This window comes from Ambystoma mexicanum, chromosome 1p (assembly GCF_040938575.1).
Source record: "Ambystoma mexicanum isolate Mex_15411 chromosome 1p, UKY_AmexF1_1, whole genome shotgun sequence".
NCBI classification, from domain to species: domain Eukaryota; kingdom Metazoa; phylum Chordata; class Amphibia; order Caudata; family Ambystomatidae; genus Ambystoma; species Ambystoma mexicanum.
The window spans coordinates 260,763,184-260,907,362 of NC_090921.1; the positions used below are offsets into that span (position 1 = coordinate 260,763,184).

Genomic DNA, 144,179 nt, shown 5'->3' on the forward strand with positions numbered 1-144,179 from the left:
GCAATGAAAATGTCCACACATTTCATTTCGGAAAAGCAAAAAGTGTATTTCAATCATAAAACGTCGTGGCACACCCCCTCCCACCTTCCCCCTCCCCCCTGCACACCCCAACACACCCCTTCCCACCACCCCCCTCCACCCTGCACACCCCAACACACCCCCTCCCACCTGCCCCCTCCCCCCTGCACACCCCAACACACCCCCTCCTCCCCTGCACACCCCAACACACCCCCTCCCGCCTCCCCCCTCCCCCATGCACACCCCAACACACCCCATGTAAGTGTCAACAGATGCCTGTGACAGTGGCCACAGGTTGTTACAAGCCCCCTCTCCCGGCCCCCGGGGCACCCCTCGCTGTGGAGCGCAGGTTCCGTCCAGAACGTCGGACGGGGCTGCTCTGTGCAGAACTGGCAGCGGAGGATGTCCCTGCCTGCCTCCGTGCATGCACGTCCTGTAAGGTGTGGGTGAGCTCAGTGAGCACACAACGCAACCCGGCAAGTTCACCACAAATGTCCCTAGACATGGCCTGCATAGCATCCCTCAGGGTGGCAGTGCTCTGCGCTATTTCGGCCCTTAGGGTCTCAGTGGCCTGTTCAATTGTTGCCCTAGCCCCCACACATTCCGCAGCATGCTCAGTCAGCATCGTGGACAGTTGTTGCTGCCGTTCTATGATGTCCTCGAGGGACTGCTGCCCCTGCTGGGCCATGCCCAGTGCTGGTGGTGTGATGGAGGGGCTGCTCCCCTCCTGTGGACAGAGGTCTGGGCATGGGGTAGAAGGCCACTCCTCTTCCTCTGTGTGCCCCTGTGTGTGATCCTCATGGGGGCTGGCATTTGACAAACAGGGGGAATGTAGAAGGTCAGTGGGGCTTCTGATTTCGTGCTCCTCAATGTCAGAGTCTGAACATGCAGCAATTGCAGCTTTTTCACCCATGTTGCTGCTGGCCGCAGACCCAGTGCCTTCTGTGGCAGGCAATGTTGGTACAGGTGGAGCTGCTGCTGCTGGCCTGCTGCCTACTGGGGTGCTTGCCGGTGGGCCGTCCGGTTTGCTTGCAGTGGATTCTGCTTGTTGTGGGGTCTGCCTCACTGCAGCTGAGGTTGAGGGTGCGGGGATGGTATTATTGGCCTTCTTGGCTCTCTTCGTCGCAGGGGTGTCCTGGTCCTCGGGGTGTGAATCTGTGCCTGTGGTGGAGCAAAGGAGGGAGGGCGTTATTGATGGGTCTGCAGACTTTGGAATGACAATGATTGACATGAATCTGGTCAGTAGATGAGGCAGATTTCAGGCAGGGCCATGCAGGTTGTCTCCTTTTTGTGTGGTATGTGGATGCAGGTATGTGGGTGCCAGCAGTGTATACAGGGTGGAGCTCGCATGTGGCTATGGGCAGTGTTGAGCTAATGTGTTGCATTTACACTCTAGGGCAACATTGTGCTACACATGAATGGACTGCAGTGACTATGGCATGTCTTGTTTGAGGCACCTACCTTCATCGCCTGATGTCGGAACTCCCCTTTCCATCCCTCCGACGCCTTCAATGCCTTCCATGCCAATCGTGGTTGCACAAATCTCCTCCCACGGTTGGAGTTTCAGTGGGGATTCCGAACCTCCACCGGTACCCAGGGCAAGGTTGCGGTTCGCAGAGATGACGGCTCTGACCCGTATGCGAAGGTCATCCCAGCACTTCCTGCACTGCTGTGGGGTGCGGGGTACGGTCCCCACCGTGCTGACGCGCTCGGCCACCAAGGCCCATATGGCCTTCTTTTTTGCTATCGCTGGCCTGGCCATTTCCGGCGAGAAAACGACAGCTGCATTGTCTTGCAGGGTCTCCGCAAGCATGCAGAGTTCCTCCCGGCTAAATCTTTCCTGGCGCTGGCGGTCACATGCCTTCTTAACAACTTTAGGCATTTTTGGGTGGTTGGATGGGTGGGTGATGGGTTGGGACAGGTGTCAGGGTTGGATCTGGTGTTGTTCGGAAGGATGGCAATGGATTGTGTTTTTAAAGATGGCCGACGTGCTGTTTCCCGTTCCGCCGCGATGACGCTATTTCCGGTTCTGCTTTTTGCGGTGACCGCTAACTGCGGCCACCGCTAATTGCGGTGGCCGCTAATTACGGTGGCCGCTACTTACGGTGGCGGAAGTGCACCTTGCTCGCCCTACGATGCCGGTAGGGGCCTTTTCCGCCATGCCGTTATTTACATTACCGCCATGGCGTAATGCTCGTGCGCGATGGGTCGTAATGTGGCGCTCTTTACGCCATCGACCCACGGCGTAAACGCTCATTACTCCATGGCGGTAATGTTGGCAGATTACCGCCTGGGTCATAATGAGGCCCAATATATTATTTGTTCCAGTATCTGCAACCTACAAGCAGAAACAGCAGAACCCAGATATAACACTACCTAGAATGTATTAAAGAGTTTGTATTAAGTATTGTATTAAGAAACAATGGAAAAACAAAAAACATTGTGATCAGATATGAGAAGCCTCGAGTAAAAGGAGCAGAGATCAGAAGAGTGACAAACCAAAGACTGAACGTTCAATGAAAACTCCAGAGGAATCCCGGAGTTGGAAGAACTGAGGCCAAATGCAAATCTGGGGAACAGTGATTTCATCAGACAGATGGGAGAAAGGAGTAGTGATCTGCAGAGCATGGATGGTCACCGGGCATTACCAGGGTACCATTGACATAGTGCAAAATGGATGCAAGCCATTATGGCCAAGACTTGCTAAACTATTGACATGGTTCGAAGACAGAGGAAGACCCTTGCAGATAGTGTCATTGGACAGTCCAAAATTCTGCTTTAGGAATAATGGCACAAGGAAAATGGGAGAGAATCAGAACTGTGGACAAGTATTTGATGTTCCAGGAATGGTACATGGTACTGCAGTGATCATGGATCATTATTGGGCATGTGAATCCAAAGCATATATCAGATTCCTGAAGAATTGGGGAGGTATATGCACACTGGTGAATGTCCATGTTCCATCGTTGGTGATTCCAAAAAGTGATTTGAATATTGACAGTTTCCCGGAAGCAGATGCTCACCTGAGAAAGAAGAGATCTGTGGAACTGATGAGCCAAATGAAGAGAGAGAATTACTTTTCTGCCAAATCAGAAGAAGCCTTTCATGCGATCCCGTATGAACACAGGTTGTTCAGCCGAACCTAATCAGTGTTCATGACAATTCTGATGCCAAGAGTTCAGGTTGGAGCAAATACTAAATGGTTGCAGACAACCATATAGGAGTTACTGCAGACCATCAACACGACCATAAAAGGATTCAATGCAATCAAGGAGGAGTTAAGGGTGATTCGATTAATGACTCTCCAGAAAAGATATGTCCTTGACGTGATCACAGCCATAGATGGAGGTGTTTGTGAAAAAATCGGAGAATCATGTTGCACATTTATACCATCTCACGATGATGAAAATGGAACCTTAACAGAGGCTAAAGGTATGCTGACGAAACTACAGAATCAAATGATTATGAAGCTGACGAATTTGATGATGCCAGCTGGTTTGGATCACTGTTTTCATGGGTTCCACAATGGATGGCAGATGCATTAAAATTCCTAGTAGCCCTGCCAGTGATGATATTGCTCGGATTCTGTGTTATCAAGATTATAATATCTCAGTGCCAAAAACTGCAAAAAAGGCCATACGGGTGAAGATCATGATTGATGTTGAGTCAGGATGGAAATCCAAGGACCTGACTGATGAAGAAATAAGAGACTTTGTGAAAGCCAAAATTTATGCACCATAAGGAACAGAGTTTTGGTATCCACGGAAACACAGAAATTATATGGGAAGATGGATCTATTGCAGTCGAAGTGTACAATGTCAACTAATGACTTGGAACAAAGATGAGCACGTAAGATCAGCAGGAAGCTTGAAGGGAGTAATAAAGATATGGACGCCAAAGAGATTTTTCTTCAGACCTCTATGTGTGGGCCCAGAGGAAGAAGTAAAAGTGGATCCAGAGGATGAAGTAAAGGTGGATACAAAGGAAGAAGTGAAATCGGTCGATGAATCGTCCATAGAGGGGAGTGTAGAGGAGGTACCAAGCACAATTCGCACTCCACTCGCCCATTTTGAAGTACCAGGACCATTCACGCCAAAATACGTGATGTGTGATGAGCAAATGAACCAGCAGAGAGCCGCAGTGGGGCTCTGTCCAGTACCTATCAGAATAACAGCAACTATTGAGGTACGAACACCTAAGAAAACCTGGACAGTAAGGTACCCATTGAGAAAACCATATCGAGAGGTGAGACGATAAAGAATGATGATTGTCAGAATGTAATACCCGAAGAAGCTAAGAAGTTGCTCAAGGAATACGAATGATGACCTCATAAGAACCCGGACTGACTCACATATAGAGGATATAACAACCTGAGAATCATCCTAGAACCAATCAAGTTGCATGCTAAGTTTTAAGAGTTACACATCAGTGAAGACGAGTTTTTGGTATAAATACTATTTTTTCTGAAATTAATTGGAGTTGAAGCGAGAAGGAAGATCGAGCGATTGCTGATATTCATGAACTCCCTGTTTTTTGTACTTGTCATTAAACGGACTCCCTTTGCCAAACTATTGAGTTGTCATTATTGATTTGATGTGAGGGTATTAATCTGCATCCCCATCCATCTCAAGGGTGCTGCTACTCATCTTAAAGTGCTGTTTGGGAAACCCCCAGTCCTATGGGCTGGCTGGGGTCCCTACTGCACACAGTGATTAGCATCCTAGGTTGGTGCAGCAGCCAATCAGGTTGCTTGGAACACAGGCTGAAATTGCCTGATCCAAGCCTGCTTTCCATGCAAGCTCATGGCTCCCTGCTCTGCCTGGAATACCCAATGCTTCCTTGCCTCTCCTTCCTAATTCTCCGCTACACGCCTCCACCTCACCACTTGATGACGTGGCACCTCCTAGCCGCCACCCTTCAATCCGGGGTCTGTCGGGGATATGGAAGAGGTGCTTGGAACCTTGTTCTCATTTCAATGGCTGCAACGTTGGGTGAGTATTTTTTTTAAACAACGTGTCAGTCAATCAGAGGGTTTATTGATTATAGACTAATTCTACAAGGCAGCATTCCCTGATCTATCACTGCCTATGACATGATCCCACCCCAATATTCTGGGACAAGAATCAATCTGTATTTGGGCTTAACATTAAATGTGTTTAGAATAGCAAATCAAGACCAAAGTTGGGCCCCTAACATTATGCTGATGAAGTAACCACAAATATTATACAGATAAAGCCAGCTTGTCTACATAAAGTAACCTAGCATGTATGCTGTTTCTGACAAGTTTACAAAACACACAAACAACCAGTCATATACATCTCTATAGCTTATTCTTGGCAGTAATATCCAATCTACTTCAGCATGTTTCCGCTCGTCGGCAACCATGTGTTTTAACAATTCCCATCATCAATGGACAGTGCAATATACTTTTTATGTATTAAATGACAGATAATTAAGTGCATTTTATCTTTTGAAATAACCACACATGACGGTATCAGAGAACAGTTTAAAATTAATATTCAATTGCAGTTTTTCTTACTGCATTAAAAAGTATTGGCAGCAGAGAAAATCAAAACATATATCACATTAAATATACATTTCCTCATTTATGTATTATTGTCATATATAGGTATGGTGCTGTTGTCTTCTTCTGTAGCCACATATGTAAAACACAAACTCTGCTGGGTTGCATTAGGTATATATAGGTTTGTGTTTAGGGAGAAAATATTTAATGTGGTTGAGCACAAAGTAGTTGTTCAATGACAAATCACCCAGTCATGAAAATATAATTCTCTTATGGTAGAGACCCTAAGCCCACCAGTAATATTTGAAATGTGCAATTCTTTTAATGCAGTGACTTTTCTTTGCAGGGTAATGTTATCAGTAAAATGTCAAGTCATTTAATTTGGCATCATTTTCTGGGAATGCAAATGGACAAATTAAACTCTCTCCCATCCTATTAGTTTGGCATGACTGCACTGTAACCATGGATTTCACAGGTCAACAATTTATTAATCCTATTTAAACTGTGATTTGTTTTACACAGTTCCAGTTTTCAACTACATCAGTGAAAACTCAGGGATTAATTTACTTGGGACTGTCAAAAACACTTTGCATTTCTTGCTATCATTCTATTCAGAAATACTTCTTCAGTCACTTTGGCTATTTTCAGATGACAAGATGCATTTTGGGCTAAAAATGATACAGAATTCAACTATAAATAAATTTCCCCAGTGACTTCCCTTGCATCTCATCCCATTTACTGGGCTAGCAGGTAAAGGATCATTGAGTGCCTATGTGTAATTGTATTGAGACTTTTATATTCACTTCTGTTTTTCTCTTTTAAGGAACCAAACTGGCATAGTAATTCACAGCTTAAGTCAGCAACACCTTTTAGTCTCTGCCATGCTTTTCAGGGAATGTTGTGCTATTTAGGGAAAGTCCTGCTTCAGGCTTCCTCTGGACAAGGCTTTCATATGGAGTCCTCCTATAAGCCAAGGTATTTCCCATGCAGTTTCATTTGACATCTTCATTTTTGATTGTGCCCTTCAGGAGTTGACACTCCCAGTGAAAGCATCTTCTTATATGATGTGCCCAACATATTAAGCCACATGACAAGGGGTGGTTCTGTTCAGTTGCTAACCAAAACCTATTTTTCTTCAATAACATTTGTCTGAACTTCTCACATAGTCAATACATATATTTTCAGGATTGGGCACCAAATCAGCATCTGTAAACATTCAACATGCTCCAGTGCAATATTAGATGATAATGGTATTAAATGTATATATATATTTGAATAATTGATATATATATATATATATATATATATATATATATATATATATATATATATATATATATATATATATATATATATATATATTAATATATCATGTTTAAACTCATGCTGTAGGGAATGCTACCCGGATCTGGCAACTGTCTTTGCTTTCTGACAAGACCTAAGTATTGCAAAGGTAAAAGCAAAACAGGTTGTTTTAAATGAGAATTTCTATGCATTGAGGTCAATTTAAGCTAGATGTTTAACCTGAAAAGAGCTGGCTCATGACTCTGAGTGTTCAAGCCATCCATTAGGCAGGTACACATAGTATTTTATGGCTGAGCCAGATGTCAAACGTCAAAATCTGTCTGAAGCCAGGTTCTTTGATGTATTGTTGAAAACAGAGGCCTTTCAACAGGTTATGTCATGGTATGTTACTTTGCATTTATATAGCGCCTTATGTATCATTGGTATAATCTCAAGGTGCTGGTAGGTTGAATGCAAGTCAGTAGAGAGAGAGAGGGAGAGAGTCATAAGGTGCGTGGGAGCACTGGCTATGTGTGCAGTTGGTGTGGCACAAGTATGATAGCAGCTTCTTAGCCGTAGATGTTGTGGTTGGGAGGTCAGGAGTATGTGTTCATTCTGGCAGGGTGATACCCAGACTGATTTCTGGCGGCGTTGGGCCTGAGGAGATGCATAGGCTAGCGGGTGTGCTGAGCCAGCTGTGTTTAAATAGGGGCGTATGAGGTGGGTGTTAGTATGAGAACAGCTATACTGAATGTGTCATAGTATCGCTGTGTTCTAGTTGAGTGGTGGTGTATAGGAGAGAGTAAGCATGGTGATGTGATATAGTGGTTTTGGGTAAGGTGTTTGAGATCGATCGCACATCTGAGCGATTTATTCTATCCGTTTTATTCTCTCAGTGCGTTCAATCGGCTCTGTGTGTTCATACATTTCGCCTGGTTCTTCATTTGGTTTACTAGTCATTCATTTCAATCTATCACTCGATCGTTCATCTACATGAACTGCTCCGCCATCTACATCTGTTTCTCCCCACTCCATCCGTTCTATTCACTCCATCCGTTCCGCCATCTCGATTCGTACCATTCACTCCGTCTGTTCCATCAACTCCATCCATTTAATCCACTCCATCCGTTCCATCTACTCCATCCGTTCCATCTACTCCATCTGTCCCATGCACTCCGTCTATCACATGCACTCAGTCTCTCACATGCACTCCAGTGGTTCTATGCACTCATCAGTTTCATGTACTTCATCCGCTCCACCCACATTCCATGCACTCTATCAATTTCTGTGCACTATCAATTCTGTGCACTATGTCAATTCTGTGCATTCTATCCATTCCGCCGACTTCATCTGTTCCACCCACTTCATCCGTTCCACCTACTTCATCCATCCCACCCACATCATCCATCCCACGCACCCCATCTGTTCCACGCACCCCATCCGTCCCACCCACATCATCCGTTCCATGCACCCCATCTGTCCCACGCATCCCATCCATCCCACGCACCCCATCTGTCCCACACACGCCATCCACCCCACACTCCCCATACGTCTAACGCACTCCATCCATCCCATGCACTCCATCCGTCCCATGCACTCCATCCGTCCCATGCACTCCATCAGTTTTGTGTACTCCTTCCGTTCTAAGCACTCCATCCGTTCTATTTGTTCTGTGTATTCCCTCTGCTCCATGTACTTCATTCGTTTCATCCACATCAACCGTTCCGTCGACTCTATCCGTTTCGTTGACTCTATCCATTCCGTCCACTCTATCCATTCCATCTACTCTATCCGTTCTGTCCGCTCCATGCGTTTTATCCTTCCCATGCCTTTTATCCGCCCCAAACGTTTTATCTGCTTCATGCGTTCCATTTGATCCATCCCCTCCATCCAATCCAACCACTCATCCGATCCGTCCACTTCACCCGATCCATCTACTTCATCTGTTCTAACTACTTCATCCATTCCGTCTGCTTCGTACATTCCACCTGCTTCATCGGCTCCACCCGCTTAATCCGTTCCACCTGCTTCATCCGTTTCACCCACTTCATCCGTCCCATGTACTTCATCCGTCCCACGCATTTCACCGTCCCAAGCACTTCATCCGTCCCATGCACTTCATATGCCCTACGCATTTCATCCGTGCTACTCATTTCATCCGTGCTACTCATTTCATCCGTCCAATGCACCATATCTGTCCCATGTGCTCCATCCGTCTTAAGCATTTCTTCCGTCCTACGCACTCCATCCGTCTCATGCACCATATTCGTCCCGAGCACTGCATCCGTTTCGTCCACTCCATTCATTCCATCCATTCTGTACACTCTATCATTCCATGCACTCTATCCATTCCATGCACTCTATCCGTTCCAGGCACCCTATCCGTTCCAATGATTCCATCTGTTTCATGTACTCCATTCTTTCCATCCACTCCAGCTTTCCGATCCATTTTATCTGATCCAAGCACTCCATCAGATCCATGTACTTCATCCGTTCCATCTACTTCATCCGTTCCATCAACACCCTCCCCTCCATCCACTCTGTTTGTTCCATCCATTCTATCTGTTCCATCCACTCTATCCGTTCCATCCACTCCATGTGTTCTACCCGCTTTATGCGTTCCATTTGATTGATCTACTCCGTTCGATCTAGCCATTTCATCCGATCCGTCCGCTCCATTTGATCCATCCACATCATCCGATCCATCCACATCATCCGATACATCCAGTTCATCCGTTCCATCGACTTCATCCGTTTCATCCACTTCATCCGTTCCGTCCAGATTATCCGTTCCATCTATTTTATCCGTTCCGTCCACTTTATCCGTTCCATCTGCTTCCTCTCTTCCAACCACTTCTGGATCTGATTCTTCGGCTACATCCGTTTCATCCATTGCATCCATTTCATCCGTTTCACCAGCAGAATCAATTTCACCCAATGCATCTTCTTCATTCTTCTCATCCACTTCATTTATTTCATCCACTTCATTACTTTCAACTATTCATTCCTTTCATCCATTTCATTCCTTTCATTTATTTCATCCCTTTCATCCATTTCATTCCTTTCATCCATTTCATTCTTTTCATCCACTTCACTCGTTCTATTCAGTTTATCTGTTTTAATTTACATTAGCAGTTTAAGTTTTCGATTTTTTCGATCGGGTCACGATGTGGGTTGTTATTTTTGATATAGCAACCTTGGGCTAAAGTCTTTGTCGCTGTTGTCCTGTCTGAGTTAAGAGTCGATTTTAGGGGAAGAGCCACGTTTTCAGTAATTTCCGGAAAGACATGAGGTCCTCAGTGAGTCAGATGTGGGGTGGAAGTGCATTCCACAGAGTGGGAGCCAGGGCTGAGAATGATGATCCACCTAACCTGACTGAATTGGTTTTTGGTATAACTAGGAGGCCGGCAGAGCTTGATCTTAGAGTGCATGGAGGATGGTAGGGTTTTAGTTTGTCTTGGAGATATTGGGGTCCTGTTTTATGCATTTCTCGTGAGAGATGCATAAGGTTTCGAAGGTCACTCTTTGGCAACCGGAAGCCAGTGCAGAGATTTGAGGGCTGGGGAGATGTGATCTCTTGGGCCAAGTGCTTGTAGCAGTTTGGCTGCGGTTTTTTGTGCTCTTTGCTTTGTAGTTTAGTCAGGTGGTACACATGGACTCCGAGGTGGAGGGGGTTAGCATAGTCCAGTCTTGACATAACAATTGATTGGACTGCAGAGAGTCTGTTGGGAAAGGAGAGATAATGAAAATTGCACCTAAGCATTTTGAGGTGGTAGTGGCAGGACTTTGAGACGTTGTTGACTTGGAGCGAGAGGGTTAGGTCTGAGTCGAGGGTGCATCCAAGATTTTTTACCGAGTTTGAGGGAGTCAGGGAATTGCCCATGGCAGATGATTAGGGTAGCGGGTGCGGAAGAAGTTCGGAGTTGCCACATACCATGATTTCGTTTTTCGAGGGGTTTAGCAAGAGGTGGTTTGTGGTCATCCAATGATCTATGTCGAGGAGGCAGGCAGCAAGGTCGGGTTGGCAGATAGGTTTTGAATTAAGGAGTTTTAGGATTAGTTGTGTGTCATCGGCGTAGTTGTAGCACAGGATATTGTGCGAGCAGATTATTTGTGGGAGGGTGGTCATATAGAGGTTGAACAGGAGGGCTGATAGGCGTGCTCCTTGTGGAACTCTGGTGTTGACTGGTTGGGCTTCGGAAGCATAGGCAGAGAGTATGGTTATTTGGTTCCTATTATTGAGGATGGATGGTATCCATTTGAGAGCGTTTCCACGGATTCCCGGGGAATGGAGGATTGAGTGGTTGATTGTGTCAAAGGCAGCGAATAGGTCAAGAAGGATTAATGCAGCGCATCCCGCAGAATCTGCAGTGTTTTTAAGGTCATCCCAGATTGAGGTTAGGGTGGTTTTGGTTCTGTGTCGGGTTCTGAAACCTGATTGAGCGGGGTCTAGGTGATTGTTGTCTTCGACAAAGACATTTAGTTGTGAGTAGGTGGTTCGGTCAATGAGTTTAGCAAGGAACCTGGTGTTTGAGATGGGGCGGTAGTTTTTGGGTTCGAGGGAATTTTTATTTAGGAGAGGCTTAACACGAGCAGTTTTGAACGCATCGGGAAAAATTCCAGAGGAGAGGGAGTCGTTTATGATGGTTCTCGCATGTTCTCCTGCGCAGGTAGAGGCAAACATTTATTTGAGGGTCGTGGCTGGGCAGGGGTCTAGTGGGGAGCCGGAAGGTTTGCGAGCAGAGAGAAGTTTGAGAAATTGGTCAGTTGATATTGGAGTGAAGTGGTCGAAAGTGAGTAGGGTGGTGGCTGTGGGCGGTGGGATGGCAGGTAGGGTGTGTGGATTGCATGGTGGGTGTAAGAGGGCTAGTTTGTTGGTTAGAGAGTTTGTTCTTTCGAGAGCAGTGGTGTGGAAGTGGAGAGAGAGTCGCAGAGTGATTGTGAGGGGGTCGGATGGGTGGGGGTACATGATGGTTTGGTGAATTCGGAGATGATTTTGTGGAGTTCTTTGCTGGGGTTTTTACAGTTAAGGATTCGGGAGTTTTAATGGGCTTTTTTAGCTTTCCAGATTTCAGCTTTGTAGTGGCGATGGTGCCGGGCCAAGGTGGATCTGCTCAGGGCGGTTTTGTCTTTCTGCCAATAGCGTTCAAGGGATTTATATAGTTTTCGGTCTTCAGTTCAGGTGTAAACCATCTAGGAAAAGGGCCATGGTGAGCTGATGGTTTGCAAGTGGGGGTGAGCAGGATTAAAGAGGTATTGAGCCATGAGTCAAAGGCGTTGGAGGTTAGGTGTTCATTGGGTGGTGGGTAGGGGGAGGTGACTGAAGGAGCGCGTCAGCTAGGTTGGGAAGGATTTTTAGTTTCTTCCAGGATTTGCATAGATTTGGAGGTTCTGGTTGGGCTATGGGGAAGGGGGTGGGTGAGTGAATGGTGAAGGAGACAATGAAGTGATCGGACCAGATGATAGGGTCGGGGGGGTTTAGATGTATCTGGTCGTGGGAGCTGAAGATGGCATCCAGGGTGTGTCCTTTATAGTGAGTTGGCCCGTTTATGTCAACCAGAGAGAGGAATAGGGTTGGTGGGGATGTCAAGCCAGATATTGAAATCTCCTAGAAGGGTGAGGGTGGGATGGTTTAATTGGGGGGTGGCTATCGAGTCGCAGAGGTTGTTAGAGAATTGTCTGTCATAGCCAGGAGGGCGGTAGATGATTAGGAAGCTGTGGGAGAACGAGGGGGGGGGATAGTTTTACGAGAAGCGATTCACAGGAAGGGATGGTTGGCTAGTTGTCGATGATTGAGGCTAAGAAGTGACTTGAAGGCAACCGCTATTCCTCCTCCTCTCGAGGGTCGGTTTAGTGGGATGAGGGAGTAGTCTGGGGGAAGGCTTCATTGGCGATAGGGGCAAAGTCATCAGAGAACCAGGTTTCCATGATAAAGACCATTTCCGGATTGTCAGAGGCGAGGAGGTCAAAGATGCTGTGTCTGTTTTTTGCTACGGATCGGGCATTAAAAAGAATGCATCTTACTTCGGTACAGGAGGATGATGTGGGAGTAGCAAAGGTGGAGGATGGGAGGGGAGGGGAAGTGGGCCGTGGGGTGGTGGGCGGGGTTGGCGGGGGGAAGTGGGTGGGAGAGTGGAAGCTAGAGCGAGAGAGAGGGGGTCGTCAGCGGATGATGGGAAGAGTAGGCGGGCGGTCGAGGTGGTGGGATAGGGGGGTAGGGGTTGGACGGGTGTGTCGGGTTGGTTGGAGTTGGGTCGGGGGATTTGAAGGTGAGGTGCGGGGGATTGGGAGTTTCAGTTGTGGTTGGTGAGAATTCTAGGGATATGGGTTTCCGGCAGTGTGAGGCGGGGGTGGAGGGTGTTGATAATTGAGATTGGGAGATTGAGGTGGTGGGTCGAGACAGGAGTGGCGAGGAGTAGTGAGAGATTGAGGGAGAACAGGTATGTTTTCTTTTCAGGGTTTTTTGGGGTTGGTGTGTGAGAGAGGGTAGGTGGGTCGCAGGGCTAGAGGGATGCGGCTACTGTTCTTGCCCACTGCTATCATGTACTTTTTTCGCTCTCTGCAACCAGATAAGTTTGACATTAACCATGTAACCTACGCCATACCACCTCTGGTTTTGGGCATATAACAAATGCCATACAAAATTAAAATAAATAAGGCCCCATACATCTTAGGGATGGACTTCTAAAGTTAGTGTTGCAATTCTATGGATCTGTAGTGCGGCACGCTAATATTTGCCTTCCTTTACAGGGGTTCTATGTTCTTTTTGCCCTACTCTAGTGATTGTATATGTATCTTTTATTTAGTGTTGTGTGCTATTACATGGGAGTAGTCTTCTTTCTCAGTGTCATATGGCCATAAATAAATATTTTTATAACTGATTTTCTTTTTTTTAAAACTTTTATTTATTCAGCTTGGTAACACAGGAACAGGTGAGTAACAATAAGGCATATGAAATCAAAACAGTTCAATCGGTACAAATACACATAGTTCGTATAAACGAAGCACATAAAGGAAAAAAGAATCAACATATGCACATGTGGGGACACATGGGAAGTCGGGACATAACCAGATGGAAAAAATGAAAAAATTCAAGGACTGCCTAGGGATGAACTAGGTGAGGGGGCTGGGGACACAGGATCCGAGTCGGAGTCAGTGGGAGACATAAATGAGCGAAACTTCAGCCAGATATCTCTAGGTCTGGAGTGGGCGGGCTGCTGTATCGCCCAGGACTCTTCTGTGTCGGAGGCCCACGTCACTGCCCTGAGCCAATGTGCATGAGTAGGGGTGGTAGGCCTAAGCCAGCAAAGCAGAATTGTGCGCACAGCAGGTAACATACAGAGGCCAGCAAGTTTTCTGGAGTCACGGTGGAGCTCGGGGAAATCATGAAACAGGCATTTCATTGGGGATAGGGGAATGGGGGATTCAAGGATAGACGACGTAGTAGAGCATACTGAGGTCCAGAATTGAGCAAGTCAGGGACAAGACCACATCATGTGGATATAATCAGCATCATCATATCCACATCTAGGGCACCTAGGGGAGGAGTCGCCCGAGATGCGATGTAGCCTGGTCGGGGTGTAGTGGTACCTGTGAAGCACCTTAAATTGAATTAATTTGAATCGGGAGTTGAAAGAGACACCCTGGATATGTGAACACATATGGGCCCAGCGCTCATCGGTCACCTCGAGGCCGAGATCAGTCTCCCAGGAGCGCCGTAGTTTTGGGAATGTAGGGGGCGATCTGGTTTGAAGCAGAGTGTATAGTCTCGAGATTTTGCCCCTCAAGGGGATGGGTGAGGTTAGTTCGGTGATTGCAGGTTCATCGGGAGGCAGAGCTGGGAAGCATGTGTACTTGTGCTTGAGTGCTCTACGGAGGGACGAATATTGGAGCCAAACGGAGGGTCTCCGTCTGAGGGAAGCCGGGAGGTCAGGCCACTCAATGTAGTTACCCTGTTCGAATATGTCACGCAGCAGTTCATAACCCGCCTCGGCCCAAGAACGAACTACAGAGGGTGGGACTCGTGGGACTTCCGGGAGGAAATTCCAAATTGGGAGGTTACCGTGGAAGGGAGGGGTGGTGCCCAGTATTTGCCAAGATTTGGATAAGGCCAGGGATGTGCATGCCGCTGGGTCCAGTGAGTCTAATATCACTGGCATAGGTGTGATCACAAGAGATCGAATGTCACGGTCACTGACTGATAGTCTCTCTAGCCTGACGTGGGGAGGGGGGTCCAGAGTATTGAACCAGTGTGCAGTATGTTGGAGTTGTGCCGCCAGCCAGTACCTAAGGAAGTCTGGTGCCCCAAAGCCGCCAGCTTCCATGGGGGCGGAGAGGGTCTTGAGTTTAAGGCGGACTGCGCCCGAGTGCCAGAGGAAGGTGTTTAGGATGCGTGTCAGTGCCTGAAAAAAGTCAGCTCCCAGCCATTGCGGAATATTGGCAAATCTATACAGTAGTTGGGGAAGTACCACCATCTTCAGTACCCCTATCCTGCCTGCCAGTGAGATCGGAAGTTTGTTCCAGCCATGTACTTTTATTGTAAGATTTGCAAGGTATGACTGATAGTTTTCCTCCAGGACCCGTTCGGTGTGCCTGGACACCACTACGCCTAGATAAGTAAATTTAGATTGGGCCCATGCGAATCCCATGGTATCGTGAGGTGGGAGTGTACTGGGAGTGAGCGGAAAGAGGGTTGATTTGGAACAGTTCACCTTGAGACCAGAGATACGTCCAAATAGAGCAATATCTTCCAGTATTGGGGCCAGGTTAACTTCAGGGGAACGAATATAGAGGAGAGCATCGTCAGCATAGAGAGAGACTATATCTGAGGAGCCAGCTGTACGCAGACCCCTATGCGAATGGTTCTGGCGAAGCATGTCAGCAAACGGCTCCATTGCCACCGCGGAGATTGGGGTGAGAAGGGGCAACCCTGTCTAGTGCCCCTGGCAATGTGAAAAAGGGGGGAACAACGGCCCTCAGGTGGGACTCTGGCCACGGGGTTGGAGTACAGTAGACTGACCCAGGAGACAAAGGTGGGGCCAAATTTGCATTTGTCAATGTTGAAAAGGCGTCTCAAATTCAAGGAGGTGGAGCGGCTCGGGATGAATCCCGACTGGTCTGGATGAATGATATATGGCATGAAGGGGATTATAACTGATTTTCTAAGTGTGTTCCTGACTCACTATGTGCACTCATTGAGGACCCCTTACAAGCTCACCAACTCCTGAGACCCAGCCCAGACCACTCATACACACACCCTGAATCGGCTTGGCTACATCTACCAGCGTTTTCCCTGGCACCAGACTAGGTGGGCCGTCCATACATCTGTCCATCAGGGCAGAGTATAGACAGAGTATAGACAATCAGTTGAAACAGGTGCATATGCTCCACTATCAGCATGGTGCCCACGTTCCTGCTCTAATGCAAGAAACTCCCTACCTTGCTTCCAACGAGATGCCCTGGTCAAGTTCCCTTAGTCCCTTTTTGTCAAATTATTTTTTTCCCTGGAAAGACCTAGTGAAAGAGTTCACCAGTGATGATAATCCGTACAGATATGGCCCGACCGCACTCCATAAATCCCTGTTTATTCCATTACATACAGTAATGGGACAGTAATTGCTAAGTACAAGACTGGTTGGTGACAGTCACCAGATGTGTAATGTGGGTGCACAGGCTGTAACTAAAGGATGGTTCGGCTGAACAACCAACTAAAATCCAGTGCAGGGTACTTGCTCCAGTTTGTCTGGCATGTGTGGCATTGAGCAAATTGTGGAAAGCAGAGGCTATGCTCCCTGGGCTGACCAGTTTATTGACAGGTAGCAATAGAGACAAGTCCTGCTTGCTTGAAATGGTAGGTATGGATGAGGGTCTCATATGCAGGAATAGTTCTGGAAACAAACCGGTAGGACTAGAATGTGTGGATGGCTGGGGCTTCAGTATAACTACACATCCCAGCCAAAAGCCAGGGAACAGACTCACTTGGTTTGAATGCAACAGACCCCATATGATTAGGTGGTCACAAAAAGTCTGAATTGGCCCATAATTGGAGGCTGGGATTGCCTCTCAGTCCCCAATTTCCTAAAACCTTAGAGGATCTGCCTCATTGACACAGCTCTACTCAGCAGTTGAGACTACCTCATTTTGAGCCAAACCAGGATCCTGAAGCGGTCCACTTACCAGTGGAATAACTGTCTGGCCATTTCCACTCTGCAATTAAGATGAGCGTGCAGTGTGAGGTTGAGAACACCAACCACCGGAATGCAAGAGTGTAACTAGAGGCTATCGAATATGGTTTACGTTGCAACATGAAGACAAAGGAACTGTGAAAACAAAATCAAAATATCGAGGCTGAGTACCCCAAAAGGAAATACACCGAACACGGGTTACTAAGGAACATACAAAGAACTTTATTTTATACTGAACAGTTTTCCAAGAAAATTAACAGATAGCTATTGGCCCTCAGTACAACACAACAAACTCCAGCGTGGTTCAGTGTGCTTAGTGGGAGACGCTGTACATTAGAATTCGTTGCTCTTTTATACCATTTGCGAACATGATGTCCAACCCTCCTTCAGGTTAATATTCCTCTAATACATTACTGATCTAGGGTTCATGCCGATTTCGCATATCCACATGCAACTAGTTTGCCTTTTATACATATGTCAACAAGCCTACACGGCAACTGTGTATTTTGGGATTTCCCATACAGGTCTTCTCAAACATTAATACAATTTAGTTAAACAAGTGTTCCTAGTTCAGTATTTGGATACATTGTTCTTAACATATGCCCGTGGATTAGTTTAATTGCACGAGTAATCCTTTACACACAGGTCAGCGAAGGACAAGGTCTCAGTTCACGACCCGAACAAGTGGCCTGCAGGCAAGTTACATATTAATTACACACAGAGGTAAGGACGGCCATGTTGTATTTTGGAATGACATTGTCCACCATCTTAACTCACAGGGTGACTTTACAGAGAGAACCTAAAATGGCGGATTGACCTAAAATGGCGGCTTACATTGATTCTAAAGTCAGGACCTTGCAACACAGATTCTTTCGCAAGTGGCTTACAAGTAGCTTGGCGTAGGCCAATGTACATATATTCGTTGCAATAGGAGGCAGGATATAATTTCCCATTTGACAAACCCTCCTTTTGGCCTATGCCAAGTGCTAAACTACTTCGGATCTCCTTGCAAATAACTCCATGCATCATCGTCCATGCACGCTGAATCGCTGTCAGAAATATCTATTGCCATCAGATCATTTGCTAAAATTTCCTTTAACACGTATTCCTTGGAGGTCTTATCCGGGGCATACACTTTATGTCCTATCGTACCTATCGCTTGTGCGCAACTTCCCTCTAGCATCGAACATATACTAGGTAGACACTGGATACAACAACAAAGGGACAACAGAATTCCCAAAATGATCAGCAAGACCGAAAGTACCTTCCAACTTCAAGATCGCAAGAAGTCCCAGAACCAAGCACTAAGATCCCAATTTCCCTCGGGAACATACACTTCTGAACTGAGGACGTGCAGATTCTGTATTGCCTTGAAGATAGTTGGGGAGGAATCTCGCACGAAAACACAGCAAGCGGACACCACTAATTTACACACTCCACCACGTTCAGCCAGAATGACATCTAATGCCATCCGGTTCTGAAGCGCTACTAATCTTATTGCTTTCTGTTCTAATGTCATATTCTAGAGTATGTCCGTGGTCCGGTTGATGGTTCTCTCCAGTACTCTCGCTAGTCTTCTGATATCTTCGGAATTCGCTATCTGCCCCCAAAATGGCACAAATGATTTTGCTACATCTCCCAAGATCTGTGCTGGAGTGTCACCATTCTCGTCCCGCCGTGGACGAGTCTTTGAAACCTCTACTGTACTAGCTATAAATACCACAGTTAACAGGATCCCTAAATAACAGGTTCCCTGCCAATCCCTGGGCAACCATGGAAATGCTACATTACCGCAAACAAAGTAGACAGGTTCACCTACATACAAAGGTCTGTCTTCCTCAGTCAAATTTGCAACGTTGGCACAACCTTTAAAATCTCCCATTGACTGATTACCATTCCTCTGTATGCAGAAAGAAACAGAATTGGGGCTATGGTTAACAGTATAAGAAGGAGGCACGGCATCCTTATTGCCTATCGGGGCCATCTTGAAGGAAATCAAAGATTGGAAAGGACGAGACAGTCTGTCAGAAGGCCTAATAGAAGCAACGTTGAGCATACTCCTATTTGCGAAAAGCGAGCATCCCAGGGGAGTCACGTTTCTCAAAACTATTCAAATTAGTGCCATCAAAGTTCCCCGAGATGCTATCGTTCCAACAACCAAAGAACAGTGCTCTAAGAGAAGCATAACAAGCAGTTGTTAAAGGTAAAGGATGAATATACCAACCTAGACCCTTATCCCTGTGTTGCGGTAAATGTGAACAGACCCAACAGTTGGACTTATTAAAAATGGCATGCATGGTATTCATGATAAGTAGCAGAGTATTATTGTGGTACCTTTGTCTATGCTCGGAGTCCCTAGGGGACAGTGTATGCAAATGTACAAAGGAAGTAGGAACAGTAGGTACATTTTCAATCGGTAACAAGGACTCTAAAGGATGACTTTCCTCGAGGTACCATAAGCCTAATACAGTGACTATTATAAAACCAAATATTATTATAAAAACACAGCAATATGTTTTCGGGTCCCAAGTTCTTTGTCCATGATCCCGGTTGGTCACACAATCATTTACAAGTCCCATACGAGCGGTAGCGGTGGCAGGCATTGCAGTCTTCAAAAGGAAATCCCCAATGTTCGTTGCTGGCGACCTCCCGGCCTTTCGACTTCTTAGTCCTTCCACAACCCTAGCCAACAGAATCCCCTTTCTCAAATTTGGGCAAAAACAAGCCCTCGATGATCCTTTCCTTCTCCGAATGCACAGCCGAACCATGCTGTAAGTCTATCAGATGCACAGCAAAACCGTGCCGTAAGTCTATTTTCTTGGACGCAGATTGTACCTTGCTTTTCCCGGTATTGATTGATCCAGAAACAATGTGTCGTCACTTCCCGTTGGACGCAACGTATCAGAAACAAGTGAAGATGCCAAATTTGAGACAGCAGTTTCCGGAAGCAAAACTTTTGGAGAGTGTGGAGACAAAATGGCAGGTTTCTCAAGCCTCACTGGCTCAGAAAGATTCTCCAATACACTCTCAGAGCTATCTACTGGTTTGGGATCGTTGGTTGCAGCGTTCGCGAGGGGTTCTGCTTCTTCTGTATCGTGTGGCACTGGGTGAGGAAGTTTCTTGACGTGCAACGCGTGGATCCAGTTCTTTCTGCCAGAAACCCGCACCGCCGTCTGTGTGACCAACAGGACCTGGAATGGGCCCTGCCAGCGAGGTGCAGGGCAGGAAGACCGATCAAATGCCTTGATGAGCACGCAGCTTCCAGGCCGTATGCTGTGGCCCGGGCCCTCGTATCGCACAGGTAAAGCCTCTCGCACCTGGTGATAAATCAAATACAGGGTTTTAGTAAACTGACTGCAATAATCTGAAAGAAGTACATTTTGAACATTTTTCAAGGATCTACATTTAGGAAGATTCCAGATATTGGCAGGTCTCCCCATTACCACCTCAAATGGAGAGAGCTCAGTCTTAGTTTGAGGGGTATACGCATGGCTAATAACACGATCGGTAAGGCGTCCAGCCATTTTAATTTAGTGCCAGCACACATCTTAGCGAGCTTTTTCTTGATGATACCATTGTGTCTTTCTACTAGTGCGGCGCTCTGAGCGTATCTGACCGAGTGGAACCGTTTGTCGATCTGTAATGCTGCACATATCTGCAGAATTACAGCAGCGACAACATGTGGACCATTGTCCAACCAGATGACTCTTGGTAGGCCGAACCGCGGGAAGTATTTTTTTAACATGGTTTTCGCAGTAGTCATGGCTGTAGCATCTTTGACAGGGAAAACCTCAACCCATTTACTAAAAGCACAGATAACCACTAATACGTACTTCATATTGTTGCACCGTTCCATTTCAATAAAGTCAAAATGGATGACTTCGAAGGGGACAGAGGGTGGCCCAAAACTTCCCCTTGGAGTTGCTGTCCCCTTTCCCACATTATGTTGTAGGCAAATCATGCAGTCTTGAACATAGCGCTGGGGAATTTTCAAAATTTTGTCATTTGCCCAAACTTTCTCTAACATTTTTGTTACTTTCTGGGCACATATATGCATAGGACCATGGGCCATGATGACCATCATCATTACATAATCGTCAGGGAGTAGCCATTTCCCTTCAACTATGTCGACCCAACACCCGTCCTCATTGAGTTTCCCCAAGCCTTCAGCCCACCTCTTGGATTCTTCTAACGTGGCATTGGCTTGACATCCCGTACAGACCCAACACCCTCGTCCATTGCATAGGCATTTACAGTCTCCCTTGAAACATACATCTCCGTAAGGAGATCTGTAGCAGTTCGTCTAGCTATCTGATCAGAAAAAGCATTCCCTTTTCCTATGTCATCTGTAATCTTTTGATGTGCTGCACATTTTATGATGGCTGAGTAGGGAGCGCAAGCGCTGAGAGCAGTTGTACTATTAGGGAGCCATGTTGGATTTTTGTGCCATGTGAAGTTAGGAACCCTCTCTCTGACCAAAGTCTCCCAAAGTTGTGTACCACCCCAAAGGCATACTGACTATCAGTATATATATTTACTGTAAGCCCTTCGGAAAGTTCACAAGCTTGGGTCAATGCTATAATCTCTGTGGCCTGCGCAGAGTTATGCGTGATTCTCTTGGTTACCACGAACGTGCTTAATGTGGTGATTGCATAAGCAGCTGTGGATGCACCATCCGGAAGTTTGAAGCTGGAGCCATCACAAAACAGCTTTCCTTATGGATTATTCAAAGGAGTGTCTTTCAAATCAATTCTACCCTTTGTCTCTTGTTCGGTAGTATACAAGTAGTACCTTGCTGGAAAGGTAGGAGTTCAGCCGGATTAAGAACACACCTCTTAATTTGGATGTGAAGAGCAAACAAGATCGATTCATATCTCGACAACCGTGCAGAAGTGAGGTGTTGTGTTTGGGTTCGGTTCAGTAGAACATCTACAGAGTGAGGCACCATCAGGGTTAGATCATGGCCTAGGACCATTCCCTCACTCTGTTTAACAGACGCAGACGCAGCAGCAGCAGCAACAGCTCGCAAACATCTTGGCAAAGCGCATGCAACAGGATCAAGGGTGGAAGAAAAGTAACTGCACGGCCTATTCTTCCCTCCATGTTCCTACGTTAATACAGCCAATGCACATCCATCACATTCATGCACAAACAACACAAAGGCCTTTTCATAGTTTGGTGTGCCCAAAACTGGTGCCGAGCATAATGCAGTCTTGAGCAAATCAAATGATTGCTGGTGTTCCGCATTACACGGCAATGGCGAAGAAATGCCCTTCTTTGTCAAAGCCAACATCGGTTTGATCACTAGTGAAAAATTCGGGATCCACAACCTACAGTAAGAAGCCAGACCTATAAAGGCTCTAACTTCCTTCTGTGTATTTGGGACAGACGTGCCAATAATGTGTTTTATATGTTGAGGTGTCAATCTTCTTCCCTCCTTTGACAGGAGATAGCCTAAATAGGCGACCTCCTGGCAACAATATTGAAACTTTTTAAGCGAAGCTTTGTGACCATGTTTAGCTAGATGGATAAGCAACAACACAGTGCCCTCCTTACAGGCGCTCTCAGAGTCAGCAGCTAAAAGCAGGTCATCAACATACTGAAGCAATGTGCAAGTAGAGGGCAGTTCATGGGTATCAAGCTGTTCTTTCAAAGCCCTACTGTAGATGCTAGGACTCTCTGTGTAACCTTGAGGTGCACGAGTAAATGTGAACGAGTGTCCCCCTAAGGTGAACGCGAACCGGTATCTACTATCCTTGTGTATAGGAATACTAAAGAAAGCATTCTTCAGATCCACAACACTAAAGTAAGTATCTGTAGCTGAAATCATGGTTAATATTGTCGTAATATCAGGCACAATTGGAAATTGCATAGCGACGACTTTATTAATGGCACGTAGATCAATTATGAAATGGAATGGAATTGCATTATTGCCTTTCTTGTACACGGATAAAATCGGACTATTGCACAAACTTCCTGAAATTTCCTCAATCACCCCCCGATGCACAAAATCAGAAACAATGCATTTCAAAGCTCGCTCGCCCTCAACTGAAATCTTATACTGGGGAATGCGTGGCAGCTCAATTCCATGTTTCAAGACTATCTTAACAGACTCAATCTGTGAAACACTGATATCATTGTCATCACCTGCCCATAAGCACTCTGGTACATCAATGAATTCTGGCGGCAAAGGTCTGGTTAAGAATTGAGAGATAGAAAGTTGCTGTGGTGAAATCATCAAGCGCACTCCATCGGAAGAACAATAAATTACTGCATTCAATTCCTTTAACAGGTTCAACCCCAGCAAATTCTCTCCACAATTCGAAGTCAAAAGGAATGGACAGTGGTCCGTAAAGGGAGCCAAAGAAATAGGTACCGGAGAAGAAACTGGACAAACAACTGGTGTGCCAGAAAACCCTACAGAAACATTGGTTTGCCCTGACAGTGGAATGTTTGGAACCCGTGAATGATCAATGGAACACTTCTGTGCTCCAGTATCTATCAAAAACGTTTCTTTCCTATTTCCCACCACCATTTCAACGTAGGGCCTTTCTGATTGACGGGAATAGGTGTAGGTTCCAAACCCTGCTTCGGGCAATCCTAACAAAACAGATTATCATCAAAAGGAAGCTCTTCAGCTAGATATGCAGCAGGAGGATGATCAAATATGTTCCTAGTATCCACACTCAGAGTCTGATTATCCTGTGAAAAAGGTTTCTGAGGATCCTGTGCAAACTGACCTCTACCAGGGCCCCCTACACCCGGGCGACCTCTGGATCATCTACCCATATTCCCAAATGTGTTATTTGACCTCTGTCGAAGGACAGGGCATTGTACACGCCAATGACCCTCTTGTCGACAATAGACACACTGGTTAATGTTCACAGGACCCAAGGGCACATTCCCTTGTGTAACATACTGACTTCTAATCTGCGAACTACCCCCTCTGGGGCCTCTAACAATTTGCTGTAATAATACTTTAGTCTTTAAATCACCTTTTCGTTTTTCAACTCAATCTTTTTCATTGTTGACACGATTCTCATAGTACTGAGCCATGTGCAGTACTTCCGATTGGGACTTCCCTGCCAAGCGCTCTCGGAAGACATAATTTGTGACTGGATGTCGGGGAGCAATCCACGCACAAATTTGTCAACAAATTGTCTTTTCCCAGACTCTGTGCCTAAGTCTTGTCCGCTGAAATCCGAGAATACCTGTTCAAACCGATTAAAGAACTCGGTAGCACCCTCAGACTTCCCTTGGACACAGACCGTAAGTTTGTCCCAAATAATTCTTTTCTCAGGAATTATGGTTTTCAATTTCGCAATGATTCTATCAGGCAAAGTTAGTATTACCTGGGGTGGCATTTCTCCATCGAATCTAGTTATGTTTGCCCATGTATCTCCCAACCCTGGTACGATGTCTATAGTCCTAACTCGTTTCCCCAAATCTGCGGACAGGAGTACAGGAAATAACAAATCAATATCACCTAGGGTGAATACTGAGGACCGCAAGACGGACTCTATTTCTTTATAGAACCCTGTCGGATTTTTCCTAATATCAGGAATAGATTGTCTAATAGTATTCACTTCCTGTCTTGAGAACGGGACATGAACAAACTGTGATACATAATGTGCAGGAATGTCCACAGCGACTATACCTGCCGCAGCATCGGCTGCCATCTCAAACTTCGGGACAAATGTCGGAGGAACCTCTCTCATAGGCAACTGAGAAGTAGGCAACTCCGAATGCTTACTAAGCAACAGAGCTAAGTCGAGCGCTAAAGCAGTCGAAGAAGTGTCAAGTGAAAAGCTCTCTTATAAATACTCAATAACTCTGTGGGACAACTACTTTTTCTCTGTACACAATCATCCTGTAGGTACTCTATCATTACCTGTATCACTTTTCTCTGCATTTCTGGCGTATACTGACTGTATGTGTCATATACCTCAACTGGAGTTATCAACATATCTGAAATCCACCTAAGCGCGTCTTTCGTACAAATTCGTGCTTCCTCAGATATCTATTTTCGACAAGGAAGGAACCGTTTCTGTACATACCTACTTTCCCCCTCATCATCCTCATTCTTTCTATACTCAAATAACCTTTCGACATTCTCATTTACTTTCTCCACAGTGTCTCTTGAAAAAGCTAAAGTGTTAAGATCCCTTAACCCTTGCGGGAGATCTGCATTATTTAATTTGTCCAACATTACACATAAATGAATCCCTAAACCTTCAATAAAAACAATTTTCTCAGGAAAATTATCCATATTAAAAAGTGTGGCAAAAACATTAGCTTGATCATCTCTCTCCATACAATGCTTAGCCCATGCAATAAAATCACGTTTCTTCTCTGGAGGTACAGTATTGCAAGTGACAACCCTCGACCCCGCACCCTGACCGGCTATAAGCGGTACAAGACCACTTGGAAGAGGGGGAGCAGGCAAATTCAGTGGAGGTACTGTTACTGGTGCAATAGGAAGAGGTGGAGGAATAGGTGGAGGAACAGTAACTGGAGGAAGAGGAAGATTAGGAGGAGCAGGAACAACAGGAACAACAGCAGGAAGAACAGGAATAACAGGAGGAAGAGGCAAAGCAGCAGGAAGAGGAACATACATAGGTGGCGCAGAGGCACCAGGCCTTCGTTCATTTAAGAATTTGTCTATGAATTTGTCAGAAACATGAAGGTCTTTAGAAGGATAGATTTTCTGAATTCCAAGTGAAAAAGCCCTATCCATATTCCTAGTTGACTCAGAATGTTTATCTTGGTCATATAATAATGCCTTTTCGGCATTCATCTTATGACGGCGCGCATGTTTTTCTCTACTCTTAAGTTGCTGCAACGCTTCTTTTTTACAATTCTGCAAAACATCAAATGCTGCAGGTCTAGCCTTTTTCTTTAATAGAATTGACTCTAAATACTCAATACGAGGGATTTCAAAACTACCATTGATTGGCCACTGAAGTTCGGAGGCATGTCTGGTTTGTCTGTGCCAGATATCATTAAACACTATACTTCCAATGCCAGGACCGCAAGACGGACCTTGCTGTCAAGAATCCTACTCCTGTACGAGTAGCTGGGGCATATACTGTTGCCAGACTGCCTAGCAGTAACAAATGTCTTTATTTTAGGGCCCTCCTGTGTCCAAAGTGCAGGCACAAGACTTGGGACCAGCCCTTCTGGCACGAAGTCCTCAAACGCTGGAAAAAAGAACAGAAGACTACATTTCCCAGAGGCCCCGCGCAACCGCGAGCCTCTGGGAAGCTTAGGGACCACGCCCGTCCAATCGCGCATGCGCGCAGAACCCACGTGGATCTACGCTTGCGCTACAGAGTCTCCGGCAGAGAAGACGTGTCTCCGCGGGCTCCTGCAGGCTGCTGTCAGCGGGGCCATTCCCCGCCTGTGAACACTGCAGGCCCCGCTGCTCGCTAGAGATAAGTGCTTTCACTCGAATAATTCATTGGTTGGGAGCGTGGGCGTGTGGGGAGTTTTTTGTGCTACTCAACCGCTCCGACTCCGGGGTGAAACACCGCGGATTGGGCTCCGGCACCGGCACCATTAACCCTTGGTTGGCAGACTTGCATGCCGGACTCCAATGTAGTGGTGTACCGGGGCACCCGATGTCATTAACCCTTGCTTGGCAGAGTTGCATGCTGGATGCTATGTTGTTGTGAACCGGCACCATTAACCCTTGATACTTTGAACAGCAAGCTGCATGTAGACTCCCGCATCACTCGAGCTGGTTGAGTTCGTGAATGTCTTACGCAGTTACGCACCAAATTCACAGGTGTTTTATTTCTTGTAGTGGCAGATCGCCGACTACACGGCCTCGTTAAAGAACATTGGAGTGATCGATCCATGACAGAAGCCCGTACTTCTTGAAGCTAAGTGTCTTAACCTTTGTGTGATTGTATTGCTCTTGTGTTAATGTTTTGGGGGGCATTTTCCTGTGTGTGTGTGCTACGGTATAACCTATGAATCTATGAATCTGAAACCAGAGGAGCTATCTGGGAAATGTGATGTGGTATTGCCTAATGCATCCAAGCCAAGAGAAATAATCTGGGTGTTGGAATTGGTAAGCACAAGAAAGTGCTAAGGTGCATGAGTCTGGCAGTACCAGAGAGCCCACGGAAGACCCCGGAGGGCTGAACGTATATTTTCCCTGAACTACCCCATCCCTATCCAAAACCTCTCCCTTTCCCTCAACCCGGTTTACCTAATTCCCCCTACCCATCCAAACCAGCGGACCCTAACCCCTTTCCCCGGCGGGTCGCGGATGCCTGAGTGCTGCATATCCCAGGCGCCAAGACCCAACGGGGAGGCAGGTGTACGTGCTACCTCCGCGTAAGACAACGTTCCTGACAGGAGCGCAAGCCCAAGTATTGCCAAGCGCCTGGGTAGCACGTCGCCACCATGGAAGAGGTTTTAAACGCCTTACGAGAATTAAAACACGAATTGCAAGCTACTCGGCATGATTATGCAAATTTGGCGGGTCAGGTCCATGCCCTTACGGTGCAAGCCAATGCCCAAGCTGTTCCGTTGCCTCCGGACCCAACTCCACCTGTCCCAGTCCAGGTATCGGTGACCACGGAAGCCCCTATTCCCTTGTCCGCCCCCGAAAGGTATCATGGGGATCCACATAAATTCAATCAGTTCATCATGCAATGTCAGTTGCATTTTATTACTAAGCCAAATGTCTTTCGTACCTCCCAGGCTCGTTCGGCTTTTGTGATCTCTTACCTTGGGGGGGACGCAGCATCATGGGCTACGCCATTAGTGTCTAAGGACGATGAGCTTTTATACCAATGGGACATGTTCCTTGAGGAGTTTGGGAAGATTTTTAATCGAAGGGCAGCGACCCTGATTAAGGATCGAGAGCTACTCACCTTACGTCAAGGTGGCAGGGATTTAGTTTCTTATGTCACTACGTTTAATAGGTTAGCAGTAGAAACGGATTGGCCCCAAGAGAAACGCCTGGCCTTATTCTACCAAGGGTTGCGGGACGAAACTAAGGACCTCATAGCACAGGTTGATCCCCAACCAGAAACGTGTTCAGCTATGATTGATTTAGCTCTACGGTTAGACCAAAGGCAGAGCGATAGGAAACAAGACAGGAAAAAATGGGATGCAAGGCCCCTAGTACGACTAGATCAACAGGCTAAAAATACCAGAGTAGAGAAATCCTCCGAAGAACCAATGCAGGTAGGAACCGTGCGAGGCCCTCTCAGTAAGGAAGAAAAAGACAAGAGACGTCGTGAGAAACTCTGTCTTTACTGTGGAAAGGCAGGACATTTTGTTCGAGATTGCACCAGCAAGCCTAAGGGAGAGCAGTCGGGAAACGAAAAAGCTCGCCAGTAAGGGTGGCCCCGGCGAGCCAATCTGAAGACACCCCTAAGTATCTCGCTAATATTCAGCAATCAAAATACACACATGTAACAGTTTCCGGGCATATTAGTTGGGAAAATCAGCGTATGCCAGTTAAGCTGATGATAGACTCAGGAGCTACCGGGAACTTCATTGACACCATCTTGGCACATCAGTTAGGTATTCCTCTAACCCTTAAGAAGCATGAGGAAGAAGTGAAATCCGTAGATGGATCACCCCTGATCTCAGGTCGCATCACTCAGCAAACCAGGTGGTTACATTTGGAATGCGATACGCAGCATCATGAGGACATCAGGTTCGATGTCATCGCAGCACCCCAGTTTGGAATAATTTTAGGGTTACCTTGGTTGGGTACCCATAATCCAGACATAGACTGGGTTCAAGGTTCGTTGTGTTTCCCGTCAAGCTACTGCTCTAAGACCTGTCTGCAGGTTGGTAGGGTGTCAACCAAGGAAGAACAAGTAATAGGAAGTACCGAAACTATGTTACCCGCAGTGTACGAGTGCTATAGGGATGTATTCAGTAAAACCGCTGCCGAGACCTTACCACCCCACCGAACCTTCGACTGCAGGATAGACTTAGAACCAGGTGCATCTATGCCTTGCAGCAGAATATATGCTCTAACGGAAGCAGAAAATGAACACCTAAAAGCTTATATCGAAACTAACCTAGCCAATGGGTTTATACGCCATTCTAAGTCACCTGTCTCGTCCCCCTTATTCTTCGTCCCAAAAAAGACCGGGGACTTAAGGACATGCATTGACTATAGAGCCATAAACCGTATAACCATAAAGAATAGGTACCCCCTGCCGTTAATTTCCACTCTGTTGGATCAAGTACGAGACGCTAAGATATTCACCAAGCTAGACTTGCGAGGAGCCTACCATCTTGTGCGGGTGCGTGAGGGTGATGAATGGAAGACTGCTTTTCGGACCAAGTTTGGCCTTTACGAGTATCAAGTCATGCCATTCGGGCTCTGCAACGCTCCGGCCGCCTTCCAGCACTTCCTGGACGAAGTTTTGCGGGGGTATCTAGACGTTTTTACCATGGTGTATATCGACGACATCCTAATTTTTTCCCACAACCCGGAGGAACATCAAAAACATGTGGAAGCGGTCCTACAACGCCTAAGGGAACACCAACTCTACGTAAAACTAGAAAAGTGTGAATTTCATCAGTCCACCATAGAGTTCTTAGGTTTTGTTTTATCCCCAGACGGCATAACCATGGACAATAAGAAAGTGAAAGCCATTCTGGGGTGGCCTTCTCCTACGTCAGTGAAGGAAGTGCAAACGGTGTTAGGCTTTGCCAACTTTTATCGACGGTTTATTAATGGGTTTGCAAAGATGGTGCAACCTATCACCCGTCTACTGAAAAAGGGAATCACGTTCCTTTGGGATGCAGCTGCAGAGACTGATTTCCAAGCCCTGAAAAACGCATTTGCTTCAGCCCCTGTGTTGCTTCATCCAGACCCCGATCGCCCCTATATAGTAGAAACGGATGCCTCCAGCTATGCGCTGGGGGCAATTCTGTCTCAACGGGATAATTCAGGTCAACTACATCCTGTTGCATACTATTCGCGCTCACTACTTCCTGCAGAGCGCAACTATGTGATTGCAGACCGGGAACTTCTTGCAATAAAGGTGGCCTTCGATGAGTGGCGTCACTACTTGATGGGTGCCCGTCACACTATCACCATATTAACAGATCATAGGAATTTACAATTCCTGAAATCAGCCAAGGCCCTAAGCCCCAGACAACTACGTTGGGCGATGCTATTTTCAGAGTACGATTTTATAGTGACTTATCGTCCTGGAACAGAAAATAAGAAAGCCGATATCCTATCCCGCTACCCAGAACCAGATCCTAAAACACTAAAGGAGGAAGAACCAAGGCCTATCGTGCCTTCCGCACGCATCATAGGCAGCATCACTGTGGATGACATATTCAACGACATTAGGAATGCAATGACTGCTCAGGAACTAGCACGATGGAATGACCCTAAGACTTCACGAACCATTAAAGAGGGACTTCCTTTCCAAGGAGGGACTTTATATTTGCCTACCACACCCATTCAACTGCAAGCTATTAAATGGTGTCATGATTCGCCATTTGTGGGACACCCGGGGGTTGCCAAAACTTGCGAATTATTGAGACGTCATTTTTGGTGGCCTAAGCTACGACGAGACGTCCAGCGGTATATATTAAATTGTGAATGTTGCTTGAGGAACAAAGCGGACCATCAAAGACCTGCCGGAATGCTGCAACCACTACCAACACCACCAACGCCCTGGCATACTGTGTCCTTGGATTTGATTGTGGACTTACCCGCTAGCCACGGCCTCACCACAATTATAGTAGTAGTAGATTCTTTAAGTAAGCTAGCTCATTTCATACCTTGTAAGGGGGTTCCTACAGCCAAAGAATTAGTCGAGCTTTTCCTCCAAAATATCGTAAGGTTACATGGCATCCCTCAATGTATGGTATCTGATCGGGGTTCTCAGTTTACGTCTCGTTTCTGGCGGGCTTTCTGTACATCAACTGGTATTGATATGAGACTACCTACCAGTTACCACCCAGAAACAGACGGACAAACTGAACGAGTCAATCAAACACTCGAACAATATTTACGATGCATGATCTATGATAATAATGTTTCTTGGGCTGATACTCTCTGGTTGGCAGAATTGGCTTACAATAATGCTGTACATTCATCCACCAAAACAACACCCTTTTATGGTACTTATGGTTATCATCCGCGATTCCAACCTGTTCCCCATGGGGCTGTTGACATGGTACCTGCGGCTCAAACACACAGAGAACACTTAGTAAAGATTTGGAAAAATATTCTTACAAATTTAAACAAAGCAAAACTAGCATACAAAACATCTGCTGATAAGAAAAGACGACCGGGCCCCCAGTACAAAATTGGTGATAAGGTCTGGTTGGCTACACGGAATCTCCACTTACATGGTCCCAAGAAGTTTCAGCCAAGGTTTATAGGCCCATTCTTAGTAGAGCAAGTTATAAACCCAGTAGCCATCCGCCTAACCTTACCACCTCAGATGCGTATACACCCAGTGTTTCATGTGTCTCTATTAAAGCCGGCACCCGCATCCATTCACCTAAAGAGGCCTCCTCCCATCGACATACAGGGAAACCCAGAATATGAGATACAGTCTATTTTGGATTCACGCATACAACATGGGGTACTACAATATTTAATAGATTGGCTAGGGTATGGACCCGAGGAACGATCTTGGGAGCCAGCGACCAATGTTCATGCCTCTCGTTTGGTCCGACGGTTTCATGTCAACAACCCTACCAAACCGGGACCTGTTGGGAGGGGGAGTACTGTCAAGAATCCTACTCCTGTACGAGTAGCTGGGGCATATACTGTTGCCAGACTGCCTAGCAGTAACAAATGTCTTTATTTTAGGGCCCTCCTGTGTCCAAAGTGCAGGCACAAGACTTGGGACCAGCCCTTCTGGCACGAAGTCCTCAAACGCTGGAAAAAAGAACAGAAGACTACATTTCCCAGAGGCCCCGCGCAACCGCGAGCCTCTGGGAAGCTTAGGGACCACGCCCGTCCAATCGCGCATGCGCGCAGAACCCACGTGGATCTACGCTTGCGCTACAGAGTCTCCGGCAGAGAAGACGTGTCTCCGCGGGCTCCTGCAGGCTGCTGTCAGCGGGGCCATTCCCCGCCTGTGAACACTGCAGGCCCCGCTGCTCGCTAGAGATAAGTGCTTTCACTCGAATAATTCATTGGTTGGGAGCGTGGGCGTGTGGGGAGTTTTTTGTGCTACTCAACCGCTCCGACTCCGGGGTGAAACACCGCGGATTGGGCTCCGGCACCGGCACCATTAACCCTTGGTTGGCAGACTTGCATGCCGGACTCCAATGTAGTGGTGTACCGGGGCACCCGATGTCATTAACCCTTGTTTGGCAGAGTTGCATGCTGGATGCTATGTTGTTGTGAACCGGCACCATTAACCCTTGATACTTTGAACAGCAAGCTGCATGTAGACTCCCGCATCACTCGAGCTGGTTGAGTTCGTGAATGTCTTACGCAGTTACGCACCAAATTCACAGGTGTTTTATTTCTTGTAGTGGCAGATCGCCGACTACACGGCCTCGTTAAAGAACATTGGAGTGATCGATCCATGACAGAAGCCCGTACTTCTTGAAGCTAAGTGTCTTAACCTTTGTGTGATTGTATTGCTCTTGTGTTAATGTTTTGGGGGGCATTTTCCTGTGTGTGTGTGCTACGGTATAACCTATGAATCTATGAATCTGAAACCAGAGGAGCTATCTGGGAAATGTGATGTGGTATTGCCTAATGCATCCAAGCCAAGAGAAATAATCTGGGTGTTGGAATTGGTAAGCACAAGAAAGTGCTAAGGTGCATGAGTCTGGCAGTACCAGAGAGCCCACGGAAGACCCCGGAGGGCTGAACGTATATTTTCCCTGAACTACCCCATCCCTATCCAAAACCTCTCCCTTTCCCTCAACCCAGTTTACCTAATTCCCCCTACCCATCCAAACCAGCGGACCCTAACCCTCTTTCCCCGGCGGGTCGCGGATGCCTGAGTGCTGCATATCCCAGGCGCCAAGACCCAACGGGGAGGCAGGTGTACGTGCTACCTCCGCGTAAGACAACGTTCCTGACACTTGCGTCTCGAGATGCTGTCTCAGACCACAAGCTAATCGTCCAGGGATCGGGTCGTGCAGTGCTGCTGAGGTGTCGCGTCTCGTTCAGAAGGGGCCCCTTATTTTGTCACACCGTCCGATCCCGGTCCGATAGCAAGTGTCAACCTTCGACAATCCGGCATCAATCTTGATGGTCCCTATTCGGGCGCCAACTGTGAAAACAAAATCAAAATATTGAGGCCGAGTACCTCAAAAGGAAATACACCGAACACGGGTTACAAAGGAACATACAAAGAACTTTATTTTATACTGAACAGTTTTCCAAGAAAAGTAACAGATAGCTATCGGCCCTCAGTACAACACAACGAACTCCAGCGTGGTTCAGTGTGCTTAGTGAGAGACGCTGTACATTAGAATTCGTTGCTCTTTTATACCATTTGCGAACATGATGTCCAACCCTACTTCGGGTTAATATTCCTCTAATACATTACTGATCTAGGGTTCATTCCGAGTTCGCATATCCACATGCACCTAGTTTGCCTTTAATACATACGTCAACAAGCCTACACGGCAACTGTGTATTTTGGGATTTTCCATACAGGTCTTCTCAAACATTAATACAATGTATTCTTAGTTCAGTATTTGGATACATTGTTCTTAACATATGCTCATGGATTAGTTTCATTGCACAAGTTTTCTTTTACACACAGGTCAGCGAAGGACAAGGTCTCAGTTCACGAACCCAACAAGTGGCCTGCAGGCAAGTTACATATTAATTACACACGGAGGTCAAGACGGCCATGTTGTATTTCGGAATGACATCGTCCACCATTTTAACTCACACAGTGACTTTACAGAGAGAACCTAAATTGGCGGATTGACCTAAAATGGCGGCTTACATTGATTCTAAGGTCAGGACCTTGCAACACGGATTCTTTCACAAGTGGTTTACAAGCAGCTTGGCGCAGGCCAATGTACATATATTCGTAGCAATAGGAGGCAAGATATCATTTCCCATTTGACAGAACAATCTTGAAATAAATGTTAGCGCCACAAGGGCAAATTAGCTGACTGCACCAACAACAGTAATGGGAATGTTCTTCGAGACCAGGTAAGCCACACCCTTCTCCAGCAGCTGCAGACAAGGGGGAGAGTACGGGGAAGGAGAGAGTGGGGCCAGGGGAGGCCTGTGTACAGGTGGAGGGAGGGGTAGAGGAGAGAGAGGACAGGATGTCCTGATTTTTGGTTGTGAAATGAGAGGCCAGAGCTGTACAGAGGTATGGGAAGGAAGAGAAGAAGTGGAGAGTGCAGTAGAGAGAGATGACATGTTGGTTTATGGTCAAAATCTCGAATAAATAAATCTCAAAAAAATAAATCTCGAAAAAAAAGGCCAAAAAAACCAAAAAAAAAATTTGAATTTTTTTTTAATGACGTTTTTTATTCGAAATGGGGTGTTCCCCCAACCCCCCCTTTTTTTTTTAACCATTTTTTTTTAATCCCGGACCCCAAAATAAATATATAATTTTAAAAAAAATGTGACTTTTTTTCTGTCTTTTTTTTTCGACCTTATTGTTATTCGAGATTATTTTTTCAAGATTTTGACTGATCACCGACATGTTATATTCTGGTTGCCATATGACTTTACAAACCCTGCATTTTAAATATTACAGGCTGGGATTTCACAATCAAATATTTTGAAAACGTTCTCACATGAGATGCAAAAACATAACACTAGGCCCTTATATATTTCTCCTAGTCTTTTAGCAAACGTATACAATTTAAATTAAATATTCCCTACATTTTGCTTTCCACAGCCCATTGTTTCAAACACATGCATTGTTAGCTGCACCCCCGGACAATAACCTAGGTTGCTAATCACAACATTCACTGGCGCCCTTTCTTGTACATCCCTTTGTACAACATCCTTTGTTGCCAACATCCCGCGGACACACATTAAAGACCCTTGCTATGCTGGAACCTAATAACTCAGGCCCCACACAATTCCTATCCAATACAGCCCAGGAAGCAAGTGAATATTGCTTAGTAAGACCCTTTGCTGCCCCATTGCTCAGTTCTCTTCATGCTGTATATTTCAATTCTCAGCAAATAATCTCTTCCTTTGGGTTACCTCTATTTGCCAAAACCTCTTCTTTTTTCTTTTCTTCATCCCTGGTCTAGCCTGTTGCTCCACCATCTGCCACTAGATATCTCTTAGGTAACTCATAGTTGTCTCTTTCAAGACTGAAGTCGTCTACCTCCCTGATCTCATTGCCCCACTTTCCCCCATCGCAGACTACACCTTTCTTAATATGAACACAATATTTGTCTAAATCTGACTTACAGTTAGACTAATATATTGATTTCCACTCTGGTCATCAACCATCTTAACCACTGCTCTATCTCTCACCTGGACTTTCATCTCTACTCCTTTCTCACCCCAGATAACCTTCTCAACGTTACTACTATTTGTAATCACCCACCTATGCAGCACACACCCCTCTTCAAATTCCTACTCATTCGATTAATATCCATTCATGGAATGCCCTGCACCTGACCAACTCTGTCTCCATTGCTACCCTCTGTGCATCCTGCAATTACTGATTACTGCTCCTTCACTCTCTTTGATCCGGGCTAATTGAACGTATCGTTCCCCCACAAATTCAAATACATTGACCCTCTTATAATCTTCAAAACTACCAAGACCTTCCTTTTTGTATTCAGGGAGGAAGCAACGCGTGCCTTCCGGAGATCCACTTTCCTCTGTGCTGCTCCACTGCTCCCCGCTAATGTGTACTAAGGGCAAAGAGCTTCATCATCTGTAAATAACATACATGACTTGTATTCTTATTCTGTGGTACCCCCTTCAATGTTCCCATGTGAAACCTCAATATTATATACTCTGTCTACTTTCAGTTTGTGCAGCACCCAGGAAGAGATGTCGCTACTCACTGCTAATGTACAGCATTTCTGGTCTAACTGCTCAATCTCCTGATCAATAAAATGGCAATAATGTGTTTTGCTGTGAGACACTTGCTGTACATCTTTGCTGGTCAGTCCTGCATGAACTGCCCACTCTGACAGTGCAAACCTTCGAAGCAGATGTGCAGCTGACTTGCATGGCAGGATATCCAATTAAAGATTTGTCAAGGCATGATAAGAGCTTAAAGGGTGTCACAGGCATGCCCAGAGTCATGGCAAATGGCGTCCCTCAAGAGATACATATCACGTTTGACCCTAATTTCCAGAAGCTTGTGGTGACTCAAGGCAGACCATCCCAGATCTACAGGCTCCTTTGACTCTGCTTATAGGGACTTCAGAGTTCCTTCTCCATCACCAGCTGCTCCTTCCATAAGTCATATCTCTTGATACCCTCTGTGAAGACGTCCAGCACAGGGAACAGGGCTAGCTCCATGTACAGGGCGCAGAACACCACTCCCTCCTTCATGGCCTTTGTCTCTGCCAGCAACTGGGGCAGGAAATGCATCTTTGCACTCCTTGGGTCCGTGCCAAAGAGATCAATGTCCAGTCGGAACGAGTTGTCCTCCAGGGGCACCCGAAATGGGGGTGACCCCAGGCTAAGGAAGATAGGTTCCTCTACCTTGTCTGCCGACCAGGTGATTCCTTGGGTAAGTAGATAGTCCAGGTTCGATCGATTCGGATGAACTGGCAGCCAACTTTGGATCAGCATTGTGGCCGGCAGGAGTTTCGTTATCACGACTCATTCTGGTAAATTCTCCTCACATCTTCATCCCCCAGAGTCAAATGCTGCTGGAAACAAAGCCCCTCCTTATCCAGCCTGGGAATGAGGGAGTGGATTATCTCCTGAACTTCTCCAGGCGTCACAATCAATATTAGGACAGCCTGGTAGAGAGAAAGTAGAGAGAAGGTTGCACAGTTCATTAGAAGAAGAGACTACAGTGACCACTCATTGCAGCCAACCTTCAAGGCTGACCCTTGTTAGGAAAGGCTTTACTATAATCATCATATTCCAGCCAGGAGACCCCTTTCTACTTCACACACATTCACAACTCTTTTTGCTCTGCTAAGCTTAAACCACAGGTTTTGGGATCCGCCCTCTTCTATCGTTCAAATATGGCACCACTACGGCCTCACGAGCACTGTGACAACAGTGAAACATGCAGTATTATGGTGAAAGGCGCTATAACAAATGATAAAAAATAATAAATTAATGCATTTCTAAATACTACATGTTGTACTGCTCTTCACTAGTATCTGAAACATCTTCTGGATTTGGCGTGGATCTAATTGCCTGCACACAAATGCAAAACCCAGCATCATCACCCGCAGTAATACCGCCTTCCCCAGTGGACAGAAAAGTTATGGCTACCTTCTAAGTTCGCTAATTTACCATTTCCGCATGAGGTAGCAGTAAATGAGGAAGCAATATTATTGGAGGAAATATGGCGGCCATCTTACTGTGGCTTTCTGCGATTTGCAGGATATGAGTCGGGTGTGAAAGTAGTTCCCGCTAGTTGTCAATTCGTCCCCAGACCCACTTTGGGTTCTCTGCACAACACGAGACACCAGTACACAGAAGAGCAGCCGGGGAAAGAGCAACTGGATGGCGGATACGAGTTTACTCTGTGGTCGTAGCATTTCAAGAAAAAAGGTGCAACTTTGGATTGTTATTGAAATATTCGCCGGATTACTTTCTTTTATTATATAAATGAGATGATGAACTGTAGTTAAAGTTGACTAATATGTCATGCTGAATAATTCTAATAAAACATTAAAACATTTAAAAATGAAAAGGTGAATTCGAAATGAGGGCTTCCCAGCACACCAAAGAGAAGGGGTCGTTTCTGTGCTTGGGAGACCCATTAAAGAAATATGATCGATGAACAAGTTAGTTATGAAGTGCCTGCATATTATTTCCTAAGATTTCATCCATTGCTTTTAGGCGTGCATTGTTTTAATATATGTACTGCTCGTTTGTTTCATCCGGCCAAACGGGGGCAATTCATCTGCTGCCTGCTGAGGATTGCTGGTGCTAGCATGTTTTCCTGGGCATTATCGATGGATGTTAAATGTTGGCGCAGCTTTTCAGAGACGTGCTTCTACAGTCCATCCCATCTGCGAAATGTTCATAGCTCTCTACCAAAAGTATAGCAGCCTTGCCCAGAAGTGTTGATGCTGTCACAATTAAAGTAAAGCAGAACTGCTGAGAAGTGCTAGTACTAGTAGATTCCAAGTATGACAGGCCTGATGTGAAGTGCTTGCATTGTCACATTGAAAGAAGAACATTCCTGCTCAGAAGTCCTGGCACTGCCACAATAAAAGAAGATAAGGGCTAATGAGAAGTGTTGGCATCATCAAGTTTAAAGTATTGCAGCCTTTTTGAGAAATGCATGTGCCAATAATAATGAGAAGTGCTTGTTGTGGCAGAAGTATAGCGTGCCTCCTTAAAATAGGCTGACCAGACGTCCCGGTGTTCCAGCGACAGTCCCGGGCAATCGCCCTTCATCCTGGGGTCCCTGGAGTTTTTTAATTTGATAAACCTCGTCCCGGGATTGGATGGCTGGGTGGCTATGGTACCGGTTTTTGCCGGGACCCAATTTTGAAATCCTGAAATTGGGCCTGGCGCGACTCTTCCTGCGCATGAATGGGGACGTGAATGATTTTCACGCCTCCATTTCCTCCCCGTTCCCCCTCCACGGCCGCTCTCCTCCAATGCGAGGAGTGTGCCTGTGACCACACCCACCCCACCCCCCACAAGCCAGCGACATAGAAGGAGGACTACAGTTTTATTTGTGTTTACTTTAGTCCTACTTCTACATCTATTGCGTGTCCCTTTTTTTCCCCTATCTGGTTACCCTACCTGAAAAAGACTGCTATTGTTACATTAAAAGTATTGCTGCCATGCTGAAAAGGTTTGGTGTCGTGAGATTAAAAATATTGCAGCCCCTTTGAGAATTGCGTTCATCATGAGTAGGGGAGCCCTTTTGGGAAGTGTGGGTACAGTCTGACTAAAAGTAAAGCAGAATTGCGATGAAGTGCTGATATTCTAAAACTGAAATGATAGAACATCTGCTGAAAATGCAGCAGTGCAGTAACTCAGACTGTATAAATAGGACCAATATTAATGACATGAAAGATTTATTTCGGAGTTGATCGGTCCCCCATTTTACCAGCGTATTCTCATCATAATCCCATCGCTAGCCTCATGCCACCCCCCCTTACAGTCTAACCTTCTCCTGTTGAGATCCTGGAGTAAATATCATAACATTCTCGCTCTGAACACAATGTCTAAAAAAAGACCAAACACAGGGGCCTGGACCAAGCAAGCTACACCAGGAGCTTGCAGGATGTCCCCACCACAAGATGGTGAGTCTACGATTTAAAGGTTGAGCCCTACATCATAACCTGACTCTGACAAAATCATTTCCTGGTCAGGGAATGATGGGTGGCATGGAGATCACCGGCACCTGAGAACCCATTGTGATAAAGGCTTGCGCTGCTGTAAGGTTGGTTCCCTGTCAGTTAAGGGGTTTCTACTTCCTGCCCGTGTGGCCATTGGGAAGGCAGAAAGCATGGTGAGGCGTTGATGCGCAGGACCTTAAAACCAGTTGATTGGCCGGGGTCGGGATCGCGATGACCACAAATTCTGAGCTTCGTCAGAAGACCAATCTGCTGCAGCCATCTCCAGAGCTTAGCCCGATGATGCATTGGACTGCAATGATGGGGCCCAAAGGCCGTCTCTCTCTGATACTGTAGCTTAGAGAGTGGCCATGATGAGCGCTATGGCCCAACTGCCACCCATTGGCTTACACATTTGCGGTTTGGGTTAAGGAGATGGTTGTCTTCTTCTAGGCAGGTTAGATCGCTGAAAATATTTTTCAAGCACGTTTAATGGCTGTTATCGTCAAATGCAGGTTTCATTAGAGCACAGGAAAGGAGGTTTTTACTTAAATGTTGAAATGTTGATTAAGGTCCTGCTCTTGGTGTTTGGGACAAGGGGAAAGAAGCAGCCGTACCTGGTGCAAGAGACAAATAGACAAGACAGGAAGTTAAAGCAGTAGTGGGCACCAAATGATAAAGTGTTATTGAGACTGGTGACTGTAAAATTAGTGCAGGCAAATGAGGGAGGAGGGGAATCAGGGGAGCAAATGCAATAGGACAATGAAACGAAATGGCTATTATGGAAGACAAAAGGCTCAGATATTTTATCTCAGAAAAGTGAGACTGAATTGAAACAGCGTGGCCTTTCATCAACTCTGAACTAAACGTCTTTGGTCATTCACACCTTCCTTAAGATTGCACATCTCTGGGTGTCAGAAAGAAGTTGGAAGTACCATCGCATCCACAACTCACAACCAGAGGGTGTAGCCACCTAAGCAATGACCTTAGCGATTAGAGTTGTGTGCACAAGTCCTCAGCAGGGAAACTCGTTAGAACTAGCCATGCAAAGCTAAAGGCACTCAAGAACTCCCAAGTCAGCCCACTGTGCCGCAAATAAAACCCAGAAGAGTAGAGGGAAGGAGAGATAATCAATATTCCATAGACTTGTAAAGTGAACCTCCATTACAAGGCTACGAGGGTCAAGGCAGTCTGTAGCACTTTGGTACGCCTGGGCTGTTAAGACTTGCACCTCCTGCCTGCGTCCCCTCTGGGTCTCCCATGCCACCCTTTACCCGCTTTCAGGCTTTGGTATGTCACCGGGGTTCGCAGGGATGGCGGTCCGACTTCTCGGCTGGCTCGATTTACCCATCTACTTCTCCAGTGTCTCCAGTGCTGGGCCGCTCGCTTTTGTTGAACTTGACATCGTGCACAGGTCCGCACCTGCGGAACAATGCAAGAACTCACACAGCTGACCGCTGGCGTCCTCGGTTCCTCTTCTCCTCGGGTTGGCACCCAGACCACGGTGAACACAGTGCGTCCATTGCTTCTCCCAGCAGGTGCTGCAGCCGAGCTCTGCTCTGGGATTGGCCAAAGCTGTTGTCCATTGATTGTCTTTATATATTGTAGTCCATTCTTGAGGGGTGGGCTGTCAAAGTCCCTTTTGACAGATTGATCTCTATACCTCCTCGGGGCCACCTCATCCAGTATTTGAACCAGTCTGTTCCTGTGTTCTTCCTCGTCTTGGTGTTTGAGGCCATTTGTTTCTTTTGCATTACAGTAGTAAATATGTTTGTGTTTTCAACTAGAAGGTTGGGGATGGAAGGAAGGGCTAGAGAATGTGGAGATGTTTATTATTGCCTGGGTTTAGTTCCTTCCCATGAGATCCCCCGCATTAAACCACCCCTCGGGAGCTATTGGGTAGCGACTTCAGCGCCCTAGCCTTACGAGAAGGGTCTCTCCCATGGGGAGAAGTGACGACACCTTGTGAATCGTCATATACCCTTGCCCTAATGCAGCTGGCACACCCATCTCCCTCCAAGGGAAATTCAGGACAGGAAATCAACATTTGCCTTTTCTTTACCCTTTCTGTGTTCTACATGAAAACAGAAAGGCTGGAGATCAAGGAACCAGCGCATAGTCCTAGGGTTTGTTTCCTTCCGTAGACTGAGCCAAGTGAGTGGTCAGTGGTCAGTTATTAATGTGAATGTTCTCCCGGTCACATATTTCAAATAATCCACTGCTCATTTGATTGCTAGGGTCTCAAGTTCGATAGTGGCATCATTTATTTTCTCGTGGGAAGAGCTTCCTACTGGTGTATAAAACTGGATGTGACTAATTCCCAGTCAAAAAGTGGAAATGTATTTTTCTGTTTTGTTTACTTCAATGTATTCAGCATTTTCCAAGTTGAACATGAGACTTTTTGAGTGGTACCCAGGTTAATGTGTTTGAATACAGATTTATGGGAAGTCTGGCTTTAGCAGCTGTCTGACTCATGACTTCAAAAGCTTTTGGCCCCTGGAGCTTCAAAAACATGTATGCAGGATAATAGATCACACATTTGGTTCTTAAGGGGACCATGTATTCAGCATACAATTTCAAATAGTAATGCTTTTCTCACTCACTTCTTTCAATGAAATCTATAATGTAACTTGTCAACTGAATATTTTTTCTTGCATTTCCAATAGTTTTATTTTCGGTGTGCATTTAAAGGTGTACATGATTTAATTCCCAGATGTTAAAAATAATATGTATTAGACAGCATTAATATAGTTATTTATTTTGATTTATTTTATGTATTGAACATTTGTATGATTCCTATACAGCAGAAAGTGTTTCAAGATGCCACAAGACAAAGAAAGGGGTGGGCACAGGGGAGAAAAAACAATAACGGTCCTACTAGGCCTTGTGACATTCAGATCGTGCAAGTGCAGTAACAAGAAGTGCAGGGGGATAATGGGAAGGGATGGGATAGGGAGAACAGGAGGAAGTGCTGGGGGAGGGGCCCCATGGAATGAACAAGTGCTGGTGGCAGCCCAGGAGGGCAAGTGCCAAGGGGAAACAGGAGTAGGGGTAACTAGTGTGAGGGAGGACTAGAATAGTAGTCTGGTCAGTGAAGTGTGCACAAATGCAAGTGCTGGTAAAGGGGTGCAGGGGAAGGCTGGTTGAAGGAGGACTATGCCACATTAAGACTCATAGGGGACACAGGCAACCAGTCGCAATGGCAGGTGGAGATCAGCAAGGGAGAGGGAAGGAGGAGGAGAAAAGGAGGATCTTGAGAAGCTTCCGTAACTTAAGGAGATCCAGCTCAAGACGGAAAGGGGCAAGAAGGCTGTTCAAGATGGAGGCTCCTGCCAAAGAAAGAGATCTACCCCAACACTCTGCTTGGAGAACTGTCTGATCTGCAGAGAGTTAGAGCTTGTGGACTGAAGGACTCAAACAGTGAAGTATTTAGTGAGTGAAAGTTGGCTGTAGCGAGGTCCCAGACCCCAGAAAGCCTTGTGGATGATGCAGAGGGTCTTGAATTTGATCATTGCAGCAACTGGGAGCCAGTGGAGAGTTTGTAGGGCTGGAGAAATGTGGTCCCTGGGCCTGAGGCCAAGGATAGGTTTTGCAGTCCTATTCTGGATTAGTTGGAGAGGGCAGAAGGAGGAAAGAGGAAGATTGTGGGAGAGGCTTTTACAGTAATCAAGCCTGGAGAGAACCAAAGCTTTGGAGACATTAAGTTTCTGGGGGAAGGTGAGGAAAAGGAGAATGCCTCTGAGGAGGTCAAGTTGAAAGTGGGCCTTTTTGGCAAGGTCATTGATAGGAGGGAAGGAGAGGAGTCAAAGATGAAACTAAGGTTTTTAGCTACACATGAAGGTGAGGGGAGTGTGCCCATGGAGGGCAGCTAGAGAGTAGGAGGGAAGGATGGGGCCGAGTGTCCCAATGAGGAGGTTCTCAGTCTTGCTGGCATTAAGGCAGATGTAATTTGCAGCACAACATGCCTGAATAGCAGACAGGCATTCGCTAATGAGAGAGTAAGGTGAGGAGGTAGAAGAAGGAAGCTTAAATGAGAGGTGTGTGTCATCAGTGAAGCACTGTAAGTGAAGGGAGAAAGTGGAGATCAGGTGGGCCAGAGGGTCAAGGTAAATGTTGAAAAGCCACAGCTAAAGGATAGAACCATGAGGGATGCCGCAAGTATAGAGAGTGAGGTGGAGGAGAGAAAAGGGCCCAATTGCACTTGGGAGGGCCGATTCAAAAGGAAGGAGGTCAACCAATCCAGTGCCAGGTTTCATAGTGCTCAGAGTATCATGGAGCCGATTTATGAGGGTGGAATGATTGATCTTGTCAAAGCAGAAGGCAGATCGAGGAAGATGAGAACAGATGGAGAATTAGAGTTGAGGTTTGAGAATAAGTCATCACAGTTGTTCAGGAGAGCAGTTTCCGTGCCTTTTGCTGCTCTAAAGCCAGATTGGTGATTGTGGAGGCAACCAACAGATTTGGGTTGATGGATCAATTGGGTGATCACCAACTTCTCCAGGGGTTTGCCCAAGAATGGGGTAGTGGAGATAGGACGATAGTTACCCGGGCAGGAAGGGTGCGCAGATGTCTTTTTTATGAGGGGGTGCACAAGTCAGTGCTTGATGGGTGAGGGTCGGGAGCCATTGGCAAAGGACGGGTTACAGAACTCAGCCAAGGAGGGAGCTGGGGAGTCAATGTTGTCCTTGATAATTCTAGAGGAACAGGGGTGCACATGTTTGGAGGAGACTTCCATACAGCAGACAGTTTCAGTGACCTCAACCGGTGCTATGGGTGAGAAGGGGGTGAGTACGGGGAAGGAGAGAGTGGGGCCAAGGGAGGCCTGTGTACAGGTGGAGGGAGGGGTAGAGGAGAGAGAGGAAAGGATGTCCTGATTTTGGTTGTGAAATGAGAGGCCAGAGCTGTACAGAGGTCTGGGAAGGAAGAGAAGAAGTGGAGAGTGCAGTACAGAGAGATGACATGTTATATTCTGGTTGCCATATGACTTTAAAAACCCTGCATTTTAAATATTACAGGCTGGGATTTCACAATCAAATATTTTAAAAACTTTCTCACATGAGATGCAAAAACTTAACACTACGTCCTTATATATTTCTCCTAGTCTTTTAGCAAACGCATACAATTTACATTAAATATCCCCTACATTTTGCTTTCCACAGCCCATTGTTTCAAACACATGCATTGTTAGCTGCACCCCCGGACAATAACCTAGGCTGCTAATCACAACATTCACTGGCTCCCTTTCTTGTACATCCCTTTGTACAACATCCTTTGTTGCCAACATCCCGCGGACACACATTAAAGATCCTTGCTATGCTGGAACCTAATAAATCGAGCCCCACACAATTTCTATCCAGTACAGCCCAGGGAGCAGGTGAATATTGCTTAGTAAGACCCTTTGCTGCCCCATTGCTCAGTTCCCTTCATGCTGTATATTTCCATTCTCAGCAAATAATCTCTTTCTTTGGGTTACCTCTATTTGCGAAAACCTCTTCTTTTTTCTTTTCTTCATCCCTGGTCTAGCCTGTTGCTCCACCATCTGCCACTACAAATCTCTTAGGTAACTCATATTTGTCTCTTCCAAGACTGAAGTCGTCTACCTTCCTGATCTCATTGCCACACTTTCCCCCATCGCAGACTACACCTTTCTTAATATGAACACAATATTTGTCTAAATCTGACTTACAGTTAGACTAATATATTGATTTCCACTCTGGTCATCAACCATCTTAACCACTGCTCTATCTCTCACCTGGACCTTCCTCTCTACTCCTTTCTCACCCCAGATAACCTTCTCAACGTTACTACTATTTGTAAACACCCACCTATGCAGCACACACCCCTCTTCAAATTCCTACTCATTCGATTAATATCCATTCATGGAATGCCCTGCACCTGACCAACTCTGTCTCCATTGCTACCCTCTGTGCATCCTGAAATTACTGATTACTACTCCTTCACTCTCTTTGATGCGGGCTAATTGAACGTATCGTTCCCCTCGCAAATTCAAATACATTGACCCTTTTATAATCTTCAAAACTACCAAGACCTTCCTTTTTGTATTCAGGGAGGAAGCAACGCGTGCCTTCCGGAGATCCACTTTCCTCTGTGCTGCTCCACTGCTCCCCGCTAATGTGTACTAAGGGCAAAGAGCTTCATCATCTGTAAATAACATACATGACTTGTATTCTTATTCTGTGGTACCCCCTTCAATGTTCCCATGTGAAGCCTCAATATTATATACTCTGTCTACTTTCAGTTTGTGCAGCACCCAGGAAGAGATGTCCCTACTCACTGCTAATGTACAGCATTTCTGGTCTAACTGCTCAATCTCCTGATCAATAAAATGGCAATAATGTGTTTTGCTGTGAGACACTTGCTGTACATCTTTGCTGGTCAGTCCTGCATGAACTGCCCACTCTGACAGTGCAAACCTTCGAACCAGATGTGCAGCTGACTTGAATGACAGGATATCCAATTAAAGATTTGTCAAGGCATGATAAGAGCTTAAAGGGTGTCACAGGCATGCCCAGAGTCATGGCAAATGGCGTCCCTCAAGAGATACATATCACGTTTGACCCTAATTTCCAGAAGCTTGTGGTGACTCAAGGCAGACCATCCCAGATCTACAGGCTCCTTTGACTCTGCTTATAGGGACTTCAGAGTTCCTTCTCCATCACCAGCTGCTCCTTCCATAAGTCATATCTCTTGATACCCTCTGTGAAGACGTCTAGCACAGGGAACAGGGCTAGCTCCATGTACAGGGCGCAGAACACCACTCCCTCCTTCATGGCCTTTGTCCCTGCCAGCAACTGGGCCAGGAAATGCATCTTTGCACTCCTTGGGTCTGTGCCAAAGAGATCAATGTCCAGTCGGAATGAGTTGTCCTCCAGGGGCACCCGGAATGGGGGTGACCCCAGGCTAAGGAAGTCGGGTGCCTCTACCTTGTCGGCCAACCAGGTGATTCCTTGGGTAAGTAGATAGTCCAGGTTCGATTGCTTCGGATGAATTGGCAGCCAACTTTGGATCAGCATTGTGGCCGGCAGGAGTTTCGTTATCACGTACTCATTCTGGTAAATTCTCCTCACATCTTCATCCCCCAGAGTCAACGGCTGCTGGAAACAAAGCCCCTCCTTATCCAGCCTGGGGATGAGGGAGTGGATTATCTCCTGAACTTCTCCAGGCGTCACAATCAATATTAGGACAGCCTGGTAGAGAGAAAGCAGAGAGAAGGTTGCACAGTTCATTAGAAGAAGAGACTACAGTGACCACTCATTGCAGCCAACCTTCAAGGCTGACCCTTGTTAGGAAAGGCTTTACTATAATCATCATATTCCAGCCAGGAGACCCCTTTCTACTTCACACACATTCACAACTCTTTTTGCTCTGCTAAGCTTAAACCACAGGTTTTGGGATCCGCCCTCTTCTATCGTTCAAATATGGCACCACTACGGCCTCACGAGCACTGTGACAACAGTGAAACATGCAGTATTATGGTGAAAGGCGCTATAACAAATGATAAAAATTAATAAATTAATGCATTTCTGAATACTACATGTTGTACTGCTCTTCACTAGTATCTGAAACATCTTCTGGATTTGGCGTGGATCTAATTGCCTGCACACAAATGCAAAACCCAGCATCATCACCCGCGGTAATACCGCTTTCCCCAATGGACAGAAAAGTTATGGCTATCTTCTAAGTTCGCTAATTTACCATTTCCGCATGAGGTAGCAGTAAATGAGGAAGCAATATTATTGGAGGAAATATGGCGGCCATTTTACTGTGGCTTTCTGCGATTTACGTTTACGCCATGGTGGTTGGCGGATTTACCGCCCCATTCCGACCTTGGCGGGGCGGTAAGTCCCCAATCCCCATTTACCCTTCCCCATTCCCATTTTTGCCCCATAGGGCATAATGGGAGTGGGGAAGGCGTTAATTACGCCACCGTAAATTACGGTGGCGTAATTAACTCCATGGTCCCTTAGCGCCATGGATTTTCACACCTGCTAAAAGCAGGTGTTAAGTCCGCCAATGGCGCTAAGGGACCTCATACTCAGGAGGTAAGGGTCGGCGCTGTTTACACCGCCGTAAAACCCTTACCGCCTGAGTCGTAATGAGGCCCTATATGTCATACTGAATAATACTAATAAAACATTAAAACATTTAAAAATGAAAGGGTGAATTCGAAATGAGGGCTTCCCAGCACACCAAAGAGAAGGGGTCGTTTCTGTGCTTTGGGGACCCATTAAAGAAATATGATCGATGAACAAGTTAGTTATGAAGTGCCTGCATATTATTGCCTATATAAATGAGATGATGAACTGTAGTTAAAGTTGACTATATGTCATACTGAATAATACTAATAAAACATTAAAACATTTAAAAATGAAAAGGTGAATTCGAAATGAGGGCTTCCCAGCACACCAAAGAGAAGGGGTCGTTTCTGTGCTTTGGGGACCCATTAAAGAAATATGATCGATGAACAAGTTAGTTATGAAGTGCCTGCATATTATTGCCTAAGATTTCATCCATTGCTTTTAGGCGTGCATTGTTTTAAGATGTGTACTGCTCGTTTGTTTCATCCGGCCAAACAGGGGGGCAATTCATCTGCTGCCTGCTGAGGATTGCTGGTGCTATCATGTTTTCCTGGGCATTATCGATGGATGTTAAATGTTAACGCAGCTTTTCAGAGACGTGCTTCTACAGTCCATCCCATCTGCGAAATGTTCATGGCTCTCTACCAAAAGTATAGCAGCCTTGCCCAGAAGTGTTGATGCTGTCACAATTAAAGTAAAGCAGAACTGCTGAGAAGTGCTAGTACTAGGAGATTCCAAGTATGACAGGCCTGATGTGAAGTGCTTGCATTGTCACATTAAAAGAAGAACATCCCTGCTCAGAAGTCCTGGCACTGCCACAATAAAAGAAGATAAGGGCTGATGAGAAGTGTTGGCATCTTCAAGTTTAAAGTATTGCAGCTTTTTTGAGAAATGCATGTGCCAATAATAATGAGAAGTGCTTCTTGTGGCAGAAGTATAGCGTGCCTCCTTAAAATAGGCTGACCAGACGTCCCGGTGTTCCAGCGACAGTCCCGGGCAATCGCCCTCCACCCCGGGGTCCCTGGAGTTTTTTAATTTTATAAACCTCGTCCCAAGATTGGATGGCTGGGTGGCTATGGTACTGGTTTTTGCCGGGACCCAATTTTGAAATCCTGAAATTGGGCCTGGCGCGACTCTTCCAGCGCATGAATGGGGGCGTGAATGATTTTCACGTCTCCATTTCCTCCCCGTTACCCTCCACGGCCGCTCTCCTCCAATGAGAGGAGTGTATCTGTGACCACCCCCACCCCCACCCCCACAAGCCAGCGACATAGAAGGAGGACTACACTTTTATTTGTGTTTACTTTAGTCCTACTTCTATGTCTATTGTTTGTCCCTTTTTTTTCCCCATCTGGTTACCCTACCTGAAAAAGACTGCTATTGTTACATTAAAAGTATGGCTGCCATGCTGAAAAGGTTTGGTGTCGTGAGATTAAAAGAATTGCAGCTCCTTTGAGAATTGCGTTCATCATGAGTACGGGAGCCCTTTTGGGAAGTGCGGGTACAGTCTGACTAAAAGTAAAGCAGGTGCTGGTGTCGTCCAAGTATAGCAACCCTTGCGCGAACCGCTGTTATGGTCAAATTAAAAGTAAAGAAGAATTGCGATGAAGTGCTGATATTCTCAAACTGAAGTTATAGAACACCTGCTGAAAATGCAGCAGTGCAGTAACTCAGACTGTATAAATAGGACCAATACTAATGACATGAAAGATTTATTTCGGAGTTAATCGGTCCCCCATTTTACCAGCGTATTCTCATCATAATCCCATCGCTAGCCTCATGCCAACCCCCCCCCCCCTACACTCTAACCTTCTCCTGTTGATATCCTGGAGTAAATATCATAACATTCTCGCTCTGAACACAATCTCTAAAAAAAGACCAAACACAGGGACCTGGACCAAGCAAGCTACACCAGGAGCTTGCAGGATGTCCCCACCACAAGATGCTGAGTCTACGATTTAAAGGTTGAGTCCTACATCATAACCTGACTCTGACAAAATCATTTCCTGGTCAGGGAATGATGGGTGGCATGGAGATCACCGGCACCTGAGAACCCATTGTGATAAAGGCTTGCGCTGCTGTAAGGTTGGTTCCCTGTCAGTTAAGGGGTTTCTACTTCCTGCCCGTGTGGCCATTGGGAAGGCAGAAAGCATGGTGAGGCGTTGATGCGCAGGACCTTAAAACCAGTTGATTGGCCGGGGTCGGGATCGCGATGATCACAAATTCTGAGCTTCGTCAGAAGGCCAATCTGCTGCAGCCATCTCCAGAGCTTAGCCCGATGCTGCATTGGACTGCAATGATGGGGCCCAAGGGCCGTCTCTCTCTCTGTTACTGTAGCTTTGAGAGAGGCCATGATGAGCGCTATGGCCCAACTGCCACCCATTGGCTTACACATTTGCGGTTTGGGTTAAGGAGATGGTTGTCTTCTTCTAGGCAGGTTAGATCGCCGAAAATATTTTGCAAGCACGTTTAATGGCTGTTATCGTCAAATGCAGGTTTCATTAGAGCACAAGGAAGGAATTTTTACTTAAATGTTGAAATGTTGATTAAGGTCCTGCTGTTGGTGTTTGGGACAAGGGGAAAGAAGCAGCCGTACCTTGTGTAGAAGGAGGCAGAAAAGACAAAGAGACAAATAGACAAGACAGGAAGTTAAAGCAGTAGTGGGCACCAAATGTTAAAGTGGTATTGAGACTGATGACTGGTGCGGGCAAATGAGAGAGGAGGGGAGCCAGGGGAGCAGATGCAATAGGACAATGAAACGAAATGGCTATTATGGTAGACAAAAGTCTCAGATATTTTATCCCGGAAAAGTGAGACTGAGTTGAAACAGAGTGGCCTTTCATCAACTCTGATCTATGCGTCTTTGGTCATTCACACCTTCCTTAAGAGTGCACATCTCTGGGTGCCAGAAAGAAGTTGGAAGTACCATCGCATCCACAACTCACAACCAGAGGGTGTAGCCACCTTAGTAATGACCTTAGCGATTAGAGTTGTGTGCACAGATCCTCAGCAGGGAAACTCGGTAGTACTAGCCATGCAAAGCTAAAGGCTCTCAAGAACTCCCAAGTCAGCCCACTGTGCCGCAAATAAGACCCAGAAGAGTAAAGCGAAGGAGAGATAATCAATATTCCATAGACTTGTAAAGTGAACCTCCATTACAAGGCTACGAGGTTCAAGGCAGTCTGTAGCACTTTGGTACGTCTGGGCTGTTAAGACTTGAGGGCGTATTGGCAGTTTTGTTTTCAGATTTTCTTGTTGTTGACATCTACTCATCTAGGAATATTATTCAGCATTTCTCCCTCCCAGGTACATTTTCATCATTGCTGGCCTGCCTTCCTCAGACCTCTTCATTCATCATTGCTGTCCTACCTCTCTCAGCCCTGTTCATTCATCATTGCTGGTCTGCCTTTCTCAGCCCTCCTGATTCATCATTGCTGGCCTGCCTTTCTCAGCCCTCTTCATTCATCATTGCTGGCCTGCCTTTCTAAGCCCTCCTCATTCGTGACTGCTGGCCTGACTTTCTCAGCCCTCTCCATTCATAATTGCTGGCCTGCCTTTCTCAGCCCTCTTCATTCATCATTGCTGACCTGCCTTTTTCAGCCCTCTTCATTCGTGAATGCTGGCCTGCATTTCTCAGTCCTCTTCATTCATCATTGCTGGCCTGCCTTTCTCAGCCCTCCTCATTCGTGATTGCTGGTCTGTTTTTCTCAGCCACCTTGCTATATGATTACTGGCCCTCCTTTCTCAGCCCTCTTCATTCATCATTGCTGGCTTGCCTTTCTCAGCACTCTTCATTCATCATTGCTGGCCTGCCTTTCTCAGCCCTCTCCATTCATAATTGCTGGCCTGCCTTTCTCAGCCCTCTTCATTCATCAATGCTGACCTGCCTTTTTCAGCCCTCTTCATTCGTGAATGCTGGCCTGCATTTCTCAGTCCTCTTCATTCATCATTGCTGGCCTGCCTTTCTCAGCCCTCCTCATTCGTGATTGCTGGTCTGTTTTTCTCAGCCCTCTTCATTCATCATTGCTGGCTTGCCTTTCTCAGCACTCTTCATTCATCATTGCTGGCCTGCCTTTCTCAGCCCTCCTCATTCATCAGTGCTGTTCTGCCTTTCTCAACCCTCCTCGTTCATGATTGCTGGCCTGCCTTTCTCAGCCCTCTTCATTCATCATTGCTGGCCTGCTTTTCAGCCCTCCTCATTGATCATTGCTGGCTTGCCTTTCTCAGCTCTCCTCATTCATCATTGCTGGCCTGCCTTTCTCAGTCCTCCTCATTCATCATTGCTGGCCTGCCTTTCTCAGCCCTCTTCATTCATCATTGCTGGCCTGCCTTTCTCAGCTCTCTTGATGCATGGTTGCTGGCCTGCCTTTCTCAGCCCCCCTCATTCATGATTGCTGGCCTGCCTTTCCCAGCTCTCTTCATTCAGCATTGCTGGTCTGACTTTCTCAGCCCTCCTCATTCATCATTGCTGGCCTGCATTTCTCAACCCTCCTGATTCATCATTGCTGGCCTGACTTTATCAGTCCTCTTCATTCATCATTGCTGGCCTGCCTTTCTCAGCTCTCCTCATTCATGATTGCTGTCCTGCCTTTCTCAGCCCTCTTCATCAATATCTCCTCAGTTAGCCCGCCAAACCTCCAATCACTCCTTGCCCTCTCACCTTGGAATGTAGCAGTCTGTACTTTGAGAGCAAGCCTAGAGGAGGGTTCTCTATTCTCGTTAGTCTAATAATCTTGACAGCTGGAAACTCGCTCTTTAAAAAGTCCTCCACAAAGCTCTGTATCTGTCCAGCAACATTCCTCCCCCTCTCCCAGGGGGCCACCCTCAGGCCTTGCTCGACAGCAGTCTGTCCATCATCCACAATGAGCACCGACTCCAGAGCGACCTGCGAATGGAGACCACATACAGTCAGCAGAGAGAACAGCGACCCATATGCAGCCAGAGAAAAGACAAGTGAGACTCTAATACAACCCGAGGAGAGAGAGAGGAACGGCCATTGCATAATCAGTGCTGGGTGAGTAAGGAGCACAATGTAGTCAGAGGAGAGAGAATGTAGACGTCATAGCAGTTGGAGCAGCGACACAAAATAACCCAGTGCAGTCAGAGCACGCAGAACAAAGACCATTGTAATGTCAAATCAGTGTGAACTTGGACTGTAGTGCAGTCAGATTAGATAGAATAAATACCATTGTATTGAATTGTATTGTATATTCATCTATATGGAGCTCCAAACCCTGAGGTATCTAGGCGCAGTACAGTTGTAAAGGTTACAGGCATTATGCATTATACATTGACTCGATATACATTAACACATTTACAGCATTTACAGGTTATTTACAGCAGTATTTTCATGTACAGTTACAGGTACAGAACAGTCATACAATAGGGATGGCATTAACGGTGTCAGTAAACTAGAGGAATAGGTGTCATATATGTATTGGGTCTATACGATGTTGGAGTGCAAGCTTATGTGGTGAGAGTCCTGTTCAGGGGTCGAGGGTCCCCAACCACGATTTTGCATCATTCTTGAAGGATTGGAAGGACAGCGTAGCTCTTAATGAGTCAGGCATTGAGTTCCATAGTTGGGACGCCATGACTGGAAACCAAGTCCCTCCTGCTTTTTTTGAGTTCATATTTAGGGATTCTAAGGCTGTTGGTTTGCACCAGTCTGATGGGACGTTCTGAAGTATGCCTGGTGAATCTCTCCACTAGGTATTTTGGAGCCATGTTGGCAAGACAGGAAGGTAGCTGGTCCCAGCCTGGGCAAGGGCGTGTGACTACCCTCACGCTAGGCCTGGGACAGATCCACATTGAAACCAACCACCCCAAACCCCAGACAAGCTGGGCAGGAAGTGGCACTATGCAACCTGCAAATAAAATTGATGTTGAAACAGGACATGGCCTGGCTGTCCCTAGTGGAAGAACACCCTGTCACTGACAGGGGTGCCTGACCCTAGGCAACGGATGTTGCACCGCCTATCTAATAGGTATAGGTAAGAAGGAAACTGTCCCTCAGTCTTATTGTTCAATTTCAAAACATAACTAAGTTTGCATAGTTAAAAATTAAATTATAGAAGTTAACCGTTCACGTTGTATGTGTAATTCAACAGGCAATACTGCGTATTAGATCTTGTCTTGATCACAAATGACCTGGAGGGTTTGCTAAAATAACTGGGGATTTTAGTGCTGATTTTAGTCACCCTTAGAGAATTACGCTTCCCAAAGCACAATTGGTCAATTCTATTGTTTCATGGCTAAAACAAAAAACTCATATACTCTGGGTAATATTAAGCACTCACAAATCGTGAGTAGATCTTGATAGTGAAGAGTATAGTATCCCCCTTGTTTATTTGGGATATCTAGAACTGGTCACGGAAAAACACGTGACCAATGATCGACCGGTTTCTATGGCAAGTTGAATTGGAAGCCATCTTCTTCAGGACCACTAATTTGTCAATCTTGAATCCAATTCAGACATACGTGTGTGTATACCAGGTCTGGTGGGCTCATCCGTCCCCTACGTAGAGACAAAAATAGACAGGCAGGATCTAAAGCCCTTGTTGGTCTTGTTCCATGTGTGAAAACAAGACAGACAGCGGCATTGTTTTTTATTTATTATGGTGCCAATATGTGGAAGGCTAGGCTGGCTGTTTGGTGCCATATGGTGTGTCCACATAGTGTGCTGCTACGAAAAGGGCCGTGAAGGAAAAGGAGGTGAACACTCCATGCTGGTGCAGAGGAGTGGAGTAAGAAAGATCACCCAAATGGGTTGTGTGGTCAATTAAAAGGCTTCGTGTACGGGGGGAGGACCAAAGTCAGGGTGGACTTGAACTCACCCGGCCGTTCAGCAAAGAATGCTGCTTGCAATTTGAAAAAGGCAGCACTGGAGCGAAGTACGAGTGCTCTTAGCTGTTAGATGGCTGGTGAGCACAATACTGCATGTGAAAAAAAAATAAAGCAACAACGAGTGTTTCAAATCGTGTCCACACACGTTCGAAACTGCAATACAATAAATTTGCTACGCTAAACTTGCACCAAGCTGAATATGACCGTGGATGGTCCTCTGCTTACCTCGCCGTGGTGCATGCGTCAGTTTCCCTATCACACAAGGGTGCACAACAACACTATCGATTCCCCCTCACGTATCTAACCTCCTACCAAACTCTGTATGCATCCCCAACTTAATTGCATGCCCAACTTAATAACTATAACTAAGAATAATAGTAATTATAAACATACACATATACTGTTAAATACACACAGACATAAATATACATTTAAATGCTTTGCAAATAATGACAAACAAATGTATATAGTATATTAAAAAGGGGTGGCTGATTTAGTCAGCTACCCCTTTTCAGTAAATCTTTCCTGTTGTGCTGTCTTTGACCCACTCCAGTCATGCTATTTTTATTGGTGGTGCCCTGTACACCACATGGTGCACTATATTGTGTGTCACTGATGCCTGTTTTCTGTTCTGGGTGACCCTGTCCACCACGTGAGGCCATCCGATCCCCAATGCGCGATATGCACACTCTGACTGTTCTTAGGTGGTCCCAATGTCCGGGCAGACAGAAGCATGACTGTTGCACCCATGGTGCAGCCCTCGTTGGGCGGCGCTGCCATATCACCACCATGCCTAGCGGCATGTTGTTTCTATGGCGGCCTCCTCGTTGTCAAGGGGATGTTGCCATCATTCACCACCATGCTCCACTGCGTAGTTCACTCATACTCCCACCCCAGTCTTCTTTGCACTGGCGGTAGTGCAAGAGGGCCAGTCGCGCACTCCTCCTCACTCTGGCCATCATGCCGGAGCTCCACCAATCTTTACCTGTGCCTCAAGGATGCAGTGAACCTGGGCTTTTCTTCAAGGGTGAGCGGACAAGGGCGAGGCAGAATTTCTAAGTAGCTAGTATCTCCTTCAGCTACTGCGCCATGCCTATCATACGTGGCGCGGCAGGAGCTATCTTCTGGGCCCGGCCACACTAATTGGACTAGGCCACCACATACGTATGGCTCAGTATGATCATCCCTGCTCATCTCCCTAGGTCTACCGCCAATGTTTCCTGGGATCTTTACTGCTTGGCTCACCCAGTCTGGGCACCGGGCATGCTGTCTGCTCCCCAAGGTCCGATTCATGGCCATGCTGCTCAAGGCATGCAGCCAAGGACTATGGAAGGTACTGGGCTGATTCGCACACACAACCCGGTTCTGGAACGATTTTCAACCACGGCCCCCTAGACAGCCACCAGATGCAGCATATTCTTTGTCCCTTCTGCCAATGTTTTTTTTTCCTTCAACAGTCATTCCCAAGAATGTTCACTCTTCCCTTGCCTAGGGGAGCTTTGTCCATTGTTCTCTTCTATTTCTTTTCCTCTACATTCCAACCAGCGCCCTGGTGAACTGGATGGTACAACCATAAAAGTGAGGTAAGTGAAACACTACATAACATATCGTTAAATAAAATATTTCACCCTACACCCTGTTGTCTGTTTCATTATTCATTTATCTCCTTGAGGGGACAAGCATGTGGCCCTACCTTGCTGTGCCAAATTTGGAGAACAGGCTACTATAGGATTATCAGAGCAGAGATAGCAAAAACCGAACTGCAGTCATAGCAAAGAGAACAAAGAACGTAGTACAGTCAGAGTAGAGCGAACAAAAGCAGGGAGAACAGAGACTGTTGTGTTGTCAAAGAAAGGAAATAAAGAGCATTATTCAGTTGAGTACAGAGAATAGAGAACAACGGCAGTCAGAGCACAGGAATAAAAGGCCATCATACTGCCCAAGGAGGGAGAACAAAGGCCATAATACAGTCAGACTGGGGAGAACAAAATATAGTCAGAGCAGAGACATGGATGTCATTTCACCAAAATGCCAGGGGTAGCAGAAGTGACATCACACACCAGATGGCATCACATAATGTGATGTCATATGACCTTTGACCTCAATGCCATCAAATGGCATTTAACCCCGTTGTTAACACCTAAAGTGACAGACAGGTTTAAAAACACAAAAAAGCTTAAATTTCATGAGGCTAAAGCAGACATAAGACTTTTTTATATACCAACGTGATTTTAAGAATGGATCTGCCTTAATATGCCATAGAGGGGGTCATATTATGACAGGGGTAGACACAGTAGAACCAAAATAAGCTTTGGATACTGCCATGCATATATTACTTTAACCTCATATGGCAATTTATTGCCAATTTATACCACTTATTGCTGCACACCTGAGGTCTGGTAATCATATGCCCAGTAAAGCTGCCTTATCTGCTATTTATCCTTACATGTGCATACCACATCATTTGGTAATGTATTGGCTGTTGGAGTTACATCTTTTATAAACATAACACTTATTATGACAGTGCTTAGAAGCAGCAGGGATGTGTCATGGCACACCAATAAACCTGATAAAAAGGATTTGTGAGGTTGGTGGGTCGATATCTTCATAAATGTTTCGCTTTAACTGCACAATTGATTCCACCGCTTATTGTGCTGCAATTGGATAGCTCAGAGCGTTTATATCATATTGCTTTTTTTCTATTCCTGCTGTAAAATGTGTTGTTCGATGTAGGAATGGGTACAGCTCCTTGCGTCACTCAGGGTAGGAATCTCTGCCTCTGTAGAAAAAATCAAAGGCTGTCACCCAATAATATATGCACAGCAAGTTAACATAAGTTAAATTGAAATATACAAAAGTAGTTCAATTGACCTTTCCGTTTAGAAGAAAGTGCACAAGACAAATTAGTATTTGCCTTTCAACAATAAGTACTCAACACTGGACAAATAACCTGAGAGAGGAGAATTTCCAATAACCATGCTGGCAAAGTATATACAGGAATGATGGACTGTTTTGTTATTTAAATGTGATAGTTATGTTCATAACAAAGAAATTACACTGTTACTTGATTGTAGTTGTCTCTTATGTCACAGTGAACACCCATGGTATCTAGTTTAATTTTGATTCTAGTTATATGATTATACCCACTGGTTTTTCCATAACTGAATTTATTATTGGATATTTTCCTTAATATGTAGTGGTTAGCTGATGAGGCAGCATTGAACTGGGAGAATACCCTCTATTCATTTATCTATACACACTACCTTGGTTTTTCTAATTATTGCATCTTTTTTAATTTGTATCACTACAATTCACGTGAACTAGTATTAAACTTATCTTATATACATTGGGAAATAAACCATGATGATTCCTTGTCTTTACGTATAACACGATTAGATGACAAACACGTAAGTTATAAGAACGTGGTACCTGTACTAATATTCATTGTCAGTACAATGTAGCATTTTGTACTTATATTAAATATTGGGAGTGTTTGTGGCTTGTTCCATTAAAATAGAGACATGGGAACCCCTTAACTGCTTGTCTCGTTACGGACGTTTGATCACGTGACCTTTTTTAGATCACGTGACACATCACAACAGTAAATATGAAATGTTTCTCGTTATACAAAGAGTCACCACTAGTACATTTTAGTACTATACACTTACAATAATCACTCAAAGTGGGTTTATTTGGCCTCATTAAAATATACACATGGTAATTCCCTTAAGAGTCCGTCACGTAATGGACGTTTGATCACGTGATCCTTTGGCGATCACGTGACACATCACAATAGGAAATATAAACGCACTGCGGGACGGGAGGCTGTATCTACAGCCGTTTCTCCGATCTCGCATTGCGTGTTTGAAAGACTCTAAAATAAGGTAAGCATTTCTAGACCCATTTACTTTCAACACTGGAATTAGCAAGGGCTACGTCTCGCTATGTAGCTGTACTTGACAGAAGCTCTGACTGATTGAAATATGATTATGTTTTAAAGATGGGGCGCAGTATTCTACTTGGCCATTGGGAAAGGACAATTTACCTTGTCCACCATACCAATTTACCTTTGAACAACAACACAGGAGGACTTTAACTAAGGGCAAATAATTCAGAGGTTACGTATGAGCCTCTGAACGTCATGCAGACCTTGGACATTTCCAAGGTCAGTTAATTTTATATTTTTTAGTTTAATCTATGATACATTGGTGTTCAATTTAACGTTGAGACAAACTTAGTGAATTTTTGTCTTTTTATTAAATCTGTTTAGGAAACAAGAAAATCACAATTTACATCATCACCTGAAGAAGGGGTCAAGATAACCCCGAAACGCGTAGTGGATAAACAACATGTGATTGTGTTGAAACCTTTTGATGAATTGGTTTAGTTGACAATAATATTTACAAATTCAGAAATCTTTGCTGGATGTTGTTTTTAAATTCATTATTTTTGTAAGGACCACCTGCTTTTCTATTTTGATGAAAAAAATATTTTTATGAATGAATGAGGTAATTCCAAATATTGTGATAAATTATATGAATTGTGAATACAATTGACTAATTAAAAGATATATACTGTGTATCTTTCCTTTTTTTCTTAACTTTGTATTCAAAAATAGAACATTTTTTCACATTGTTACTTAATAACCAAGAAGAGATTTTTCTCGATTAGAGTGACCAGGGTCTTGCCCCATAGGTTTCTGGGGCATAAATTCTATAAGTGTACAAGGTGCCCACATTTTAAACTCAACAATTATAATTAAATATCCCAAGGGAAACAGAATCTAAACAGGACATGTGTGCTTTGATGACACTTCTGTGTGGTCTTGTGGGTTAGCGTCTGCACTGGAAACATAACAACTTGTGGTGAAATACTAGATGAACACTTGAACAATTAACAGGGTAATTCATAGAATTTCGCAGAAAAGTGTCGCAAGCGGCTGGCGCAGAGTGTCCGCGTGCGATTGTCTGCGTCAGACACGTGCGCTAAAACCGATTTCCGCGCACAGCCTATTCATGGATTTTAGGCTCCCAAACCAGCTGTGGCGCAGAGTATCGCAGCGACCCTGCAGCAGCGCCAGTAACGCCCCCAAGAACGCCCTCGCGCAAGGAAAAGCCATCAAAATCGCTAAATCATCGCAAAGGGCTGCGCTAACCCTGGACCAGTTTACAGGGCTGCCAAACAAGGAACGCAAAGCGGGTAACGTGCATATCAGGGGTACGCGTGAAGTTATACACGTGATTAGCCAGGGTACGTGTATTACAGGGGTACGCGGGAAGTTCTACACGCGATTGGCCAGGGTACGTGCATTACAGGGGTACGCGTGAGGGTTTACACGCGATTAGCCAGGCACGTGTATCACAGGGGTACGCGGGAATTATCACACGCGATTTGGTTGGGTACGTGTATTACAGGGGTACACGGGAAGTTTTACACGCGAATCGGCTGGGTACGTGTATTACAGGGATGCGCAGGAATTCTCACATGCGATTTGGCCAGGTACGTGTATTACAGGGGTGCGTGGGAATTATCACACGCGATTTTGCTTGGTACGTGTATTTCAGGGGTGCGCGGGAAGTTCCACACGCGAATAGCCTGGGCGCGTGTATTTCAGGGGTGCGTGGGAAGTTCCACACGCGAATAGCCTGGGCGCGTGTATTTCAGGGGTGCGCGGGAAGTTCCACACGCGAATAGCTTGGGCGCGTGTATTTCAGGGGTGCGCGGGAAGTTCCACACGCGAATAGCCTGGGCGCGTGTATTTCAGGGGTGCGCAGGAAGTTTTACACGCGATTTCAGCAGGGTGCGGGAATTCTCACATGCGATTTGGCCAGGTACGTGTATTACAGGGGTGCGCGGGAATTATCACACGCGATTTTGCTTGGTACGTGTATTACAGGGGTGCGTGGGAAGTTACACACGCGATTAGGCTGGGTGGGTCCTCACAGGTGTTCCCTGTACACCCTCGACGGCCCCTGCAGGCAGCCCACAAAACAGGGGACTACCCTGCACACCTGCTCATGTCCCCCTGCACCCCCACCCCCCAGCAGTGCAGGGGCAGCCTCCACCAGGCCCCCACCCATGTCTCCCACCACCCCCACCCCCCAGCAGTGCAAGGGCACCCTCCACCAGACCCCCACTCATGTCTCCCACCACCCCCACCCCCAGCCACCAGGGGCACCCTCCAGCAGGCCCCCACCCATGTCTCCCACCACCCCCCAGCAGTGCAGGGGCAGCCTCCACCAGGCCCCCACCCATGTCTCCCACCACCCCCACCCCCCAGCCACCAGGGGCACCCTCCACCAGGCCCCCACTCATGTCTCCCACCACCCCCACCCCCCAGCCACCATGGGCACCCTCCACCAGGCCCCCACCCATGTCTCCCACCACCCCCACCCCCCAGCAGTGCAGGGGCAGCCTCCACCAGGCCCCCACTCATGTCCCCTATCACCCCCACCCCCCCGCCACCAGGGGCAGCCTCCACCAGGCCCCCACCCATGTCTCCCACCACCCCCACCCCCCAGCCACCAGGGGCACCCTCCACCAGGCCCCCACCCATGTCTCCCACCACCCCTACCCCCCAGCCACCAGGGGCACCCTCCACCAGGCCCCCACCCATGTCTCCCACCACCCCCACCCCCCAGCCACCAGGAGCACCCTCCACCAGGCCCCCACTCATGTCTCCCACCACCCCCACCCCCCAGCAGTGCAGGGGCAGCCTCCACCAGGCCCCCACTCATGTCTACCACCACCCCCACCCCCCAGCAGTGCAGGGGCACCCTCCACCAGGCCCCCACTCATGTCTCCCACCAGCCCACCCCCCAGCAGTGTAGGGGCACCCTCCACCAGGCCCCCACTCATGTCTACTACCACCCCCACCCCCCAGCAGTGCAGGGGCAGCAGGCAGTCAGGCAGCAGCAGATGGCAGGTGGGAGCGTGCTCGGGGCTCTGGGGGGCAGTAGTTCGGCCTTCCGGGCAGGGCCGTGGTATTCCATGTGCTTACGCGTGGCCAGCTTGGTACGGAGTGATTTGGCACGTGAAAATCCTGCACGTCAGCGTGAAAACCGAGGAAAGGCCCTTAGCGCGTAAGCGCGTCAGCACGCATACGCGATTCTATTGGACCAAAGGCCCTCAGCGCGTAAGTGCGTCTGTGACGTGACCCGCACGGGTGTTTCCCACACAGCACGTGATGACAGAGCACACGTGGAAAGACTGCACGTCAGAGTGTAATCGCGTGTGATTCGTGGAAATGGCCCTACACGCAGAAGTGACAAAGCGTGTAATTGGTGGAAATGGCCCTAGCGCGTACACGCCGCGTAAGTGACACTGGACGTGAGGGCCTGTATAAAAGGTACGCGTAGAACACCATTTCCTTGTACGTGCTTTTCGTGGAGAGCGAGTGGGTGAATTCTGTACTTCTTGTCGTTTCACACGCGATTTACTTCACAGCGTTTCAAGTTCGTATTTCCTGTTACCTCTGACAGCTTTTTCTCTTTTTTCTCTTTTACTGGTTTACCTGGGCCTGTTCCCTCAAACAGTGTTCCCTTCTACTGTTGTCCTGTCTCCTCAGACAGCGTAAAAATCTTCTTTTGGCGGGGGTGTTGCCAACCAAACGCGCTCCTTTTTCACGCTCTTTTACCTGGCAGACGGTGAGTCACGCACGTATCTAACATCTGTGCTTGCCCCGTGTGTAGCCTACCCCTTCAGAGGTCATTCTAGGCTGCGTGTGACACGCATACATTCATTCATGTGTTACTGGGTGCCACAGCGTAGTGCAGGTTTTTCTTTCTGCACACGTGGTCTAGGAGGGGTTGCGTGCACCTCATCTCCCTTTTTTGGGGCTCCTGTGCGTAGCGTGACCCGTCATCTTTCCCCAGGGGTTACAATCAACCTTGCAAGAGCACTAGGGTACAATTACCATCTGGTACCCAACCCCTTTGACCCCCAATTGCCCAGGACAATATTTTACAGCCACTCCCATACGCACATTAACATCAGTGCCATGGCTGGGAGGCGAGGATTCCGTAAGGGTGGCAAAGGTGGAAGAGCCACAAGTGGTGGCCGTGGTGGATCCGGTAGGGGACGTGGTCGTTACTTGCAGGGTGAGCCTGTCCCCCCATGTGTGGAGGACCAGTCAAGGGCACCCATAATCCCCCCCCTCCCGTTGAGGCTGATGTGGCTGACACCATCCATGCTCAGCCCTTATTGGACCAGCCCATTGTGGCACCAGACCTGGCTGACTCCATGGCTGACTTCCAGGTCAGCAGGCCTATGACACGTGCGCTGGTGCACGTTGATGTCACCATGCCACGTGCATCTGGGGCAGCAAGGTCATCTGCTGCACCAAGTAGGCAGGGCGGAGAGGCTGCAGGGGCAGCTGCGGCTCCATCCACCCCAGCCCTCACACACCCAGCCCGGACAGTGTCGGTCCTAGTCCATGCTGCTGACATTCCCCCTGACACCATCACACTAGAGCCAATGCCTGCACCAACTCCCATGCTGAGTGTGCAATCCCACACTCCTGATACAGAGTCCACCAGGGCTCCTGCCCCTAGTGTCCAGAGCGGCGCAGGACACTCAGGATCACCACCACCTTCCAAGCGGAAGAGGAAGAGTGCTCGTCCGGCACAGGCTGATGCCCCAGACACGGCTACACAGTCCGGCCCATCCAGGAAGCCCAGCTTCACGGATGACGAACTGAATGCACTTGTCGAGTATGTGTCCGCACATGACAACGAGATGGTCATTGTTGCAGGATCCAAGACCACACCTGCACAACGCCAGGCACACTGGCAGACCGTTGCGGACATCGTAAGTGCCCTTGGAATCGTGAGGCGCACAGCCAATGATTGCTATAAGCGCTGGAATGACCTAAAGCGCAGGGCAAAGAGTAAGCTGGCCTCAAGTCATGCCGCAACTCTAGTGACCTGAGGTGGGTCTCCAGTAGTAGACATGGAACTCACTCCACATGAGTCAGTCGCTGGGACCTACGTCACGGAGGAACAGATCCAAGGCGTGGGAGATTTGGCTGATTACGAGGCATTGTCCGGTGAGTGCACATGCATGTGTGTGTCATCCATGTGCATGGTGTGTGTGAGGGCTTCTGTTTGTGTGACAGGTGAGACTGTGTGTGCCTGAGTCGTATGGGTCAGCCATGTGCTTCATGCAATACATCCTGCGCAGCTGCATTTGGCCATAGCAGTATCCCTTCTGCCAACAGTAGACATCTAGCCCAACTGCACGCCAGTTGCCCTTGAAGTGTCACCTTGCCACAACATTGTTGCTTGATTTTTCACTGTTCATTTAGTCAGATTGTTTGCATTCCACCACTTTTACTAGGCATGTCGCAGTCCTCTAGTCACATGTCTGACATGGCTATGGTAAAGTGGAGTGACTTTGTTACCTGGATATCATTTGTTCAAACATGTCCCTGTGCAATTGCACCATTTCGGACTGGCAGCTCCAGGTGAAGAATCTGACCTGTTTGAATTAGAAAAGCTATTACATGCGGGAACTGGACTGAATGAATAGGTGCTGCCCTCCTCTCCATCTTCACTCAATAGCAATGGTACATGCCATCTGTGTGATGGCATGTGTGTTTCACCTGCCAATCACAGGCCAATGTGTGATGCCACTGCCAGACAGCATGCAGAAAATGTGTTCATCTTCCATCTTGGTGTCATCAGTGTGTGCCATTTGCCTGCCCTTCATACGCAGTGAGGGTGCATGCATGGGAGGGTTTTAGTCATGTGGGACATATGTCAAACAAGTACTGGTTCTCTTGCATCTCAGCCCTCATTGTGTGCCATGGTGCTAATGCCTGTTTCCATTTCTTTGTGTTTATGTCTTTGCAGGGGAAGACGCACCTGATACTGCTGGGGTTGTGGAGATGGTGCAGACCCAGGAGGGGTCCGAGGGCCGACCAACCACAAGTGAGGGACGTGGTGTGGTGGTGGGTGAGAACCCACAAGTGCTGCAGGTCCTGCTCTCAAGTGGTGTCTCTGGCTGCACCTCCCCCGAGCTGTACTCAGGTGTTGATTCGGATGAGACCTACGTGCCGTCGCAGGTGAGTGTTCCAGGGAGGGATTCTGTTCTGTCTCACCCACCTGCACCAGGGTCAGAACCCTCAATGGGGATGTCAGTGTTGGCAGCTACGCCTTTGGTGGTTACGGATGCAGGGTCACACTCCGCGACATCTGTTCCTGGGCCAGCAGATCAGAGGGGGAATGCAGTCCTGCAGCCTCAGGCAGTGCCGGCACAGCAAGGCGCAGTTCGCCTTGCCCCAGACAGGTGTGGTGCCCGCCGACGTGGTGGCCGTACGCCACCTGGCAATACCGCATGGGAGCAATCCATTTACGGTATGGCAACCCAACAGGCAGCATCATCCGAGATGATGGCTCAGGCCGTGGATAGGGTGGCCACTTCCATTGTCCCCCCTGAATGGCTGATGGAGCGACTAGAGCAGGCAACCGACTCCATCTGCCAGTCACACAGGGAGGACATGTTGGGGTCCAACAGGGACAGGCGGGCGGCACTGGCGACTCTGCAGGAGGCCATCTCCATTGAGTCCCAGGGCCACAGGGAAGCCCTGAGGCAGGAGCTCCTTCACCTCAGGACGACTCTTGTTGAGCTTGAGGCTTCAACACACCAAAGGACAGGACAGCAGCTGGAGCGTCTCACCCGTACGCTCTCAGCTGAGATGGAGGCAACGAGGGCGGAGGTCCGGGCATCCCGTGAGTTGTTGCATGGGGACCTCCGCACACTCATCCTCCAGAACCAGACCTACCACACCTGCATGCTTGCAGCCATGGAGGAGCAGACTAGGGCCTTGCGTGGGCTGCCTCCCATAGTGCAACCACCTCCGGATGCAGCTGCACAGGGTGATAATAGCGACAGCAGTGATACTCCCACAATAGGGTAGCCGTGTGGGCCATGAGCCCATGGAGGTGTTTTTTTTTCCCAGGATCCACGCAGGTGGGTTCTGGTGTGCATCCTGTCCTCGGACCTCCTGGGTGGCCTCCCCAACCGCCCCGGGCCCTTCTATGGCAATTTTTTATTTTTTTTTATTTTTATTTTTGTTTTTATTTTTGTTTATTTTATTCCCAATTTTTTTGGGACGATTTGTTGGCTTCCGTGGTTCCTGTGGGCATACGCTGCATTGTGGCTGGGCACATGCAGGCTTGTAATGTATTTGGTTCAGATGCTTGGGTTTGAGTCACACACACCCCTCCTGCTTCCCGTTTCCATGGGCTTGCAAAGGGTGTGCCCAAGTGACAGTGAATTACACAGTGACGTTGGACTCCCATGAGCTGTGTGGGCAGTCTGTAGTCAATACTGTGTATACATTCCTAGTGCATATTGCTGTTGTGTTGTACACTGCATGTTGCATTGATGTGTAACTCATCTTCTGTGTCTACCTCCCAATTTGCAGGTCCCTTCCTCATGTCTACACAAGGACCTCTAGTCTGGAGATGTGGTCCATGTTGGCAGCAGTGCACCTACAACTCTACATGGCGCCAACACTGCACAGTAGGTAGTGGTGGGAGTGCAGGCATTTCCAGGTGGTGAGACTACTAATATTTAACATTAGTGATGTCATCTTAATGGTAGTACGTGCTCAAGTTTGTTGTTGGTCCGGCATTACTGTGAGCATTTCAGGTGTTGCAAGTTTCTAATAGGGACACTGTACATTGTGAAACTAGTGTCATGTTGTGCGGATTACTTTGTTTACCTGCAAATAGCATGACATGGCACGGTGTGTGGTGTGGCGGTGCTGGGGTTGGGTTGGCTGACATGGCACTGTCCTCTTGTTGCATTTTGCAAGTGGGTATTCATTTTAGCTGCTTGAATGTGTAACTTCACAAAACTGCATTGGTGGTGTCTGTGTGGGTAGGGATGCACACATTGTGACACTTCCAGGTGAACAATCTCAGGCTGATATGGTTTTCACGGTTCTTTCTCCAGACATTCAGGATCAGTGTCAGGTTGAGTCATCATTGATTGTCAGATGGAATGTGCCAGGGCAGTGTGCACTCCACAGGGGTGTGATTTCTATGTGAAGTAATTAGCCACTAGCTGTGTACGGGCTGCCTCCCCCCGTGCCCTTTCCCCTCCCATGCGCAGCGGCTGTGCATGTGGTTGGGGATGGGGGGCACTACCATGTCCACGGCCAGGCCCCGGCGTGTTGCAACGTTGTGCAAGACACATGCTGCCACTATGATCCTGCACACTACTGGGGGAGCGTACAACAGCTGCCCGCCAGAACGGTCAAGGGAGCGAAAGCGTGACTTCAGCACTCCGAATGTGCGCTCCACTATGCCCCGGGTTGTAATGTGGGCTGCGTTATATCTTACCTGGGGTGGCGTGGTGGGGTTCCGAATTGGCGTCATCATGTGGGGGCTGAGAGGGTAGGCACTGTCCCCTATGGAGGTGGTGATTGGTATCATTGGTGGGGTTGTGACCTTGCTCAGTATCTGACATGCATGCATGTGCAGTGGCATTCATACTCACCAAGCAGCCATGTATCGCCATGCCGCCCAGCTTCTAGGTCCCGGCTTAGGGTGGACATTCGGTAAATGAAGCTGTCGTGGGTTGACCCGGGATAGTTGGCATATACTGAGGTGATGATTCCCTTGGCATTACATACTACCTGCACGTTGATGGAATGCCAGTGCTTGCGGTTCCTATAGATGTGCTCAGATGCCCTGGGGGGACGTAGAGCCACATGGGTGCAGTCGATGGCACCTAGCACTTTGGGGAATCGTGCCACAGCGTAGAAATCCAGGGCGGCAGCATGCCTTTCTGCAGGGGTTCTGGGCAGGTATATGTGCCTGCGGACTGATGGGCGTGCAGTGATGATGTTCAAGACCTGGTGTAGGCAGCGTGACTGGGTGGCCTGTGATACACCACCCACAATGGCACTTGTCCGCTGAAATGATCCAGTGGCTAAGAAGTGCAGTACATTGAGGACCTTCTCCAGGGGGCTGAGTGCTTGGGAGCACAGGGTGGGTGATGTGAGGTCATCCTCCCACTTAATCACCAGGTCCAGTATGATGTGTGGTGGAAACCTGTACCTCCCATGCACCTGGTCATCAGGCATCCCGAAAAGGCTGGTTCTGGGTGTGAATATTCTGGCCCTGACTATCCTCCTCCTCCTCCTTTGGTAGGCCACGCCCACTGCTGCTAGGAACGGTATGTTCATCTTGGGTCTGAGCTTGTTATTTTTTTAGTGTGCTAATTAATGCGTTGCGCGTGTTGTAGGCGAGCGTGTGACCCGCGCACCCCTGAAATCCAGTACCCAGTCCAATAGCGTGTGGAAATTCCTGCGCACACCGGGATACAGGTGCGCTGACGTACTTGCGTGTGTAAGTGTCCGCGCACACCTGATATACACGTACATAGGCCAATCGCGTGTACGTGCACTTTTGTCCAATTACACGCGATGAGACTCTGACGTGCTGTCCAATTACACGCGATGAGACTCTGACGTGCTGTCCAATTACACGCGATGACACTCTGACGTGCAGTCTTTCCACGTGTGCTCTGTCATCACGTGCTGTGTGGGAAACACCCGTGTGGGTCACGTCACAGACGCGCTTACGCGCTGAGGGCCTTTGGTCCAATAGATTCGCGTATGCGTGCTGACACGCTTACGCGCTAGGGCCTTTCCTCGGTTTTCACGCTGACGTGCAGGATTTTCACGTGCCAAATCACTCCGTACCAAGCTGGCCACGCGTAAGCACACGGAAGACCACGCTCCTGCCCAGAAGGCCGAACTACTGCCCCACAGAGCCCCGAGCATGCTCCCACCTGCCATCTGCTGCTGCCTGACTGCCTGCTGCCCCTGCACTGCTGGGGGGTGGGGGTGGTGGGAGACATGAGTGGGGGCCTGGTGGAGGCTGCCCCTGCACTGCTGGGGGTTGGGGGTGGGGGTGGTGGAGGATGCCCATGGTGGCAGGGGGGTGGGGGTGGTAGTAGACATGCATTGTTGATCAGTAGTGCAAGGTGGCATGTGGGTTGGCTGGGGGGCATGCCCATGGTGGATGGGCTGCCTGCGGGACATGAGCATGGGTGCAGGGTAGTCCCCCGTGGTGTGGGCTGCCTGCAGGGTCCGTGGAGGTTGTGGAGCGTACACCTGGGAGGGCCCACACGGCCAATTCACGTGTGGTACTCCCCAGAAACCCTGAAATACACGTACCCTGCTGAAATCGCGTGTGGAACTTCCCGCGCACCCCTGAAATACACGTACCCTGCTGAAATCGCGTGTGGAACTTCCCGCGCACCCCTGAAATACACGTACCCTGCTGAAATCGCGTGTGGAACTTCCCGCGCACCCTTGAAATACACGTACCCTGCTGAAATCGCGTGTGGAACTTCCCGCGCACCCCTGAAATACACGTACCCTGCTCGCACTGGGCCAATCGCGTGTGGAACTTCCCGCGCACCCCTGAAATACACGTACCCTGCTCGCACTGGGCCAATCGCGTGTGGAACTTCCCGTGCACCCCTGAAATACACGTACCCTGCTCGCACTGGGCCAATCGCGTGTGCAACTTCCCGCGCACCCCTGAAATACACGTACCCTGATGAAATCACGTGTTGAACTTCCCGCGCACCCCTGAAATACACGTACCCTGCTGATATCGCGTGTGGAACTTCCCGCGCACCCCTGAAATACACGTACCCTGCTGAAATCGCGTGTGGAACTTCCCGCGCACCCCTGAAATACACATACCCTGCTCGCACTGGGCCAATCACGTGTGGAACTTCCCGCGCACCCCTGAAATACACGTACCCTGCTCGCACTGGGCCAATCGCGTGTGGAACTTCCCACGCACCCCTGAAATACACGTACCCTGCTCGCACTGGGCCAATCGCGTGTGGAACTTCCCGCGCACCCCTGAAATACACGTACCCTGCTGAAATCGCGTGTGGAACTTCCCGCGCACCCCTGAAATACACGTACCATGCTGAAATTGCGTGTGGAACTTCCCGCGCACCCCTGAAATACACGTACCCTGCTCGCACTGGGCCAATCGCGTGTGGAACTTCCCGCGCACCCCTGAAATACACGTACCCTGCTCGCACTGGGCCAATCGCGTGTGCAACTTCCCGCGCACCCCTGAAATACACGTACCCTGATGAAATCGCGTGTTGAACTTCCCGCGCACCCCTGAAATACACGTACCCTGCTGAAATCGCGTGTGGAACTTCCCGCGCACCCCTGAAATACACGTATCCTGCTCGCACTGGGCCAATCACGTGTGGAACTTCCCGCGCACCCCTGAAATACACGTACCCTGCTCGCACTGGGCCAATCGCGTGTGCAACTTCCCGCGCACCGCTGAAATACACGTACCCTGCTGAATTCGCGTGTGGAACTTCCCGCGCACCCCTGAAATCCACGTACCTGCCCAAATCGGTTGTGAGACTTCCCGCGCACCCCGGTATACACGCACATGTATTTTTTGTCAGCGGGTGTCCGTGTTTGTGGGTACCCCTTTGCACGTCATTTGTCCTGGAGGGCCACAGTATAGGACATTCATCATGGCAGTATATAGGTGCTATTTGTTGGCGCACCTTTTGGCGCACATTTTTTACAGCCGCAGAGACGCTACCGCCTGCTTTCTTGTGGCGGTCGTGTTTGTGCCTGTGCGCTGGTTTGAGCGTGCGCTTTTTTGTCCTATTCTATTCCATGAATACGTGTTGTAGGCGAGCGTGTGGGCGTTCCGCGCACTTGTGCCCTGAACTTCCCCCGTGACGCCCACGTTTTGGCAAGTTGTTCCCCATTCCGAGTGTTACGCCCGTGTTCCGCCTACTTTTGTTGCGTGCGCCGCGCTATGTGCGAATTTCGCTGTGGCCTGTGCGATTTTCGCTGTGACCTGGCGCACGCTGTTAGATGGCCTGTGCGCCCACGTGCGCCGCGCACTTTTTTATCGCACATCCGCTGGTTTTCTCGCGCACGGACTTCCATGAATCGATGTGCGCTGCTTTTCGTGCGATTTTCGCACTTGCACTGCGATTTTCGCTATTCCACTGCGATTCGCACGTTTTTGCCCACTTGCGCCGCGCTAATTATTGCATGAATCGGCCTGTAAACCTTTTTTGATACTGGCCTCAAAAACAACCAAAAGTGGTTGCGTTTTTCCCCTAAAGAAAGTGGGCGGAAGCTGTCCACCACATGTATCCTCAACCCTGAAAATCAACACAGGGCCCGAACGAAAGAAAATAACTCCTCTAGTCTGGGACTTCAACCTTTCCCACCACATCCGGGGCATATAGTCATGACTCACTTGCCCTCTCATCCCCGTCTCACCCCCACGTTTGGCTTTCAAGAATACTCTGTTTTATAAAGAGAACTTGAAAAGTACACAAACCATAGTAAAGTACTCACACGAATAGCAGAGAACTGTTTTCATTCGCAGTGCAGTACTTCAAGCTCCTCTCTCTGCGGCAGGGCAGTGGCTGCGGTCGGTCTCAAGGGCATGTTTCTGCACTGGTCTTTCCCAAACACCGAGTGACACGGAGAGGTTTGCCGTGGCAGGGATGGCCTTTGAGTGGCTGCCAGCAGTGTCAACTCTCCCATTCTTAAATCAGCCGGAGAAACTCAACTCAACAAGTAGAGGGCACAGAGTTGCCATGAGGCACAATATTTAGCAACAGGGTGCCCCACAGATTAATACGCTACCCTTTTGCACACATCTTTCTCCTAATAAACCCAAGATATATACAATACCCACAAAATACTACAATATTGCACAGTGTCCCAATACACACATCACTTACGGCCAAAATGTCCTCACCCACTACCTCAATACACACTACCCCAAGATTCTCAATTCATCCACACTAAAAACAATGCATGAACTATTACAAGCACACACAATACTAGAACAAATCAAGGATACAAATATCCACTATATGCAGACTACCCATTGGCACACAACCTCAACAGATACACCTCACCAAAGTACACCCTTTATTATCCACTATACAGTAGACACACTAACCCATCCCACAAATCTCAAAACACACAATCCCACGTGTGTATATGTATATATATATATTGTCAGTGCCAACCACATACGCTATACATGTTACCCCAATAAACGCTAAGTAATACCCCCAAAACACGCACTATCCTACCAGAACTCCCAATAACGCTCCGACCTAATGCCCCCACCCACAATCAGCAACATTACTTCTCCTATCCACACCCTGTCCCCATACTCAGCAATGCATATGGGTCTCACCTCTGTCCCATCTGCGGTCTCACTAACCCAGCACAGCGGCCCCTCCCCAATGCCAAGAGAAGCTGTCTCTTTGCTTGCGCTGCTTCTCTCTGGGTGTAGACTCTCTCTTCACATGTACAGCTCCCCTCTGCTGGTGCCGTCTTTAAGGGTACATTCTCTACGCTGGTGCAGCTTCAAATTGGGATGTGTCTGCACGAGCACGCCACGGATGTAGCCTACGGACCAATGCTTTTTCAATAGGGGTGTAGTCTGCACGGTGTGGCTGGCTCTTGTTAAGTGGCATCTCTCTGGGGGCTCAGTCTCTCCATGGCTGTGGAATATCATGGTTGGTTCGTTCACCCCTGCGTGGTGTCTGCTTTACGGGAAGTGTCTGTCAGTCACTGAATGCTTGCTGCCTGGTGCTCACTCTCTGGGTGTGATCTGTCGCTCTCACACAAGAAGCAGAAGCCCCATGAATGGCCAGCCGAGGACAGGGCAGAACCATTTGTCAGAACTCAGCCTAGTGAGATGGAAGCAGGAGCATGGAGAACCAACCTCATGCGCAGCCCCTGAGGTCAGATAAAGACCAGTCTGATATGTGCCTGAAGTCTCGGAATTCCGGTAAAAAAAATAATATATATTTTTGTTTATATGGTACACAGTGGCCATGCCAGGGGTCCAGGCAGCTGCGACCACCAGCGACCCCCAAACGACGTCCCTGAGCAGAGAGAACAATGTCCATAATACATTATGCAAAGATATCAAAGCCAAGAATACAATTAGAGAAGAGAGAACAATGACAAAGAGCAGGACAAACAACCTGGTATAGCCAAAGTAAGGAGAAAAGGCCCCTTAATACAGTCCTTGCTTCTTACAAGCTTCATACAGCTCTAGCAAGGAGAACAAAAAACACTAAAAGAGTCAGAGCAGCGAGAACAAAAAACACAGTTCAGTCACATCTGGGAGCAAAAAAAGACCACTGGGCAGTCTTTACAGAAACAACACACACCACGATAAAATACAGCTGGAACAGAAGGCAAAGCCCAAATTCCATCAGAGCAATGTGACCCAAGACTAGAATACAGTCAGAGCAAGGAGAACAGTGATCCAAATTCAGTCCAAGCAGAGAGAACCAACCTGCATAGAACCAGAGTATAGAGATTCTAAACCCTGGCTGAGTAAGGTGAACAGACATTATAAAGTCACAGCAGGGTGACTAATAGGCAAGGTATCTAGAAATTGTTATCGGAAGATTTAGACAAGGCAGCTACAGTTGTCAGAGGCAAATGTGTGGCATAAGTCACAAATCTGGAGCCAATAATATTGGGTATATTGGGTTGAGCATTCTGATCTAGTGAGATTGACACTGCATAGGTTGGTTCCTGGATAGAGACTGGGCAGGATGAGTTGTATATTCAATTGACTATTTTCTTTCAATTTTTAGTGCTGATTGTATGTCATGCGAAGAAGACTTTCTTTATGGTCCCCCAGGTAGGTGGAAATCAGTACTTTCTTGTCACGAGGCTCCTTCGCACATTTTAGTGTGTTGTCCGACGGTGTGGCGAGATATGTATAAAACCGGCCCACTTGCTGTTGGATCGCTAGCATTGTCCCGTCCTGTGATCCTCTTTGCAATCCCAGATGGAGCCTGGGCTTCAAGATAATGGTGCAGCAAAAGAGAATGACCCAATGACGAGGAAATCAGTCATGTAGAGGAAAGATCAGTCAGGTGAACTGCAAAATTCTTAGGCGAGGGAGAGACATGTCAGGTGGTGACGGGAATGAGGAAATGAGCAGATGAGAGAGCAAAGGTCTGAGAGAGACGGTGAGACACTTCTACATTTTAAGACAAAATACCACAAAAATGTGTTCCTGTGTCTTCCGGTGTGGACACAATTATGTTATAATATTTTTCTCGGCAATTAGCATTTTACTCTGGTGTATTAGCTTAAGACTCCTTATGGTCCTATGCCAGGATGCAATCTTATGATCAATGATCTTTTGTTATAAATTTGGAGTTGACTGAGAGGTGTGTCCTCAAATGATTGGTCTGCTGTGAAAAGAGATAATGACAAGTATCGAAGATAGTTTTCATATCCTCGTAAGGTAGCGGCGACCTTCGGTTCTCTTCTAAGAATGTAACAAAGTATTCACAATTGTCCCATTTTAAAGTCGTTTTGACTCTTTTGTGGGAATGGCCTTGACTGAGAAGTTATCCTTGAGATTTGTTGGACGGTTGATGTGGGAATGCAACTGAAGGTTTTTATTTCTCCTCTGGGTGGGATGAACATATCTGCTTTTAGCATTTGGATCCACAACGATCATCAAATTGAGGAAAGCAATGGCGGACCTGTTACTGCTGATGGCACCAATATTTTACTGGGAACATTGCTAGAAACAATCATAAAAACATGACAGCAATCAATTATAAAAGAAATGACCTGTGGGTTATGGTGAATCAAAGGTGTTCACGCCTTGAGTTCAGCCCAGTCACAAATGTTGGGAAAGCCGTGCTTCTCCTTTTTCAGAATGAGAGTGTCAACGATGAATCGCTTCCAGATTATCGTATTGTGCAGAAAATAATTATAACCTTTGACCTATGTAGATATATTGTTTTTCGAATGATGCAACATATAGGTCGCAAACATTAAGGGGCATTATGACCCGATGTTAATTTATACTTCTTGACAGCAGAAAATATTATGAAAAAACAAGTAAGTTTAAGGCGAAAATGGGGTTGTCTCTATTGTCAAACAATTTCCCCCAAACTCTTTGACATTTTTGTTGGTGTAGAGGGGCTTCATATCAACAGCCGTTACACTTTCTTCATTGGATATGCATTGACATGATCACAGTGTTAATATCCTTCCCTTACTGGTTCCATGTATCCGATTACTGACCTCAGGAAAAAGTCAACGGGCGCTCCAGTTTGGACTTTGTGCTCCAAAATATTGGAGGACCAAATGAACAAGTTATATAGTTTTGTTTCTTTGCAAATAGGTACAATTCCAGGATCTGGGCAGAGGATGTGCTAAGGAAGTGGACAACTTGCGCTGGTCCATCCTTCGTGGTCACCGTGTGTACGTGAGGGTCAATGGGGCTGTGATTTCCTTTCACTGGAGGCATGTGTGAACTTGCTGTGCTTGAGACTATTCACTACATGCTGGGCTTCAGTGTTGATGTTCATGTTGTGTATCACCATGGCCCTCCTTTGCCAGCTGGTTTAATGACAAGGGAGTTGGTACATCATGTGTGTTAATATTGGGGAAAGTCCATGTAAAGTTGGCAGTCTTTCACGTCTGTATTAATTTCTGTCCCATTTCTTTTCATTTAATAGTGTCTACATTTTTCCCGAATTCATTTTTGGGACTGAGGGTTGGATGGCTCTATCGATGACAGATCCCAAGGTTGTATGTGTTTACTGTGGAGAAAAAACTCCCTCCTCTGGGTAACACCAACTGCTTACATTTCCTGAGCGACCACATTTTGCATTGATTTCTGGACATGTATAATCATATTTGGGAAGCATAACAGAGTGATCCCTCTGACGCTAACGGGTAGCGAGCTTGGAGGATATGGGGAGTGGGGAGAATGAGTATTCACATATATTCTGCACTAAGGTGTCATATCTGCGAATCATGATGGATAGCTTCTCTGCTTGGCGGCTGACACACAACATAAGGAATAGCTCTGCTGAGGCCACGGCGTGCGGTATCTGAAGCACCAAGGGGTCATGCAAATGTCAGAAGTAAAATTATGCAAGACCCAAGAACATACAACCTGAGATACAGACAAGCAAAGGTGCATGGACTCACACAAGGATTCCTTCCATGCAAGTGATGTTCTATGTTGGTGCCTCGCTGCAGAAAGGGTTATGTTATGTTATGCTTGAGCATTTGCACTGCACCAGCCATGACCGCAGCGTCCCCGAGCATCGAGGCTTGTCTGGAGAGTGTTGGATTCTTTCCCTGCCAGGGGTACTCAGCCATATTCTGGCAGTCAATCTTGAGTTCATGATCACCTGCAAAAAGGGGGAGCAAAACGTGACCCTTTATTTAAAAGCAATTGATGATATCACAGGAAGTACTAATGAGTTTCACCAAAATCAAGAGCTCAATTGAGTCAATGGATTCTAGTCATTCTCATCCACTGGAAAAACTCAGAACAGACTGGTGATCGAAAAGCTGGTAGCCCCAAGTTATCCTCTGAGCATTCGCTTTGTGGGATAAGTCTGTAATATTTCTCTCTTCAGGGTCACGACCCCAAAACTCCTGAGCTTTGAAAGTATCATGGCACTTACCTAAAAACCTCTTTGACAAATTCTAAAATCTGTGCTAGTCCACTGTCTGTTTGCATTTTTCAGATGGAGAGAATGGTCCATTGTGGATCTTGCGTTCTGTCGCTTTCTGAAACCATGTAGTTATTTGATGTACTGCCCATATGTCACTTTTCAGGCGCCTTGAAAAACTAGGATTAATCTGGGAGTTAGATTGGAAGTGCTTCAGTTACCTCCTCAGGTTTTGTGTTGGAAAGCTCAGGGTATGGTGGTCCTTTTTGGGGGCCCCAACACCATTTGGTATACAGTCAAAATCTTTCATGAACAATTATATTTTATGTCGAAGGTGGGGAGAATGGAAAGAGCCCTGAGACGTGAGTCCAATGCGCTCCAATGAAGCGTGCTCTCAGCATTCAATCTTGTGGTTTTGAATCATGTTTTCTGCTCTTGAATCTAGAAGATTATTTACATCTGAAATTGCAGAATTGGACGTTACATCCCAGGAAGCCACGCAGAGCTAATATTTGATGATCTTTTCTTCAAAGGCTTGGTAGATTGGGCAATTTTGATCTTGATTACTTACTCCCCTAAAGTTCAGGGGATGCAGGAGGCATAGTCCAGCTGCCTGATCCTTTCTTCCAGTGCTCCAGCATAGAGCATAGTGCATATTGCAGAAGTTGGGTTCGGTCCGTCAGAGCCCTGATGAAGCCATCCCATGATTCGATTTTGAGCATCATTTGTTGGAAGCTGGCGCTCTAAAGAACAGATGCGAATTGATGAGAAAAGGTAAGGTCAGGGTCAAACCAAATTCTGAGATGACCATTCCTCCTGGGGATTGGTGCTGTTCTGAGCTATTGAGGCCAGTCGAATGTTTCAGCCTCTTTCAGGCTCTTGTTGCTTATCATTGTCTCAAATTTGGATTCATTGAGACACCAGCATTCTGCCCATCATCTTGCAGAAGATATGTATGAGACATACTATAATGTTGTTCTCGTGTTTATGAAATCTCTTGACAATTGCAGGTGGATATTTGTGTCATCTACATGTATATGGAATTGAAGTTATCAATATGCAAATTACTGGGATATGTCTGTCAGAGACACTAGGCACCCTAGGTGTGAGGGATTCCAATCTTTTAGAACCAGCATTCCTTATTTAATTCCTACCACGAAACCTCTACACATCCCCATTTGATTGTGTGGTTTGATGCTAAAGAACGCCTGTGATTTACACTTGAATAGTCAATGTATATGATGGTGTATTGCAGTTTTTTTATTTATACGTTTATTTATTTATGGGGCTATTATGACCTCACCCCAATCAACCAGATTGATTCAAATAAAGTCTGTGTTTTTTCAGTGAGTCAGCCTGTCATTGTACCGTAGCAGCCATGGTCAAACATCCCAAGAACCTTGCATGTATTCAGTAGGTTGTGGGCATGTACCTTGGCCTTGGAAATTATTTGGTAGCCATTAGAGGAGAAATACTTGCTGTCAATCTTCAGCCATGCAAAAATAATATGTTCGCAAATATACACAGAGGGGTTACAGACTCAGTTTGGCCACCATTTGCTGGGAAACCTGAGTTCTTGCCATTGTGTTGGTGGCAAAGTCACAGGCATGTGTTTGTCCATGCTGGCGTGTAACACAGTCATATCCTGACCTGTAGAGCCTTGTCTCTGGGAGTGGAGTCAGTGTATGCCATTGGTAGAGTTTAAGTACCGCAGCCATGGCATGCTGTCCATTAATAGTGTATCAGTGTGTGCTCTATCTCTTCTGTGTCATAGCGGCCGGAACAGAGACCATGAAGACTACCAGAAGACACAAAGTTGGAAGTTTGGGTTAAGGCTCGTCCTGCTGAAACGGAGGAGTGGGCACCCAGTTTGGTCTTGCCCTAACAGGAAGGACCAGGCAGATCCTTGGTGTCGGGGCGGTCTTGGAGAGTTATAGATTGCAGCCGGGCCTCTCCTCACATCAAATATTCAAGTCAGACTCTTAATCCAATTCCAAATGTTCTACCAAGCCATGGAGCAGACCATTCACATTCATGAGTAATGGGGACAAGGTTTGGATCTGAGGACCCAATTGCATGACTTCACCACTTAAACATTCACCCAATCAATGGGGACCGCCACATCTAAATATCATTGGCTTCTTTCATTCTTAATCTGCGGATGAAGCTTTGAATCCAGACATCCATTCAGAAATGGTTTTCTCTGTATATAGCTTCTCTGACCTTGCACTCAGAGGCAGGTATTGCTATGCCTGTGTGCTGCAACACCCATTTCACATTCCCACTTCACATAGAAACTATGCCTGGTTCAAGGATCCTGAAGGGGATTTTGCGTGGGGGTCATCAGTAGGCACACCCCAGGGCTACAGCTGGACTGTACCCCATGAAATTGTGAAAAGGCTACCAGCCACCAGCAGAACTCTCATATGCAATGGTGCCATGGGGTTTGCGCAGGAAACCAGGAATCATGGGATACCCTGACCCAGTGGCACGTAGGGTTCTTCAGTGAGCACATTGATTTTACTCTCATTCATAAATCCTAGGATTAGCACCCACCAGCGAACATTCAGCACACCAGGCAAAGGCAAATATGAAAACACAGGGGTTAGTCTCCAGAATGACAGATTCACGGATCTACAATCTCAGGCTGGTACTGGAGAAGAACCAGGTTTTTTTTTAATTTTTATGAATATTGTTCTTGTTAATTTTTTGCTAGATTTAGTTATTGCTTCTGTTCCTGAATCAATCTGTACCATCTTTATTTTGTCCTGTTTCTTTCCAATAAAACCACCCTCAGGTTCGAAAGTGAATGCAACAATGATAATTTAGACACATAAACCACAATCTAATGTTCAATGATGCAAAAGAAAAAGCAAAATTGCCAGTGAACCAGAGAAATACAGCGAAAGAAAGGGGGAATGAAAAATTGAGCATGTGGATGAAAGAAGGAGCAAGTGAAAAAAGAATGAAAGAAAGAGCAACAGCAAAAGGAAAATAGAGTGTATGAAGGGAAGCTGTAGAGAGAGCGTGAAAGAGAAAAAGGAGGAGAAAATGAACATTCGAAATAAAACCTGTATATGGCATGTCATAAATCAATGTTAAAAAGTGCATTAAACTAAATCGATCTCGACTTCAGGACATTTGCAAGTCTTTTTAAGGGTCAACAAACATCTTTCGTTTATGTTTTTTGCTGTTTTCTGAGGTAGCTTTGGTGATTTATTTATTATTGTTTTAGAAAAATAGGATGCACGGGAGTTCCCCTTTAAACACCATCTGAAACATTAGAAAACAAAGGGAGATGAGGACCTGGACACACTCGTTATTGCCTTACCTTGGCTGACAGATCAAAAGCTAGACATGGACAAAGGCCTACAAGGCATGAAGATATCAGCTATGACCACAACACAGGCAGGATAGGCAGCATTCTCATGTATACTGATTAACAATCAGAATTGACCAACAATGAAGACTGTTATTCTATTTGTAAATTCATGCTATCTTTCAATGATTTGTGTAGCTTTCTTGTTAACATGTCACCCTCCTGGTAATGCTGCTTTCTGCTTAGGGTCTCCCCGTCTTCCTTAGATAAGCACAAAAGATCCCGCCAAGTTTCAGCAGGCTCTCCAAGTGGTAGAGTTGCCTAGCAGCCCAGGCTGAACTATTATGAGGCGAGTGGGTTGGTGAACAGGTAAGGTACACACGTTTCATGAATACCAAATTAGAGATTGTCCACATCCTATATGTTTATATGTTCAAACAAATACATTATTTATATTCGAAAAGGCAAGAGTTGAAACACCACACTCAGACATAACACAGGCAAAACACATGCACAAAACTGCAACAGGTAGGTGTTTTCAGTACTCAAGACTTTCAGAGTGTCCCATAAGACATCTTTCCTAGAGAGGGAAATGCAATCACTGTTGAGTAACATGATTTCTCTAGGGCAGACGAGAGTTTTTAAAGAGGCCAAGGATAAACAGTTGTGCAGATTTGGGCAGGCCCAATGCCCCCCCGTGAGTGTCTGTGTGCCCCCATGCCCCCCTGTGATTGTCTGTGTGCCCCCATGCCCCCCTGTGAGTGTCTGTGTGCCCCCATGCCCCCCTGTGAGTGTCTGTGTGCCCCCATGCCCCCCGTGATTGTCTGTGTGCCCCCATTCCCCCCCTGTGATTGTCTGTGTGCCCCCATGCCCCCCCATGAGTGTCTGTGTGCCCCCATGCCCCCCTGTGATTGTCTGTGTGCCCCCATTCCCCCTGTGAGTGTCTGTGTGCCCCATGCCCCCCTGTGAGTGTCTATGTGCCCCCATGCCCCCCTGTGATTGTCTGTGTGCCCCCATGCCCCCTATGATTGTCTGTGTGCCCCCATGCCCCCCCGTGAGTGTCTGTGTGCCCCCATACCCCCCCATGGGTGTCTGTTGCCCCCACCCTTACCTGCCTTCTACCTTTTCCCCCCTCCACAATTTCCTCCTCTTCTACTATCTTCCTACTCCCCCACCTACTTATTTCTCTCTCCTCTCAGCCCTCACCCTCCTAGCACTTACTCCTATCATCTGTTCCCTTGACTTTTGATAGCAGCTTGTCTGTCTCCCCTCCTCCCCCCTTGTTCTTCTCCCTCCTTCCCCCACCCCTGCTTTTTTAAAATTTGTCACTGACAAATTTGCTCAGTACCGTGCCCTGTTCATCTCCTTCTCCCCACTCATATCCCCCGCCCCCACCCCTCCTCCTGTATACCACCTGCACTACATCAATTTTCGTCAGACATAGTAATGTTACTGCTTACTTTGTTCTCCTTCCTTTCCATTACCTCTTGCCTTACTTGTTCTATGCACTTGCACTATCAGAAATGTCGACAGGCCTATTGCGATAGTTATTTTTCTCATTCTGTACTGTTTCAAGGACTTTTACTGAATGTAACTGTATTTTCCTATGTTCCCTCCCTCCTTGAAGCGCTTTGAAACACATTGTGTATAGGCGCTATATAAATAAACAATCAATCAAATAGGCTTTTATGGGATAAGGTTACCTATTACGAAAAGGTCCAAAGGAGCCGCTTGCATAGTTCCAGTGGAGTTGCAGCTGTAGAAGATCCTTGATGAAGAAGAGGGGACCCCCTGATGTAGACCCCGCTAAAGAAAAGACTTGCCAGCAGCTCTGAAGAGTCAGAAGAACGATACGCTGGTCCCAAGAAGCTGTTCTGACCTCACAACATTAAGTCTCAGTTTCAGGCACGCCCTTGTGTGGTCATTCTAATCACTTCCAAATCAGTCTGTCTACCAATGCCTATGCTGCTGTTTTTTATGGTATGTTTTTCTTCCAAATTTAAGTTAATTGATCATGACATTGCCACTCAATTTGCGCTAAACTGCCAACCTTTTCTTAGAGTGGCTGCCATCTTGGAAGGTGGTTGTATCTCTTTGCAGATGTTTATGTTCCCATTGACTGCAAAGCCTGTGGATGGGCATGCCCACTGCTGTCATACTCTGCGCCACAGCCAATATGCTGCTGCCCATGGGGATGTTACCAAAATGGTGGATGGACCAGGGAAGCTCTCTTTCCGGTGCATCACAATGTTTCCGGGTTCATCAATGCCTTCTGCTTGAGCCCATTTAAGCCCTTCTCTGCCTTGTCATTCTCTATCCTGAGTCTTCTCTGTTTTGCTCTCCTGTTGTCCTGCACACCAGTGCCTCCTGTGTCCTGCCTATTCTGCGGCCTTCTATTCAAAATCCACCTTGGCCAGTGATTGCCCGATGTGCTGAACATATCACCTTCTTCTCCACTCTGTGGTGTCTAGGGGTTTGTCTTTCAAGCTTTTCTCCAGGCATCCACTATCCCCCTGGCTGCCTTGGCTCCAGTTGCTTTCAGCATCCAAGGTGACTTCAGTGATGGCCCATACCTTACCTTTGAGATACTACCATGAGAATCAAGGTACGAGCACAGCTATAGCACGACCATACCTATGCACTAGTATCCTCCAATCTCTCACATTTGACTTGTACCTTGGAAAGAGAACAACTGGTGAAACAGTGGGCTTTCATTGAGAGCAAAGCTCTCCTGCATTCTTTCCACCAAGGCTGCCCCGGTGAGTGCATCTATAGCGAGGACCCCCTCGGGCCTTGTTTGGGACAAACATTAGCACATTTCGGGCTCCCCCAGGCCCGCGAGCCGCGTAACTCGCCCAGACCCTCCCAAGCTCCAAATCCACAAACCCTCCCGTCCTCCCGCCTCCTGGCCCGCCTTCCTCTCCTCTGATTGGCCCAGCTCTTGTTGGTGTGGGGCTCTGGTGTCCGGCACTGCCTGCCTTCTTCCACCAAGGCTGCCCAGGTGAGTGCATCTATAGCGAGGACCCCCTCGGGCCTTGTTTGGGACAAACATTAGCAAATTTCGGCATCCACCAGGCCTGCGAGCCGTGTAGCGAGCCTAGACCCTCCCCAGCTCCCAATCCACAAACCCTCTCATCCTCCCGCCTCCCGGCCCTCCTTCCTCTCGCCTGATTGACCCAGCCCTCATTTGTGTGGGGCTCTGGTGTCCGGCACTGCCTGTGAGCGCCTTCGTCCACCAAGGCTGTCCAGGTGAGTGCATCTATAGCAAGGACCCCCTCGGGCCTTGTTTGGGACAAAAATGTGCACATTTTGGGCTCCCCCAGGCCCGCGAGCCGTGTAGCTCACCCAGACCCTCCCCAGCTCCCAATCCACAAACCCTCCCATCTCCCGGCCCGCCTTCCTCTCCCCTGATTGGCCTAGCCCTTGTTTGTGTGGGGCTCTGGTGTCCGGCACTGCCTGTGAGCGCCTTCTTCCACCAAGGCTGACCAGGTGAGTGCATCTATAGCAAGGACCCCCTCGGGCCTTGTTTAGGACATAGATTAGCAAATTTCAAGCTCACCCAGGCCCGCAAGCCGTGTAGCTCGCCCAGACCCTTCCCAGCTCCCAATCCACAAACCTTCCCATCCTCCTGCCTCCCGGCCCACCTTCACCTCCCCTGATTTGCCCTCGAACCTTGTTGCACAAGGCATAACAGACCCTCTCAGGGCAGCCCTCTGCCCAGCAGCCCCTGGCTAAGGGCCTCAAGGCAAAGGGCGGCTCCAACAGAGGCAGCTCCAAGATGTGTCTGCAGGTGTCCACAGGGGAAGCAAAGGAAGCCAGCAGCCAACAGACACCAACAAAACTGCAAGTGTGGCATGTGTGGGGGGTAGAACAATCACTCTCTCCAGAAAGCCCTCGCCACTCTACCTTGCCTCTCCATAACGTTGACTGCCATAGAATTACAACACGCATACTTAAAGAGTTAGTGACCACCAACCCAAATACATTCTTGGCTAGACTATAGATGCTGCACTGCACTACGCACTAACATACTGTTATGTTATGTAACTTGACATTTATATAGCGCTCTATATACCATTGGTATGTCCCCAAAGCCAATGTTAACTAGTGCCATTGTTAACTAACCTAGAGAGGACTGCCAAGATTAGCCTATGTCACCTTAGACAGGTGTAATAATTGTTAGCCTGTGCCATATCTAGACAGGATTGTGAATGTCAGCATGTGCACACATAGAGGGAATTCTTAAGCTTAGCATGCGCCACATGTAAATGGAATTGTGAATGTTAGCATGTGCCACACTTAGAATTGACAACATTAGCCTGCGCCGTATCTAGTCAGGATTGTGAATGTCAGCATGTGCCACACTTAGAATTGACAACATTAGCCTGCGCCATATCCAGACAGGATTGTGAATGTTAGCATGTGCCACACTTAGAATTGACAACATTAGCCTGCACAGTATCCAGACAGGATTGTGAATGTTAGTATGTGCCACACTTAGAATTGACAACATTAGCCTGCGCCATATCCAGACAGGATTGTGAATGTTAGCATGTGCCACACTTAGAATTGACAACATTAGCCTGCACAGTATCCAGACAGGATTGTGAATGTTAGTATGTGCCACACTTAGAATTGACAACATTAGCCTGCGCCGTATCCAGACAGGATTGGGAATGTCAGCATGTGCCACACTTAGAATTGACAACACTAGCTTGCGCTGTATCTAGACAGGATTGTGAATGTTAGCATGTGCCACACTTAGAATTGACAACATTAGCCTGCGCCGTATCTAGACAGGATTGTGAATGTTAGCATGTGCCACACTTAGAATTGACAACACTAGCCTGCTCCCTATCTAGATAGGATTGTGCATGTGCCACACTTAGAATTGACAACATTAGCCTGCGCTGTATGTAGACAGGATTGTGAATGTTAGCATGTGCCACATTTAGAATTGACAACATTAGCCTGCGCCATATCTAGACAGGACTGTGAATGTCAGCATGTGCACACATAGAGGGAATTCTTAAGCTTAGCATGCACCACATCTAGATGGAACTGTGAATGTCAACATGTGCACACATAGAGGGAATTCTTAAGATTAGCATGCGCCACATCTAGAAGGAATTGTGAATGTTAGCATGTGCCACACTTAGAATTGACAACATTAGCCTGCGCCGTATCTAGACAGGATTCTGAATGTCAGCATGTGCCACACTTAGATAGAATTATGATTGTTAGAACTTTCCCAATTAACCAATCCACTAACAATTTCACCCCTCTGCATATACCGCTCAAACTCAAAAAAACACAACTACAAACCTATCACACAATAATCCGCACAAACTTCACTACACTGCAACAACAAAACAAACCACACATAGACTTGCACAACAGTACACAACGACTACTGACCAGAAAACACCCCAAGCCCAGCCAACGGAATTCCGGGCTGAGGCCGCCAACAGCACATCACTGCTCTCTTGCACTTCTCCAGCTTACTCCCACTAACTCACTCCCCCATCTCTTTTTGGTGGTAATAGTGTGCGGTACAAATATCCTTTAACATTAACATTAACTTTCCTCCCTCCAATCTCCCTTTCTCTCCCCAAGCTCGTAATTTAGGCGTTCTCTTTGACTCCTCTCTCTCCTTCTCCCAACATATTTCCCTCACCTCTCGCACTTGCCGATACCACCTCTACAATATTTGCAAAATCCGTCCCTCCCTCACTTTCCACGCTACCAATCTCCTCACTCATCTTTTCCCGCCTCTTCTATTGCTCTTCTCTACTCTTTGGACTACCTACATCTCATCTTGCCCCCCTTAAATCCATCTACCACTCTGCTGTTCGTACCCTTTGTCTCCTTATCTCACGTGACTCCATCACTACTTCGCTCTCTTACCTTGGCTGGCTACCATTTCACTCGCAGCTAAAATTTTACTTTCTCTGCCTTGTCTTCAAATCCCTCCATGGTCTTGCTCCTCCTTATCTCTCCTCTCTTCTTTCTTTCCACTCCCCCTCCCGTTCCCTTCGATCCGCTGACCATTTCCTTCTCACTCTACCTCCATCCCCCTGTGCCTCCCCCCGTTTCCGCTCCTTCCAACTCCTAGCGCCTCTGCACTGGAATTCACTTCCTCTCGCAATCCGCTCTACCATGACCTTCTCCTCATTCTGCATTTCCCTTAAATCCCTTCTCCTCCATTCTCCTCCCTGAAACCCCCCTCTCTGCTTCCCCTCCCCCCTCATTCGTTCCCCTGACTTTCTTTCTCCCCTCTCCTACCTTTCCTCTCTCTCCCTTCCATTTCCCTCCTCCATCTCTTCACCACCCCTCCCCCACCCTACCCAATCCCACTCCCCTATTCCCTCTCTCCCCTTCAGTTAATTGCTCTTTTCACTGCTTTGTTGAATGAGTCATAATGTAATTTTGCTTCCAGTTATTTTGTTGATGTTGTTATGTGTTATGTTGCTCCACTGTACAGCGCCTTGGTGTAAAGCGCTTTATAAATCAATGAATCAAATCAAATCATTAAAGGCTGTGTTCATTGTGCGTGGACCAGCTATTGTGGGCAGCCAGCTCTGTCTATAGAGTCTTTCATATTGTAGTCCCTTTCTGTGTCTGTTGCCTGCTTTGACTTTCAGGTTTGGAAATCTGATCAGACTTTGCAGGCAGTGCTGCAGCCATTTAATTTTCCCTTTTCCGCTATTTCCTGCACTTTGTATGCCCTATACTCACTATTTAAACACCATGTATCTTGTTGTATAGGCACCCAACAAATGTTCAATACATTTCTTTCTTTCATTCCCTTTCTTCTCATTGTATTCTCTCTTCCCTCACTTTCTCCTTTTTTCTTAATTTTCCTTTTTCTTTCATTTGATGTTTGCTTTTTCTCTCTTTTTTTTATTAACCTTTCTCCTTTATGTTCTTTATCTAAGTATTGCAAAGCCTTTTTAATAAATATTTTACTTTTTTGATGAGTACATTATGAAATCCCTTTTTTTAATGTACCAACATTTATATGTGTGGGTTTTAAAACATGTAATGCATGAAGGATTCCAGAGATAATGAAGATCATAAGTGAACCCCTCATATACAGCATAATAATACAACCTGCTTTAGTGAAGCGTGAGAGCCGCAGGTTTTGGGGATAATGATGATGGCATGCCTTCACAAACCGTGGGGGGGGGAAGCAATATATGGGTTCCCTGAGATGCCCTACCTGAGTTCTCAACATAATAGGGTAAGGCCAGTCTGGCAAATGCAGACAGTGAATGGGCAAGTAAGTACTAAATGGCAGGAAGTCTAGTCAGACAGAATGCATAGTCTAGTCAAATCAAAGGGATTATATACATGAATACAGGGCTCCAGAAAGAACAAACATGGCACTTGAATAGAAAGCAGCACAACTTTTAATGACAGGTTTGCACAAAACAGCACAAGGGATAACACTGGAACAGAATAGCGAGGATTGCATCGATATATATACACAGCAGGAAAAGCAAACTGTAATTTTTTTCACACTCAAGTTTTTTTTTAACTAATCCAGTATAGAAAAAATACTTTTTTCTTTATTTTGTATTTCGTAGTTTGGTTTATTTCAAACTTTTTACTATTATCACTGTTATCGTTTCACATTGGTCTGAGTTCCTTGGTGGGAAGGTGGTAAAATGGCACACATTTTTTTCAAATGTTCACAGGTCCAATCTCAAGGTCGTTTGCAGAAATTATCTCAGTCCAGAATTCAAAAATGTTAAATATGAAACTTTTCGGTTCTCGTAAGAGCAGACAAGTCCATCTATGTTCCGTATTTTTAGTTCTCCATTTGTAATGCCGGTCATTCTCTCTATGTTTACTACTTTTATTTGATAGTTTTTCGCATTCCATCAGAATATGATGGAGAGTTTCCTTTTGCTGTCAATTATGACAAAATCTGCAAGAGATGGTTTCATCGTCAGTCTCATTTATTTGGTAGAAGACTTCTCTTGTTGGCAAGAGGTTCAATCTAAGTCGTAAAAAGAAGTCTCTCACGTTCGGATATGGAAATTTGTTTAAATATGCCGTAATTTGGTTTAGAGAATGTACATCAGCTTCACGATTTGTACATAGTTTGTATTTTGCTTTTTCACACTGGTTTTGTATTCGATCGTTCCAGCCTATTCTTTTTTTGATGATCAACTGTGTTATTATTAGGATTTCTTCTGTAGCGTCTAGTACAGATAAACAATGTTCACATTGGCGCCTGCAGGGGTCCATTATGCCCGTATTGAGCGTTTTGAAGTTTCTTCATAGCACCTCCAATGGTCACAGTGTGTCAATAGACCGTATTTTTTTATATAAATCAAGTGTTTTCCAAAGGGTGATGGAATGGATGTATTGGATTGCTAGTTCAAAGCGTATTCTTGCTACTGGGAAGGCTTTGGGTTGCGATAGAACTTTCCTCCAAATGATTGCTTCACAGAAATCTCAGACTTTCCATGAAAGATTTAGTGCCGTTTCTGCTCCATAGGACAGAAACGGGATAACTTTCTGATGAAAGAATTGAAGTACTGATTTAAATTAGAATTTTCCAAACTTTTTGCTCTATCTCCTTGCTTGTAGATCAGAATTATAATGGTGTTTTTTCCAAGATTTACGAATGAATTTAGTTTTCATTATTGACTTGAACAGCTGCATGCAAAAATCTGACGATGCCTCTGGATGTGATTTTAAGTTACCATTGAAAACACTGTCCGGGCCGGACGTTCTGGATGGATTCAGGCTCTTTATTTCAATTAAAACGGCATCTCTGTCCCATACTAATTCCCAAGAGGTGGAATCATTAGTTGATGTGGGTTCCGGATCATTGGAGGTCTTTGCATTCAGTGCTGAAAAAATGGCTCTCCCATTCTGTTTCTGGTATAATGGCCATTAGTGCTGTTGATGTTTTTGTATTGCCATTTAGTAATGCAGAGAGGTCTCATGTGTTTTGATTATTCAAGGCTTTGAGAATCATCTTGGCATCTGTTTTGCAAGCGGATTTGCTTGAAAAATATTGTCCAGTTCTTATATTTCTGTTTTCATCTCTTGATCAGGATGGTCCGGTCAAGTGAGGTTAATCATCACAACTTAGTGACGTCTCTTCAATATTGTTTCCTTTGTTTGCCTTTATTTATGATAGGGTTGTCTTTTCTTTGGTTTGATAAGGTGTTAATACCCATATATAATCAATGTGTTCCAGGTCGGTTTGGTGACGATTAAGGTAGTTGTTTGTCAAGTTTGGAATATCCAGTATTTAGATGTATTTTTACTGGATATTTAGCAGATCCAATGGCTTGCTTGTGCTTCCATTCTAGGCTGATTAAATGGTGGCTGCTTCTTAGAGTGTTTGCGATATTCAAGGATTGGAAGTCTTGCAGGATCCCTATTGAAGCAAAGTTGTTATCAAGGTATGATTGAGTGCGTCCCATCTGCCACATTGTCTTCGGCAGAATATCTCCGGGCCGGTGGCCATTTAGAATAAAGATTGATCGCAGGTTCAGCTCTTTTACCCAAACGCTGGCTTTGTTGGGCAGTTTGTGTTGATTTGCCAGAGCCACTTTTTGATCAAAAAGATGGACGCTCAAATCTCTGCATAATAAAAAAGATATCTGCTTGTACCGTGCCTGGAGATAATCAATTGCCACTAAGGTGGGCTCAATGAAGGTTGTATAATGTATTCCTGCTGGATTTTGGTACAGGTTAAACAACGCAAACATTTTATGGGTGTTAGCCTTGAGTTGTTGGTTCTGAATTACTAATTGTTGGATGTAAGGAGTCAAGTTTAGTGTTCTAGTACTCTCAAGTTCCTTCCTAATATGATCAGGGCCAGCAGTTCTGCTGATGGACGTCCAGTTGTTCCTTAATTACTGGATTCAAGTATGAAGTGAATCCATCGCACACCAGCAATTATTGAATCCCGGTTTCCTGCAGGGCAAGGATGTCAAAAGTATGCAGCAAGCTGCTATCTTCTCTGAAAAGTTGGGAGAATCCCTGGGTGTTCCAGGTGCATAACTTTAATGGTGATTCCTTTCTTTGGAGAGTTTGTTAATTTCCTTGAGCTCTCAGTGTTCTTCTTTGATTTGCTATGGTTGAGTTTTGAAATTTTGTTGATGACGTGATCTTTTCCGTAAGTTGGACCTTTCTCTCTATCTTCGTGTCATGTCCCTGAAATTCGATTACTAGATTGGAATCAGGTTTCTGTTCCCAGTCCTCGCAACAGGGGTTTTCTTTAGATTGAGGTTCATTATTCAATTGTCGTGTTTCTCTTGAGGTGCTTCCATTCGGGAATCTTTTACTATTCGAGTGGCTCGTCAAGTTGTTAGCATGGGTGAAATTGTCAGTTATCTGGAATCCAAGTGGGAGAATCGCTTCTCGTTCATTGAGTATCGCTCTATCCTAGTTGAGTAAATATGGACAATTACTCGGTCATGGAAAACTTCATCCATTAATTTAACCACTTTAATATCATTTGAGTGTACATGCTTCAGGCGAGAAATAGCTTGTAGTAATTTTACTTATTAGTGCAGAATTAATCCGTCTGAAACTGACAGGATTCTCTCCATGACTATGGTATTTGTCTGGCTTGGGGGTCTTTGCATGTCAAAGTTTGGTTGTGTCAGTGCTGGATATGAGTTTCATGCGTCTGAGTTGCCATTTTTTGCTTGCTTTGATTTGGTCACAGTTACTGAACGTTTCTGGTCAAGAGTTATAAATGTTTTTTTCTCTGGAAGCTACCAATATGTCGATATCACAGGATTCTTCCGGTTGATAGATGGAAGAAATCTTGGTTTCTATGTGAACCGTTCAGATTTCCTCTAGGGCAGTCAGTGGGTTTGCCACTTCTATTTCCTAGTTTTCTCGAACTTGGTCCATTGAATATGTGGACAGTATTAGGAGGATATCTATTTCATCTTGCTCATTTATATATTTACACGGAAACTTCAATGTTTTGGTCTTGCTGAATGATAGCCTTTTTTTTTGCTGTTGACCAGTGTTTGAGTGGGCACCGATGCTTTAACATTGATGCTTTAAATGTCATAGGAAGGCTCTAGAGCCATTGGAACAGTGTTTGGTGGGAGCTAGCTTAATTTTCTTGTGGTGGTTTTATTAGTTCGCATTTTCTTAGTATTCCGTTCAAAGATGGTGTATACTTGGTTTGTGCCATCCGTTAAGGAATTTGGTTCCTGGGATGATGTTTGGGGAGTTTCAGGTTCTTTTGGCATAGTGGTTGCTGTGATTGCTGGTTCCTTTTTAACCTCTTTTAAGGCTTGTTTTGATAAGTGATTGTTAGCCGCTTGGCTTTCGATCATAGAGTGTATTTGTAATTGATCACTGGCTGTGCTTTTTTCTTGTGCAGTTGTTATAGCAATATCCTCCTGGCTTCTACGCTTTTCTCACCGTGCAGTGTTCATCAAGTCTAATATAGCATTCATCAATGTTGCTTTTTCTGTGTGTTCGCCTCTGGCCATATCTAATAGCCTGCTTTGCCACTTGGCCGTAAGGTCCGCCTCTTTATCTAGGCAGGTTTCAATTTTGTTTATGAAGGTTTCTAGATAGATCTGCTTTGAGTGTACCATTGCGACGAGAGTTGCTAGGCCCTTTGAGGCATCGTTAATTGTCTCATATAATTTGAGGAAGGGTGCTATTGAAATTGTTAGTGCACTCATCATCATTGTTTGTAAATGCATCATTCCCGCTGCTGATAAGTTCATGTCATCCAATATGGGTGGTTGTATTGTCTCAGTTTCTTTCCAACCTTCTCTTTGGATGGATTGGAGTGTTTTTACGTGGTTCTTCCTCTACTTGATGGTCTGTGAGGACATCCATTAGGGCAGTAGATGTATGCTCCTCATTACTGCCTCTTACTGTGGTCTTGGGATACCAAACGTCTCGCACATAAGAATCCTGGTCGAGGCCATTTTGGAGATCCGTGTGATGTGAATATGGGGACTCTCAGATGTTTAGTTTTTTGTCGATTGACCATTGATAAAATGGATTTGCGTGCCTCATTACATTTTTTATTGTTGTTCATTCCCATTGCCATAGACAATGGTGTTTGAACTTTATTTTCGTTATGTTTAGAGTTTGTAGTCCTTTCCATTTGTAGGGCAGGTTCTTGTGTGTTTTCCCTGTCGTTAGGTCCAAATACACCACGTCTTTTTCCTTAATCCCACATTAGCAGCTCTATTTCCTTGATATCAAGGGATAGTCTGGCTGATTTACCACTTAAATTTGTGTGTAATGGTCTTGCTTCCGTCTGCAACTGTGTTTCCTGGGGTTTAGTTTGGCGGAGCGGGGTCAAGCAGCGTTCAATCGGCAAAGTGCAGATTGTGTCAGGAAGAGGTATGTTCATTAGTGAGGCATCCTAAGTGGGTCTGTTTTAAGTATTCAGTATGGGTTCATGATTGTTCTGTGTATTTGAGTATTTTGTCTTGGTTATTAAAGGTTCAGTCAGAGTACTCCGACCGAGGGGAAGGTCAACCATCCTAATGTGAGTTTCTCTTTTCGGTTTATCTGCAGGTACAGTGTTTTCCATAACCGTGTCTTTTCCTTTATTGCAGCCTAGAACAATTGGATCAGTTCTAGTAGTTGTGTCAATTGCATAGTTTAATGATTGCATTTGGATCACCATTTTGGGTTGGTTATCAGTGCGCTCTGTCTCAGCTTGCATGTCAGAGAGAGGGAGCCACGGTGCTTCGATCATTATACACGGCTGCGAGTCTGTTGACAGTATCTCTACATGAGATATATTTAAGCTAAGCCACCACGCATCGCTTGTGGTCGCTTGTTGGACAGATATCAAGGTGAGAGAACGGGAACGTTCTCTTGTTTGAGTCAAGTTTATTTTCTGCGAGTCACTGGGTGCATATTTGTGTGCAGTAGTGCCTTTTATTAGACTCACCTCCCCTTCACATGTGATGTCGCTCTGATGGATTTCATCCAATGGCTGGGGCGTTGCTTCGTCTGGTGAGCGCTGTCCTGGAAGGGGCGGGTGTTTTGCCGTCATGGCTCTGTTCTTTTTTATTTTGTTGTGGGTTATCGGTCCGTTAGATGGCTTTTCTGCAGGTATTGTGAAGTCTCACCGCCCCACCCCCGATTCCCTCCGAGTTAAGTCTGCACAACTCTCGCTCCAACGTTTCACACCTCAGGCAGGTCTTTAGGTTCTCAGTGGGCAGAGAGTTGCTTAAAGGAATATCCATCGCGGCAAGAGCCAGGAGGCTGGATGTGAGCTGGGAACAGAAGCAATGTCTGACGTTGCTATCAAAAAACCAATACAGAGTCTGGCCCGCCAACACCGCCAGTTAACTCTGTGCAACTCTCGCACTGGCGCTTTGCGCCATGGGGGTGTTTTTAGATTCTCAGTGGGCGGAGAGTTGCTTACAGGAATATCCACTGCTGCAAGAGCAGGAGGCTGGATAAGATCTGGAAACAGAAATAACGTTCCACGTTGCTATCAAAAAACTAAAAATACAATTTTCTCCCTCTTTACTTAAACCATTTTAACAAATAAGATGTTCAACGTTTGTCTCCTTTCCTTACTTATGACCACTTTTGAAATGAACTCACCGCTTCCATTTACACACATTTAATCTCTTTTCAACCTTCTTTGGGATGCATGTTGCATCAGGGCCCTCTCACTCTGTCTCTATCCTTCTCTCTCTATCTGCTCTGCCTCTGTCTCCCTTCCCGCCTCTCACTCTACCCCCTCTCTGTCTTTCCTTCTCACCCTCTGTCTCAATTTTCTCTCTCTCTCTCTCTCTCTCTCTCTTTCTCTCTCTCTCTCATGCTGGCTCTGCCCATTCATTTCCATGCTGGCTGCACCTGTACATGCCAGTATTGCCACATAAGAACATACTCTTGTTTGCTTTGTGCATAAGGCCAGTAAAGATACTATAAGTACATAAGAACATGCTCCTGTTGGATTTACCATTAAAAATGCCCTGCTACAATAAGAAAACAGGTACGACATGTAATAACACTTATGTTTGCTTTATCATAGATGCCCAGAAGAAAATGTCATGCCGCAGTAAGAAATGGCTGTACTGGTTGCACCAAAATCACAGTCTAACCACGCAATAACACTTACCATGCTTGCTTTATCACAGACCATCTGTTAACTGTTAATTGAGGAAAAGGCAATTTGAGGAAGGGGCACATACTATTTCAAAACTTAAAGCTACTTTCATAGAGAATAAAGAATGAACCCAATAAGGCTGCAAAATGGAAAGGTAAATGGTGCAGCATTTTCGAGAGTACAGCCCACAGTTGAATGTGAAGAATTATACTAGTTGGTTTAATTTTAGAACAATTTTCTGCCACTAGCCTCATTGGTGGTTAAATGGTCTAGGAGTAAGACCAAGGCTACAACACCTTTCTGTGCATGTAATGGCACTCCGGTGGATGACTTCACTCATTTTTGTGTCCTATGTTAAAGACACTTAGAAGAAAGTTTCTTTAACCTAATTTTATTCTGTACAAGGGGCACACGTTAGGCGAGGCCAAGGCGTTTCTGTTTTCCCTTTCCTGTAAGACTGTGGCTGATTCTATTCATGGTTTTATTGAATATGCTTTATATTTCAGAAACCTTAATGTTGTTTAAAAATGTTTGTATTTTATGAGAGGTTTTTGAGATTTGTATATTGTGTACTTTAATGAAATTAGAATTTCCAAATAAAGTTTGTTTGATTTGATAATTAATGACCCCCCTCGCTCATTATAGAGGTTGCAGAAAATGTTTTTTTTGTCTGCGTGCTGCTATTTTTCACTCGTCAGTCCTCAGACCCAAAAGCAGTACCACTTTCAAAGAGATGCCAGAGTAAGGGAGAAGGACAGACCCACTGACCGTCAGAGCATGAGGAAAGAAAGCATGTGGAGGGACAGGTCTCTCCGTCCCCACTCCCTTCGACAGCAATCACCAGGGAAGGGACAGCAGAGGCCATCAAAAGAAGCCTTGAGCAGAGGGAAGCTAGAAGAAGAGGGCCATAGCCCCCATGCATTCTGAGCCGGGAGAAAAGAGTTATGGGAAATGTGCAACGGGACCCCTCATGCAGCCCGAATATTCATCACATAATCATAAGAAGACTTATAAAGAGGGACCAGGAGCCCATGCAATGGAAGAGCACTGCAAAAAAACTTGTTTATGGCGGCAATGCCGAAACGCCATAGAACTAAAGAGAAAAAGAAAAACCCACTCTAGAGCAGAGAACTTTGGAGGTAGGCTTTCGCCCCTGTGGTGGCACTTACACTGTTCTGTGGTACGCATCCTCGTTCCTGAAAACAAGGAAAAGGGAGCTTTTTGAAGTGTAAAACACAGAGATTTGCCTCTGTGAAATCCTGATAAAGGTTATTTTTTTTGTATATGTCTTGTCTTTTATCACTGGGGTGGGGCAGACACAAGTGTGAAATGGAGAGTGCTGATGGCCCTTTCCCTCACAATACGCAGCTCACTGCGAAGGGGCCATTAGCACCCCTCATTCTGTGTATACTCCACAGTAAATGCCTGCACCACCTAACCCTGATTTCTGTCCAGCTACTCTGCAATTTGTCTAGGTTGACATGAAAACAGTGAGGGTAATAATGCATGAAAGTCTTATGGACATTATTGCTATATTCTAAGTCACAAAAAATACTAACCCCTTCACTTTGTTTTTTTTAATCAAAACCTGTGTGACATGGATGCAAATATTTGATATACCATTATAGGCACTAAAAATCTGACGGTTCAATCCTGGGACCATATGCCTATACATGGTAATTATCCAAAACAAAAATAAAAATCTGTTGTGAAATGCAATTGTGGTGTTCTATTATATGTACAGATCAAATATGAATATCTGTTAAAAGTGTGGTCAATATCATCTATCAGTGTCAGAAGGGAGTTGTAGCCTGAGTCCTATATATATATGTACGGGTCATAATGCATACACACATGCACATTTTATTTAGAAGATGCTTGTGTGAAACTGTTCTGTGATGTGAAGACAAGTGGGGCAATACACAGAGATGTCTGCTTGTCTTGTGCAGCTTTGAACATGTCATGCATCAGGGTGTTGTAATTATTTTACAGACTTCTTCATTTCGGGAATAAGGGTTGTTTAAAATGAATGTTGAAAACAAGGAAGGGGCTGCTTTGACAAAATGGAGACGAGCATGGGTACAACTGGCACCAAAACTGGGGCTTTAGCACTCACGGAATGCGATCAGGGAGCAAGTGGGACGGCAGCTTGGGCAGAAGCCCTTGCACACTCAGAAAAAGGGATCAGAGACTTTAGGGTGGCGGAGACACCCCCGTAGAATCTAAGCATTGTGAAAAAGGATCCATGCACGTAATCAGACCAGAGACATGTGAAGGTGGAAAAGAGACGCGACACAGTCATAGTAAGGGAAAGAGTGGAGACCAGAAAAGCAATTATCACAAGAGGGAGATGAAACAGATGGGATATGAACAGACACTGGAGTACAGTCATAGTTTTTGTCTCCAGAGGATAGTTCAGGGGCAACGTGCTCGCCTTGAAAACAAGACGATGCGGAGCAATACAGGTTCGATCCCTGGGTCCGCGCTTAGAAACCTCTGGGTATTAAACGTGTTAAAAATAACCAATTAAAATTAAATTAAAACAAGGAGAAGCTGGAGCTGGAAAAGGAAGGGATCTCTGCGAGCCCAGGTGCACACAGAGGAATGGGAAGTTAGCAGGAGAGACTCAGGCAAAGGAGAAGACGAGGTGCAGAGCCAGATGCAGTAATTGAGGAAAGTATAGAGCTGGGTAGGGGGTGTGAGCTGCAGGTGGATGGCTCTCAAGCTCTGCGTATCCCCTCACCAGGCCTAGTGATGTGTGGGTGCTGATGTGGGGCAGGCAGAGGAGACCACAGGGATGCCCACTGCAAGACCAGCTCCTTGGGTCACTCACCACTTGTCCTTCCCTTTTGGCAACAAACGTCCTGCGGTTGGGGTCCTGCAGCCATGGATGGTATCGCAGGGGTAAGTAGTCCATGCCTCGGTACACGTCTCCAGAGATGGCCATAACCCCTTCAAAGTCCTCTCCAGTCGCAAGGCAGAAGTCCAGCGCAGTGTCCTTCCCACTCGTGTGGTCAGCCATGGCTCCGGCCAGATCTTCGACTAGGGTGTAAACCGGGTCTCTGCTTCCACCCACACTCTAAGGTTCACAGGCTCTGTGGGTTTCGAGTGCAATGCAAGGTGCAGGCACGTAGTGGTGATCACACACTCCCCTCCAGTATAGGGTAGTGCTCACAGGCTTATTACTTAGAGGTCGCAATCTGCAGTCTTTGCTTTACTTGCAACCCTTGCCCTGAAGGAAATAAGATGTCAGACCTCAAGATTACACAATGCAATGATTAACCAGCTCCCCATGTCATGGCCACATCACAGAGAAGCCAGGATAGACGGTCTGACCCAGCTGGCATACAGGCACTGCACAAGGACACACTTCAAGTGGGGGCATGGAGCTGGCCACGCCTGCTGGAGGTGCCCCAAGTGCTTGGCAGGCATTGCTGCCAATGGCACTGCAGGAAAGATAGGGGCCGTAACCTGGGCAATATAGTGGAACCTGTAAATGAAAACAGAAAGAGCACCCGAATACCCGCCTCTCCCCTCTGCCCTCCTCCACCTCCCCCCCCCCCCCACCCCCCACCCACCGCTAATAACATTGGAAATATGAAAGGGGCAATTGAGGTCAAGGGAGCGTTCGTTAATGCGCTGAGCCAATAGATGGTGTTATAAGGCCGGTCACTTTTTTTTACTGTGCACAAACCGTCTTTAGCAGGTTTCCAGAAGCACAAGATGGGCACCGTGAACAATTTTTATATTTATTTAAGCGTTATAGCACACGCACTTACCGGACAGCTACACACTGTACAGAATAAAAAACAAAACATAATGAAATACATGGATGTAATCAGCATCAAGAAAGAAAAGGCAAATTAAAGAATGGCCCACAACAGTGATAATCTGGTAGATGGAGGACAGGCAGAGTGTTGCAAGCCTCTGTAGTCGCACTTTAGAAAACATGACCACCCAGCACCAGCTGGAGTACCGTTGGTACAGGCGTAGCCCACCTCAAGAGTGAAGGCTGCAAGTACACTGCACAGAACTGCATGTAGCCTGGGAGTGAAGTATGATATTTATTTATTTTTATTTATTTGCATTTATAAAGCGCACAACAGCCCAAAGGCATTGTGGCGCTGTTACAGAAAGCTTACTTGGTTACATAAGTGCTAGCAAAGACCTACTGATTGCCCAACCCATGTTGCAGGGCGACAACAGCATATAATGCAGAGTCAATTTCGGTGGAAAAAAAAACACGCTGCCTAGCCCCATATTGCAGGGCGGCAGCAACCTACAATGCAGAGTTAATTTAGGTGGCACAAAACATACTACCCAGCTGCATTTTGCAATGCGGCAGCAGCAAACGAATGCATAATGTCAGTATAGGTGGCACAAACATGATATGATAAGATATGATGATATGATATGGCATTTATAACGCGCCTATACACAAGTGTTTCAAGGCGCGACGAGGCAAGGGGGAGAACAAAGGGAGAACAGACAACGATCCTACTATCATTCAGATCGCGCAAGTGCATGGGAAGGGGGGAAAGGAAAGGTGCACGGGGGGAGGGAGAGGGGAAAGTGCAGTACATGGGAAAGTGGAATAAATAAGATAAATAAAACAAATAAAACAGCCAGCTAGTGGCAAGTGCAAGGAAGTGCAGACATAAGTGCTGGTAGGGGGACTGTAGGGATTCAGAAAAACGGTCCCCAGGTGCAGGGGTTGCCAGGGAGGCAGTGCAGGTGGGCAATTGACGGGGCTTGGGCCAGAGATCAGAAAGGGTGGCCAGATAACCGGTGCAATTTCAGTCAGGAATTCAGCAGGGGAGGGGAGGAGAGAAAGCAGACGCAAAGAGGAAGGTTTTGAGGTGCTTCCGGAACCGGAGATGGTTCTCCTCGAGTTTCTTAGAGATGTCAGAGTTGTGAGGAGAGAAGGAGAGTGCAGAGTCGAAGATGACCACAAGGTTTTTAGCCTTGCAGGTGAGAGTGGGAGGAGGGCTAAGAGAGGCCGGCCAGAGAGTTGCAGGGAAGGAGGGAGTGGGTGTGCCGATGAGTAGAATCTCAGTCTTACTGGCATTAGGCAGAGGTCGTTGGTGGCACCACAGGTAGAGAAAAAGATGTCAGAGAGGAAGGACCCAAGTTTGACCTGGGAGGGTCGGTCGGAGAGGAAAGAAGTCAGTAACGCCAGAGCCTGACCAGTGATACCCAGGTTATCACGGAGACGGTTGAGCAGGATGGCATGGTTGACAGTGTCAAAGGCAGAAGAGATATCAAGCAAGATAAGAACTCACAGGGTGTTAGAGTCAAGGCTCATGAGCAGGTCTTCACGGATGTTCAGGGGAGCAGTTTCCATGCTTCTGGCAGCTCTGAAGCCAGACTGATGGTCATGAAGACAACCAACAGATGCAGTGTGGAGATTGAGCTGGGAGATGGCCAGTTTCTCCAGGAGCTTGCCCAGGAAGAGAGTGATGGAGATTGGGCGATAGTTAGACGGGCAGGAGGGGTCGGCAGAGGATTTCTTAAGGCTAGGGTGCACAAGGGAGTGCTTCAGGGGGAAGGAAAGACTCCAGTGGAGAATGAGTGATTGCAGAAATTCGCCAGGGCAGGAATCAGGGAGTCATTATGGTCCTTGATAGTTTTGGAGGAACAGGGGTGAACCTGTTTCAATGATACTTTCATAGATCGGACTTGTTTAGAAACCTCGTCTGGAGAAAAAGGGGAAAGGCAGAGAAGGAGGGAGGAGGGGTGGCGGCAGAAGGGCCAGAGGAAGAGCAGGGAATAGCGGGAGGGGGGCGAGAGGAGGAGAGTGAGGAAAGGATGTCCTGAGTTTTTTAAATGAAGTGAGAAGCCAGTGCCGTGCAGAGGACCTGGGAAGGGACAGGAGAGGTAGAGACTGCAGCAGGATTGGCCAGTTCCTTGCAGATTTTAAAGAGTTCAGCTGAGTTGTTAGATGCCGCAGAGATGCAGGTTTGGATATGAGCTATCTTCTTGGTGAGGACGGAGAGCCGGTATTGCCTTTGCAGCAGGCGGCAGGCCAGTTTGTCAGAGGATGAACTTGAAGCGGCCATTTCCTCTTGGCCACCTTGCACTTGCGTTTTAGGGTGACGAGGTCTGAGTCATACCAGGAGTTACACTTGACTTTGAGCTTCAGGCGGATTCTCATGACAGGGGAAAGGATATCAAGAGTATCAGATATAGAAGAGTGGAGCGTGGAGAGGGCTGTGTCAGGGTGAGAGTCAGCCAGGGGGAGAGGACGGGGTAAGAAGGTGGTGCCAAATGCCTTAACTGACACGCGCTTCATGGGTTGGATGACCAAGGAGGTGGGTGGCAGTGACGGAGGTGGCTTAGCCACCTCCCACCTAGGGAGGGTGAGTTGGGAGGATAGGAGAAAGTGGTCACTCCAGGAGAGAGGAGTGGAGAGAGGGACAGAGAGGGGAAGGTCTGAAGAGATCAGAACATCGAGAGTGTGCCCTGCAGAATGAGTCGGGTCAGAGGGGAGAATGGTGAGTGAGGGAGAGTCGCAGAGGTCACAAATGAGTTCAGAGGGGGACAGGAGGCATCCAGGTGGATGTTGAAGACTCCAAGAAGGAGGAGTTGAGTGGTTGAGGCCAGGAGTGAGGAGGAGAGGTCCACCCACTCAGAGAGGAAGGAAGAAATCTGACCAGGTGGCCGATAGATAGTAGCCACAGTAAGGGAATGGCTAGGCGAGAGAGAGAGTCTGCAGACGAGGCATTCAAAAGAGGAGTAGGCCTGCGTAGGAATGACAGAGGCAGGAATCCACTCAGGGAAGATAAAGGCTATGACCCCACCAGAGCACATTGGGCCTGGGCGCGGAGAGGATCTTGTAGCCATCAGGTAGGAGCGTGTCAAAGCTGGTGACAGACCTGGCCGTAAACCATGTCTCAGTGAGACCAAGGACATCGAGGTCAAGTTCTTCAAGAAGGCGGCAGATATCAGAGGAGTGTTTGACAGCGGAGCAGGAGTTAAGAGTGGCAATGTGGAGAAGGTTGACCTTCTTGAAGGACTTCCGGGGAGGGGTACAGATCAGAGGTACACCCTGCGGAAGTGTAGAAAGCGCCCAAGAGGGGGCAGAGAGGGAGGGGGAAGACAAGGTAGCCAAGGAAAGGGGAGAGGGGACAGCAGGAGAAGAAACGAAGTTGATGAGGCGCGGAAAGCGTCTATCAAAGAGATGAAGGTTGGCCTGAGGGCCTTGGACCAAGACGGTCCCATTAGAGTAGGCATTAATGATGACCTTAGAGGATAGGAAGGAGGCCAGGAGTGCGTCCCAATGGGTACCACCATTAATGGGAGAAGAGGAGAAAGGAGAGAGCACAGAGACCATATGAGGGGTCCATTGATCTGGTGAAGGAACGACTAAGAGGATGTTGGTGAGAGTTTCCTTGAAGGCGGCACTAATGTAGGTGTCAGCGATAGGGAGGGCTGGGTTGGAGAGCAGATGTCCTTTTTGAACTTCTTCCTACCAGACTTAGTGAGGAGAGCAGGATAGTCAATAGAGAAACAGTTTGAAAAGATAGGGGAGACAGAGAGCACCATAGAGTAGGTGGGAGAGGAGGGGGTTCCAGGGGTAGACAGACAAGACAGCGAGAGGCAAGTGCGTTGGAGTGTGGGACAAGACGACGGCACTCAGGAGGTGAGCACAGAAAAAGCACAGGACATTCTAAGACAGGAAAGAAGACATACCTAAATTTGAGAATCCTAAAGAGGGAGAAAAGGCCTAGGTTTCACAATGCAATTTTAGTGGTGGTGCAGATACAAGCAAATTAAAAGCAACCTAGATTTGAGAATCCTAAGGCCTAGGTTTCAAAATGCGGTACTAAAGGCAGGCGGTTTATGCAAGTAGAACAGCAGAGGTTAACAGCTAGTGAGCGGAAGGAGGGGTGAGCAGGAGGTCAGAAAGGGAGATGGCTGGCAGCTGGCGTCCCCAGCGGTCACCTGAAGACACCAACAGGGGAGCCACCAGTAGGAGCCACCCTTTGCCTGGGCCCTTAGCCGGGGGGCTGCCAGGCAGAGGCTGCCTAGGGAAGGATAGTGATAAGGGGAGGGGAGGCCAATCAGGGGTGGGGTGGGCGGGTTGGGAAGTGGACGGGAAGGAGGAAACAGGAGCGGGAGGAGGGAGGCAGGGACACGGGACACAACAGAGAGGAAAAACTAATAAAGTAAAATAAACAACACCAACACACAATTTGGGGGCAGCTCAGTAGGAATAAGAAATAATGCTGCACTCACCCTGCTCAGCCGGAATGGAAATGGCGAGCGTGGGTAAGCAGCGAACAACCTGGCCTCAGCACACGGGCCTAGAAGCCAATCAGGGGGGTTGGCCGGGTAGTCGGAAACAGGAGCGGGAGGAGGGAGCCAGGGACACGGGACACAACGGAGCAGAAACACTAGTAAAGTAAAATAAACAACACCAACACACAATTTGGGGGCAGCTCAGTAGGAATAAGAAATAATGCTGCACTCACCCTGCTCAGCCGGAATGTAAATGGCGAGCCTGGGTAAGAAGCGAACAACCTGGCCTTAGCACACGGGCCCAGAAGCCAATCAGGGGGGGTGGGCAGGTTGGGAGGTGGGCGGGAAGGAGGAAACAGGAGTGGGAGGAGGGAGGCAGGGACACGGGACACAACGGAGAGGAAACACTAGTAAAGTAAAATAAACAACAACAACACACAATTCGGGGGCAGCTCAGTAGGAATAAGAAATAATGCTGCACTCACCCTGCTCAGCCGGAATGCTGCCCAACCCCATGTTGCAGGGCGTCAGCAGGCTACAATGCAGAGTCAATTTGGGTGGCACACACATGCTGCCCAGCCCCACGTTGCAAGGCAGCAGCAGCAAACAAATGCATAATGTCAGTACAGGTGGCACAAACATGCTGTCCAACCCCATGTTGCAGGGCAGCAGCAGCCTACAATGCAGAGTCAATTTAGGTGGCACAAAATATGCTGCCCAACCCCATGTTGCAAGACGGCAGCAGCAGAGGAATCAAGATATGATATGTTATTATAGTTTATTAATATTGCACCTATACACAATGTGTTATAAAGCGCTTCAAGGCAAAGGAGGGTGTTAGGCAGAATCCTGTGCAGTGCCCTTAGGGACCACTACACACAATTAAGACTACAAGTGGTAATACAAGTTCACCTTTGGTACAAACCTGTACTACACTGTTAAAGTGGTAGCAGTAGCGGAGCAGCCAGACTTATCACAAGAGCAAATGAGCAGTAGTAGAAAATACACAAACTGTGACTCAAGCAAACACTGACTCAAGGTTTTTGGTTGAAAAGTAAAAGTACATTTATTTGTAGACCATCTGTTTGCAAAACACTTCACTTCTATTAAATTAAAACCACATGTAAAATACACTACACACAACCAATTCTCTTTGTGCAGAACAACTCAAGGTAAGTACCTTATGATTTGACAGACCGGTGTTATGAAACAAAAGGCATTACCGGGAATACCTATGCGATCACTTTTTGACAGTAATGATAGTTTGGTCTTACTAAAGATAAGCGTATCCGCGGGAAGAAATGTTACCGGAGTTAAAACACACTTAGCACCTGAGTTAACAAAAGTAAGTTAGAGACAAAAATCATAGGCAATACTTTTGTCAAGGCAGACATAATCAGAGAACACTTTCTGACAAGAAGATAAAAGTCAATAGGCCTGCGCCAGTGTCAAGTGGAACTGGGTTCCTGTTGTCGAGGACCACACAGTCAGATATTTCACGATTGAAGATTGCCAGGAGTACTTGGATATTGTCAACAGAGGAAGCAAAAGTTATAAGAGAGAAGGAAGACAAGGGCAAGATTTGTATGAGGAGAAAAGCGGTTCACCCTAGTTCCTCGAAGCTGGACACAGTACCTTATTCTTTAAAGAAGCTGGTGCCACAGCAGTTGTTCCTGGTAGTTTCCTGCAGACTCGCAGTTCCTGGAGCTTCAGTCGTGGGGACAAGAAGGAGGACGTCTGGAGTGATCTGCACTATACAGGGATGAGACCAGCAGCAGCGACGGTGAATAAAAGGTGCACTCCTTAAAAACAGGAGAGGCTCTACAGATGGCTATCCGGACCACTACAGCAGTGTGCCGTGATTTCGACCACGAAGAGGATCTTCTGGCTGTGGGAGATGAGCTGGTTGATCCCACCAAGCTCAAGGGAAGAAGACTCCGGACTGGATCTTCTCTTGTCGTTGAAGGGTAGATAGCTCAGGACTGCAGCAGGGCTTCACCGGGACACGGTAGTTGCAGCAGCCATCTTCTTCTCTGCTTCTCTTTGGTTCTTTGCAGTTCCAGTGGCGACTCTAACTTCCAGCCCAAGAGTCCTGCCTTTTATGCGAAAATCCCCCATTCACACAGCCTGGCTGTTAATCACACAGCAGGGGGGTTGTCCGGCCTGGACAACCACCTTAGCCAATCATGACAAAGTACGACTTGGGTTTCCAAGGATACCCTGTTGGGGGTGACTACACCCCTCCCTCACATTCCGCCCCCCCTAGACACCCAGGCCCCAAAAGGAGGGCTTCTTGAGAGAAGCCCGCCAAAAGACGGTGAACAAAGAAACCTGGTTTGCGGCGCAAAGTAAAACACAAGAAGGACTTTGTCAGAGTGTGTAAAGGTTCCTGCTCCCTGAGACTCCTCACCTGGAACTTCAGCAGGGTTTGATGACCTTGGTCTCCTTTTTCTTTCTGTCTGGGAACTCCCTCTTTCGTCACTTGACTGGATAGTCCTTCTTCCCTTCTTACGTTCGAAGAGATAGGGACGGTCTCCCCCCGAGGCCACCTTGCCCGCCTATGGATCTGGCAGTCAGGTGAACCCAGGGGAGTCCGCTCCTCAAACAGGGAAAAAGCCTGATATGGCAGAAAAAACCCTGTGTGTCAATTGATGGTATTGACAAATCCGATGTGAAGACTGGAGACTGGAGAGGCTGGCGCAGTCCCGTATCAGCTGAAACAGTAAGTTAACAGAAGGTCTGATCCTCCCGGATAAGGGCGTGCTCCAAGCGAAAATCTGGGAGAGAATGGGGTTCGGCACTGGAAGCGAGGAACTATTCCAGACAGGAGGCTAAAGAAGAAGGATAGCCACGATAGAACTCTGGAAGAAGGTAAGAGAGGAGGAAAAGATGAAAGAAGAAGAGATCGAGAGAGAGAGAGAGTGCGAGCGCGAGAGAGAGAGAGAAAAGAGAGAGTGTGAGTGCGAGAGAGAGAGAGAGAGAGAGAGAGAGAGAGAGAGAGAGAGAGAGCGAGCGGGAGAAAGAGAGAGAGAGAGGGAGAGAGAGAGAGAGAGAGCGAGTGGGAGAGAGAGAGAGAAAGCGAGCGGGAGAGAGAGAAAGAAAGCGAGCGGGAGAGAGAGAAAGAGTGAGAGACACGGGCGAAGTAAGGAGTCGCGGACACTGAACACACCGCGAACGGGTGACTGGGAATCCGAGCAGGAAAAAAAAGGGAGGAACGAGAGAAGGGGAAGTGAGCGAGGCAGAATCCAGTGGAGAAAAACTCAGTCGGAGAGGTAAGGGTAGCAAAGGACCAGAGGGAGCAAGGAGTAATAATGCACACTGGACGGGGCACTGCTACGCGGGCGAAAGTCAAGAGACTAACGAAAGCGAGTTGCAACGCGAGTTGCAGGGGGCGTGGTCTCCTATTATACCTGCCGGTCCACGACGACTAGAGCGTCAAGCGGACCGGTATAGAGGCTCGATACCGCCTCCATCTTGCCCAGAGTTTCCACGGCCGCGGTGTGACAGTATGCCCTCTCTTCATCGACTCTCCCCCAGGTTTCCCCGGATGTAGGCGATGGAACTGTCTTAGAAGTCGTGGGGCGTGGATATGACTTCTGGGCTCCCAGGACTGTTCTGCGACAGAATATCCCTTCCACTGAACCAGATATTGTATAGTTCCATGCCTGTAACGTGAATCCACCAGCCTCTCCACCTCATATTCTTCCGGTTCGGGATCTTGGAGTATAGAAAAGGGTATACGACGGCCCATGGGATCTGGATGATAAGCCTTCAAGAGAGAGGTATGAAAAACAGGGTGTATCCTTTTCAGACTGGATGGCAGACGTAATCGAAAGGCCACTGGGTTTACTTGAGATAAAATGGGAAATGGGCCTATAAAGCGGGCTGAGAATTTACCAGGATGAACCCAACGTGGGAGATATTTGGTTGACAACCAGACCTTAGTTCCCACTTCCCATTCGGGGTTTGGAGATCTCTTCTTATCAGCATACTTCTTGTATCGAGTTCTACTTGCCTCCAGCTTCTGAGTCGCTTCCTTCTGGATGGATCGAAGATCAAACAGGCGCTGGTCTACCGAAGGGACTGAAGTTGGAGGAACCCCAAAGAGAGGTATATGCCTCGGATGATATCTGTAGGTGAAGTAGAAGGGGCTGCAGCCCGTTGCCGAATGTTTGGTGTTGTTGTAGGTGAATTCTGCTAAAGTTAGAAAGGATTTCCACTTCTCTTGTTCCTGATGACAAAAACAACGGAGATATTGTTCGAGGGTGGAATTTAGGCGTTCTGTTTGTCCGTTGCTTTGGGGATGATAACCAGAGGATAAGGCTCTCCTTATACCCAAAGTGCTACATAAAGCTGACCAGAATCGGGATGTGAATTGGGAACCCCTATCGGAAACTATGGTCCGAGGTAGACCATGCAATCTTACTATTTCTCTCAGGAACACTTCGGCGGTTTCGGATGCAGAAGGCAAGCCAGGCAAGGGAGAGAAGTGAGCCATCTTGCTCAATGTATCCACCGTAACCATGATTGCGGTGGATCCCATAGAGAGAGGGAGATCCACGATGAAATCAGTGGAAATGTGTTCCCAGGGTTGTGATGGTAGAGGTTCTTGTTGGAGCAACCCCATGGGTCGATGAGTAATGGGTTTATTAGCCGCACATATCGGGCACGCCATCACGTAAGTTCTGACGTCCTGGTCCATAGTCGGCCACCAGAAATATCTGGATATCAGATGGAGTGTTGCCTCTTGGCCCTTATGTCCTGCCGAGGGAAGGTCATGGCACCAGAACAAGGCTTGCGTCTGGAGTTTCTCAGATGGTAAATACAGTGATCCTTGATGAAAGAATAGCTTCCCTCTCCTTTCCATGAGGGTCATATGGTCGGGAGAGACTTCAGAGGGTCTGGTCGAGCGCTCTACTTCTTGTATGAAGGAGTTGATCATTCCTAGGATTCTCTTACCAGAGAGTATCTCACCCAGGCCCTGTTCTTCCTTGGGCTCCAGACTGCGGGACAGAGCGTCCGCTAGGGCATTCTCCTTTCCTGGAAGGTAGGTTATTTCAAAGTCGAACTGGGAAAAAAAATACGCCCAGCGGGCGTGGCGAGAATTGCGGCATTCCATCTGTTGTAATACCTTAAGATTCCGGTGGTCTGTGCGAACCAGAAATGGATGTGCCGCCCCCTGCAGTAAATGCCTCCACTCAATGCATGCCTGACGAATCGCCAGTAATTCTCGTTCCAACACGGAGTAGTTCCTCTCACTAGGTGCAAGAGTTCTGGAATAGTATGCTACCGGATGTTCTGCTCCATCTTTGCCTGATTGTAGGAGAGCAGCTCCTATGGCACCTCCGGAAGCATCCGTCTCCACCACAAAAGGAAGAGACTGATTTGGTTGCACTAGGATAGGGGCGGTGGTGAAAGTCCTCTTAAGTAAAAGAAAGGCCTGATCCGCCTCCTTATCCCATTCGAACTTCTGACCCTTCTTAAGCAAACAGGTGATTGGTAGAACGATATCCGAGAAGCTAGGAATAAATCTTCTGTAAAAGTTAGATAATCCCAGAAATCTCTGTATATCCTTGGGATTCTTTGGAGTAGGCCATTGAAGAACTGCTTTAACCTTCTCCGAATCCATCTGTACCCCCTCCTTAGAAAGAATGAATCCCAAAAAGGATACTGAGGAGGCTTCAAAAACACATTTCTCGGGTTTAACCAGTAGTTGGTGTTCACTCAACCTTTGAAGGACTTGCGTGACGTGTCTTCGATGTTCAGAGAGGGAGGAAGAGAAGATCAAAATATCGTCTAAATAGACCACCACTGAGATGTATAGCATATCTGAGAAGATTTTATCTACAAAACGTTGGAACACGGCAGGAGCATTCACTAGTCCGAAGGGCATCACCCTATACTCAAAATGTCCCAAGGGAGTTCTAAATGCCGTTTTCCACTCATCTCCATCCTTTATTCTCAACAAATGATAGGCTCCTCGAAGGTCTAACTTTGTAAAGATTGAGGCTCCTTCCACTGCTTCCAGTACCTCCTTAATGAGGGGCATAGGGTACCTGTCCCTAATGGTCAGGCTATTCAGCCCACGGTAGTCTATACACAGTCTTAATTCCGTAGTCCCCTTCTTGGGAATGAAGAACATTGAGGCTCCTGCCGGAGAACGGGATTCTTGTATTAAACCGTTTTGCAGATTGGCATCCAAGTACTCCTTCAAGGCTCTTCTTTCCGGAAGTGACATAGGGTACATACGACCAAAAGGAACCGATGCCTCGGGCTTTAGATCGATACCGCAGTCCTCGGCTCGATGTGGGGGTAAAGTACGAGGTAGCCTGTCTTCGAAGATTTCAGCATACTCCTGATAATGCGGTGGAATCGTTTGGACCACTGTAGTGAATGTCGAGAGTGTTATCCCCTTCCTCATCAAAGGAGAGGGTTGTGGTAGACATTCCTTCGTGCAGTACTGTGACAAGAAACAGACGGTATTTGCCGACCAATCAATCCTGGGATTATGTTTACGTAGCCAGGGTATGCCCAGGATGATTGGGAAATGGGCTGCTCTTATAACATCAAAGACAATCCGTTCTTGGTGCTGAGACAAGGACATGTTAGCCGGGACTGTCTCCTTAATGATGGGACCGGATGAAAGGGGAGCTCCATCTACCCCTTCTACAGGCAAAGGGCAAGCCTTCCGACGCAGGGGTATGCCTTGTTCTTGAGCCCACTGGATATCAATAAAGTTCCCGGCCGCACCACAATCCAGCATTGCTAGGACTTCTACAGAAGGAGAGGATTCAAATGTAAGGTGCACAGAAAACACCATAAGGCTGTTATTGTCCGCAGAAGGATCCTGGTGGGTGGAATTACAGGGATTCTTCGATTCTGCCCGGTTCCTTTCCCTGCTCAAGACCGGGGAGGCGCGTTTCCCGGACGTCTCGGGGGTACTTCTGGACAATTCCGGAGCAAATGTTTCGAAGATCCGCAGTACATGCAGAGACCCAGGTCTCTGCGTCTCTTGCGTTCGTCGGGGGTCAAAGGGCCCCGGGTTGTTCCTATTTGCATAGGCTCCTCCTGTTGTGGTCGGTTAGGAGAACCTGCAGTGGGAATCCCTCCTGAGGGATGGTGTCTGAATCTCCTTCTTTCTAACCTTCGTTCCTGCAATCTGTACTCCAATTGCAGGGATAAAGTAACCAACTCTTGAAAGGAGGTAGGACGCGCCATCCTGGCTAGCTCGTCCTTGAGCTCATCCTGTAAGCCTCGGCGAAATAGGGTCTGCTGGGCCGTATCTGGCCATCCAGAGTCTGTGGCCAGTCTGGTAAAAGTAGAGGCATAAGTCTGTACATCTTGATAGCCTTGACGGAGATCTAGAAGGGTTTCATAAGAGGAATACTGGACCTCTGGTCTCTCAAATCTAGTACGCAGCAGTTGAGTGAACTGAGAGTAATCCGCTATGGCAGGATCTGCGAGTGCTATCAGTGGAGTTGCCCAAGCCAGTGCGTTACCAGCAAGGTTGGAAACAAGAAATCCTACCTTAGTTCTATCCAGTTCATATGCCCTTGGTCGAAATGCGAAATAAACCATACAGGCGTTCAGGAATTCCTTTAGGAGTTTCGGATTGCCATCATACTTCCCAAAAGAAAAAGCCAGGGGAGGTAAGTCGCCTCGGGATTCTTCTCGTGTCGCTACTTGTTGGCGTAGGTTAGTGTTCTCGGTCCGGAGATTCTGAACCTCGGCCTGAAGGCCCTGAATAGCTGTCACCATCTCTTGGTATTGTTCCAGTGAGGCCATGCCGGTAGTTGGGCGTTGCAATCTGTCAGAGTGTGTAAAGGTTCCTGCTCCCTGAGACTCCTCACCTGGAACTTCAGCAGGGTTTGATGACCTTGGTCTCCTTTTTCTTTCTGTCTGGGAACTCCCTCTTTCGTCACTTGACTGGATAGTCCTTCTTCCCTTCTTACGTTCGAAGAGATAGGGACGGTCTCCCCCCGAGGACACCTTGCCCGCCTATGGATCTGGCAGTCAGGTGAACCCAGGGGAGTCCGCTCCTCAAACAGGGAAAAAGCCTGATATGGCAGAAAAAACCCTGTGTGTCAATTGATGGTATTGACAAATCCGATGTGAAGACTGGAGACTGGAGAGGCTGGCGCAGTCCCGTATCAGCTGAAACAGTAAGTTAACAGAAGGTCTGATCCTCCCGGATAAGGGCGTGCTCCAAGCGAAACTCTGGGAGAGAATGGGGTTCGGCACTGGAAGCGAGGAACTATTCCAGACAGGAGGCTAAAGAAGAAGGATAGCCACGATAGAACTCTGGAAGAAGGTAAGAGAGGAGGAAAAGATGAAAGAAGAAGAGATCGAGAGAGAGAGAGAGTGCGAGCGCGAGAGAGAGAGAGAAAAGAGAGAGTGTGAGTGCGAGAGAGAGAGAGAGAGAGAGAGAGAGAGAGAGAGAGAGCGAGAGAGAGCGAGCGGGAGAAAGAGAGAGAGAGAGGGAGAGAGAGAGAGAGAGAGCGAGTGGGAGAGAGAGAGAGAAAGCGAGCGGGAGAGAGAGAAAGAAAGCGAGCGGGAGAGAGAGAAAGAGTGAGAGACACGGGCGAAGTAAGGAGTCGCGGACACTGAACACACCGCGAACGGGTGACTGGGAATCCGAGCAGGAAAAAAAAGGGAGGAACGAGAGAAGGGGAAGTGAGCGAGGCAGAATCCAGTGGAGAAAAACTCAGTCGGAGAGGTAAGGGTAGCAAAGGACCAGAGGGAGCAAGGAGTAATAATGCACACTGGACGGGGCACTGCTACGCGGGCGAAAGTCAAGAGACTAACGAAAGCGAGTTGCAACGCGAGTTGCAGGGGGCGTGGTCTCCTATTATACCTGCCGGTCCACGACGACTAGAGCGTCAAGCGGACCGGTATAGAGGCTCGATACCGCCTCCATCTTGCCCAGAGTTTCCACGGCCGCGGTGTGACAGACTTTAACAAAAAGAAATGGCGAATAAACCCGACCGGAGCCAAAAGAAAGAGCATTTGGTCAAGCGGGTTTATGTTTGAGGCTACTATGATAGCCTGGAACAGTACCACGTTTATATAATATAATCGTGGTAGAAAAGTTAGGTTAGATACCACTGCCACCAGCCAAGTCTAAATGTTAAAAGAGCAAAACAAAGCTCAGAGAGGCACAGACAAAAAAGGATAAGAGTTAACCCTTTCCAGTACTCCATGTAAAATGGGGTGTACTGGGTCTGTAGTTTTAAATGAATTTGTAAAGTAAATGGCAACTTTACCTGTTTTCTGGGGGACAGTAGTCATCCTCAGAAAATGGAGTCAGGGGGAAGTCTCAAAGACAACCCTGTGTTACTGCACGGAGGGTGGTGGGTAACACACATGAAAAGTGGGGTTCATGGAGGGGTGGTCCTCCAGAGCCCACTATTACACAAACAGTAAAAATACACATGGCAAAACACATGTAAGAGTGGGAAAAAAGGCTCACACTCTTACCAAGTGGAAAAATAAACTCCAGAAATCCAGCAAAGCTGCTGGGGGACTCACTAGGTGAGGGAAATTAGCCATAGAATGAGAATTCTCCCTAACAGAGGGAACAAGGGAAAATACAATGACATTCTTACAGGCCATGAACAGTAAGGATGTGCAATTAACTATCGTACTCGGCCTGATGTGCACTATATGCACTATATGCTTCTATGCGCTATGGTGCTATAAAGTGCAACGAAGGAGAAGAATACATGCAAGGTAACCCATAGAATATAGCAGGCAGTGAAATAAAATGACGCACAATACGGCTCCACGGCCACCGTTGTGGTGTCCCAGAGTCCCTTAGATGGGTGCGATCCTGCAAGGGCCAAGCAAGGGCCTGGTGATGGAAAAAGTATAGCGCCTGCCACTCAAGTGGATGAAGTGAGCGAACCTCAGGGTCAGGGTGAGAGTGCGAGGGGTGGGAGGTTTGGGGTCAGGGCAGGCCTAAGGGGCCATAGCGCCCAGGGAAGTAAAACTAAAATGTTTGCAGCATCAGCTCCCTTTTGGTGTTATGCGCTCCGCTACCGAGATCGACAAGCATTTAGTTTCAATAGGGCACCTGGCGCGCATTCTCCAACCACGCCAGCTACGGAGAGACCCTGAAAGACTCCCCAAAAATGGCAGGGTGTGGCCCACCCCTAAGGCTGGCCCTGCTCAGGGTCCTCGCTTTACATGTAAAAGAAGAGGCAGAAATGGAAGGTTCGAACAAGTCAATGAATACCCAACACAGCTGTAGTGTAAAAGACCCCCGTGTGTGGGCACCTTTGTTTAAAGTGGCTCCTAAAGCAACCATCTACCATGCAATAACAAGTGACGCTTTAACAGTATCGAGGTGAGCCACAACCGCTAGGTAATATCGTTTGATTAGCCTGAAGACAACCTGCGCAATAAATACAGTAAATAAAAAGTGTTTCTGGGCATAAACGAATGTGACCAATGTAAATACTGTCAATAGGACCGGTAGACCGGGGTGATGTACTTATACTGTTAGGAGAAGAAAAACATGCTCGAAGCTTAGCAATAGCTTGCATTGAGCAAGCACACAATACAATGTTTATCCCTTTTCTATGCATAGTCACTGCTGCGCTTATACCGAGCTCCCTTCCATGATGGCGGTAAATCACTTTAATGCCAGCGCAACATTCTTTAAGTGAAATTGACAAGTTGTTGTTTATTTTTTTCCATTTCCATTTCCGCCCAGAGGCACGCCCCTCTCTCCCCTCCCTCACCTGAGTCAGCGACTCTGGGATGGAAAGTACCACACACAGGGCTTCACGGGGCGGATATGCGGAGCGTCCAGGGGAAGGTGGTGGTTGATGTTGGCAGCGAGCTTTGATTGGGCCTTGAAACAATAGCTGGGACCCTGCCTTGGGAATGAAGAGCCCCGTTGAAGTTTCTCTTTCATTTTAGGCGGAGAGTCCCTATTCACTCTTCACCTAGGCAACAGCGGATGGTGTGGGCAGGGACTTCAATGTACAGGGCCAGCAGCCTTCTTAATTTTTTCCCTGCTACGTGTAAAATTCTATGTAACCAAAATTGGCCCTGGTAATATTTTTCAAAGTGCCTTTATATAACACCGTGAAAGCAGGCATAATCTCTCCACGGGCGTAATCGCGAGTTTTGTAGAATTTCCTCCAGAAATACTGCAAAATGGTAATACAATAGCATATGCATTAAGCAAGCTGTAACTTTACGAGTCCTCATGATTGAGTCATGCGGACCGAAAATGTATTCTCCATTTTGGGGACTCAGAAGCTCATTACGAGTTTGCCGGTATTCTGGCGGTAAATCCGCCAGAATACCGACAAACGGAATTACCGATACCGCCACTTGATCAGGTGGTATTACCACTGGAGGTATTACCCCTGGCGGCAATACCACCTCCATTTAACGCTAACTCCTTCACTTTATTTTAAAAAATCGCTGGTATTGCCATCCAGTAATATCGGCGAAGGTGATACCGGCAAACCTGTAGTTTGTCGGTGTTTGAAAAATTGAGGTAAACGTTATAATCTCCACTTTTTTCCCACACTATCACACTTGTAATGAGCCTCTCAATGCAGTAATCAATGCATGTGGTTATGCTTTTTCGTGGTAGTAATTACAGTAATACACAAGCATGTGGACATGAGGAGTATCAGGATTGACAGTGCTAGTTTTATGTAGCAGTGAAACATCCAGCTTAAAAAAACAACAGATCTTTTCCTAGTGCCGACAAACATGTAACCAGCCCCTAAAAAGGGTTTGGAGGGTTCTCACCCAAATTTGAGAAAATGGGTTTGAAAAAATGCTTTTTAAAACCCGTTTGGACCCATGTAGGGTTTAAAATGTAGGTATACAGAAGTGTTAGGATTATCATGCTATATTCTTCAGCACAAATGTTTGCTTCAATGGATGTTGGGAATGAGGAGAGATGAAAGTATCAGGGTGGAAGACTAGGAGACAGAGTAAGAGGAGCAGAATATCAGGGTATCCACACCCTTGGCCCTTGGTGTAGAGCCCCACCGGGAGAGCTCTAGAGTTCCAAACCACAGAATACTTCCTTAAATCCAGATCAATATTGTATCATGTGCAAAACAAGAGGCTGATATCAATGCTCAATTTTACACTGACGAATAACATCTTTTGTTTCAATGGTCAAATCCATCAGCCACACAAGTAACTGACATCGGGCCACAAAATGCCCCAGGGTATGCAAATCTCTTGTTGGGGAATTATGAGATAGCGCATGCCTGGACACATCCTGCATTCACAGACAATAAGAATGTTGTGTACTGACGGCGCTTCATTGATGACATCCTAATGATTTGGGATGGTGTCAAACCTTCTTTATTACAATATGTCAAACACCTTAACACCCATAACTGCAACATCAAACTTACAATGAACCAAAGCACAGAAAGGATACACTTTTTGGATTTAGAATGATATGGCAAAACAATATAATCCAAACAACTCTGTACATAAAACCAACAGCAAGAAACAGCATCCTACATGCAAATGGTAATCATCCCACGCACATCAAACACAATATACCATATGGAGAGATACTCAGAATCAAAAGAAAATATAGTGAAAATATAGTGATGATCATGAATAGTCAATACATTTAAAGAAGACAGTGGATACATTCAAACAAAGATGATACGACAAAAACATCCTACATCGAGCATTGACAAGAACAAACACCAAGGAGAGACTGGATGTACTATCTAACAAAGAAACCAATGCAGCAAGCAAAACCATAAATAAAATTAGATGTATTATTCAATGTCAAAAATATACAAAAATCTCTAAGTAGACATTGGAACATGCTAAAATGGACAAAGACGTTAGTAAATATATAGATGATCAACGGGCAGAAACCTATCGGAAGGCACAAATCATACAAATTCAAATCAGTCTCAGTTTTCTGAGGCCCATGAAAAAATTCAATTATAGGTCATCCCAAATGTTGAAATTGCAAGATCTGCACATAAATAACGAATAGTAAGGACAACATAGATCTACCGAATGGCAACACCCATAAAAATCACAAATTCATTAATTGCAATACCTGATATGTCATTTATGAAATGCAATGTATATGCAGACAATGGTATATGGAAAGCACGATATGTCCACTCAAGATAAGGATCATGGAGCACCTCAAAGCTGTCAAGAACAATGATACCAAATACCCAATGCCAACCCATTTCCACAAAGAACATAACAACAAATCATTGGAAGCAATTACATTTCTGGGACTAGAAAAATTGGAAATACCAACCAGAGGTGGAAATACAGAGTTGCGACTATGTCAGGAAGAAGCAAAATGGACTAGTATAATAGATACATGTGACTTCGGCCTAAATCAAGACAATGAAATGTACAACTATTTGTGAAGCATAGCTGTTTTAGCATGAATTGTTTAATTTTTGATTATGGAAAAGAAATACACAAAATATATCGGACACATACATTTTGTCAGTCAATCTATTAAGTATAGCATAAATAAGTCAGCACTTGTTTCGGCTGTATAACTGGTGGATTGAAAGTGGTGGTGGCAGTGTAAGTCCCCATTTTCTATGAGTTCATAGGACTCAATGGGGCAATTTTTCGGCAAAATTATTGCGGCTGTGTTTGTGCCAAAAATAGGCAGACAGTTGGCAGATTTAGCCCCACCTCAGAGCTGGATGTGAATCTTCCAACTTTCCCCACAACTTGCAGTAGAGTGGTGCAGTAATGCAGCAGTAACGCTATTACCGCCGCATTTTTACTGCACCGCCCAAGCTCTTGATGAGGCCAGTATACATGAGTAACTGTATATAGCTGATAAACCTTGAGAGAATCAAATCTTTTCAATCCTCTTTGAAGAGGTAAGGTCAGAATACACCTCCCGTCGCGGAAGACCCTTTCGAACAGGAAGAATCACCAAAGACAACATGGCCGCTGATCGTACAGGCTCACACCAATCTCCACTGATCCCCCAATGGACAGCTACCACGAGAGATACCTCCTCACTACACCCTACAAACCAGGAACTATGGGAACACTACCCAGAGTGGACGAAGACACATAAGACGGATGCTGTAGACAGCTACATCGACAGAATTGACTAAAGCCCCGAGAAGCCATGCCTCAAGTCGTTAGAGATGCCACAGCAACATAGCTACATCAGACATGAAGTACATGTGCCATCCGCACAGTCGAGACACTCACACACCCAACTACACGAAGAATACAGGTGTACAGCTCTATGAGTTAGAGGACAGTGACATGTACATACTGTCTGCACGTTTATTATTGTTGCCATTATCTTGCCGCAGGAACGCAAGAAGAAAGAAGAGCACATGTACATGCTTGCAGACACTTATATGCAAATAGCCCAATGGAATGGCAGGAGCACTCAAGGGACCTGACAGCCATAATGCACTAACCTATGGACACTATGGAAGGCGCATACAGTAGAAGCCAGACCTTGGCTGACGAAATCACAGTAGGCCCTAGCCGTCTTAGGAAAAACCTGAATCCACAGAATTCTGTGCAAGCAGAAATACTGTGGCGAGAATGAAGCCACTGCCAAGGTCTTAATGTTGCAAGTGACATTCCACACCGTGAACCAAAGTAAAACGAGCAGCACAGAAGCACATTACCTGTAAAATACAGAATATTTCAGTTCTCCTGAGCTCACAAATGTGGTCTCTAAGCACGTGATCCGCCCGAGCTGATGAGGAACAAAGATCTGGTGGCTGGGAAGAGCCAACCGTCTTACGGACCAGACAATGGTTGCAACAGATTTTTTACACTTAAGCTACAGTTCTGTGCTGGGAAAGGAGCGTGCTCACGGCAATGATGGTCCACACACGGTTATGATGCTGACACATAGCTGCACCTCATGGACACATAGTTGCACATGCAATGTGAACAGGTGTCTCACAGGCTGGGAACAGAGTTTTTCCCAGGCTTTGGGGCCCACGAGGCCACCAATCAAAATTCATGGCCATAGCGGTGGGTAGCTGGGATCATTCTGACCAATCATGGGGTCCGCACACTGTAACAATTAGTTAGTTGCAATTATCGGGGATGGTCCAAGCCTGACACCTGATGTGGCCTGGTCCAATGACCTAATGCCTGTATGGGCTCCTATAGGGGAACTACCACTCGACAGCGTATCCAGAGTGGGGTTAGGATTTTGGAGAAGGGCCTAGAATGTGATGCACGTTATGATGAAATTTGGTATAACAACTGGCCTTCGAGCCAGGATTCGATGAGAGGTGCCAGGAATTGCTGTTGTGCTTGAGTTCCCTGTGGTTTGTTGGCTGTAATGAAGCCCAGTCATACCTTGCTACTTTTCTGGACCTGGCATTCTTTTGGGCTGGGAAGGAGTTAGGCCTTCCATGAATTGTGCACCTGTGGACTCCTAGCAAAAGGCTTTCCCTGCTCGGGGGTCAACCCTAACAAGTTGTAGGTACTGCTGAGATCGTTTGTTACATCAGCCCGGCCAGAAGCTGCATCCTTAGCTGTCGGACCCAGAAGGCTGCTGGACCCTCACGGGAATTGCGAGACAACCGACCAGCGCTAATGGAAATAAGTCGTCGGGAGCTGCCTTCATAAACTATTCCGCCCGTGGTCACTGAGGTGTCCACGCAGACCAGAGGGGCGAGACGAGCAGTCGACCGGGAGCCAGCGACCGAGCAGCATCCATGAATGTAGAATGTTAGTAGTGGTCCACACAATTAGCAATGAGTTGTGAGGGTGGGTGTAACATGGCCGGGAGGAGGGAGGTGTATTGTTTCAGTGAATCACAGTAACACGTGGGTGACGGCAGGGACCTGAGTGGAGGTAGAAGTCCCTTTTCTATATCTAGGGAGCATTCGGTCTTCCAGGGAAAAGGTTCTGGTGAGCAACCAGGACTATTGACTTGATAGGCTTAGACGTTTTTTAGAAAATGTGAGGTTTGGGGGGGAATCCCCCACCCCAAAAAAATAAATTACGATGGGTTTTTAAAAAATAAATTGCGGTAAAAAACCCTGCGTAAAAACATCCCACGATGAAATGGCATGGAACCGCTTGGACTAGTGAAGTATGTACATTAGGTATTCCTATGAATTGGGCATTTTAGCTTGAAGCATAGATGTCGATATCCCCGTAAGGGTTAGCTGGAGCTATCTTAGATTGCGGAAGGGGCACCAACTGGTTAAGTCTCCTGGAGAGAGGCGTTTCACAAGTTAGGTGAAGCAATGGGTGTCGTTAGTCATGAGAAATGAAGAGTATGCTCTGCCCTGGAGAGGCGGGAAGACAGCTGTAAGGGTTTGTGGAAATATTGTGGGGTTGCGCGGGTTTGAAGAAACAGGTTCTTGTTCAGTGTATACACAAATTATTTTTCTACCTGCACGAATTCTTAGCTCGGTGACGTCATCCATAAGTCAGTGCACAGGACGGTGTTGTGCTGGTGAGGAGCTAGCACTGCAGAGTTGGGATTGGCAGAAAGGTGAACCAGTGGCAGTGCGCAGAAGGCGTATGCACAGAATTGAGTTGGGGTTCTGGAGAACGGCAGCACTGGTGAAGGAGGGGCAAGTACACAGTGTAAGGTGCAGTGCCATTGAGGCCCGTAGTCAGCAAGGGTGATCATTGTTGAATTTTCCCTTGACAGCAGATTATCGAAACCCTCGACTAGAGGTCAGGTAAAAACACAAGATTCATGATGTATGTATAGCGGGGCGGTAACCCCATACAACATATGTGTAGGACTGTACCCCCTGTAAAGATAAAATAGTAAAGTATAGCGTACAGTGGTCCAAAGGTACAGAAGGCAACATTGCAAGGCCATGGCCGGCTAACTGCAGTTTCTCCAAGGACGTGCTGCAATCACTACTGACACACTTAGATAGCATATACAAGGGGAAGAAGCTCGCAAGCCGCATGTCCATATTCAACTTTGTTGCATGTTTCAGGAGGACAGGCAATGGATGATGAGCCAGCAGGAGGTAAAGGACGAAGGATCAGACCCTTCTGTTCCGCCTCCAGCACCACCTAGTGTAACATCCGACGATGCAGATGATGCAGAGGAGGAGGAGCAGGGCATATACCCATTAAGAGAGCTAAAAGCAGCAGAGTGGTGTTCAAACCCTACGTACAAACCACCACCATACACCAAAGACAAACAGCAGCGAGTTACAAGACAGGTGGCCAGCAGCTCCGAACTCGACAAGGAGGGGCTGTATTGCGCAAAAGCAGAGTTTGCGGGGATATGGGCGGAGGAGTGGATAGCTGCACAGATACTCTTAAAACTAAAGTGAACAACAACTGGGGTGGCCGAAGGGGCAACAAGGGCAATAGAGAGCTTGGGACTGGGACATGTATGCCTCTGAAGCACAGTGCTGGGGGAAGAGGGGGAGCAAAAACAAAAGGACGAGAAAGCAAAACTCGAGCGTGAGGACAAGGAACGGAGATAGGAAACAGAAAAGGAATTTGAGCTACGGGACCAGGGACTGAGGGAGCACTTGGCAATTTTAGAGAGGGAGCGAAGGGAAATAGGGGTAAGGGAGTAGAAGGAGATGGGAGAAAAGGCAGAGTGGGAGAAGAAGAGGGAGGAATGGGAAAAGTAGGGAGAAGATGAGAAGGAGGTAGAGATGGCACTATGGAGGAAGAAACTAATACTGCAGGAAACACGTAAGTATGAAATGAAATGGCTAAATCAGCTACGATTAGAAAGAATGATTAGGGAGCGCAACAGAGAGGATGAGGATGCACGGGTTATACAGCAGGTAAGTGAATAGATTACACTAGAATTGGAAAGTAAAAGGCAAGATGAGACGAGGCAAAGAGAACAGGAAGGTACAGGTGCACCCAAGGGAGGCTCATTGAGAAACGGCACTGTACGCCTGGGGGTGTGGGAGGAAGATGACACAAATTAACAGACATCAATCTTACTGCGCAGCATAGCCCCACCCAAATAACACAGAAATTAAACTTTTCAAATGGGTTCCATAGTGATATGGACAAAGAGTCTGACCACAATGACACCCACAGTGACGGTGAGATGGAGGGGCTCAGCAAGCTATACCTATCTAGGACAGGTGAAGGGACATCATGTGAGTGCAGATTGCAAGAACAGAGGGTAAGAGGACACAACACAGAACAACCAACACAAGATACAGAAGACAGGGCAACCCCACAAACACCATACAATAACAGACTACGGGACCTCCCAGGCGCTGAAGGGATGGGGCGATGGTTACATAATCCAGGAGACACTCCTGTTCCAGGGGACGACTGCCTAGGGCACATAGCCAACTACCACAGACACCTGCAGTAGAACCAATAGACATGTGCTCAGATGTTGAGGACGAAAGATGGCCCATCAAGGTTAGGCAGTACAGACGGACACTGGAGGAAAGAGCAGCATTTTCCCGATGCCTTTACTAGAGCGGGGAGGGGCAAGGCCACAATACATGCCCTGGAAGCACACAGACAAGGACAATGTCAAGTATAGAGTACCCTCATTAAGTGCCAGGGCAGGAAAGTGGATATATGAGATGGAGAAACTGACTGCAGGGCACAGACTGGCAGTGGGTGACATCAAGGGCTTGCTAATTTCAATATTGGGCAACGCAGCTGATGGCATCTAGAAGATGGTGCGACTCCCAGGGGTGACCATCCACAACACAGCACACAACGGGGCACCATTTGCAAATTGCAGGGCCGCAGAGTGGCAGGTACTAGACGCACAATATCCCGACACGTCAGACATAGGAGCTATTACATCACGCAAGATACATCAAGAGATTTAAGAGCTTTGGCGCCTTGAAACTCGAGAGCCGTGGGATAAAACTATAGCAATCTTTTATCACATCTTGATACAGGGACTACCAGAACCAGTACAGAAAAGTCTGAAAAAACTAGTGGGGGTGGAGACAAAGGGGTGGCCGGAAATACAACTCACCATAGTGCATCATTGCAGGCTATGGCAGGAGAAAGCAAAACAAAAGGCAGAAGAGAGAAAAGCAGATGAAGCCAAATTAGTTCAAAGGAAGTTATCAAAATATGCACTGGAAGGAGCATTAATAACTAGCCCTAGCCCACAGACACAAGTAACGGCAACTCAGCAACAGCCTCAATACCGACAACAGATGCCATACAACCCCATGCAACAATATGCACCGCCCATGGGAGGAGGGTAAATGGGATTTACTGAGGGAGGGGAGGTTTCCAAAGAGGGTGAGGTTTCGGACCACAATCACATCAAGCCACGGGGGGTTTTAGGGGATACACACAACAAATGGCACAAGGACCAGGACAAGGGGGAGGAGCATTCCCCTGGCAAGTGAGAGAACCACCTCAGTGCTGGACCTGTGGGCACAACTAGGACACATTTCCCGTGCATGCAGGGGCAGCAGGGCTACCAAGGGATTCAGGATGGCTACTACCCCCAAGACATACAGCAACAAGGACAGCCACAGAACATTCAACAACAAGTCAAACATCCAGCACAGACACAGCCTCAGGCGGCACCAACAGCACCAGCCATGATAACACCCCAGCCAACAGCACCACCACCACAGTATTCGCCAGCAGCACAGCAGCTAACACAGATACAGGACCATCACTCTCCAGAACCCATGGACACAATGGTAACGGTAGCTGTCAGATGGATGGGAGGAGTTACCATAGTAGGGAACAACCCTCACACAGGAAACAGATTATCATTGTACCCACAATAGGAAAGCCCACAGACAAACTTGTTGTGTCCCATCCTGTCACTCACACCTAATTCTGCACAGGAACCTCGCATAAGGGAGGCGATAGGTGACAAAACATTTTCCTTTCTTGTTGACACGGGGGTGACTAGGTCATGCATCCGGGAAGGGACATTTGCGTTGTCAGGCAATGCTATGTACACTCAAGGATTCTCTGGGGCTCGAGAAGTGAGTGCAGGAGCAGACAAGGAATGGGTTACAGGTATAGCCAATAAAACTACAGCTCACCACCACAAGGATCGACTCAAGGGCCGACCCCCAGAATGAACTCCATACCATATGAGATAAACCAAAATGACACATAGTTGCCCCTGCAAATACCAGGGCTTCCACCTCCCTCACAACAACATCCACAGCAGGTAATGCAACAATACCCGCCTCATAACCTCCAGTAACCCTTTTAATAGTGTGCCTAGTGGCATGGTGGCCCTGTTCCTAGGTGCTACAGTGGTGGGAGGGAGCCCCTTCTCATTCCTGAGGACAAATACTTATCCTGACTAGGACAGCCCACAGAAAGCACTTGCGTGTCTGGTCCTGTCGATGACCTCAACCCATAAGAGGACCCCTTGGTGGGGGCAGAGATAGGAAACAAGCAATTCATCTTATGATGGATTCGGGCGCAGAGAAATCATGCATCAGTGACTTCCCATTATCTGGCAAAACTCTCGACACGCAGGGATTCTCTGGGTCTTTTTCTACAGTTCCATATACAAAAGATTTGGTTGTACATGTGAGAGGAAGGGTAGTTTGTGCTCCCCTACTGTATTCTGAGAGCTCTCCTGTCAGCTTGCTCAGCAGGGACCTTCTTAGCAAATTGAACATGACGATCTCATTCACTGACAACTGCATTGTCTGCGCCACACCAAAAATGTGTGCAATGAGGATGGTGCTCATAAAACACGTCATACCGAGTGGTGTAGTAGTGTTAGGCATACCCGCTGACCTGGACATGTTCATCTATGGCATAACAGTGCTTCAGGAAGCAGTACCACAAATTGCCAAAGCCTGCTCAAAAGTACCAACTAATTTCATTTTCTGTCCTGTAGTGTCCCCAGAACTGGCAGCAGGCACAATATTATCCCTAGACCTACAAGGGGTGTTTATACCTGCAGAAATAGTAGTTGTTCCTGGAAAAGATGATCAAGGGTGCCAGTGGGATACTTTATTGTGCATTGATCCCACCGTACCCCTCAAGGAAGTCAAGATGTAGAACCTTTTGAAGACAATGATAATGATATGGAAGATAGTGCATGAGATATGCATCCCCTGTGAATTAATGGTGCAGTACAGAAGGGTGCAATGCCCCCTAATAGCCGTTGTTGTGCCACCTCCCTTCATCCTGGCTGATCTAGTGTATGTGCCAGCATAATTGAGGACAACCAACCCGCATGATGAAGGAAGTGGCCCCAGTGTAGGTTACACTAAAACCCAGAGCGTTATTACCCCGGTGAAACAGTACCCACTATCAAGGGAGGCAGAAGAAAGGATAAAAGACACAATATAGGCTCTGCTGCGCCAAGGTATCATAGTACATTCTACATTACCTTGCAATACTGCCGTATAAGGGGTTACTGGAGAATGAACCAGGATCTCCACCCTCTTAATGATGTAGTACAGAAAAATGTTCCTTTAGTTCCGAACCCGGCCACCATTTTGTACAGCATCCCCAAAGAAGCAACACACTACACAATGAATGTTTTTAAAATAAACTTTTCAATACCCTTATATTCTGACTGTCAGCACCTCACAGCATTCACACATAACAGAAAGTGCTATGAGCACACTCATTTGCCCCAAGGGTATTGCGAGAGCCCAAGCATATTCAACAGGATATTGCATGAAGACTTAAGCAATATCCATGTGCTGAGCACGTTCATCCAGTACGTTGACAACTTATTAGTTTGCAGCAACAGTGAGCAAAACTGTCGCAAAGATTCCATCACCCTGATACAATTGTTGGCCTGCATTGATCTGTATGATGTGTAGAAATGAAAAGTTTATATATATATATCATTTTAAATAAAAATAATAAAAAAATTGGGTACAAGGTAGACATGGCCTAACTACAGTATTGCCAGCTTGCGGTACTTTACCTGGGACAGCTCATCTCAGAGGACAGCAAGAGGATAAAACCAGACAGAGCAGCCACTGTGCGCGCCACTCCAAAACCTGTGACAGAAAAGGACATGCAAACATTCCTGGACTTATGTAACTACTGCAGGGCATGTATTTTGGACTATGCAGCATGCACAAGACTGCTCCCACACTGTCTCAAGGAGACACAAAAGCAAACATGAATTAGAAGGGACAGCAGACATGGTACATAATTTGCATGAGTTAAAAGAAGTGATTTCCACATCCCCAGTCCTCACCACCCCACATTACACACAAGAATTCTATATCTTTTGACACTCAAATGGTGCACTCATGGCTGCCGTCCTAACACAGAAAAGTACAATGGGCCACAAACCATTGGCCTACGACAGCGGTACACTGGATTCAGTTATACAAGGGCAATTTGCATGCACACAAGTTCTCGCCGCTGTTGCCTTCGCCATTGAAAAAAGCTCCACAATTGTGGCGGGATGCTCAGTAACGTTGTATGTGGAGTACTCAGTATTTGTGATCATGGAATGATCGAAGTCCACCCTCACCACCTAGCAAGCATAAGCCTAAGAGATGACTATCTCCAGCCCAAGCATTCATGTAGTGCGATGCAAGACAGCAAATCCTGCCACGTTCCTAAGAGAAGTGTGCACTGATTAAGACTTGCAACACCACAACTGCGCCACACATGAAGGCGAAGAGGATGGCATCCCCAGAACAAAGGACAGTCCAAAAGATGAGGGTGAAGTACTCTTTGTTGATGGGACAGCAAGGATTGACAAGGTCACAGGCCAAAGACATATGGGCACAGCAGTTGTGCTCCATAAAGGAAGGGACTATGAAACACTAGTAATGAACAGATTACCCATGCACTACTCAACACAAGCAGCGGGTGCCATATGACCATTTATTCAGACTCGGCATACGGTTCCCCAATACAACACGCTACCCTCCTAAATACACTAATTTCTGCACTATCACAAACCTCTGTGGTAGCTGTCATCAAGTGCGCCACACACATGGGTAGCACTGAAGAAATAGCATTAGGAAATTCTCTGGTGGATGCTGCGGCCAAAATGGTGGCCTCCAATCCTGTCTCAGTAATCTCAGAATATGTCATAACTGCGCAATCACAGGACTCTCAGCCAGCAGCATACACAGCGCTGACCATAACGCAACAAATTGAACTACAGGAAAAGCACCAAATGAAAAAGAACTATTGTTCAAAAAAGGGTATAAACAGTCTCCACGGACCTACTCTGGAGGCAAGAGTGCACTGTCAAAGCAGTGATGCCTGTAGAGCTCTTGACAATAGCATAATGCCGGTGTACACCAACAATCCCACAGCTCCAAACAACACATTGCTGCAGACATTCTGGAAGATTGGCTCATACCAAATCTTCAGGAGTATCTCACAAATCTCATTATACATTGCACCACCTGCCAACCTTTCAGCACTGGCATGACACACAAGACAATACGAGGAATGATGCCTTGCCCTATTGGGCTGTTCTGTGAGTTACACATTGATTACGCAGACATGGGCGAAAGATGCAATGTTTAATGATATCTGATAGTTGTAGTGTGCCTGTTTTCATAGTGGGTTGAGGCTGGTCATTTTGCACACCCGGATGCCAAATGCACTGCTAAATTTCTAGTGCGCAAACTGTTCCCTCGATGGGGCATGTGCGATATGTTAAAGTCTGACAATGGCATACATTTTTTCAATGCACTCTTTAAGCAGCACTACTTGCCATTAAACACCAGATGTGTTCAATTTACCACCCCCAACCAAACAGCATTGTAGAATGAATAAACGGCCTCCTCAAAAGCAAGCTCTCCAAACTCTGCCCCACCCTAAAAGGAACTGGGTGCATTTTTCGCCCCTGGCCTTGTTCAGTTTGCGCACTCAGCCAAGTAAAGACCATCATCTCTCACCACACAAAATAGTAACTGGCAGGTGCATGCACACACCCATCTCCCCAGTAAAGAGGGCAGCAGACACCCATAGAGCAGCAGCGGTCCTGGGGGAGGAATTCAAAGAATATTTAACAAATTTAACATGTGCGATCAAATGTCTCTCTCAAATCATACCGCCTCACCCAGAAAGTCCACAGGCCCCTGCAGAGCAACCTACCACAGATACCACACCCACCCATCCACTGCTACCAGGTGACATGATATATATAAGGAGCTTTGTGCGCGAATGGAACAACCCCAGGTTCCATAGCCCTTATGAAGTGGTGTTTTCCACCCCTATTGCAGTAAAAGTGAAGGTGCTTTGATATTGGATACACCTATCGAATATCTGTACGGCACCCCAAACTCATCACCAGTACCCTAAAAGAAACCAACATTCTACCTCACAATGGCTACCTCAAAATAAATAATGTTCCAGAAAATAAAGTAAAATATGCATTGCTGCTAAAATCAGAAGCACCTTCAAGTAAAAGAAACACTTTTTACTTCTCTTAATCTCTCTCTTTTTCCACCTTTCTCTCTCCCCCACCCATTTTTGTTCCCCCACAGTAGTCTATGACATGAATTTCTCAATGTGAAATTGATCATTGCACGTGCGGCATAATAATAGAGAAACTTTTAGTTCTACCAGATTATATTCCTACAATCGTGGCCTACACTTTACTGCCGTCCTATTTACCCGATTAATTGTTGGGGTTGGACTTTATTGGGGTACATCTTTTACCTGGGCAAGCCATCTAAAAGAGGGGGTAGAAGGGACACTAATGGAAGTGCACCACTGAACTCAACTGCATTGTCAAATGAAACTAGCAACGCAACTGTACAGAAGTGTAATACTCCCCAAATAATTATTAATAGTGTCAACAGTGTGTGCATGAGCAGAATGTTAGAAATATTATTCCCTACAATCTTTTCTGTAGCACAAATACTTGTAATAGTAACAATGATAACAGTAGTATATTAACCAGGAGATATGCATCGCGTCATGACAGAATGAACAGACAACTGCGTAGACCCAAATACGATGCATACCATGGCCTAGGCCTGGATGCTATTGAAGATATAAGAAATCCCTAGCATTCAAATGGCTGGTATGCTGCCCCGAGTGCGGCAGGAAGACAGACAACAAACACTTGCTGTTATGTATGCTCGTTTATACCGCATCGCATCGAGGGTACCAGGTTCTAGTAACACAGGAAGTTCCAATTATAGAGGCACAATGCCTGGTTCATCTTGCGCTTTGTAGACTAAAAGGCACCTTCCCGTCATACAGCATGCAAAAAGAGCTTGTAGATTCAGACGTCCTGAAATGCAAAACCAACCTGAAGAACCTCAACTGCTTAAACAGCCATATTTAGTGATTGACGGGGCGAAAAACGTAAACAGCAAATGGCAGGAAACCATATACAGTTGCTGTGCTGATGGACTCCTGGGGTACAAAGCGTAAACACTGTAATTCATAAGGAAAACATGTGCATGAACATGGACAGAGCACGTCACCAAACTGACATGTATTGTGTCAATGGAGAAGCCAGTGAAAGTGCACGGAGTGGAGAACTACAAGCTGTGCTTCCATAGTGAAGGGACTGTCTTTATCAGCACCAATGAACGGTGCAACAGAACATTGCTGACTCCAGACTTGAATAGGGGCACAGCAGCCATGATGGACTACTACTGGGTGTGTGGCCACCAAACATACTTGCACCTCCACCATCAGGTAGGGGCTAATGTTCGCTGGCCATGCTACACTCAGCACTACTAGTAGTCCCAGAGAACATTTTAATAAGGGGGGGCGGCAATACCTGAGACAACACCAATAGTTTCCCCAGTAATAAAAGAACAAAACCCACTGCCATCACTAGAATATCGTTTCTCACCCGACAAGAGTCAGTATGATAAGCAGCAGAGGAAGAAGAGGGCGTTGAACTATCTATCAAAAGATTGAACAACACTGCTTGAGGAGATGCCTGAAGAATACCGGCTGTTCAACTCTTCGGAAACATTTTTAGCACCCCTCTTGCTGCTGGGCGTACAGACCGGAACTAATGTTGAATGGCTGCAGATCGTGTGGTGGGAACTGGTCCAGTTGGAAAACGTTACTGAGCAGGGGTTCAACATCATAAAGGTTAAGCTGCATTCCCTAAGGTTGATGATGATGCAGAACATGTAAGTCCTGGATATGTTGATGGCAATGGAAGGAGGCGTGTCCAAAAAGATCAGGGATTCATGTTGCACATTCGTACCTCCCGTAGATGCAGAAAATGGGTTGTTGGACCACTTAGTAGTCTCAGTGCACGGCCTGGGGGTGCGCATGAAAAAAGAATCTAGTATCCCAGGAGGTGATTGGTTTGATACCATTCTCGATTGGGTACCATGCTGACTAGGAACCCTTGTGAAGATGCTGGTTCCTGTCATCATGTTCATCTTGGTTCTATTCTGCAGGTGCCAAGTGGGACTCTGGTGTTGTGCCAAAGCCATGCCTAATAGTGCAATGATGATGGTTCAATTGGCATTTCAAAGGTATCTCATAATACAAAAGAAATAGAGATACAAACAGACCACCCTATCCCTCGCATGGTCCCCAAATCCTATGGTGATAAAGCAGACAGTCTGTACCACACTGTCATTGTCCCTCTGCCTGACCCTGAAAATTAGAAAGAGGTGTGGGTAGATTTAGCAGGGGATGGTGGATGTATCTACATGACATGCACTCCCAATGAATATGCACAGAAAGCCTACAGGATGTATGTAGGACATGGATGCCAATAAAGGGAACATCACCATATGAATCTGTGGTAAGGTGGGAAAATGAACGCAAGTATGTGGAATTCATTACTGTAGAAGTAACGAAAGGGGGGAATGTTGGGAAGGAAATTAATCTTTCCCACTCTCATAGGCACTTAGAGTGAGGCGAGTCCCATAGATAGATGTGTGATGTGCCAGGGGGGAGAGGGCCGTGCTAAGAAACCCTTCCCAAACATACATTTGCATGACATACAGATGTATAGACTTAGTATACACATATAAGGAGGCACCATTTTTGTACTTATGATAGATACAGTCAGTCCTGCATGGCCGTGTGGTAGACACAGGCCCGATGAAGAAACCTATGGTGATAAAGCAGACAGTCTGTACCACACTGTCATTGTCCCTCCGTCTGACCCTGAAAATTAGAAAGAGGTGTGGGTAGATTTAGCAGGGGATGGTGGATGTATCTACATGACATGCACTCCCAATGAATATGCACAGAAAGCCTACAGGGTGTATGTAGGACATGGAAGCCAATAAAGGGAACATCACCATATGAATCTGCGGTAAGGTGGGAAAATGAACGCAAGTATGTGGAATTCATTACTGTAGAAGTAACGAAAGGGGGGAATGTTGGGAAGGAAATTAATCTTTCCCACTCTCATAGGCACTTCAGAGTGAGGCGAGTCCCATAGATAGATGTGTGATGCGCCAGGGGGGAGAGGGCCGTGCTAAGAAACCCTTCACAAACATAAATTTGCATGACATACAGATGTATAGACTTAGTATACACATATAAGGAGGCACCATTTTTGTACTTATGATAGATACAGTCAGTCCTGCATGGCCGTGTGGTAGACACAGGCCCGATGAAGAAACCTGAACAGGCCCAAGCGCTGATAGTAGAAGGACCTGCATTACTAATTCACATAGAAACTTTCCTCTGTTCCTTAATTGTTGCAACTACTTGTTATCACGAAAAGTAATGTGCCCTGCAAGGCCATGAGGCAGCACCAGGTTCCTTGCTGTGGACATTCATAACAGCCAGGCCACCAGTAGACCTCCAACCCCCCAACCCACCAGGAGTTATGACACCCACAACTTATGCAGTCCAAAGACCCCTGAATGCCGCGATCACAGGTGACTTCAGACCACCAACCATAAAACCAGTGGTCATAAAAGATCTGAAAGAACACGACCATTTCACCTTATCCCATAATAACACACTTTGTAATACGATGTACAGGTTAAAATAAATTATAGTCCAAAGTGAGGGAGGAAACCTTGGTTGCGGAGAGTGCGATATGAACCGAACAAAGAATGTGTGGAACAGCGTGATCCGCCTCCTATGCCAGTCCCAGAGTTTCCCAGTTGCATGCCATAATGATAAAGTAGCATTGGGCCTCATTACAACCCTGGCGTAGCCGTGCCTGTCACACAGAGTTGCATTTTTTACGGCCCCTGTCAATGGGGATGTACAGGGCCATTCCAACCTTGGCGGACCCTGTACGTCCCATTGCCAGGGGCCGGAATCCATTACTCCCCATTCCCATTAGAGCCACATAGGGCTCAATGGGAATGGGGAGGTTGGATGCACCGGCACCGTTTATAACGGTGCCGGTGCATCCGAAAGGCTGTGCTCGCGGGTGCCTTTCTGCCCGCCAGGTCTGACCTGGCAGGCAGAAAGGCACCCGCGAACACAAGTCGTAGTTTGCCGGTCGGGGAACTACAGTACAGGCATGCTTACCGGTACCGTAGTTACCGGACCGGCAAACCTATAATGAGGCCATTGTCTTGTAATATTAACACATGAGGAACACAACCTTCAATCCTGGATAGATGAGCGCAGCTGACCTCACATGATGGAAGACGGACAGTCGGGGCTGGGACCAATCGCAACCTGGCACCCCCTATGGAGTAGGCCCCTGTATAGGGTCACACCAACCAGCCATGCAGGTTTTTACGGTATGTGATGAAGATGTGCTGCCTTGTAACCTTCTGCTTGTACTAAGTGTTAAGAAGGATTTCTGAACTCTGACCTGGAGGAGCAGAGGTTCAGGAGGCCAGCCTAGTTTCTTGGAACAGGGTAACCTCTGGACAAGCCAGACCAATCAGGGTAGCCATGGCGGCGGTCAAGACTAAGTCTCAAGAGGGGTGAGGGTGACTGAAAGACCTCAATGAGCACACAAAGTAAGAACACTTATGAATTACCCCAGACAGGTGTTATATTAAAAAATATATAGGTACATTTATTACAAGGCCTTTGTAACATAGATCATAGCAAAGAATCACAGTAACACTAAAATAAACCATCACATCACAATCAATACAGTATATATACAAGACCGATGGGATCTAAGGAATTAAAAGCACGAAATATGTAGACCACCTAGATGGGGAGGAAAACAGGCAGCGCAGGTAATCTTTATACCCAGTTCCACATTGATACACCTACTTAAGAGGCGGTCCAAGCCGTACGAAGAGAGGAGCCTTATGCTCAATAGTACTTGCACACGCTTGTGCTAAAGGACAAAATAGGCTCTTCAAGGGTCTCTAACAGCTCAGGAAGGTGGGTAAGGTGATGAAGAACAAGTTCCCACTATTCAAACAGGCCTTCCACTGGAGGGCAGAGGCAGTTGGAGAGTTCGGGATGGAGTCGCTATTTCACAATAGCTGTGGAAAGGAAAGGGGCCCTCGGGGGCCACTTCGTGTGTAAAAATGGGCTCCTGCGCTAGGGGCCACTGGTTGGGGTAAGGATTACCCAGACACAGGCAGACCCAGACTTCGCCAGTACAGTCCACTTCGCTGGCAGGTTCGAATGCGACAATCAGGACGTCTCGACACCGTGTAGTTCCCTAGATGCAGCGAGGATTCCCAAAGGGGACAGTGGTGAAATCTCCACTCAGGGTAGCGGAATCGGCCCTGTTCCACTGCAGCAGGCTTCAGGGGCAAGGGGGTCACAATTGCAGTGAACGTGCACAGCTTGTTGCCACAGCAGGGCAACACGGCAACCGCGTTTACTCTGGTCTGGGTACACTCGTCTCACTTCAGACCTGGGAATGCCAAGTGTACGAAATTCGGTGTGAGGGTGCCGTGGACACAGAGTTAGCAGTATGCTAAGTTTCGAGGGCCTCCTCGAAACGGTGTTGGTGACAGAGCAAACATGCCGTGTAAGCTGGTCAGCCCACTGGTTGGCCCAGGGACACTTCCGAAGAGGCTTACTTGCAGGGTTTGATGAAGGTGCTGAGAATAGTTGGTCCCACTATTCCAAGGGGTCAAAGCGTCTTTGCAGTCCTTCTAGGACGATCAGATGCAGAGGGGTCCCACAGGATGACAGCGGGCTCAGGGTGCCAAACCCTCCAGCGGGTCACCAGCGGTTCCTTGACTCAGCTTCTTGTTGCAGAATACTTGGCTCCTTATCTTTTGTTTGTGTGAACTCAGGAGTTCGACATGGTAGTGGGGTTTCCAGCCTCCTCTTATCCAAACTTCCCTTCGCGCCAAAACGGAGAGGGCCCAATGGGCGATCTGCTCACAAACACTCACTCCATACGTGGACCAATCATGGACCACAGTGGTCCCAGGCATTCAGGACACTCTAGACTCTCTGGCACTCAGGATGTGTATTGGGAACAGACATCCCAGCCCACATCCTGGAGGCACACACACCAGGCATGCAGAAGCCCGCGTAAGCATTGGGTTTCGCGGGAAAGTGCATGACCAAATAAGGACTACCCCGGGTCGGCTCAACCTGGGGAAGGTGAAGGGTCAAGATGGCCAAAGGACAGGACAAGGAACATCATGGCATGACCATTCTGGAGCCAGGCCACCTATTTGTGCCAAGCGCGGTAGGTGCGGTTAAACATGGCAAGAAAGGGTTAAAAACATAAGAAAACGATAGCTGCCACCAGTCCTGTCCGCGACACATCTACACAGTTCATGAAAAGTCCAGCGAGAGTTTCTAGGGCCTGTGGAAATACTAGAGACCCAAGTGGACTGTAAGGGAAGTTACATTGTACACCTGTTACATGTTGCACAACAGTTGCAACATGAGGAAAGGACTAAGGGAAACAAAGTCTCCCAGTACTGACTGTCTTAAGGGCATGTCAGTTTCCCCATAAAAAGTGAGTGAAAGCCCAGAGGAGTGCAGCTGAGGGCTGTGCTTCTCTGGAAAAGTTTAGTTCAGGGTGTAAAACAGCAGCAAAAAGTTTGGGGGTTGACACATGGAGGGAAAATTACATTTGAATATGAAATCTTTCCTACCACTAAGTTTCACCAAAACGTTCTTGAGCAGCAGAGTTTTTTGCTTGCATCCTTATTTTTGTGCGATTAAAACTTGTTACCCTGGCAAGAAACTCTTGGTTGGGTTGTGTATGTTTTAGATTGAAAAACTCTCCAATTAGAAAACGGTTGTTGCTGTTTTACAGCCCTTCAAAATTGTATTAATAATAGTTTTGTGAATTGCTTTTTAGATATAAGTCCATGCCCCTGATGAATTTCCATTTACTGTGTGTTTTGTGAATGAGTGAGGAATGAAACATGTTGGGTTGAATGGGAGTGAAGGAGTGTGAGATTGAGTGTTGATTCGAGTATTGTATAGTTCGAAATTGGTCAACTTCATTTATTTCAGTTTGACTTTAGATAGTGATCTTTTTTTATCTGTATTTGTTGTGAAATCTGAATTGTTCTGGTTCATTTACACTCTTTATCCCTGTGTTCTTTTTCTTGTGTTGCTTCTGTTTTTGCAATGTTTATCGTAATTGTCGATGAATTGTATTAACCTTTGAAGGTGCTTAATCCTGTTAATCAGTGATTTTTCTGTATGGTATAGTGGTAAGTCTATTGTTTAACTTCCCATTATATCCAGTTAATAACACATTGGGCCTCATTACACGGAAGGCGGTAAACCATGGTGCTATTAGCACCATGGTTGCCGCCGGTACCATACCGGTACCACCATGGAGAAAAGGGGAATTACCACCCCATTCCAAGGTTGGCGGGCGGTAATTCCCCCTTTCTCCATGGCCCTTCCCCATTATCATTTTTGCCCCATAAGGCATAATGGGAATGGGGAAGGAGCTAATTACGGTACCGCAAATTGCGGTACCGTAATTAGCACCAAGATCCCATTGCGGGACCCGACTTTAATGGCTGGTCTACACCAGGCGTTAAGGTCGGGTCCTGCAAAGGGTCCTCGTAGTAAGGCGGTAAAGGTTAACGGTCACCGGCACCCTTACCGGTGACCGTTAACCCTTACCGCCTTCCGTGTAATGAGGCCCATAGGGTTGTTTTAACTCTTTACTGAGGCTGACTGCAGTGGGAGGTAGATGTCTCACCTGTGTTAACACACTGTTCACCAAACCTGATGTATATTATGTATAGGTTTACCTAAGCTAGGGGGCCAGTTTGGTTGAGCAGTATAAAAACTTTTTTCTCCCCTTCCTCCTTGTTCGTTGGAAGATCCCTGAGAGTGTGCCAAGTTTGGCAAACTTGCTGCCCTTCTGATTTTCCTGTAGCAGTGCAGATATTAACCATTGGACCACCGCTGTTATTTCTATCACTGGGATAGAAAAATGTGGGAAACCCTGCCTTCTTCCCTGCACCTCTTTCACCTGTGGCACTGTGGTTGGTGTCTTACAAAAACATAATTAAAAAAAAACATGTGTGTTACCGCTACCCACCACCACTGCCCGGGACCCTAGTCTGTGTGTCTGGACTCTGGTGCCTACCTCGGCAGACTACAGTGCATGCAGCCTAGCAAGTTTAGGCAAGCAGTAGATGCTCTGAATGTTTGTGTTCTACATGAATGCATTGCTTGTCATATTAACCACATCATTGTAGAGTATATAATAATGTGGCAGCAAATTACATCACCTTTTAAACTCTATGCCCCTCCCGACAGTTTAACCAGGGCACCCACCGGCAGCAATTATTGTTTTTGGTGTACCGCCACCCCATGTCCTCTATGCTCTCTATGCTCGTACACGCTGCCAGCTGCTCTATAGAATCGCGTGTACTCCTTGCCAGACGCTATCAGCTCCTTTGCAGGCTCTTACCTCTTCTCCCAAATGGTGCATCTAAACAGTTGCGTTACAATGTAGCCCAGTGATCTTGGGCAAATACGGTTTATTTACATTCATGAGTAATTTGCAATGTAAATTTGATATTTTAATTGTGCCATTTGATTTGCCCTCACTTGCCTATTCGCCTTTAGTAGCCTTGTGACCATGCCTCACTGTGCTGCAGCCCTGCCCACTTACTCCATAAGCTAATCTGGCAACCCTCCACAGTGTTCTGCACAAGCTAACCATTCGTCTCTCACCCTACAGACACGTACACCGATGTATAAGCTTCTCAACTCAGCCATGACCTTCGGCTTGCTACAGCCTTTCCAGGCCCTCTGCTCCTTTGCAGTCCCTGCAGAATATTGAATTGTATTGCAGACTTGTGATCCATGGCAAACAGCATTTAGTTTGAGCTCCAATGTTTTACTTGAATGTGCTACTTGTCATTTTAATGATCATTAATTGTTTATATAGCGATTTCGGCCCAAGCGCTGTACATAGAACATTATCCCAACCGAAGTTGGTACTCCTTTATCGACCTTGGAAGGGTGAAACGCTGAGCTGGCCTTGCAAGGATTCAAACCTGCAACCTGCAGATCAAACATAGATCGCAGCAGCGAACACTCAACCAACTGAGCTGTCTGGCCGGCTTGTTGAGCACACCCTTAAGTTACATGGAATTATATACACTGTTAGGGCCCAAAATTAGCCACATTAAAACAAAAATCTACAACCTTATTCCCCTTCTTGCTTCTATTACCATTATATTAATATTGACACCTAATAGGTTTCCTACCTTGGTTCTTATATCTGCAGCCGTCGTGCATACATTTTGCCCCCATCATCTTTTCTGCAGCAATAGCATTGAATACAGCCCAGCTGTGCCCAGACCAGCAGGTTCTGCCCTGTGGAAAGTAGGGTGGACCTTTCCCTGGAGGGCACAGCCTTGCTCCTCAGGCCAGTGGTCGGTGTGATAAAAAAGGCCAAGAAATGGATATCATGCAAAGGAACTTTGCACATTTAAGAATTTTAAGTTAAAGGTTATCTTTGCTATTCAGTGTGATGTGTATTCTTTGGAAGTACTAGCCGTTTGATAGAGTAACTGGGGGCCTCGGTGTGGCATTCAGATTCTAATGTACCTATCTCCCCACCAAACCCCAAAATATTCCACAATCTCTGCTGTGCTTGCTACTCATTGGCTTATTATTAAGTGCTCAAAACACAGCAAGGGACAGTTAATGTCAGGCTGCCAGCCCAGGCCCAAACGAGACTCTCATCCAGCCAGGCGGTGTGTGGGATTTATAAAGCGCAAGCCTACATGGGGTACAATAGAACATACTCTTTTAAAATTGTGACCCCCCCCTACTAGCGCACAAGCCCACCGGAATTCCTGGTAACTTTTCATACCTTTTTCCCGTGAAAAGTAGACAGCGCTGCTTCCCAAAAGAGCCACATGTAGCAATTACCATTCACTGAACACCTGTGGGACATTGGGGCTCTTGACATGGCAGTGGTTTAGGTCCTCTGCTCAATGCTCATCTCCGGCTGGCCGGGACACTCCTGATATGATTTAAGGAAATGGTGGTGACCACGACCACCACCATTTCCCCTCTCTGACCTGACTGGCGCAGTGCCCCCTGAGGAACACTTTGCCCCATGCCCTCCTGGCATCAAAACCTGGCTACGCCTCTGCATCAGACTCCCCCTTAACGACCGTAAAAACAGATGCTAAAGGCACGGCTATTGGCGCTCCAAGTGAAGACAATGCTGCCCTTCTTCACAGTGTGTCTGACCTCTGGACTGGCTGCTGATGAAATAATGCAGGGAAGCTTCCCATGCGTACTCCTTTTACCAGCACAGGTGGTTTAGCTCGGTAGCTCTTTACCTGGCAGTCCCTTAAGTGCCTCTCTGAAACAGGTTAGCAGGGCATTCATTCATTTCAGCGGGAGATAACTGACCTGCACTTCAAAGAAAGCAGACCATCAACACATGCTATGTGGGGCTCCTGAAAATACAAGTTGTGTCATTTTGGGTGGGAAGCAGTTGTACGGTGTCTCACTGTGTTGCTTCTCACTTGGTTCGACCTGTGGTGCCAGCCAGTGTGGTGCTGAGCATTCTGCACGATGCTCCGAGTACACATCATGTCTTATTGTGCGTGGCTAAGCTTAACCATTAGTAAAACCTGGTAGCTGCTGCCACCCTCAGGTTTATGAGGGGATTGACCTATTTTGCATCTTTTCTGTGCTAGCCCCGGTTATAGTATCTTGTAAAGAAAAATTGGTGTGTGTGAGGAGCGTCCTTGTTTCAGGATGCACTCCTCTTACAGCTAACCTCCCGTCTTCTAGGTAGATGCTACTATACCGGCTGTGAAAAGCTCCCTCTTGCCCCCTGCACATGTATTCCCTGTATCATTGCAATAAACCCAGCGGGAAGCTCCAGTGCCGGTATAGGTTCCAAGTTCAAAGGTTGAAATCCATTTGTGAGCTGACCCTTTATGACACTGTTGAAAGTCAATATAATTCTTTTCTTTGAAACATCTACTTCCAAAAGTTGTCCTTCATGTCACCCCCTTCCTCATGTCGCTCCCCTCTAACTCTAACCCTCCCTTCTCTTTAGCATTTCCCCTTATCCATCAGGGTCGGACTGGGACAAGAAATAGGCCCGGTCACCCAAATAAAAGTGGCCCACCCCTCGCCTCAAAAAAGTGGCCCACTCCTCGCCTCACGACCCTTGACCTCTGATGACAGCACCGGAGGTGATGTCATTTGACCCCCACCACAAAGTGACATCCTGGGAAGCGATGAAACATGACCTTTCATCCCTTGACAAAACAGGAAGTGGCTTCAAATAGCATTGTCCCTAAGTACACTAAATGACTGTGAATCCAAGCAGATGTCCAAGGCCAAATGATAATATGTTATTGTATAGCACTTACGCTTGCGCTCTTATTTATAGAACAAATATGCAGACAATATCACCCAACCTGTGTTGGTACTCATTTATCGACCTAAGAAGGATGAAAGGCTTTTTGGAAGTAACTAAAAGTGAAAAAAATAATCTTTTTTTTTCAAAAAATATTTTTCAATCCGGCCCAGTCATGGGCAGAAACGGGCCCTCACTCTCCAGGGACGATTTCGGCCCGGCCACGGGCCGAAAGGCTGAGGGGCCAATCTGACCCTATTATCCATAATATTTGTCTAGTTCCTTGTTAACATTTGGACTTAAAACATTTTCTAAACGTCACCTATTATTGGACCTGAGCAAGTGTTGTGGGTCTGTAAGCTCCCTGACAGGCAAGATCTGCAGAGACAGGAGCTCCTTTTCTTGCTCCGGTACCTGTATGATTGGTGTGACTGTAAAGTCCACAGAAAGCTCCCAGCAAGAGCAAAGAGGTCTTTGGTAAGCTCCTCTCACCCTCTGCACCTATGACTTCAGATATGCAAGCTCCGCAGAGAGCTCCCTCTCAGCTTTTGTTACTATATGCTCTTTACGGAACTCCCTATCACCGATTGTACAGTGGCATAACACAAAATGGGGGGGCCCCTCTGCGAGCCATGCTGACGGGGCCCCCCAACTCAGCAACAAAACACGGGTCGCGCCACACTCTGGGCCGGCCTAGATTGTCACGCTTGGGCAATACACACAAACGTGCTGCTGAAGGGGTATGCCGCACACTGCACTAGGAGAAAGATATAAATATGTATTTTAATGCAATATATATACAGCACACTTTCTGAGAAAAATTGGCTCTAAAGCCACAGTGTTTGCATTTGTTTTGTAGGGTAACACCAATCCAATACATGCAAGTCACCAACAATGCACAGGAACATTAATGTTTTGCTATTAAAAATGCCATGCCACAATGAAATCATGTCCAACTGGCTGCACAATACAGACCAGTGTAGACACGTAATAGCATTACAGTAAAGCATGCCAGGCCACATTTAGACATACCTAGACTGCTTGCACGAAAAGGCCAGTCAAAGCAATAACACTCATCAAGAAGAGAGCACACATTAAAGCCTGCGTCTCCGCGGCCTCTATCAACACGGCCAAACTCTTTTGGATCTGCAAGGAGCTGGTCAATCCTGTTGCAGTCTCTACCTCTCCTGTCCCCTCCAAAGCCCTCTGTAGAGCTCTGGCCTCTCTCTTCTCTGCTAAATCTCAGGACATTCTGTTCTCTCTCTCCTCTTCCTCTCCCTCTTTGTCTCTTGGCCCCCTTTGGTCATCTCTACCTCTACCCCTCCTTTTTCCTCTTTCTCTCTGACAACACCTGACGAGGTTTCTAGACAAGTCCGATCTATGAAAGGGTCGTCCAAACAGGTGCTCTCCTGCTCCTCCAGAACCATCAAGAACCATATTGACACCCTTGCTCCAGCCTTGGCCGATTTCAGTAATCACTCTTTAGCCACTGGAACGTTGCCCTCTCCCCTTAAGCACTCTCTTGTGCACCCACTCCTCAAGAAGCCGTCTGCTGATCCTACCTGCCCGGCAAACTATTGCCCATCTCCATCACCCCTTTCTTGGGCAAACTCTTGGAAAAGCTTGCCATCTCCCAGCTTACTCTCCACACTTTATCTGTTGGTTGTCTCCATGACCATCAGTCTGGCTTCAGAGCTGCCAGAGGCATGGAAACTGCTCTCCTGAAACACCCGTGAAGATCTACTCTCTAACCTTGATTCCAGCATTCCTTCTGTCCTCACCCTGCTTCTTTCCTCTGCTTTTGACACTGTCAACAACGCCATCCTGATTAATCGACTCTGTGAGAACCTGGACATCACGGATCTGGCCCTGGAGTGACTGACCATCCTTCCTCTTGGACCGCCACCTTGCCAGGTCTAACCTGGTCCCAATCTCTCTGCCACCTCTCTCTACCTGTGGCGTTCCCCATGGCTCTATACTCTCACCCTGGTTTTTCAACCTCTACTTGGCCCCTTTGGCCACCTGATCTCTCGTCTAACTTTCAGTATTATGCGGATGACTCAGCTTTCCTTCAGGCTCCCCTCAGCCTCCTCTTCTCTCTCGCTCATTCCTGACTATCCGCAATTCAGGATTGGTGTGCCTCCAACGATCTCTGCCTCAATGCCAGTAAGATGGAGATCCTTCTCGTTGGGACCCTGGCACCAGATTTCCCTCTCTCACTCTGGCCGTCTGCCTTGGGCCCTCTTCCTTCACCTTCCTGCGAGGCAAACAACCTTGGTGTCATCTTCTATGCCACTCTCTTTCTCTCCTCACATCTCGGATGTCACCAGGAAGTTCCACTACCAGCTGCTCCTCCACAAAGGGACTCTTCCCTTTCTCACTTTCCACCAGAAGCTCACTGTCTACACAGCCCTGGTTCTCTCTAGCCTGGACCACTGCAAAAACCTCTTTCTCATTCTGCCTTCCTCTACTCTCCGTCATCTGCAACTAATCCAGAACAGGACTGCAAGACTTATCCTTGGCCTCAAGCCCAGGGATCATATCTCTCCAGCCTTGAAATCTCTGCACTGGCGTCCGTGGCTGCAAGCATCAAGTTCAAGACCCCTTTCATTGTCCACAAGGCTTTCTGGGGCCAGTGCCCGCACTACATCCAACTCTCTCTTCCAAAATACCTTCCTTCTCAAGCCCTTTGGTCAACTACCTCCAACTCTCTAAGGGTTAGACGCTTCTCCAGGCAGAGAGTGGGCGTAGATCTCTCTCCTCTGCTGGTGCCTCCCTCTGGAGAGGCCTCCCTGCCCCTTCAAACTTGAGCCGGACCATCCACAGTTTTGGAAGCAGCTCAACACGTTCCTTTTCTACTCTGCTTTCTCTCTCCCTCCCCTGCTGACCTACCTGTCTGCTGTACCGACCAGTTGCTTGGATACCCTCAGAGTCTCTCTGAGTTCAGGCTCTTTCTTGATCGTTCACCCTTGCACTGTCTCCATGCGTACCATGCACTTAGGGACTGTAACTGTAACCCTGAAGCCCCTTGTACTCCTTGCTCTACCCATAGCCATGCTGCCTTGGCTGCACTTACTCAGAGCATTGCAGCCCTGTTTTCCCCTCCCCTCTCCCTTGCACTCCCCCCTCCCTTTCCTCTTGCACCTCTCGTTCTCGCATTGACACAAGGCCTAGTGAGATGCTTTGTCTTGTCCTCCCTCTATCTTCCCTCCCTTGTCTTGTCGCGCATAGAAACACTTGTGTACAGTAGCGTTATAAATGACTTTTATCATATCCTTTTATCACAGATGCCCAGAAAAATATACAATGCTGCAGTAAGAAATGGCTAGACTGGCAGCACCCAAATGCCCATTTAGCCAGGTAATTACACTTAGCAGGACTGCTTTATCAGAAATTCCCAGTTAAAAGAAAGTCATACCAAACTGAGGAATGACTAGACTGGCTGCACCAAAATGCCTCTCTAGCCAGTAATACCTGCTTAGCCTGGACATTGACAACCATTATGATTTATCACACAATCCCGCCCCCCCACACTTCCCCTCTCCTTCCCACACCCTACCCCAACCTCCAAAATCAGCTCCTTGGCCAAGAATTACCTCCACGTCCCTCTTCCGTGTCCCAGAGCTTACGTATGAGGCTCCTTGCCACATAGGTAAGTACTGGGATGAGGAATATTGGGACTAGGAGTAATGAAGATTACAGGTAGCTAAGTCAGGCATTACCTACATGTACCTCTACCTCATCCCTGTACTTGTGTATGAGGCAGAGTACACAAGTACTGCCTCATACATAAGTACTGGGACGAGGAAGAATAGGGCTAGGAGTAATCAAGGCATTAAACACAAGTAGTGGCGCAACACCATTGTGTTGACTGGGCTTCAGCACTCCCCCTGACCCCCTGAAATTTTGGGCTATGTTGATTCCACCTGGCTGACCTTTAGAGCAGTTGCCAGACAGAGCAGGACACAGTTGTTAAACAGCACCTGGGTTTTGCTGTTAATAAGGGCCCAGGAATTACCAATGTACAGCATTTCACTGTTAGTACCTGCATTAAAATGCCAAATTTTTTAGGCAATTGAAATCGCGATGTGGGTCTAGTACTTGCCATGGGAGTGATTGGAAGGGTAGAGAGGGAATAGGAGACTTAAAGGATAGAGTTAACTGCTTGTAACATTGAAGCTGCACTAGAATAGTCTCATTAAAACGTGCAAAGAAGTTAGATGCTCCCACATAAATATGTTTGCCCCTATCCACCACCCGTGAAGTTAGCGCCTCTCCCAACATTTGAAGGGTTAGCCCCCGAAATGTAGGTTTTGTTGTGCCCCTGTACACAAGCATACACACCATTCACCATATACACACCCAGCCATCCACACATTTAAGTGTGCACTCTTTCACCATACAGGCACACTCAGGCAGCCATCCATACATTTAAGTGTGCACCCTTTCACCATAAATGCACACTCAGGGAAAGGAGTAATGGCACGTGAGTATTAAAGTTCCCCAATGTCTTTAAACGCACCTTGTTTTGTCTTTCAGATGCGGGATGCAGCGCCTAAGGCCCCCGGAGTGTGCGAAGAGTTGGTAAGCTTTTGTCTTTCAGATGCCGGAATGCAGTGTGAAGACCTCCGGAGCGCACGAAGCGTAGGTAAGCCTTTGTCTTTCAGATGCCGGAATGCAGCGCGAGGCATTGGTGACAGCCGATGGACCAGGTAAGTGAAGAGCTGTCACTGAAGACCGTAATGCTAACCTGTTCTTTCTTGTCTTTATAGGTGTTGCTGAAGACTGGATTCAGGATGGTAAGCCTTTTTCCTTAGGCCCAGGATCAGATGCAGAAGACACGATGAGCGTTCTGCTGCAGAGGATGCAGAATAACGCAAAGCAAGATTCATCCATTGGGTGTGGTTTAATAAGCCTCCTGTAGTGCTTAGGTGTCTCCTTCCACAGCCACGCCTAGGTAAGAAAAGAGTTCCTGCTTTCCAGAAGAGTTCCAGTGTTCTGAATCTAGGGAGTGGCTCCTGCCCCACCCAACAGGAAAAGTAGTTCCAAACAGAAGAGGATCAGAGGCTCAACTGGCAGGCAAGTAAGCAGCATGGTCTGCTGCAGGTAAGTCCACCCAAGCATTATGAGCCCGGCGCTTCCAGCGCTGGGACTGGGCATATTTATGAGCCTGGTGCCACTGGCGCCAGGACTGGGTCCAAAAGGTCCCAATTGGGACTGGTTGGCACTCGGAACCTGGGTTATGGATCTGCTTCCAAGGGAGTTGGGAAAACCCTGACCTTTTGGAAGCAGAGATCATGACAGTACCCCCCCTCAAGGCCCCTCCCAAACCGGGCTTCTCCGGGGGTTTTGGCTTGTCAGGAAATGTTCGGTGAAATCTTTTGATTAGGCGAGGAGCGTGGACATATTCAGCAGGTTCCCAGGATCTCTCTTGGGGGTCGTAGCCTTTCCAGTCAATTAGGTAAAATAGTTTAGATTTGGAGATCTTGGAGTCCAGAATGCTTTTGACTTCAAACTCGAGTTCTCCATCAACTAGGGTAGGTTTTGGAGATTTAGTTAGTCGGGTTTGAGGTTGCACGGGTTTTAATAGAGAGACGTGGAAGACCGGATGTATCTTCATGTGCGGTGGCAAGTCCAACTTGACCGCTACTGGGTTTACTATGGTAGTGATGGAATAGGGACCAAGGTATCTTGGGTTGAATGTGCGTGGCCCTTTTAGAGGTAGATATTTGGTGGATAACCAGACTTGATCCCCTACTTGATATTGAGGGGCTTCCTTCCGATGTTGATCTGCTCCTTTCTTGTATTGTTCTTTAGCCCTTTGAAGGTGAGAAACAGCTTCCTTAAAGGCTTGGGTGATTGTAGAATGCAGGTAGTCTACTGCTGGTGTTTCAAGATCTTGGAGGGGATCCAACTCCGAGGTTCGAGGGTGACTGCCGTACAAAAGAAAAAACAGGGTTTTCCCAGTTCCCGAATGGACAGAGTTATTGTAGGCATATTCGGCTATCCAAAGGATGTCTTTCCAAGTTTTTTCAGTTTGTTGCAGCATGCAGCGTAAATACTGTTCCAGAGTTTGATTGGTCCTCTCGGTTTGTCCGTCGGTCTGAGGGTGGTGACTGGGCGATAGTCTCACATCAATTTGAGCCGACCGACAGCAACTTCGCCAAAAATGAGAAATAAATTGACTACCTCGATCCGAAATTAGAACCGAAGGAAAACCGTGCAGTCGGACGATGTTTTCGAGAAATTCTCGGGCCAGAGTTGCTGCTGTTGGCAAGCCTTTGAGCGGAATGAAATGCGCCATCTTGGAGAATAAGTCAACGATTACTAGAATCGTATTGTATCCGGAGCATGGAGGTAGATCGGTGATGAAGTCCATAGAAAGCGTATGCCAAGGGCGAGGTGGGATGTCAATAGGGCGTAAGAGGCCTGCTGGTCTTTCCTTTTGACTCTTGTTTTGGGCGCATACTCCACAGGACATTATAAAGTCTCTGATATCTTTTTTCCAAGACGGCCACCAGAAGTAGCGCTTGATCTTTTCTGAGGTCTTGGCCATACCGGGATGTCCTTCCATTAAAGAATCGTGATAACAAGAGATTACTTTTTTCTGTAAATCTGTGCTGGGTAGGTATAATCGTTCTTGGAAATACAATAAGTTGTCCTTTACTGCAAAGTCCTTTCCCTGCAGATGCCAATTCTGTATGTCTGCTGGAGTTACAAGTTGCCTGGCCTTATCGTTAACTTCCTCTATGGATTCTGTGGCGATTACACCCAGAATTCTTTGTTCGGGAATGATTGGTACAGGTTTAGGGTTGATCAAGTGTTCTTCCATTCCCATCCGAGAAAGGGCATCAGCTTTACCGTTCTTTGTACCAGGTCGATAGGTAATTATGAAGTCAAACTCGGCAAAGAATAATGCCCAACGGAGTTGTCTAGAGGATTGGGCTTTTGCGGTTTTCAAATATTGCAGGTTTCGGTGATCCGTAATCACAGTAACGGTGTGTCGGGCACCCAGCAGATAATGCCGCCAAGCCTTAAAGGCAGACTTGATAGCCAGAAGTTCCT

The 144,179-nt window shown here is 46.9% G+C and overlaps 1 protein-coding gene and 1 long non-coding RNA gene across 2 annotated transcripts; one reads left to right on the plus strand and one right to left on the minus strand.

The window, feature by feature from the left end:
* Positions 1–42,161: 42,161 nt before the first annotated feature.
* On the minus strand, positions 42,162–96,362 carry LOC138474601 (histidine N-acetyltransferase-like). The gene is made up of 3 exons (XM_069612222.1): positions 96,135–96,362; positions 52,186–52,410; positions 42,162–46,634 (listed from the first exon to the last, which is right to left on the minus strand). The coding sequence occupies exons 1-3, from the start codon at positions 96,321–96,323 to the stop codon at positions 46,086–46,088; spliced, it is 963 nt and encodes a 320-aa protein (XP_069468323.1). The 5' UTR covers positions 96,324–96,362; the 3' UTR covers positions 42,162–46,085.
* Positions 58,151–58,952, plus strand: LOC138568776 (uncharacterized). The gene is made up of 3 exons (XR_011302986.1): positions 58,151–58,255; positions 58,372–58,536; positions 58,642–58,952. It is a non-coding gene; the product is annotated as an uncharacterized lncRNA (long non-coding RNA).
* Positions 96,363–144,179: the final 47,817 nt, after the last annotated feature.

Excerpts from the sequence above, each read along its gene's own strand:
- LOC138474601 (XM_069612222.1), bottom strand. The coding sequence starts at position 96,323 with ATGGCTGACCACACGAGTGGGAAGGACACTGCGCTGGACTTCTGCCTT. Across the intron at positions 52,411-96,134 it reads CCAAAAGGGAAGGACAAGTG|GTCGCTCTGGAGTCGGTGCT; the intron begins GTGAGTGACCCA and ends CTCCATTCGCAG. Across the intron at positions 46,635-52,185 it reads ACAGACTGCTACATTCCAAG|GCTGTCCTAATATTGATTGT; the intron begins GTGAGAGGGCAA and ends TCTCTCTACCAG.